At 44.2% G+C, this 144,179-nt stretch overlaps 1 protein-coding gene across 1 annotated transcript; it reads right to left on the bottom strand.

Annotated features, from left to right (window-relative positions):
* Positions 1 to 59,491: 59,491 nt before the first annotated feature.
* Positions 59,492 to 121,189, bottom strand: CPEB4 (cytoplasmic polyadenylation element binding protein 4). Its single transcript, XM_044280736.1, has 9 exons — positions 120,869 to 121,189; positions 119,289 to 120,755; positions 100,016 to 100,097; positions 83,731 to 83,904; positions 76,716 to 76,805; positions 76,072 to 76,190; positions 69,935 to 70,049; positions 67,019 to 67,200; positions 59,492 to 66,249 (listed from the first exon to the last, which is right to left on the bottom strand). The coding sequence occupies exons 2-9, from the start codon at positions 120,399 to 120,401 to the stop codon at positions 66,022 to 66,024; spliced, it is 2,103 nt and encodes a 700-aa protein (XP_044136671.1). The 5' UTR covers positions 120,402 to 120,755; positions 120,869 to 121,189; the 3' UTR covers positions 59,492 to 66,021.
* Positions 121,190 to 144,179: the final 22,990 nt, after the last annotated feature.

Here is a 144,179-nt window from a genome sequence, read left to right as displayed (position 1 = left end):
TTGTCTCCGTATTTAGTTTCCCGCAGAACCAGACGCTGGTATAAGAAGGTGTCTGTATATTTGATTCAATTGGCTCTGTATAATAGTTTTGTTCTCTACAGTAAGGCTGGGAGAACACGATCCTTCCTCAAATTTCAGGAAGAGATCATCAAGAACCTCCTGTACCCAGGAGGTTCCGTGGCCCCATCCACCAGTGTAGTTAGCCGTCTACACGAGCAACATTTCCCCAATGTCGTTGCCGGTACCTCAACCCAACCGTCACCCCGAAAAAGATGTCGTGTCTGTAGCAGGAGTGGAATAAGGCGTGACACCTGCTATTTCTGTCCTGACTGTCCTGACCACCCTGCCCTATGCTTAGGGGAGTGTTTCCAGAAGTACCACACACAGGTACACCTAGCATAGGGATCACATCTCACCAGGACAGGCACACAGGGCTTTTAGGGCCCATTCACATACAGCTGCTGCAAACCTCTCCTTTCACCTGGGACAAAGTGCATAATGTACTTCGCCACATCTTTGGGCGATTTGCACTTTGCACATTGACCCATGGGGAAGGAGAGGTTTGTTCTATAAAGGTAAAAAAAAATAAGAAAAAACACCAGTAAGCAAAAAGGTTAATGTTCAGTTCAAAAAGTTAAAGTTTATATGTTCTGTTCCAAAGTTAATAAAATTATTGCGTTGCGGCCTGTTTTTTTTTTTTTTTTTTCTACCTTCCAGGTGGACCAACCGATCGACTAGCTGCAGCACTGATGTGCATTCTGACAGTAGCATTGCGCTGCTGTCAGATTACACGCAAGTCGGTGTATGCGGCGCTGCAAGATGAGATTTCTCCTCTGCAGTAAAAGATCCGTTTGCCAACGCATACGAGCTGAGGAGGTGGCGGTGTTCATTTGCTTTGGCAAACACTTTGTATATAAAAAAATTAAAAAATCCCGGCAATGATTTATTCATTCACATCGATTGATGTGAATGGAGAAATCTGGTTTGCCAGGGCATACGAGCTAAGTGGGTATGGATGTTGGGCGGAGCTCCTATGTCCTGGCAGACGCCTTTCCCCTCCTTTTTTTGGGGGGGCAGAGATTTTTTCATCCACATTGATCGATGCGAATGAAGAAATCTGTGCCGTTCATTTTTTTCTTTCAGCCCAGAGGCTGAATGAAAAAAATTAATCTCATTACCTGTATGCTCAATATAAGGAGACTAGCAGAAACTCCTAATGCTGGCCATACATGTAATGATTGCGGAGACCCTCAAATGCCAGGGCAGTACAAACACCCCACAACTGACCCCATTTTGGAAAGAAGACACCCCAAGGTATTCGCTGAGGGGCATATTGAGTCCATGAAAGATTAAAATTTTTGTCCCACGTTAGCGGAAAGTGAGACTTTGTGAGAAAAAAACAAAAAAAAAACAATTTCCGCTAACTTATGCAAAAAAAATATAAAAATTCTATAAACTCGCCAGGCCCCTCATTGAATACCTTGGGGTGTCTTCTTTCCAAAGTGGGGTCACATGTGGGGTATTTATACTGCCCTGGCTTTTTAGGGGCCCTAAAGCGTGAGAAGAAGTCTGGGATCCAAATGTCTAAAAATGCCCTCCTAAAAGAAATTTGGGCACCTTTGCGCATCTAGGCTGCAAAAAAGTGTCACACATCTGGTATCGCCGTACTCAGGAGAAGTTGGGGAATGTGTTTTGGGGTGTCATTTTACATATACCCATGCTGGGTGAGATAAATATCTTGGTCAAATGCCAACTTTGTATAAAAAAATTGGAAAAGTTGTCTTTTGCCAAGATATTTCTCTCACCCAGCATGGGTATATGTAAAATGACACCCCAAAACACATTCCCCAACTTCTCCTGAGTACGGCGATACCAGACGTGTGACACTTTTTTGCAGCCTAGGTGGGCAAAGGGACCCACATTCCAAAGTGCACCTTTCGGATTTCACCGGTCATTTTTTACAGATTTTGATTGCAAACTACTTCGCACACATATGGGCCCCTAAATTGCCAGGGCAGTATAACTACGCCACAAGTGACCCCATTTTGGAAAGAAGACACCCCAAGGTATTTTGTGATAGGCATAGTGAGTTCATGGAAGTTTTTATTTTTTGTCACAAGTTAGTGGAATATAAGAAAAAAAAAATCATCATTTTCCGCTAACTTGTGACAAAAAATAAAAAGTTCTATGAACTCACTATGCCCATCAGCGAATACCTTAGGGTGTCTACTTTCCGAAATGGGGTCATTTGTGGGGGTTTTCTACTGTCTGGGCATTGTAGAACCTCAGGAAACATGACAGGTGCTCATAAAGTCAGAGCTGCTTCAAAAAGCGGAAATTCACATTTTTGTACCATAGTTTGTAAACGCTATAACTTTTACCCAAACCATTTTTTTTTTTGCCCAAACATTTTTTTTTGATCAAAGACATGTAGAACAATAAATTTAGCGAAAAATTTATATATGGATGTCGTTTTTTTTGCAAAATTTTACAGCTGAAAGTGAAAAATGTCATTTTTTGGCAAAAAAAAATCATTAAATTTTGATTAAAAACAAAAAATGTCAGCAGCAATGAAATACCACCAAATGAAAGCTCTATTAGTGAGAAGAAAAGGAGGTAAAATTCATTTGGGTGGCAAGTTGCATGACTGAGCGATAAACGGTGAAAGTAGTGTAGTGCAGAAGTGTAAAAAGTGGCCTGGTCATTAAGGGGGTTTCAGCTAGGGGGGTTGAAGTGGTTAAGAGTTTTTGCTTACTAATAAATGTTTAGACTATTAAGTAATGAATGCATGCTATTTGGTCTAGTGTGCTTGCAATGTAATTGTTAAGCTTTCTTAGTATTATCCATTGCTTTCTGTGTTGAAATACAAGTCAATTTCAATTTGTCTTGTGGACACATTCATTACAAATATAACAAGGCCATAAATGATAAGAGGTCTCACAGCTAAAATTGTATCCTGTTCATACTGTTTAAATGCCGTATTGCGCTTTAATGCAAGTGACTGGCAATTTGTTAATCAGTTATATAGTACACTTTGAATAGTGAACAGCTAAAATGCCAGAGCTACCAGCTGCTGCCACATTTAAGCAATTTACGGAGAAGGGTTGTACAAGTAGGAATTTATCATATGTAAGGCAATATGTATTGACTCAGCTTCATCTCCTTCTCCATCACAGTTGGTGCATATGCAAGTGTACAGATTAAGCCAAGGCAAGTATGCCTCACTTCACTGCTCATGCCCTTGAAGCTGAAGTGAGTTAAGTGGTCCCTCAAGTTACAATATTAATTGGTTCCAGGAAGACCATTGTATGTTGAAACCATTGTAATTTGAGCAATCGGTTCCAAAATCCCCAAATGTCATCTAAGATAAGAGAAAATGAAGATTTAGGAAAAATAAGCAGATAGCCAAGTAGCTGCTAACTACAGTAGCAACTAATACCACTATTTTACCAGAGAAGTGGTCTTGATTGGTTGGATATGAGTCTGAGGCCATTGTATCTTGAGGGATCATTGTATTAGCATGGCTTCAAATGACATTGGATGCTCAATGACACATCAAGTCTCAATGGGCGTGACTGCATCCCAGACTTCTTTACTGTTCACTAGAATGGCACTGCCCAGTTGAGATTTTGAGGTAATTAGCATACAACTTATAATATTATAACAACATGATAGTTTATAAAGAAAGCGCAAGTTAAGAAAGCTATTCAACATCAGTATAATCCTATGGTGATGTCCCATTTGTTTCATTGCCGTGCTGCCATTTCCTTCATCCTTCACCTTCATCATTCAGTTGCAGCAGCCTGGTTATTATACATTTTGGCCCTAATGTAAGTCCTGGGGTATATAGTATCATAAGCCACATTTAGGACAGATGTGGGAAAGACCACTGCTATAGGTGAATTCCAGTTCACCAGTCTTGAGCACAACCAGCATCTTTGCAAATCTGAAACCAAAGTTGACAGACAATAAAGGTTATTCACAGGGAAAAAAACAAACTTCATTGCGGGCAACAGTGAAAAGCTAGGGGTCAACAGGTCCCAGGTTACACTGACAGAACAGTTATCATTCAAGCCGATGTGATTGCTAAGGCCTTTGATTGGCAGCAGGGGTCATGAGACCAAGACACTTTCTGGTCCCATGGGGACCAGAAGCAGATGGAAACAGAGCAGTTATGGCACTGAGGAAAGACGATTTTATGTTAAGGGACACAGTGCCTCCACTCTTCAAAGGCCCATTTTATTACCAACCATTTCCAATTATCCACATCATATTTTATTTCTGCAGTAGAAAACGTGAAGAAGGCACATGGATGCAACTTATGGTCATAAGGATGCTTTTGTGTAAGTATATGTAATGACCCAGAGTGCCATTACCACTTCTGCACTCCACTACTATCTCCTATGGTTAACCTAATGTAATTCTGTGTATTTATTGCAGGACCGTCACTCTGTGCATATTTATTTAGTGTAACTGTTGTGTTCAAATCTAATTTACCTGGTTCACCAGAAGGTGGCAGCAAGCATGTCAGAGATACAATTAGGTAGAATGGAGCTTTCCATTCCATTCTATACCCCCTCTGTGGAGGAGTGGGCGAGTCCCACTTTCTGCAGGAAGGGTGGAGACTAGTTAGTGAGAGAGAAGTCCAGCTTATCCCCTGCTTGGGGAAGGAAGCAAGGGCTGGGCACATCACCGTTTGATGTGCCCACGCCAAGCCCTGTCTAAGCCAGCTAGAGCACCTTCAGCTCTGCTGGATGTGGAAGCCACAGCTTGGAGCCTCTAAACCCGGGAGGCAGGGGCATAATGATCGCGTTCGCAGAGGGTACGACTGGGACCGTGCCCAGCGGGGGGAGTGGGCCCACTGTACTCACATGTAATAGGAGTGCTCTGTTGGGGCCCGGCATGAAGTGCAGTGAGAATGCTGGGCCCCTTCAGAGCGCTCTTCAAACATGAGGGGGCGCAGAGGCAAGGAGGGGGAGCGCACTCACCCAGCCTGACAGTTCTTGTCACGGCCAGGCTGTTCGTTTTTAGAGTGAAGCAGTAAGACCTCTCCGCTCCCTACTTCACTGTTCTTCAGAGCTCAGGCGCTCCCCCTGCTGGCCTCACATCACGCTGCTGGCTGTGGGAGGAGCGCTGAGGGCCCGGGAATCAGCCTCCAGCACAGCCAGCAGCACAATGTGAGTGTGGGAGCGCGTTATCAGGGAAGAGGGTAAGTATGTTTTTTTTTTTCATAAAGCTGCAAAAAGGGGGCAACAACTAGAGTGAGGGGGCACAAAAGAGCATACCCACTGTGAGGGGCACATATCTGGGTATAACTACTGTTAGGGGGCACATATCTGGCATAACCACTGTGAGGGGAACATATCTGGCTATAATTACTATGCGGGGCACATATCTGGCTATAACTACTGTGAGGGGCACATAACCTGGCATAACTACTGTGAGGGGCACATAACCTGGCATAACTACTGTGAGGGGCACATATCTGGCTATAACTACTGTGAGGGGCACATATCTGGCTATAACTACTGTGAGGGGCACATAATCTGGTATAACTACTATGAGGGGTACATATCTGGCTATAACTACTGTGAGGGGCACATAATCTGGCATAACTACTGTGGAGAAGGCACATATCTGGCATAACTACAGTGAGGGGGCACAAAAGTAGGCATAACTACTGTGATAGGCACAAAGGTGGGCATAACTGCTGTGTGGGGCCACAAGGAGGACATAACTATTTAAAAGGGACCACAAGGTGGGCTTAATTACTATGAGGGGCCACAAGGTGGGCATTAGTAATACTGTGTGGTAGCACTTAGGGGAAATGTCCTAGATTACCTTTCTATACATTGGCATGGCTCAGTCTTACAGGCCAGCACAGCGCCCCCTGCTGGTGATTTCACAGGGGCAGTCACCATCCCTTCCTTATGTGATTATTCTTTTTTTCTCTATCACCACAGGCACCTTGTTCTGGATCCCGTGGACATCAGGCCGATGCCAGCGACACCCTGGATGAGGTAGGACCAGATTTGATTAGAACTGGGTAAGTGTAGCCATGCATTAGGCTTAGGGCTCTTTAACAAGAGCGGATCCAGTGTAGGTAATGCGCTGCAAGAAAGCGAGCCAAGCTCCGTTCCGGAAAGCAGAGACACGGAGCATTAACATGATTGATAATACTCTTTGCCTCTCTGTGATCTTTTCGCTACAAAATCTCGGTGACAACTTTATCTCACTGTGATTTTGTAGTAAAAAGATCACAGATAGGCACGGAGCATTATCAATCATGTAAATGCTCCGTGTCTCTGTCCAGAATGGGGCTTGGCTCTCTTTCATGCAACGGATTACCCGCATGGCATTCACTCATGTGAAAGAGCCCTTAGTGTAAAGAAAATTGTCCGCCTCTGTAAAAATGACTACAGAAAAAAAGTTGCAGCATCCTTCAGAAGCAGAGATTCTATTTAAGCTTGTCAGCAGAGCCAGAGAGAACCAGATGTAGCAGACATGAGTTTGCCTGCCAGAGTTTACATGATACCTCCTGCTGGAAACCAAGACAAAGCCCGAGTCTGTTTGGAGAAACGTTTATTCAAGTAAAGTTGTTACCAACTTTATCACAAGTTCTGGACTTAATTTATTTCTCCATCCCCCTCATCAACAACCCCCTTTTCATTGCTTCAGAGCCAACGCCTAGGGTCCAGAGTATCCAGGTAGGAGCACCATGACATGTGCACCAACATTAAGGGACATTTAGGCCACCCTACACCACTCTGGCATTTCTACACCTGGGTACCATCCACAGTATCACTAAAAGAGACCCTGTGCCCTTGTTGCTTCATTGCAACTGGCGTCACAAAACAAGTACTAGTACTGTTTAAGAGCCCTGGAGGGAGGCGCCAGTTGTATATATACCACATCAGAGTCAACTGCGTCAGCAATAAACTCTACAGCTCAGCATCTGGATGTCTACTGGATCCAAAGATAATAATGTCTTGAGTCTAAAATATACTATTATTAAAAATATTACTCTTTACCACTGAGGAAGAAACACCTGTTCCGAAACGTGTCTGGTAGGACTGCTTGTTGAGTATCGCTGGTGTGAATAAATTTTTGGAGACTTTATACTACAATACTTTAGTTGGCTCTGGCGTCTCCACACCTCAAGAGCTCATGCGCAAAAATATCCAAGCCAGCAGCTAGCAGAGCGGGCGGCAGATCGATGTGTAGCGGGAATACTGTAACATGTGAAGACTCATGAGTAAGGCCCCTTTCACACGGGCGAGATTTCCGCAAGGGGTGAAATGCGTGAGATGAACGCATTGCACCCGCACTGGATCCGGACCGATTCATTTCTATGGGGCTGTGCACATGAGTGGTAATTTTCACGCATCACTTGTGCGTTGTGTTAAAATCGCAGCATGCTCTATTTTGTACGTTTTTCACGCAAACACAGACCCCATAGAAGTGAATGGGGCTGCGTGAAAATCGCAAGTATCCGCAAGCAAGTGCAAATGTGGTGCGATTTTCACGCATGGTTGCTAGGAGACGATCGGGATGGGGACCCGATCATTATTATTTTCCCTTATAACTTGGTTATAAGGGAAAATAATAGTATTCTTAATACAGAATGCATAGTACAATAAGGCTGGAGGGGTTAAAAAAATAAAATAAAAATTTAACTCACCTTAATCCACTTGCTCGCGCAGCCCGGCTTTTCTTCTGTCTTCTTCTTTGCTGTGCACATGAAAAGGACTGTGGTGATGTCACTGCAGTCATCACATGGTCCGTCACATGATCCATCACCATGGCAAAAGATGATGTGATGGACCATTTGATGAGCACAGTCATCAAAGGTCCTATTCCTGTGCACAGCAAAGATGAAGACAGAAGAGAAGCCGGGATGTGCCACCAAGTGGATTAAGGTGAGTTAAAAAATTTTTTTTTTTTTTTCACCCCCTCCAGCCCTATTTTACTATGCATTCTGTATTCAGAATGCTATTATTTTCCCTTATAACCATGTTATAAGAGAAAATAATAAAATCTACACAACACCTAACCCAAACCCGAACTTCTGTGAAGAAGTTCGGGTCTGGGTACCAAACATGACAATTTTTCTCACCCGCGTGCAAAACGCATTACAAAGTTTTGCACTCGCACGGAAAACTTGCACATTTTCCCGACCCGCATTTTATCCGGGCCAAAAACACGACGACTGTGTGTAAGAGGCCTAGCAGATATTAATATCTGCTCCAGCTCCTCAGAGTCTCATCCTATCCTTCTTTGCCTTGGAAGAGTCTCAGGGGACACATTTGCATTGCTTTATTCTCAGTCACACTAGGATAGGAGACCTCAATAGGACGAAATAACGTAGTGTCCCTCTCTGACTGTCTCTCTCTCTGATAAGTCTTTCAATGTTAGTGGTCAAAGACGTTTAGAAAGTTACATGAGGGAAATTGTACCATGACATCGTTACCCTAATCAGAGAGGCCCAAACAATACTGACTATGGAGCCCAGTGTCATTACAATCACTACCTGTAACCCACTGGTTAAAATCTGCAAAATACTCCTCAACTGTCCTATATTCCTGTTTTAAGACACAAAGATAAGCTACAGCTGATGAGGCAGCTTCTGGCTCATCGTATATCACACATAAAGCTTAAAGAAATGCATTCACACTTTTTAAAGCAGGACCATCAGGCCTGAAACTAAATGCCCAAGACATTAATTCCAACCTAGAGGATCTAGACTTCAAAGAAAAATACAGTTTAAACTAAAATTCTTAAAAAGGGCACAATCACCAGAGAAATAGTTTGGTACATTTATACAATGTTCAAAGAAATCCCTAGGAGCACCACCGTGCAAATTTCAAGTGAGCTGTTCCATAGAAACTAACAGAGTAAGAAAATCTTACCTTCAAGTAGCCGGCAGTGTGTTTCTAATGATGATGCAGTAAAAGCTGGAAAAAGCGTTCTTTTATTCCCTGAGCGCGCTATTTTTGAGTCACTCTTGAAGTCAAGCGGGCCGCGGCCTCCTTGCTTCAAGTCAATGTAACCGCCCCCTTCCCTGCCCCTTCTCTGTGACTGACAGCGCTTATGCCCGACGGCCGGCTGTCAGTCACAGCGAAGGGCCAGGGAAGGGGGCGGTTATTAGAAACACACTGCCGACTACTTGAAGGTACTGCTGGCAGTTTGGGGTGGTTTTTGCCGCTGATAGGTTCCCTTTAAGGCCTTAAAGAGGACCTGCTGCTTCTCCTGACATTAGTGACTACTTGAATTCTCCATGTAACAGCAATTCTGGGGCATCTGTTATGACTCTATGATGTTCCATTCCTCTGTTATTTGGGGATGTGTCCCTGCCAGTCTGACACCAGCAGCACTGATTAGTAGTGATGAGCGGCAGGGGCAATATTCGAATTCGCAATATTTTGTGAATATTTGGGAGAATATTCACCATATATTCGAAAATTCACGAATTTGTGATCTCCAGGCATTATTTTCTTGATTGCAAAAATTCGCATAAACATTTTCGCCTAAAAATTTGCATGAACCGGTATTTAAAAAAAATTCAAATATATTCGCGATTACGAATATATTTAGCGATATTCTAAATATTTGCAAATTCTCAAAGTGCCGATATTCGCGATTAAAATTCGCAATTCGAATATTCGTGATCAACACTACTGATTAGACAGAGTCAGACAAACCCGCTACTGGTAAAACCCAGCAGTACCTTTATGCAGACTGCTTCTAGCAGGAATAATACAGGAATGGCACAACATAACATCATAAGAATAGATGCTCCAGGATTATCACATGGGGAATGCAAGTAGTTACTAAAACTGACAGGTCCTCTTTAATCTTCAGAGCCAGATTCTACAAAGGATTAGTGTCAGACACGATACTGCTTCCAGTGTGGACTGGTTGTAATGTGACAATGCTGGTTGTTCACAAGACTGCAGAACTGGACTTTCCCTATAGTAGTTGCCTTTTCTGGGTACTGACAGTATCTCCTGGTACTCAGATACTCCCATGACTTATAGTAGTACAGAAATGTATAACAACCAGATGGTCACAAGAATTATATTATTAAGAAACTTATCAACACTGGCAGGAAACAAATAAACTGAAATAAACTCACAGATGGATGACAGGAACAGAATAATGAAGGTGAACATACAGTTGTGTTCAAAATAATAGCAGTGTGTTTAAAAAAGAGAATAAAGCTCAAAATCCTAATAGCTTTTGTTTCCATACACACAAATGCAGTAGGAACACTACACATTCTATTCCAAATCAAAACATGAAGAAAAATATATTAAATTTGTGTTGTTCCTCTAAAAAAAAATGAAGAAATGTGAATATTAGAGGCGCCGCTCCTGCAGGCAGTCTATTTCAGCAGCTCTCCATTCATTCTTGAGTTTTTCATTTTTTTATTCTTTTTTTAGACCTGTTGTGGATTTTTTTACTTACTTGTTACTTAGTTTTTGCTTAGTGACAAGATGGAGTGGACTACATTTTGGTCAACCCGGTTTTTATTTTATTTTTTAATGTTTTTTGCGTCCGGCGAGAGAGTGAGCGATCAAGCTGCTATTGTTTACACCAGGGATTAGCTGTTAGCGCTCCGTAGCTCCGCTGGGTTGTTTACCACACAACAAGACGATATTCCCCGCGAGTTAAGAAGAAAGAGACGCGGGACCCGGGTTGGAAGAGGGCGGTGGGACCGGAGGAAAAGGAACAGACCCGCCATCCCTTCCATCATCATGGGAAATGTGAGATCGCTCCAAAACAAAGCGGATGAACTTGCGGCTCTAACGAAGCATCAGCGCGTCTATAGAGAGAGTAGTTTACTCATTCTGACTGAGACATGGCGGACAGGATTAACGCCAGACACGCATGTATACGTGGATGGGTTTTATCTGCTCCAGGCTGACAGAAGCAAAGAGAGCAGTAAGAAGAGAGGAGGAGGTCTGGCTGTGTTTGTGAATGATAGATGGTGTCACTCTGGGCATCTAACTATCAAAGAGACGCTTTGCTGTGAAGACATTGAGCTGCTATCTGTTAGCATGAGACCTCACTATCTGCCACGTGACTTTACACAGGGTATTGGGTTAGCAGTCTACCTGCCCCCGTCTGCCAACGCTTCAGCTGCCTGTGACATTATTTACACTGTGACCAGCAGACTCCAGACAAAACACCCCCAGACTCTCTTTTTGATCTCTGGAGACTTTAATCACGTGTCTTCCACTCTTCCCACCTTCACCCAGTATGTTAATTGCCACACCAGAGACAATAGAGCGCTGGACCTACTGTATGCTAATACTAAACAGGCATACAGCTCCTCACCTCTCCCTCCCCTGGGGGGCTCAGACCACAATCTGGCTTATCTTCAGCCTGTATACAGACCCCTTACATACAGAGAACCAGCTGTGAGGCGCATAGTGAGAGGATGGTCTGAGGAGACTGAAGACTCTCTGAGGGACTGTTTCAGCTGCACTGTGTGGGATGAGCTCTGTGCTCCTCATGGGGAGGACATCGACAACATTACTGACTGCATCACAGGCTACATCAACTTCTGTGTGGAGAACACCGAGCCAGTCATGAAGATAAAATGAGCCCGGTCCCTAAGGGGTTAAATATATAATTAGAAAACATTACATACAGCGCTACAGAACATACAGGGTAATCCAGAAAACAAAGGATCAATTCCAGCTTCTGACGTATAAAATAGTTTGTTCTTTATTTGGCTTCCAAAATTTAAGATCCAACATACATCACATGGAGAGACACAAGGTAATTGTGACGCGTTTCGGGCTATAGTATTGAGCCCTTCATCAAGACAATACATAGTGCACTAAAAACAAGTACTTATATACAACACAGATAGGTTCCTCCTCCTTTTTTGATTGGCTAAAGGTCACATCCCAAGCCCAGGTGTTCCATCCCAGGCCCAGGGGGACAAAGAGAGAATAGTAAAATGTATAGAGTACTTAAACAGTTGTACTACATCTATACAACTAACTTTTTCCAGCAATCCGTACAAAATTGTTTTTCTGGATCTATGTCTGGAAGTGGACAAGGGCATTAATAAGGTGGTTACATATACCCACAGAAAGCCCACAGCTGGTAATACTATTCTCTCTGCCTCCTCCTGCCATCCACCACACGTTATTAACAATATCCCCAAGGGGGAAATGATTAGGGCGAAAAGAAACTGCTCCACCAAGGAACTATTTGAAAGAGAAGTCCAAAATATTGCAGCTAGACTAAAAATGAGAGGATATACCCAAACCAGTATAAATAGAGGCATACATGTTGCCAGATTAAAAGACAGAAAGACTCTTATTTTCTCTAAAGGAAATAATAATAATAGAATAAAGGATGAGAACAAAAATAATAGGAGAGGGAACAAACATAAAAGTAAAAACAAAACTAAAAACAGGAACAAAAAAGACTTGAATAAAGATGAACCCATCATTTTTTCTACCAATTACAGTAGAGATTATTTCAGGATATGTAAAATCATACGGAAACATCTTCCAGTTCTAACCTTTAATGAGGAATGGAGAAACATAGCATCCACAGGGATAAGGTGCGTAGCAAAAAGAGCCCCTACAGTGGGTCAAAAAATAAGTCCAAGTCCGTTTGAGGAAAAAATTCCCAAAATATGCACTTGGCCTAAAACTAATGGAAACTACAAATGTGGTAGCAAAAAATGCATTTGCTGTCGACATATGTTTATCTCAAAAGAGGTCATATCTATGGCTAATAAAAAAAACCTATGTTGGAGCAATACATTAATTGCAACACAGACCACGTAGTATATGTTATAACATGTAAAATATGCAGGGTACAATACGTGGGCTGTACCACAAATGATCTAAAAGTACGTATAAGGAAGCATTTGAGTGATGTCCCTCGCGTCATGTCTCGGAATGTCTCAGCGGCAACAATGCATTTTGCCACTGTTCACAAGGGCGATATCTCTGCGTTTTCTGTGGAGGTTGTTTCCGCACCTATTAGAGGAGGTGATCGCAAACAGAAGCTCCTGAGTAGAGAAACATATTGGATGTTTGTTTTGGAAACTTGTATACCAAAGGGCCTAAACAGAAAATATGATTTAACACTGCAATACATGTAGTTCATCAGTGTGTGTTTTCAAATGCATGATACTAATTTGTTGCCTTCCCGCCCATGTGCTCTTGGCTGGACTTCTTTACCTAATCCAGGAACACCTGGGCTTGGGATGTGACCTTTAGCCAATCAAAAAAGGAGGAGGAACCTACCTGTGTTGTATATAAGTATTTGTTTTTAGTGCACTATGTATTGTCTTGATGAAGGGCTCAATACTATAGCCCGAAACGCGTCACAATTACCTTGTGTCTCTCCATGTGATGTATGTTGGATCTTAAATTTTGGAAGCCAAATAAAGAACAAACTATTTTATACGTCAGAAGCTGGAATTGATCCTTTGTTTTCTGGATATTCTAAATGTGGCTGGGTTCAAGCCTTATCTTCCGTGCTTCACAAGGGTGATCAGAGGTGAGAGCTGCAACTTTCTTCTTTTTTTTCTATACAGGGTAATACAGCGCCACATATGTACCTCTTACATCCAGTGACTTCTCTTCTCTGATGTGGATCTTCTCTTTCCTCTTCTCCTGTCAGACCAGACTGCCATGGTAACTTATTTCAGCCCTGCCTCGTCTCTGCAGAGTTTAGCAAACAGACATCTTACTTTCCTACTTTTCCATCCTCCTCCTCACCTTCTCGACACCCCATCCTGCCACCCCCAATACTGTGTCCACTGTGCTCCCCAATACTTTCCTGCAGAAACAGTCCCCCTGAAAATACTGGTACCACACAGTGCGTCAGTACAAAAACACCCCTTTAGGCCGAATGCACACGGCCGTGAGCGGTCCATGGAACCACGGGCTGGATTCCTGCTGACAGCAGGAGCGCATGGCGTCATTGATTGCTATGCCGCTGTGCACTCCCTGCTGCCGCCGCAATATAGTAATACACTGTTATGATCTATACCAGTGCATTACTGTACTGTGGCAGCAGCAGGGAGCACACGGCGTCATAGCAACCAATGACGCCGTGCGCTCCTGCACTCAGCAGGAATCCAGTGAAAAATGGCAGTGTGCATTCGGCCTTAAATGAGATCCCCCCCCCCATCTCAGACCTAACCCCCTTTAGACCTCTATGTCAGACCCCATATAAGACCCAATTTTTAGACCTCAGATCAGACCTGCATTATACCTCCAGACCCCCATTAGACCTCCAGACTCCCACTAGACCTCCAGACCCCCATATATGACCCCCATATCTGTCACGGCTTGGTGGTAGTTTGCCGTGACACTTTCGCCGTGCATGCTGGTTGCCTGTGGCAACGTGGTGTGCGCATTTCCCCTTTAAGGCTGTTTCCCTTCCCATTCTGGTGTGTATGGGGTTAAGGTGGAGCTGGGTGTGGCCCCATGGCTCTTATGTTCTGAGCTGTGAGCCTGTGTTCAGTTTGTCTTCAGTGTCTTGAGGAGCTGGTGCTATTCCATCTGTCCAGTCCTTGAGGGCCACCTTATGAGACATCGATGTCTCCAGCGATGTCTTCCTTATGTCTCCTCCATTTTCCCTACCTTACCTGTTATGTTTAGTGTCGGTATATGTTCTGGGGTTGTTGTACGTCTAGTTGTTGTTCCATTTCTGGTCAGTGTTTGGTGTATTCTGTCCGGCATGGATGCTAGATGTTCCCCTGTTTGGCTGTACCTCCAGAATGGGGTCCCTGGGGTTTTGCCATTCACAGTTGCTAGGCCTGTGTGAGACTCCGGTTCATCCGTGTCATGGATGAACCGGTCGTCTCCTTGCCCAGACCTTACTACCAAGGTTCAACAGGGCTAGTAAGGGCCCAGGTTTGAGAGTATGAGCCCCCCTACCATCGAGAGCGGCTCATATGATTAGGAGGTCACGGATAGAATGAGGGTGACCTACTCCCTTATCCTGGCTTCCAGGCTTAGTGGATTCCTATATATCCTTAACATTGTACAGTGTTTTTTTTTTTCCTCCACTCCCCACCGTGACAATATCTGACCCCCATTAGACCTCCAGACCTCCAATCAGACCTTCAGACTCCCATTAGATCTCTAGACCCCCAATCAGACCCCGATTAGACCTCCAGACCACCAATCAGACCCCCAGTCAGACCTCTCCAGACCCCCCAGTCAGACCTCTCCAGACCCCCCAGTCAGACCTCTCCAGACCCCCCTATTAGGCCACGTCAGACCACCAGACTCCCAGTCAGACCTCCAGACCCCACCATTAGACCACTTCAGACCCCCAGTCAGACCTCCATACCCCACCATTAGACCACTTCAGACCCCCAGTCAGACCTCCAGACCCCACCATTAGACCACTTCAGACCCCCAGTCAGACCTCCAGACCCCACAGTCAGACATGCAGACCTCCCATAGACCACTCCAGACCCTTATTACACCTCTCCAGACCGCCCATTAGACCTCCATATCAGACCACAGATCTGACTGCAAAATAATAAAGTAACTTACGGTACCTCTCCTGCCGCCACTCTCCTTGTCCTGGCTGTCTTCTCTTCTCAGGGCCCGCGTTGCAGTCACCTGACCCCCTGCAGCATCAGGTCAGAGTGCGCTCTGTATGTCCTGACGCTGCAGGCAGCCAGGACACAGCAGAGCGGGCCCTGAGAAGAGCGAGCAGGAGGGGTAAGTACTGGACAACTCTCACACTGCTTCTCTCCCCCTCCTCCTGTGGACTAGTGAGCGCTTCCATTATGGAAGGGGTTGCTAGTATTCCCTTTATAAGATGTAGTACAGTACCACTGGCAAAGGGGGCTCTCTAGGCCCCAACTGGCTTAGGGGCCTGGTCACAACCGCGACCGCTGTGACCCCTTTAGTTATGTCAGTGCATGCATACCCAAGCCATCACACTGCCTCTGCCGTGTTTCACAGATGATGTGGTATGCTTTGGATCATGAGCTGTACCATGCCTTCACAATACTATTTTCTTTTTGTCTTTTTGATAGAGGTTGATCTTGGTTTCATCTGTCCAAAGAATGTTCTTCCAGAAGTGCAGGGGTTCAGCAGTCACTGATAGCCGGACCCCTGCTGAATGCGCCGGCATTGGTGAAAACACAGATGCCGGCGCATTAACCCTCGCACTGCCACAGTCATGGGTGACCATCATGCTGCTGTGACAGGGACCCAATGGCAGGGAAGGCAGCCCGATGCCTTCCTTAGGCATCGTGGCTGCCTTCCGTGACAGCCTGTGAGATCCAGCCCCCTGGATCTCACAAGCAGAAAGCTGTAAGGCCTCTTTCACGCGGGCGTCCCGGATTTGCTCCGGATGCGTCGCGTGTGCATTGCAGAAAACTCACGTGAGTAGGCACACAATTGCAGTCAGTTTTGACTGCGATTGCGTTCAGATGTTTAGTTTTTTCCACGCGAGTGTAATGCGTTTTGCATGCGCGTGACGAAAAACTGAATTTGGTACCTAGACCCAAACCTGGACTTCTTCACTGAAGTTCGGGTTTGGGTTAGGTGTTCTATTCACTGTATTATTTTCCCTTATAACATGGTTATAAGGGAAAATAATAGAATTCTTAATACAGAATGCTTACTAAAATGTGGATTGAGGGGTTAAAAAATAAAATAAAAATTAACTCCCCTTATCCAATTGATCGTGCAGCTGGCATCGTCTACTTGCTTCTTCTTTCAGAACCTGCAAAAGGACCTTTGATGACGTAATTGCGCTCACCAAGTGGTGAGTGTGGTGACGTCAGCGCAGGTCCTGCTGAATTAAGATAGAAATCTTCTATCTTCATTCAGCAGGACCTGCGCTGACGTCACCCCACTCATCACTTGGTGAGCGCAATTACGCCATCAAAGGTCCTTTTGCAGGTCCTGAAAGAAGAAGAAAACTCACTGAAAAAAGTGGCCTAAACGGGTGAAAATGCTCCAAACCCAGACACTGTAGCGTGTCAATAACCGGGGAAGCAATTCCTCCGCATGCGGTCCGCAGAACGGCAGTCCCCAGCAAAAAATACGTACAATGGAGTATGTCGCGGCGGACCACATGCACCAAAAGGACATCTTACACAAAATTATACATTGTGCAGATGAAAAAATATATAAATACAAAAATCACTGCAAAAAATGCACCAAAATGATACGCAACTGACAATACTAGCAAATTCCTCAAGCCGATGTTAAAAGCTGAGAACTTTGCCAATATCTTCCAGTCAGGAACATATCCGAGCCCCTCATGCATTTTTTGCAGTGATTCCTGAAAAAAGAAGCAAGAAGACGATGCCAGCTGCTCGATCAATTGGATAAGGTGAGTTATTATTATTTATTTTTAACCCCTCAATCTACATTTTAGTAAGCATTTTGTATTAAGAATGTTATTATTTTCTCTTATAACCATGTTATAAGGGAAAATAATACAGTGAATACACTTTAATGGGGTCCGGGGTTGCTTTCATTGTGCTGTTTCTTTCAAATTTAATTAATGCACTGTATTATTATATCTCCTTTTACTATGTTGTTTCTACGTATTGTTTCTCTGCTGCCATCTGCTGGCCGGAATTTGTATGCTGCACGCCTTGTTCCTTATCTATAAAGTTTTTCTCTGCTGGGCGTGGTTTTAGCAGCCTTGGTTCTTGTCACTTCCTGTAGCCATTTTAAGTGCTGCACTCCTTGTGACTAGAGACTCACACCTTGGCTTGTGAAGGCATCAGTTTTTGACCAGCAGTTGCCTCAGCAGTTAGCCTCAGGAAAGACACCCACATCACAGCATCTACTGCATCATTGTATGTTGCTGCTCTGGATCAAATAAACCCACGTTTGATTGCACCCTCATGTCTACGTCTGGGTCCATCTAACCTGAGCATCTGCCGGTCCGGTCTGCTCCACTGCTTGGATACGAAGGTAGGACAGTCACAAGGTCATTATCAGTTACACCTTCATTCGCCTTCATGTGGGGACAGAACAGTCAAAAACTGCCTTAAAGCCTTATACCCCAGTAAATACCCGTCTCAAGTCTAATGCCCGGCTACAGGTTCCCTCAGAGCCCAGTGCCACACTCAGGAACCTCCCCTGCAACAGGCCCACTCGCAGCAAATCTGCCCGGCAACAGTGCACGTCCCACAAGCCCAAGGGGAAGCACGGTGTGTCCGCAGTAGATATACTCTTGCCTGGAAGTCCTCCACTACTCGCCAAGCCACTTTCTACATCCTATATTAACCCTTGCTCGCAGGATATAAGAACTGTTCACGCACGCGGGGCCTCCCTCAAACCAAAACCCCGCAATTCACTCAAAACACTTTAGGAACCTTATCGGGGTGCCTTATCTGAGTCGCACAGCAATTTTCAGCCCCCAATTCTAAAGTTCATTTTCTTAAAGAGACAGCGCACCTTAAATCAAAATGGCCGAAAATGACCTCGTACAGTTCCCCAGTGATAAAACAAAGCAAATGCAACCTGATACTGATCATTATGAAGAGCTGGAGGTAGAACCCACACTTCCAGCAGACCAAGGCGCTCTCTCAAACCAACTATAAAGATCACAGAAAACTATCACACCAGGAAAGATGAGCTGTGCGACAACCTGGAAGAGCTATGGGAACGAGTTTCCTCCCTCATATTAGGACTTAAGTCCTCCTCAGGTGATGCCACCAGTTTACAAGTTGCCGTCGGGCGGCTGAACGCAGCCCACGAAAGATACAAGAGACTGTCCACAAGGTATATAACCTTTCTAAAAGACTCTAATATTGAAGAAGCCCTGTCAGAATTGTGCAAGGCAGAATCAATAGACAGACAAAGAGACGCCATGGTGATGGATGCTAAAGATAAAGTGGAACTCCGCATCTCTCATTTGCAAGAAACTAGATCACACAGATCGCATTCATCCAAACATTCCTCGCGGTCCTACAGATCATCATGCTCTAGAAGCTCCGCCCTGAGCGACAGATTACTAGAGGCTCGCATAAATGCAGAGCTATCCAAAGTGAGGCGTTCCTTCACCGAAAAAGAAGTCCTTGCAAGAACAGAAGCACAGACGGCGGTGGCCAAGAGGGCAGAAGCGGAGGCAGAAGCCAAGAGGGCAGAAGCGGAGGCAGAAGCCAAGAGGGCAGAAGCAGAGGCAGAAGCCAAGAGGGCAGAGGCAGAAGCCAAGAGGGCAGAAGCGGAGGCAGAAGCCAAGAGGGCAGAAGCGGAGGCAGAAGCCAAGAGGGCAGAAGCAGAAGCAGAGGCTCGAATAAAGATCCTTGAATCAGAGAGGGAAGAGGAAATTGCATTAGCAAAAGTAAGACTACTTGAGCAAGCATTGAGCCAAGGCTTTGATTCAGTCTGCTTACCACCAGAGGAGAGAGACGATCCAGTTGATCGCACCAGCGACTATGTACTGAAACAGTTATCTGCACCACCCCCAGTGGGCAGTACTGTCCAAGCAAACAACACTGAAACCTCCAAGTCAGCTCTACCTGCAGTCCCAGCGATACCCACAGCACCCGAGCAACCCAATAACAGTTGCCCAGGCGCGCCCTCTCAAGGGCAGTTATTACAGCAAGATGGCTACCAGGTGTTCCCTGGCCTACCTCCACAGCTCAAGCGGCAGTCATCAGAATCTACAGAGGCTAGACCACAGCTCAACCCTGCAGCAACATCATTCTACCCGGAAGCATCTCACCCTTTCACGCCACACAGCCTATACGCCCCAGGGGCATCACAAGTTGTCATGGCAACAAGCAGTGAGAGATCAGATATGTCTGAGTTTGCCAGGTTTATGGTGAGCAGAGAGCTAATTAACACCAGTCTCTCAAAATTTGATGACCGTGCGGAGAGCTACAGAGCCTGGAAGGCAACCTTCAAAGCTGCCATCGCCAACCTCAACCTAACTGCAGAGCAGGAGCTCGACCTCTTGATCAACTGGCTGGGCCCAGGCTCCACAAATCGCATCAAGAGCCTTAGAACTGTCTATGTGGGACAAGCAGAAGCAGGTCTCGCTGCAGCCTGGCAAAGACTCGAACGCACCTTTGGCAGTGCAGAAGCAATGGAGAAGGCACTATTCAGGAGACTGCAGAACGTTCCCAAGATCAGTCTTAAGGATGTCCACAAGCTTCAGGATTTAAGTGATTTGCTCATGGAACTGGAGCTCGCCAAAAGAGATCCTCGTCTGTCCGGGCTGTGCTACCTGGATACTGCCCATGGGGTGAACCCAATTGTCGTGAAGCTACCATACAGCCTGCAAGAGAAGTGGGCGGCATCAGTCTCAAGGTACAAAAGAGTGCATGACGTCACCTTTCCCCCATTTATTCATTTCTGTAGGTTCATCGATGAACAGTCCCAGATGAGGAATGACCCCAGCCTCGACTTCCTGGAGTTTAATACTACAGCTTCAGTGATGCCATCATCAAGGTATGAAAGTATTGTGCATAAACACAGAGACTTTAAGAGCAGCGTGAATGTTAGAAAGACTAACCTACCATCATCTGCAGTACCCACTGGTAAACAGTACACTACCTCATCAGGAGACAAGGCCTTCAATCGTGAATGTCCCATTCATAAAAAACCACACTCACTGAACAAATGCAGAGGATTTAGATCCAAAACCATACAGGAGCGCAAGAAAGTCCTCACCGAGCTTGGGGTATGTTTCAGGTGCTGCGCTTCATTGGAGCACATGGCTAAGGACTGTAAATCCATTATCAAGTGTGAGGAGTGTCATAGTGAAAGACACGCCTCAGCTATGCACCCAACTCCACTCACAAGGGATTCACCGGCTGCTGTCACCACCAGTCCCGCTCCAAGTCATGGCGGGGAGCCCCAAAATAATGCCAACACAGCCACTGCTGTTTCCTGCTCATGCTTGGATGTATGTGGGGAGGGCCAGAGTGAGAAATGTTGTGCCCGCATATGCCTAATCAAGGTCTACCCGGAGGGGCTACCAGAAAAGGCAGTAAAAATGTATGCCATCATTGACGACCAAAGCAACCGCTCCCTAGCAGGACCTAAATTCTTTGAAGCCTTTGGAATAAAGGGACCGTCAGAACCCTACATCTTAAACACCTGCTCGGGTCGCATAGAGACTAGCGGCAGGAGGGCACAAGGATTCATTGCTTGTTCCGTCAGTGGGAATACAGAAATACCTCTACCGACGCTGATCGAATGTGATCAAATACCCAACCATAGGGATGAAATTCCTACCCCGGAAGCTGCATTTCACCATCCACACCTAAGGCACCTAGCCAACATTATCCCACCTATGGACAACAACGCCGAGATTCTACTCCTGCTTGGCAGAGACAATCTAAGGGCACACAAGGTGCGTCAACAGTGTAATGGTCCCGACTATGCACCATATGCCCAGAGACTGGACTTGGGATGGGTAGTCATAGGAAATGTATGCTTGGATCAACCTAGAATCCACTCTTTCAAAACGTACGTGCGTGGAGATGGACGCACAACTTGCATTAAGCCTTGTCCTCATCACTACGAGGTGAAAGAGAAGCCTCCAGACCTCATACAACCACCTGACGACATTCCTCCCTTCTTTGCCGACAACTTGGGAAGATTAGTCTTTCACACAAGCAAGGACGATGATAAAGTAGCTTTGTCAGTAGAAGACAGAGAATTTATCAAGAAAATGGACAAGGAGTTCCTTAAAGACGAAACCAATCACTGGGTTTCTCCATTACCCTTCCGAGCTACCAGGGTGAGACTCCCGAACAATAGGGAACAAGCTCTGTCTAGATTTAACTCTCTTCAGCGTACCATGAACAGTAAGCCTGAGATGAGAGAACACATCGTTGCCTTTATCGACAAAATATTCCGCAACAACCATGCAGAACCAGCTCCACCCTTAGGGAAGAACGACGAGTGCTGGTACTTGCCTTCATTTGGAGTGTACCACCCACGAAAACCTAATCAAATTAGGGTTGTTTTCGACTCAAGCGCCAAACATCAAGGTGTATCTCTTAATGATGTCCTTCTCACAGGTCCTAATCTGACGAATAACCTAGTTGGAGTGCTGATGAGGTTCAGAAAAGAGCTCGTTGCCATCACCGCCGACATTGAACAGATGTTCCACTGTTTCGTAGTCAGAGAGGACCACCGGAATTTCCTCAGGTTTCTGTGGTACAAGAATAATGACACCAACGCAGAGATGGCAGAGTATCGAATGAGGGTACACGTATTTGGAAACAGCCCTTCACCTGCCGTGGCAACTTACGGCCTTCGGCGCACTGCAATAGAGGGAGAATCAGAGTACGGTAAAGACGTCAGAGGACCAGTAAAACAATTGAGGTCTGACCAGGGAAGCAACTTCATCGGAGCCTGTAGAGAACTTAACATCGACACCAAGTCCATTCAAGATCAGTTGGCGGAAAAAGGTTGCACCTGGATTTTCAACCCTCCTCATAGTTCCCACATGGGGGGCTTTTGGGAGAGAATGATCGGCATCTCACGCAACATCTTAAATTCTATGTTGATGGATGTAAACTCATCTAGACTCACACATGAGACTCTAGTTACTCTTCTTGCTGAAGTTTCAGCCATTATCAATTCAAGACCCCTTGTGCCAGTGTCTATGGATCCTGAGACACCAGCCATACTGACTCCGGCTATTCTACTTACCCAAAAAACTGAGAGTACGCTTATTCCTAGTGGAGAATTCACTCATGCGAACATCTATCAAAAACACTGGAAACGTGTACAATATCTAGCAGATTACTTCTGGAACAGGTGGCGAAAGGAGTACCTCAGTGTTCTTCAAGGAAGAAGAAAATGGCAACACCACAAACCAAACTTGAAGGAAGGAGACCTTGTATTGATGAAAGAGCAACAAACCGAAAGGATTGACTGGCCTATCGGACTAATTTCAAAGGTTTTCCCTAGCAAGGATGGCAAGGTCCGGAAGGTGGAGTTGAAGATCTTCAGGAAAGGCGAGCTTAAAACGTTCTCAAGACCAATCAATGAACTCATCTTAATACTACCCATCGAGAACGTCCCTGACGGGTGAACAGGACTGTATCTAGCTTCGCAGATCTTCTCCATTCCAAGTTGAAAACAGGACTATCTATGTTTTGCATTCTAACATGTTTTTTTTTTACAGGTTGTTTATATTTTATGGACATTCGTCATAGTGAAATTCCCAAAGTGAATTTCAGACGGGGAGTGTGCTGTTTCTTTCAAATTTAATTAATGCACTGTATTATTATATCTCCTTTTACTATGTTGTTTCTACGTATTGTTTCTCTGCTGCCATCTGCTGGCCGGAATTTGTATGCTGCACGCCTTGTTCCTTATCTATAAAGTTTTTCTCTGCTGGGCGTGGTTTTAGCAGCCTTGGTTCTTGTCACTTCCTGTAGCCATTTTAAGTGCTGCACTCCTTGTGACTAGAGACTCACACCTTGGCTTGTGAAGGCATCAGTTTTTGACCAGCAGTTGCCTCAGCAGTTAGCCTCAGGAAAGACACCCACATCACAGCATCTACTGCATCATTGTATGTTGCTGCTCTGGATCAAATAAACCCACATTTGATTGCACCCTCATGTCTACGTCTGGGTCCATCTAACCTGAGCATCTGCCGGTCCGGTCTGCTCCACTGCTTGGATACGAAGGTAGGACAGTCACAAGGTCATTATCAGTTACACCTTCATTCGCCTTCATGTGGGGACAGAACATTCATCACTATCATCTCCTAGCAACCATGCGTGAAAATCGCACCGCATCCACACTTGCTTGCGGATGCATGTGATTTTCACACAGACCAATTCATTTCTATGGGGCCTGTGTTGTGTCAAAAACGCTGAATATAGAACATGCTGCGATTTTCACGCAACGCACAAGTGATGCGTGAACATCACTGCTCATGTGCACAGCCCCATTGAAGTGAATGGGTCCGGATTCAGTGTGGGTGCACCTCACGCAATGACCCGCACGGAATTCTCGTCCGTTTGAAAGGGGCCTAACTGTATTACAGTGTGTAATACAGTTACAGCCAATGCATTACAATACAGAAGTATTGTAATACATTGTAAAGGGGATCAGACCCCCAAAAGTTGAAGTCCTGGAGTGGGACAAATAATAAAGTTAAAAAATAATAAAAATAAAGTTTTACAAAAAATTTCTAGTAAAAAAAAAAAGCATCTTTTTCTCAAAATAAAGTTTAAAAAATGTTTTAAAAAAATAGGGAAAAAAGAAAAGTGGACATATTAGGTGTCACCGCGTCCGTATCAACTGACTCTATAAAAATATCACATGATCTAGCCCCTCAGGTGAACACAGCCAAAAAAATAAAATAAAAACTGTGCTAAAAAAATGATTTTTTTTTGTCACCTTACATCACTAAAAGTGCAACACCAAGCGATCAAAAAGGCTTATGCCCCCCAAAAATAATACCAATACAGGCGTGGGTCACTTTTGCTACATTTTTTTTAAGCTGCTAGAAGTTTGAGACTGGAGAAAATGGTTGGCATGGCAGAACATTACAATAACTTTACATACAGATAGAGTGCTCCAATATGTTCGCGATTGTTCAAATCAGCAATTAGTGATGCGCATATTTTGACGCAATACGTGCACTTCACATTTTAGCAGGTCTGACTACATATTACTGATTGGTCCACTAAGTATTGATGTGAACTTGTGACGTCACAGCACTATGTATGTATGTACTGTATGTATGGACAGCAGAACCTATCAGCTACACTATATCAGGATATAACCTTCACTGACCATCTCCCATTAACTATCTGTAATATATATATATATATATATATATATATATAAGCTAACTAACTATCTAACCAACTATCTAATGTAATGACACAGGAAAGCACAGAGCACAGCAATGAACTGCAAAAAACTGCAGAGAATGCCTGCTGGGGATGTTCTTATATAGTAAGGGGTAGGCAACTTTTCTATTGGTTGCTAGGGATGTTGCTAAGCTCAGACAAAGACATTGCAGCCTTCTCATTGGCCAACAAGCAAGAAGCATCGAGGGATCATGTGCTCAGATGGAAAAAAAAAATCTAGAATATTCGCAAATACAAATATATATCACTATATTCTACATCTTTGTGAATTCTCGAAGTGGCGATATTCGCAATAAAAATTAGCGATTAGAATATTCACGCCCAACACTATTACATATATCATGTGCATAGTCATCTCTGACCTATGTTCCTATATATGCAACAAATGCTAGTCTAAGGGTTCGACCATGTGGCACAGTCATGATGCGGTCAAGATGTGATTATGGAACGCATGTGTCCAACCACATGTGGTTACCGCATGCCTAATCATGTGTTTAGGGTGCTTTTTTTTTGTCCACAATTGTTTATTGGCTGTTGTTTGAATTTTTGTGAATGTTTGTGGTTTTTTAACATTCTTATTAACTTCAAATAGTGACATGTGGTAAAATATGTTAAACATATACCGCATGCAACAACTGTATGAAAGCAGCAGGACAGGTTTTATGTGTGGTCAACCGCACATAGAGTAAATCAAGTCCAGTCATCACAACTTGAAAGTGCCAGGTCTATCTCAGAAACCTTTTTTCCAATTGACTTCTATTGGGAAATGAGATGCTGTGGTCCCTAACCAAATGATGGCCACATCACGCCTGCGCCATGTGGTCGTACCATTAGGCAAACAGCACTTTTACTGATGCAAAGTGAATGCAGGAGGAACAATTACTACTGTAGTCATTCTTTTCTCAATTCTATGGATTATTGGCAGCACATCTCTGATTACACAGGGAGATGTGCTGCTGATAATCGGGCATCTTTCATCCCGATGAAAGATTCACAGCAGCCGACAAACAAGCCTTTGTTCGTTTATCGGCTGATCCATGGAACAATCATATGGACCGTTCCTATGATTAATATTTCACCTAGAAAAATGTTTATATATGAATCAAATGGTCTAGTGTGTTCTTCGTGAAGTATGTTCCAGAGAATAAAATAAAAAACAATAATCTAGAATAAAAAAAACAGAACACATACACTGATCAGTCATAACATTAAAACTTGTCTAATATTGTGTAGGTACCTTTCGTGGGGCAAAAAAAAGAGACCCCTGAAGGCATTCACTCCATGAGATCTGAAGTTGTCTTGGAGTATCTGCTTCCAAGAGCTTAGCAGCAGATCAGTAAATTGTGATGTGAGGCCTCCATGGACCAGACTTATGTTTTTAGTGTAACGCTCCAACGAGTGTGGACCCGCTGTGCCACTTACCAGTTTGGCTTTGGGCCAAACTTGGGAGCGGAATCTAAGTATTCCCCTGGTCTTCACCCTTTATCCCTCTCCAAGATGCAGAAGCTGCAGGGGAGACAACAGGTCGCTACCGCAAGAGAGGTCCCGGTAAGTCACAGCTGGCCAAGCAGGCCAGGAGGCCCTGGTGCAAGCACTGGGGATACAGGCAGGTGAAGCGAGCTGTCGCTGGATGGAAGGAGCGCAGCAGCAGAGTCAGATGAAGCAGAGCTGAGTAAGTGATTAGGCAGAGCTGGAGCTGTTAGAACAGCAGAGCTGAATAGCTCAGGTGCATCAGGTGTAACAAGCAGACCAGCAGACAGAGGTCGTGGTCAACAATCCGAATCATACACCTTCAGGGCAGCGAGGTAAAGGAGAATCAGGCAGAGACGAGGTCAGCATACAGGCTAAGGTCGGAAGCAGGATAACAACATAGGAACTACGAGCTGGAACCTTCGCTGTAGAAAACTACAATATTGCTCAGGCATCACAGGAAGTGGGGAAGCACCCTTATAAAGGTGCTGCCTGGTCGGGATTGGAGAGAAGGCAGAATCAGGAACGTGCACGAACCCTTAAAGAAACAGGACGCTTGCGGCTCCTACAAGGTGCAACTGAAGCTGTCGCCCCCAGCAACAGTGCAGGAAAGCGGGTCCGAAGCCTTCAGCGGAGAGGAGGAGCCTTGTGTGCAGTTCGACCGAGGTACATAGCAGGATGTGCTGCACGCTGGTGGCTGCCCGCTGCCATTGTTACATTTAGAATATATACAACACATGCTTGATTAGATTAAGGCTGAAACTAATTTTGCCTCCATACTTTGCTTCACCCTCTCGGGCTGAATGTCTGAGACCATAGATAGCGACTGCAGGGAAAGGGCTGTTTCCGAAGATGTGCACTTTCATTCGGTACTCTACAATGTCTTCATTGGGGTCGTTGTTGTGGTACCAGAAGAACCTCAAGTAGTTTCTGTGTTCTTCCTTGATGATCAAGCAGTGGAACATCTGTTGTAAATAAATGCTACAGAATCTCTGCGGAAGCGGAGTAGTGTAGTGTACGGGAGAGTAATACCCCGTCACTACAGAAGGGTCACTTGGGTATTGTCGTTCCCCCTGTATTTATGGGGAGGTTGGTATAGAATATCTTGTCAATGTACTGCTATGTATTTTCCTGTTACTGTGAAACGTGCATGTGCAGGCCGGCTAGGGTGTCATTCCAGCTCTAAGTCACTAGAGGGAGCTAGGGAACCCTAGGTTATATAAGGCCCAGTCAGGAAGTAGTAGCAGGAGACAGACAGTGGGAGCAGAGGTCAGAAATGATCCTGTGTCTGAGTCAAGGCCAGGCTATGGGCCTGTGAGAGCAGAGCAGGCCTGAAGCCTGCCGACTAGGAGAGGGTAGTAAAGGCCCTGTAACCGGGTTCCGGATCCAAGGAAAAGGTTCCCCTCCTGAGTCATCATCCGTTTAGCTGAGACAGCATAAGCAAGCCACCATCCAAGACACAGAATACCACAGAGGCCGATCAGATAAAGCAAGAGGTACTCAAGATAACACAGGAGGTACTAGATAAGGACAGCTTCAAGGGTACGCCAGATAAAGGGCATTAGACCTTGGAGAGAAAGTCACATGTTTCAGGACCAGTCAGGAATAGTGTGCAAGCCGCCTGTACTGCATCTCCTGTAATCAACACTCTGTATAATACATTGCGAAGACCGGCCATTCTGTGCTTCCAAGAACCAGCGGTATTCCAATAGTCACCAACTGTCTTCATGGAACTGCGCTTCCAACTGCGTCCATGTATTATACTCACTGATATTCAGTAAAGTTCCAGTTTTTGTTGGCTATCCTATGCTTGCTTCATTCTTCTACAATACCATACACGGCGTGTCACCGTTTAATTGACACTGGCGTCACGAACTTTTAAATACCTGCCTGTTCTAGTATTTGACCAGAATTGAAGACGACAGTGGATCCCAGGTTAGTGAGTCAATCTGCACTACAAAGCCCAGCATACACTACTGACCCCCTGGGACACTGCATCGCTCTTTTTGGCGTCACGAACAGGATCCGCATACTTCTGAAGTGCAGAGAAGTGTGAACTGTGTGCTTTAACTATTCGACTGACTATATCGCCTCGGGTTGAAAATTTTCTACAACTTAATTTGGTTCCCATAATAGTAAAGACCAGAGCTAAAATAGGAATCTGGCTGAAACTTCCCCTATCCAGAGCTGATCGAATCTCACTAGTTAAAATGGTGATATTACCACAATTTCTCTATGTGCTCAGGAATACACCTATTTGGATACATGACAAACACTTTAAACTTATTGAAAGAATAATTAATGATTTAATATGGGGAAGAAAGCGAGTTCGAATTAAGTTGGAATATTTGTATAAATCCGTGGAGTCTGGGGGTTTAAATCTCCCCTACTTTAAAGGGTACTTTATTGCAGCTCAGCTATTGTGGTGTTATGAATCAGAGAACAGCGCACTCTTGAGGAAGCTGGTAACTAGCCATGCTCACAATAATATTTTTACTTTGTTGGAATCCGGTTTATTGAAGAGTTATGAGCACGGCTATAGAGAAACTATTAATCTACTTTTGAAAATGTGGAATATAACTAGGACATGGTTGAAGGTTAAGGGTTCATTCACATTTTCGCCTCTTTGGCATAATTTCTATTTACAAAGCTTAGATGATATTGCAGCTGACATATTTTGGCAGAAGAATAAAATCTTATATATTTCACAGGTAGTTAAAGATAGAGAAATTAAATCCTTTATAGAAATGACACATAATATAAGAAATCTTTCATGGTTTAGGCACCTTCAACTGCGATCTGTATTATCCAGTTTGGATGATAAGCGATTGTTGGATATAGATAATTTATCTTTTTTGAATGAGTGGGTAGGGGGTGCACTTGTTAAAATAAAGATTTCAAATATATATAAGTTATTACTTAAGGCACGGTTTAGTGATACACACTCACCAGGACAAAAAGCGTGGGAGGCGGATTGTCCGAATTTACAAGTAGAAGGTTGGGAGAATATTTTTGGGAATTTGGTTTCAGTATCCCAGAACTTCAACCATGTTTTAATACAATTCTGTATTTGTCACAGATTATATATTACTCCCTTATGGATGAATAAATGTGGGTTAAGAGATATGTCCAACTGCCCCAAATGTGACACTGTAGGAGCGGACTTCCTCCATATGATATGGACTTGTCCAGAACTCACAAACTACTGGAATAACATCAATAATTGTATTATCTACAAATTAAAAATTCGAATTCCTTTTGAACCACAAGTATTCGTGCTTAATGATCTTTCCAAATTAAAAAATCATAAGTATCAAAAGATCTTCCTGAGTAGAATATTGATGCTGGCTAGAGTACTGATCAGCCGGACCTGGTTTGCCCGTTCCACTCCAGACATCAACACATGGATAAACCTAACCGATAAGGTAAAAAACTACGAGAAAATTTTATATAAACGGAGGGAGGTTGAGGAACAGTGGAATAAGATATGGGATGGCTGGAAGATTGATTGATTAGTCGAGGTCAAGTTGGTTTATTTACGGGGGGCCTGCTTTGACGCACCACAGATTAGGGATTAGGGGGGAGGGAGGGGAGGGTTTTCTAAATGAAAGAAAAGATGAATTGAATAAATTATAATTATATATAATTAGTTGGGACACTAAGAATTGAGAGATTGTAAAAATGTCTGTAAAAAATGTTTTGTAGTGTTTTTCTAATAAATTTTTGTTGAGAAAAAAAAAAAAAAAAAAAAAACTATTCGACCACCATATTGCAAAGACTGTAACCTTTATTCCTAATCTGTGGATTACAATTGTGCCTGGGAGGAATCAGAGACGCTGTACTGTGTTGCGCTACCCCCAGAGAGAAAATCGCATTTGTGGACTGTGTTTTATTGGACTTTTCATCATCCTGCTTGCTGTCACTGAATTGCAGCATCAGGACATCTAAAATGGCCGCCGACGCCATGAGGCTTTTTACTGCGCCATCACGATGCACAGAGGCGCGAATATTTGGCGCCAACATCCCCCAAGACAGAGGAGGAGATTGCCCTGGAGCGCCACCCACCTTGAGGAGTGATGACGTGGCTGAGTTCCTTGGTGAGTTACGCCTGGGAGGCGGGCCTCAGATGGAGGTAGACCGGCCCAGTGAGTGGGAGGAGTCAGCGTCGACTCTGCACCCAGTGAGAAGAGAGATGGCGTGTGCTGCGGAGCTGGAAGTCGAGACAACGTGCAAGTGGGGCGCCACTCCACCGGACTTTCCCGAGTTGGGGCCATGGGACCCTCTAGCCTGGACGGCCACCCCCTGGGCCCAGGCCATGGACTTGAGTATCACTCGTCCTCAGTCCCCACCGACCCGTCGCCGGCACGCAGAATGGCCGGCTATCATGGACGAATTGAGAGCCGCGGTGGCTAAAAAGAACACCAGCCGGAAAAAGCGGTTCGAGGAAATGGCCAAGTCCATCCAAGGAGACTCCTTTCCGGGTAAGCCCCAGCTAGAAAGGCGCCGCGGGATCGTGGTGTCCTTTGACAAAGAAAAAGGCTACGGGTTCATCCAGGAGTTGGGAACTGGCCGGGACTTTTATGTGAACCGGCGATCGGTGAAGCGGCACTACCTCCCGGAGCATCTCCATAATTTGACTATGGGAGAGATCGTAGAGTATACCCCCGCCGAAAGTCTACGGGGCCCCTACGCTACCGCAGTCACTCGCCCGAAGGCGCCGGCTGAGACCTGGGACCCTGAGAAAGAGGGGACAGATCCGGGTGAGACAGAGGCAGTGCCAGTGGAATCGGCCCGAACCACCCACCTGCATAGCCAGGCTTACTTAAGTCCCGATGTCTTCTGGGAGCCCATCGTGCTGCAGGGGCTGGAGGAACGATATCCCCCTCCGGATGCGGTGAGGCGAGAGGAGGAGAAAGAGCGGCAGGACAGCTGCCGGCGGGCAGAAGAATGTGCTGAGGCCCGACGTCAAGCAGCAGCTGCCACCGTTACCCCGGAAGCCACTGTCACCGGACCTCCGGTAGCTCCGACCACCTGCACCAAAGCTGACCTAGAGGCCCAACGCAAGAGGGTGTATTGGGTGGCGGACCTTGGGTGCGCAGGAGGCGTGCGGTGGTTCCCGTTTCCTAGGACGGATGCCGAAATGGAGGCAATGAAGGACAAGCCTCCCCCTCTAAAGATTGTCAGAGGAGATGGTTTCCAGATGTGGCCGGCCTTGCCAGAACAGTTGCTGCAGGTTCCGTACATCGACTCGTCATCCGAGGAAGAATATGACACTCGCCTGTGAGTACTCCTTTCCTCATGTCCATCTCCCTAATGGCCGTTTTGTCCCTCCAGTTGGCAGAGCTGGTCAAGCTCGCTGCCAGTTACACACGGCCGGTGGCATTCTAACTGAATAATGTGCCACTGTATACCACTGCTTCCAGCTGCCTTTGTTTTGTTTGGGACATCCGGTTTGCTGCTATAATCCCAGTTGTGCCTTAGTTTGCACTGTTTTTCCCTTTTTACCCCCATTTCAGGTTGAAAAGACATTTTTATGTCAGCACTATTTTAAAGGGTAAGCAGGACTTGCCAGGATAACGTGGCCCTGGTATTGTCAGAGTCCTGTATTGTCATTTTATATATGTGCTGCTGACAGTATTTAGTAACCGGGTTTTTTTATTCACGCCTATGTGCCCAGAGATGGACTTCCTATGTGCAAGCCTCTGAGAGGTTAATTTTATTATGGACTTATTTATTGTCATGGACTATCCTGGTTTTTAAACATCCGCTGTGCCAGGTCAGCGCCCCCGTTCCACTCACTATCCTGAGAAGAAGAGAACGACGCCCCTTGTCACCAGACTTCACCTTTGCCAATTGGGTCTGATATGAGTATAATTGACATATATGTATGTATGCATGCATGTGTCTTTCTCTATTTCAGGTAATGATTCCAGTTGGGCGGGCCCTGATGGAGTACGAGGTCGTACTCAGCTTAAAGCAGCGGGGTATGTAGTGTACGGGAGAGTAATACCCCGTCACTACAGAAGGGTCACTTGGGTATTGTCGTTCCCCCTGTATTTATGGGGAGGTTGGTATAGAATATCTTGTCAATGTACTGCTATGTATTTTCCTGTTACTGTGAAACGTGCATGTGCAGGCCGGCTAGGGTGTCATTCCAGCTCTGAGTCACTAGAGGGAGCTAGGGAACCCTAGGTTATATAAGGCCCAGTCAGGAAGTAGTAGCAGGAGACAGACAGTGGGAGCAGAGGTCAGAAATGATCCTGTGTCTGAGTCAAGGCCAGGCTATGGGCCTGTGAGAGCAGAGCAGGCCTGAAGCCTGCCGACTAGGAGAGGGTAGTAAAGGCCCTGTAACCGGGTTCCGGATCCAAGGAAAAGGTTCCCCTCCTGAGTCATCATCCGTTTAGCTGAGACAGCATAAGCAAGCCACCATCCAAGACACAGAATACCACAGAGGCCGATCAGATAAAGCAAGAGGTACTCAAGATAACACAGGAGGTACTAGATAAGGACAGCTTCAAGGGTACGCCAGATAAAGGGCATTAGACCTTGGAGAGAAAGTCACATGTTTCAGGACCAGTCAGGAATAGTGTGCAAGCCGCCTGTACTGCATCTCCTGTAATCAACACTCTGTATAATACATTGCTAAGACCGGCCATTCTGTGCTTCCAAGAACCAGCGGTATTCCAATAGTCACCAACTGTCTTCACGGAACTGCGCTTCCAACTGCGTCCATGTATTATACTCACTGATATTCAGTAAAGTTCCAGTTTTTGTTGGCTATCCTATGCTTGCTTCATTCTTCTACAATACCATACACGGCGTGTCACCGTTTAATTGACACTGGCGTCACGAACTTTTAAATACCTGCCTGTTCTAGTATTTGACCAGAATTGAAGACGACAGTGGATCCCAGGTTAGTGAGTCAATCTGCACTACAAAGCCCAGCATACACTACTGACCCCCTGGGACACTGCATCGCGACCTCTAGAAGTCTGTTGTTGAGGTCTGGACAAGACAGTAAGACATTGTTTAGCGAGACACCTTCGCACCTGGCACTCGAGTCGAACACTACTCTTATCTGTTTAAAGAAGGAGTCGCGCTGCCTCACTTGGCTATATTTCATGAGTCCTGATCAGGATAGGATACAACAGCTTTTTGGTGATGCCAAACAACGAGGTTCTACAGGAGGATAATCTGGGTCACAAAACCACCCCTCTGTAGATATAAAGGTTAAGGCACATAGTGAAGGTCCACCAATGTTTCTGATGATGATCCATTGTTATAACACCGCCCGACCCAGGTTTCACCACACCAGCTTCATCAAGAGAGGCTGATGAAGCTGGTGTGTGGAACCCTGGGTCGGGCGGTGTTATCACAACAGAGATTTTATTCTGTGGACGGTGTTATAAAAACAGAGATTTTATTCTGTTTTATGCCTACTGATTTTATACCTTTGTGAGTATAATACAATATATTATCATCGGAAACATTGGTGGATCTTCACTATGTGCCTTAACCTTTATATCTACAGAGGGGTGGTTTTGTGACTGAGATTATGCTCCTGTGGAACCTCGTTGTTTGGCATCACCAAAACGCTGCTGTATCCTATCCTGATCAGGACTCATGAAATATAGCCAAGTGAGGCAGCACGACTCCTTCTTTGAACTGACCTGTTGAATGTGAAAAAGCCCGCTTCACACAGTGGTCTGTGACGCCAAAAAAAGATTAAAAAAAGAAGAAAAACACAGTGGTGAACTTTTTATTTATTATTATTTTTTTTGTTTGAATTTATTTGTATTTTTATTAAAGAGAATATTCTTATCTGCCCAGTTTTTTTAGGATGATACACACCGAACATGGGTAAGTACCAACACTCATCGGAGTCTTGGAGCGCGGGTGCCATTTTTCAATTTTTCATGGTTGTTCTGGAATATTCTTTCCATGAAGGTAAAGAAATGTTCTTTCGCCTCTGGTTGAAGTTTGTGTTTGAGGGAGATAAATCGACTGAAGACAAGTTCTTTGTTGTTATTACCTAATCATCTCTGGGTTGTAAACGGTAAAGGTGCGACCCAGCTTTTTGACTTATCTTTTACTATTCCTTGATCCATGATATCCAAGAACAGCCTGTCTTCTATGGACATTGCAACCCTGTTGTCTTCTCTTGTTCTGTGGAAGACTGTGCACCCTAAGAAATCTTGCTCACCATCGCAGGCATGGTCTTCACAGGAGGGATCTGCGAAAGGACAAGACACTCCCGTGTGTGGCAATTTTTTTATCAGGAAACTGCTCTGTCATGGCTGGAATAGGGAAGTATGTCCATTTTCAAGTGTGTTGGTGAGCATACTGTTGACTGAGGTCGGCTTGTGTGCTCCTCCTAGACAGACGTCTGCTATGATGACCAATCCTAGGTCAAGTCTCTGGGCATATGGAGCGTTTTGGGGACTGTTAATCTGTCCTCTAGCCTTACAAACTCATAGTATGTCTGTTCCAAGGAGCAAGACTATTGGGGGTTCTGGGTCCAGTTCCGGTATCAGGTGAGCTATATGCCTCAGGTGGGGGTGGTGTAGGTATCTCAGATCGGTTGTCAGGAATGTGATTGCACCTAGTACCCAGTTGCTTTCCTCCCCACTGTCTCAATGGTACCAGCACATGTCCTTAAGGAGTAGGGAGAACAAACCCAAAGATCTTCCCTACTAAATGCAGAGCCTTCAGAGAGAAGCCTGCTGTTGCGATGTTGTAGTGCAGCACCTGAAGCAGATGTTGTCTTCTTTCAGGAAACCTTTGCGGTCCTCTAAAGGCTTCTCTCTGAAGGCTCTGCATTTAGTAGGGAAGATCTTTGGGTTTGTTCTCTTCTTGAGAAGACTTACATGGCCTGTAAGGAGAACCTGCGGAGGAAACATTAGTTTTGTGGACTGCAACTGGTGTTTTTTTGAGGTTTGACTGGGAACTGGGATAATTTCTGATCCTTGCTTGTTGAGTTACAAAGTGTTCAAACACCACAAAGGGGGGTGGGGGAATGGTACATTATGAACCTGTTTATAGCGAGAACCATGCATGGTACACTTCTCCTGTAGGTTATAAAGACGTTTTTAGACAATCTGATTGACACCTCTGGCAGTGTCCAGGAATGCTAGCCCTGGCAGAACTCCTTCTGCCCGAGCAACCTGTACCTCTATGAACAAGTCGCTGAGTTCCCTGAGTTTTTGGTAACCCCTACCAACTATTCTGGGAAAATTGTCAATTCTCTTATATAAAAGCATTTTCTATAGCTTCTATTGACCTATAACACTCATCAAGTCTTTCCCACACCATTTTGATTGGGCTGATTGCCATCTGCTGTGGTTAGCCCTATTTAAATAATGTATGCATTTTCTTCTGACCTTACAGCCTGATGAAGGTGGCGGCCCGCCACTTTAACGCATAGCTAGCCTTTTATTTATAGTGTTTTATGTATGTTTTTAATAAATAACTTTTATAGATAGCAGAGCAGTGCACTTTTGTTTTTCTTTTACTACTCCTTGTTGGGCGAACATGTTCCTATGTGTATTCCAGACTCCATTTGGATGATCTCGGCGAACAAGCGCAGCAGCCTGACCTATACTCTCTACAGGAGAGACCACGCCATTTCATAGCGTTGTGCCTGAATTTGCACAACATTATTCGGTAAGGTATTTTCACCTTGAGTTTTTATCTAGGAACCCTAAGGTATTTCACAAGGGAACGCCCACTATTGTTTTTGATTTTACAGTGTGCAGTCTGACATATAGCATAAACCATTCCTGTCTTCCAAATAAAGCTACTTTCACACTGGCGTTTTGGCTTTCCGTTTGTGAGATCCATTCAGGGCTCTCACAAGCGGTCCAAAACAGATCAGAATGGAAAAGGATCCGCTCAGAATGTATCAGTTTGCCTTCGTTCCGTCTCCATTCCGCTTTGGAGGCAGACACCAAAACGCTGCTTGCAGACTAAACTGAGCCAAACAGATCTGTTATGACACAATAAAAAAACTGATAACATTTCCATTGAATCGAGTACTCGTTGCAGCCCTAAGTATCAGCAAAGTGTATGAGATTACACAATTATTTTGCCTAATTGGATTTCACTCTTTTCAATGGAAGGGTGAGATCTGCAGAAAACTGCAACTAACACGTTTGGTTTTTGGTGTGGATTTGGTGCAGAAACTTACAGAAATGTGTGCAGAATTTCTACCAGACAGCATGCACAAATGTGCAAGTAGCCTAAGGATGACTAGGTGAGCCAATCCACACTTTGCTTATCAGTAGAGATATCCTGAACTATTCGCCGGCGAAAATCGCTTGTTCGCATTCGCCGCGGCGGGCGAACATATGCAATGTTCGGTCCGCCCCCTATACGTCATCATTGAGTAAACTTTGACCCTGTACCTCAGTCAGCAGACACATTCCAGCCAATCAGCATACTTTCCCTCCCAGATCCTCCCACCTCCTCTAAAAAAGCAAGGATGGCAGCCCTCTTAGATTCATTCTGAAGCTGCAGTGTTAGTTAGAGCAGGGAGAGTGCTTCTGCTGCTGCTGAATTAATAGGGAAATCGTTAGCTAGGCCAGTGTTCTGTGTCCACTCCAGTCCTCAAAGACTCATCTGCTGTAGGGACAGCGTCCTGACAGCACCCCAAAAGGCCCTTTTTAGGGCTGGTATACCAGTCTGCTTTTATTTTTATATTTATATATATATATATATATATATATATATATATATATATATATATATATATTGCAGTTGCCTGCCCGTGTGTGAGAGGCCACTGGCCCACAGACTGTACTGTGTGCACACCACTCATATAGGGTGGCACAGTACCTTGCTGTTAAAAAATTCATTTCATTTTTCCTCTGAAATATAATTGCAGTTGCCTGCCAGTGAGTGTCAGGTCCACAGACTGTACTGTGCCCACTGCCCACCACTCATATAGGGTGGCACAGTACCTTGCAGATAAAAAAGTCATTTAATTTTTCCTCTGTAATATAATTGCTGTTGCCTGCCAGTGAGTGTCAGGCCCACAGACTGTACTGTGCCCACTGCCCACCACTCATATAGGGTGGCACAGAACCTTGCTGTTAAAAAAGTCATTAAATTTTTCCTCTGTAATATAATTCCAGTTGCCTGCCAGTGAGTGTCAGGCCCACAGACTGTACTGTGCCCACTACCCACAACTCATAGAGGGTGGCACAATACCTTGCACGCATAGTACCACTAATCTAAAAAAAAATGACAGGCAGAGGCAGGCCACCCTGCAGGGGCTGTCGTGTTCATTGTGCTGTGATTTCCTTTGGCCCTAGAATAATGCCCAGTGTTCAGAGGCCACGTAACTTGAACTCGAAAAATTTGGAGGACATAGTTGACTGGCTTACACAGGACACCCAATCTTCTACAGCTTCCGCTCGGAACCTTGACGCACCATCCTCCTCCAGCTCAGCTTCGGGCACCTCTCAAGTTACCACTCGCCCGCCCGCCGCCACCACCAAAACTAGCACCACAGCCGCTTCACTTGATCTGTCAGAGGAGTTACTTACACATCAGTTGGAAGAAATGAGTGATGTACAACCATTATTGCCAGAGGATGTAGATATCAGGGATATGTCTCAGTCAGGCAGCATTACACACATGGACGTACGGTGTGATGATGATGTTATACCCGCTGCTGCTTCCTTTGCTGAGTTGTCAGATACAAGTGAATCGGTTGATGATGACGATGTGTCCGTGGATGTCACGTGGGTGCCCGCTCGAAGAGAAGAAGAACAGGGGGAAAGTTCAGATGGGGAGACAGAGAGCAGGGGGAGATTAGTTGGAAGCAGGGGGAGGTCATCGCAAGGAGCTAGTGGCACAGTCAGACAGCATGTATCGGCACCCGGGGTCAGCCAGACAGCATGCCAATCAATGTATGCTGTTGCCACCATAAGAATGCCGTCATTGCAAAGCTCAGCAGTGTGGCATTTTTTTTTGTGTGTCTGCCTCTGATAACAGCGATGCCATTTGCAACCTGTGCCAAAACAAACTGAGTCGTGGGAAGTCCAACACCCACCAAGGTACAACTGCTTTGCGAAGGCACATGATCTCACATCACAAACGTCTATGGGATCAACACATGAGTACAAGCAGCACACAAACTCAAAGCCACCATCCTCCTCCTGGTCCAGCATCTTCAGCCACGTCAACCACTGCTGTCCTCCTTGCCCCCTCTCAACCACCTGCCACTCCGCCTCTCACCTTCAGCAGTTTCTGCTCATCTGCCCACAGTCAGGTGTCTGGCTTCTTATGCTCAAACATTTCCTTGACAATGTCACAGAGTCACCCCCTTGCCCGGCGTCTGACAGCTGGCTTGTCGGAACTCTTAGCCCGCCAGCTTTTACCATACAAGCTGGTGGAGTCTGAGGCCTTCAAAAAATTTGTAGCTATTGGGACAACGCAGTGGAAGGTACCCAGCTGAATATTTTTTTCACAAAAGGCAATCCCCAACCTGTTATCTATTGTGGAAAAGGAAGTCATGGCATGTCTGGCACACAGTGTTGGGGCAAGGGTCCATCTGACCACTGATACCTGGTCTGCAAAGCACGGTCAGGGCAGGTATATCACGTACACTGCGCGTTGGGTAAACCTGCTGACAGCTGCCAAGCATGTAATGCGTGGCTCTGTAGCACAGTTGGTGAACACCGCCATGACTTGCAGGCAGCCCTGCTACCACCTCCTCTACTCCTACTCCATCCTCTTCGCTAACCTCCTCAGCTGAGTTCTCTTCTGCTGCTGCGTCTTACTCCACATCAACTGCACCCCCCCCCCAGCTCCCCAGGGGCTGTTCCACATCCCGGATATGACAGTGTCACGCCGTCTTGGGGTTGATTTGCCTGAAAGCAGAGAGTTACATCGGACCAGCACTCCTGTCCGCCCTGAACGCACAGGTGGATCAGTGGCTGACCCCACATGGCGGCATTGAATTTGGGCAAGTTGACACATGTGCCGTGCATGGCACATGTGTGGAACATGTGTGCACATGTGTACATCTGATTGTACAACACTTTGTCTATAAGTACCCAGGCTTACAGGACATCTTCAAGCAGGCCAGGAAGGTGTGTGGCCATTTCAGGCGTTCCTACACGGCCATGGTGCACTTTTCCAATATTCAGCGGCGAAACAACATGCCAGTGAGGCGCTTGATTTGCGACAGCCGACACGTTGGAATTCAACACTCCTAATGTTCGACTGCCTGCTCCAACAACAAAAAAGCCGTCAACGAGTATTTGTATGACCGGGGTGCTAGGACAGCCTCTGCGGAGCTGGGTATTTTTTTGCCACGTTACTGGACGCTCATGCGCAATGCCTGTAGGCTCATGCAACCTTTTGAGGAGGTGACAAACCTAGTCAGTCACTCCGAAGGCACCATAAGCGGCCTCATCCCATTTGTTTTCTTCCTGGAGCGTAGATGAGCGCAAAGAGGAAGGCCATAGATGAGCGTGAAGAGGAAGAGTTGTGGTCACTATCACCACCAGAAACAGCCTTATCATCATCGCTGGAAGAGGGGTCTGAGGAAGAGGAGTCAGAGGAGGAATGTGGCTTTGAGGAGGAGGAAGACCAACCACAACACCTATCTGGAACCCGTGGTGTTGTACGTGGCTGGGGGGAATAACAGACCTTCAATTAGATCAGTGAGGACGAGGAACGGGACATGAGTAGCTCGGCATACAACCTTGTGCAAATGGGGTCTTTCATGCTGTCATGCCTGTTGAGGGACCCTCGTATAAAAAGGCTGAAGGAGAATGACCTGTACTGGGTGGCTATGCTACTAGACCCCCGGTATAAGCAGAAAGTGGCTGAAATGATTCGGAAAGGATGCAGCAGTTCCAAAACAAGTTAAAAAGTATGCTTTACACAGAGTATAGGGGTGATGTCACAGCACAACGGGAATCTAACAGGGGAAGAGGTGAAAGTAATCCTCCTCCTACCACGACCACGCCGGCAAGGACAGGACGCTTTACAGACTTGTTGTTGCTGAAGGACATGCAGAGCTTTTTAAGTCCTACGCATCACCACAGCCCTTCAGGGTCCACCCTCAGAGAACAACTCGACCGACAGGTAGCAGACTACCTCGCCTTAACTGCAGATATCGACACTCTGAGGAGTAATGAACTACTTGGTGTGCAGGCTTGACCTGTGGCATGTGCTATCCCAATTTGCAATAGAACTTCTGGCCTGCCCTGCTTCAAGTGTCCTGTCAGAAAGGACCTTCAGCGCAGCAGGAGGTATTGTCACTGAGAAGAGAAGTCGTCAAAAAAGTCTAGATTACCTCACCTTTATTAAGATGAATGAGGCATGGATCCCGAAGGGACTGACAGTGGGGGATGCATTTGACTAAAAAAGGCCTGATGAGATGCCTTGGGCTAAAAATGGTCCCCACGCTGCTGTATTTAATCTCTGCATGCAGCATGACTTGCGTGACTTCTCCGCCACCAACTAGGGTTCAAGCCGCAATGTTTTAGTACACTTTCTGCCTGGAAACATCAATTTTTGTGGCTGCTGCAACAATACCAAATTTTTCAGGCATGTGTACATGCCTAATTTTTCTGGCTTCTGGTGCTACACTGTGGCTGCAAAAACCAAACAAAACAAAAGGCACATACATGTGTCAATTCCCCTTCGTGATCGTTACCTTGTTGCGGTGAAGGGGCTTGCGTATCACGCAAGAAGCGATCACCTCTATGAGTGTGTTGGCAATGTTGGCACACCCCAGATAAGGTCGTTGCTTCATTGTGAACACACCAAAAGCGATCGGCTGGATAATTTTTCATAAAAAAACATACATTTTCTTTGTGATTATCTAAGGTGATCATTAAAGCCTACTAGGCCAACAATGGGCCCACACTGTAAAATCATTGTTTTCTGGGTCACTTAACTGTCACTGAACTACCTCAGCATGACCATAGGCTTTGAAAAACCGCCATCGCCTGCAATCTCCCGAACATGCACACGAGCACAGTCATCACTACACCAAGATTGACGCATAGAGGAATAAAATTTATGTTATGAGTGTGTCAACTATTGATGACAACTCTTTGCGGTTGTTTGCGGTGCGTTAAACGGGGAGTTTGGTCTGTCAGAGTTTGGTCTGTCACTGTGAAGCTGGCGTAACCCTTACACTACCTGATCGATACAACATCATACCTGATCGTATACACACACTGGATGTTTTAAAACACGTTAGTCCAAACAATTTAGGAATGTTAGGTGATTTATGCCCTTTATGGATTAAAACCCGACTCTGCGTCAACTACGTAATTTTCCATGGGAGTTTTGCCATGGATCCCCCTTCGGCATTCCACAGTCCAGGTATTAGTCCCCTTGAAACAACTTTTCCATTACTATTGTGGCCAGAAAGAGTCCCTGTGGGTTTTAAAATTCGCCTGCCTATTGAAGTCTATGGCGGTTCGCCCGTTCGCAAACATTTGCGTAAATTCGTGTTCGCCGTTCGTGAGCGGAAAATTTTTTGTTCGCGACATCTCTACTTATCAGCTGCTGTACATGGTTCCTGAATATTCTGAATAGAATGGATCAGCTCATGACCAACAATCTGGTGATGATCCAGTCAGGGAGAACAAAGTTTTTATTGTACCTGAGAGCAGCTACAAGAATTTGGTTTTCTGCAGGAGTTTTGCCCGGTTTGGGTAATTAGAAGAATAAAAGGGAATTGCATCAATTTCTATTAAATTACATGAAAAGCACAAAATTGTTATATTACTATTCCTGTTTTTTAAAGATCGCCTGAAATACCATATGAGGCATGTTATAGTAACGTGCATTAGATGTGTAGCAATCTGATGTCCTCTTTTTCAGTATGCAATATCAGCCACCTGCTGTGCAAGGGACACATTTGTGTGTGTTGTATGCATGAATTAAAAGTGAAACATAACTAGAAAACAAGCCTTGAAGGAATTCCTATCCATTCGCTTGCTTGCTCGTAGACTAGCTTAACAGAGCAACAAACTGCTACAAAGGAGTTAAATGCTGTTTTATACCATACAAATGAGTGAGCTCAGCTGTGTCTGTTATATGCAATGGAAGACATGATGTCATGCAGTTCTTTCATCTGGGCCATCAAGAGCTTTCATTCCTCTTTAATTTCCTGTGGCCTGCAAAAAGCCTGTTGGACAGTGGTCTGACTGAGCTTTGAATTCAGTGGGCACATTCCCTGGAAGTTCCAATAAAGATATAGGCATCTGAACCCCTTTCTATGAAACTCTATACCGTATGTACTGTCATTGCACTATTAATTCAGAATGAAAATGTAGGGACCAAAGTCTTTGTGCTTTCTGGTGTGATATTTTTTAAAGGGAGTCTGTCAGCACTTCTGACATACTGTAGCTGAACTGTTGACAGCACTGAGTAGGGGCTGAGAATAACAGTACAAACATGGCTTTGTGGAGCTTTTGTCATCAGGAGTAGTTAGAATATCATGTTTTACTCACCAAATTCCGCTCTCTCAAGTGCCTAGGGCGGGACTTCATTGTGAAGTTCACAGGCCCTTGACTGTGCTCTGATTGACAACTACAAATGAATGCTGTACAATTGGATGGCACTGATAAAATTAGGGTCAAATTTATCAAATGCTGCACAGTATTTGATACATTTTGGTGCTCAACACTTTTGTCTTGAGATGTTAACTCCACTTCCTATGCCCCCCTTTACTGATATTGATCACCTATCCTCAGGATAGGTCAGTAACATCCAAAATTGTAGCACAATTACTTTTCAGACATTCTCTCTTAGGCCTCATGCACACGGCCGTATGGCTTTTTCAGTATTTTGCGGTCCGAAAAAATGGATCCGCAAAAAATACGGACGACAAACGGAACAGCTGGCCTCTGATAGAACAGTACTATCCTTGTCCGTGGACAATAATAGGACATGTTATATCTTTGAACGGAACGTAAATACGGAAATGGAAGGCATATGGCGTACCTTCTGTTTTTTTTTGCCGATCCATTTAAATGAATGGTTCCGTATACGGCCCTTATACGGAAAGCAACAAACAGATGACTTATCCTGAGTATAGCTCATTAATATTCGATCAGTGAGAGTCCACCACCAATCAGCTGATCCCTGCAGCCGCTGTAAATTAAACTAGCACTTTGAATTGAGCAGTAAAAACAGCTCCGTTCAAAGTGTAGTTGTCATGTCCTGCTCTGACTATGTACGGAGGTCAGCCAGAATAGCAGCACGTGTTTAGTGTTCTGTTTTGGAGCCGTGCTGGATCCACCTCCCATCAGGTGCACTGGGTGGGGTCATTAGTTTAAATAGCACTCTAACCCAGTGCTCTGAGCGGGTTATAGAAATCATTCTGGCCTTGGAAGCAAGGAGGGAAGGTTGTCTGTTCCAGCTCAGAAAAGATAAGTGTGGTTTTCAGTTTTTGTTGTTTGCTATCTTGGTTGTGTTGGTGTCATCTCTCCCATCCAGGTTCTGTGCGAGCAGGCTGCTCCTATTCCCCTTTTCACCATCTCAGGGAATCTAGGGTGTTTTAGCCCAGGCACGAGGACACTTCATTTCTACCATCTAGGTTTGAATGTGGGCTGAGCAGAGCAGGGAGAGGAGTCAGGGATTTGCTAGGAGGTGACCCCTCCCCTGCTTCTCGCCTAGAGCCTGGTTTGCTGGTTTATCTGTATGTCTGAGATCCCGGTGTGACAGTAGTGGCCACAGTGGTATGCTAAGGGGAGGGTGGGTGCCCACTCTCAGGGGTGGGTACCCGCTCTCAGGGGGGCGCCAGAGCCCAAAAGCATGGAGCACTTCCATCAATAATGATGGAAGTGCTCATTGCTGGAGTGGTGGGAGCTGCGGTCCTGTCACTCAGCTCCCCAAATTCTGTCTCTCCCGCACTGAATAGTGAAGCAGGAAGACTTCTCCTTCTGCTCCCTGCTCCACTATTTAGCCTGCAGACACAGATCGCGTTGCTGGCCTGTGTGGGAGGGGCCTGCAGCTCGGGAATCTGCCTAAGCTCCTCCCACACAGTGTTGCAGAGCAATCTGTGTATGCAGGGGAGAGCTGGATCTGAGGAACGGGACAAGGTGAGTAGTTACTAGTTGTTGTTTTTTTAACAGAGAGCTTTACTACTGTGAAGGGGGCACAATGGGCATTATTACTACATAGGGGGCACAGAGGGCATTACTACTACAAAGTGGGCACAGACGGCATTATTACTATTAAGGAGGCACATTGGGCATTAGTACTGTAAAGGGGTCACAGAGGGCATTACTACTATAAAGGGGGCACAATGGGCATTACTACTATAAAGGGGCACAATGGGCATTACTACTATGGAGGGGGCACAGAGGGCATTACTTCTACAAAGGGGCACAAAGGTCATTATTACTATTAAGGAGGCACAGAGGGCATTATTACTGTGAAGGGGCACAGAGGGATTCACTACTATAAAGGAGGCACAATGGACATTACTACTGTGGAGGGGGCACAATGGACATTACTACTTAGGAGGGGGAACAATGGCCATTACTACCTTGGAGGGGGCACAGAGGGCATAACAAATACAAAGGGGCACGGTGGGCATTATTACTATTAAGCGGACACAATGGACATTATTACTATGGAGGGGGGAGAGAAGGCATTACTATTATAAAGGGGGCACAATGGGCATTATTACTATGAAGGAGGTACAGGGCATTACTACTATGAAGGAGGCACAATGAGCATTATTACTATGATGGGGCACAATGGGAATTATTACTATGAAGGGGGCACAGAGAGCATTACTACTATGAAGGAGGCACAATGGGCACTATAATATGAAGGGGCACAATGGGCATTACTACTGAGAAGGGGGCACAGATGGCATTACTGTTATGGGGCACATAGTGGGCATTATTACAGTGAAGGGTCACAATGAGCCTTACTACTGTGAAGGGGCACAGAGAGCATTACTACTGTTATGGGAGCACAGTGAGGACATAGCTACTCTGAAGGGGCACAGAGAGGGCATTACTACTGTGAAAGGGGCACAAAGAAGGCATAACTACTGTGAGAAGTCACAATGAAGGGATAAGTAGTTTAAGGGGGCAAAATGTGGGCATAAATACTGTGAGGGGGCACTATATGGGCATAATTACTGTGAGGGGGCACATATCTGGACAAAACTACTGTGAAGCTTGTAGAATGAGGGCAATACTAACGTGAGGGGGTATTGGGGGGGGGGGGGGTGCCAAAGAAAGGACCCACCTCGGGTGCCAAACACCCTAGGCACGCCACTGAGTGGCCATGCTGGGTTCATTGAAGTGAATGGAAGCTGAGCTGTAGTTACCAAACAGAGCTGTGCTTCCTGTTTTATTCAAAGTGCTAGTTCCAGAGCTTGAAGGGAACGGCTGATAAAGGGTTGTCGGACCCTCACCGATCGGATATTAATGACCTATCCTGAGGATTTGTTATCAATATCAGGAGACTGGAAAAACCCTTTAAAACAGGGATACCCAACCTGTAATGTGTGGCCCTCCAGCTATTGTAAACTACAACTCCCAGCATGCCTGGACAGCCTACAGCTATTAGGGCATTCTGGAAGTTGTAGTTTTGCAACAGTTGGAGCGCCACAGGTTGAGCATCCCTGTTTTAAATGCTATTACAGATTTGTTCTAAAATCAGTTTACAATATAATTCCCTTTACAGTGTTCAAGAGCTCAAATTAGTACCCATTTTTGCTTAATTCTTTTGGGCTTAAATATATATTGTTTGCCAGTGCTTTTTTTAACCCCTTAGTGACCACCCATACGCCTTTTTACGACGGTCACTAAGGGGCCTTAGGCTGGGAGCCACGGCCCTGCTCTAACAGCCCGGACCGACAGGAGCGCCGATCCGGGCTGTTTAACACTTTACATGCCGCGGGCAATGGCGTCCGCCGCATGTAAAGTGCTGACAGAGGGAGCGGAATCCCTTTGTCTCCCATCGGCACCCCACAAATGCTATTGCGGGGTGCCGATGTGTGTGAAGGCTGGCAGGGTTCTGATGTAGGCCCCAAACGAAATGCCTTCTTTCACGCCGTTTTTAGAAATGCCTTCTTTCACGACGTTTTTATTTTTATACAGTATTCACCTGAGGGGTTAGATCATGTGATATTTTTTTTAGAGCAAGTTATTACGGACGCGGTGATACCTAATATGTATACTTTTTTTTCCATAGTCTGAGAGCCATAGTTTTTTCAGTTTTTAGGTGATTATCTTGGGTAGGGTATGATTTTTGCGGGATGAGATGACGGTTTGATTGGCACTATTTTGGGGTGCGTATGACTTTTTGATCGCTATTATACTTTTTGTGATGTAAGATGACAAAAAATTGTTTATTTAGCACAGTTTTTATTTTGTTATTTTTTACGGTGTTTATCTGAGGGGTTAGGTCATGTGATATTTTTATAGAGCCGGTCGATACTATTATTTACCCAATTTTTTTTAACTTTATTTGGGGGAAATGACATGTTTTTTTTTTTTTTTTACTTGAAACTTTTAACTTTTTTTTTCAACTTTTTTTTTCAACTTTTTTTTTCAACTTTTTTTTTCAACTTTTTTTTCACTTTATTTTTTGTCCCACTTTGGGACTTCAACTTTTGGGGGTTTAATCCTTTACAATGCATTCCAATACTTCTGTATTGGAATGCATTGGCTGTACAGTGAGTATTACTCATACAGCTGCCGGCCTGTGAGATCCAGGGGGCTGGATCTCACAGGCTCATCACAGGAAGGCAGCGCTGATGCATCAGGAAGGAATCACGCTGCATTCCATGCCATCGGGTGCCCCCTACAGCCCCACGGGGACTCGATGGCACCGAAGCCCACTGCTGCCACACCATAAAAAGCTGCAAACCGCAGGTCTGATTTGACCTGCGGTTTGCGGTGATCTCTGACACGGGACCTCCCCGCGCATTGACCCAACATGCCGTACCGGTTAAAAAACGCCCTTTTTGGCAAAATACTAAATTTTACAGCCCTTTCTGCATCTGTCAGTGTGAAATAAAAGCGTTAGATACTGCTGTCATATTCAGGTTTTTTTTAAAACACCCATTTTGGGCAAAATACTAATTTTGTGGCGTTTGCATCTGTCATTGTTAAATACAATCTTGAAAGACTGCAATAATTTTCTGGGTTTAAAAAAAGCACCCATTTTTGGCAATACCCTACATCTGGGGCCTATGCTGCATTTGTCAGTTTGAAATATAATCTTGAAATATTGCAATAATTTTGGGGTTTAAAAAAGCACCCATTTTTGTCAATATCTTACATCTGGGGCCTATGCTGCATCTGTCAGTGTGAAATACATGCATTAGATACTGCCGTTATCTTCTGTTACTAAATTTGCAGCCTTTGCTGCATCTGTCAGTGTGAAATACATGCGTTAGATACTGCTGTTATATTCTTTTATTTAAAAAAACACCCATTTGGGGCCAAATACTAAATTTGGAGCCTTTGCTGCATCTGTCAGTGTGAAATGCATGCTTTAGATACTGATGTTATCTTCTGTTTTTAAAAAAGAAAGGCATTTTGGGCCAAAATACTAAAGTTGCAGCCTTTGCTGCATCTGACAGTGTGAAATACATGCGTTAGATTCTGCTGTTATCTTCTGTTATTAAAAAAAACACCCATTTTGTGCAAGATTTTAAATTTGGGGAGAATGAGGAGAGCGTCGAATAAGGGACATGGCCCTGGTCGTGGTGCTGCTGGTGGAGCTCCTGTTGCAGGGAGAGGAAGGTGGTTGATCTGTGCCAGCTACATGCACAAGTGAAACACCTTCCTCAGGTGCGAGTAGGCAACAGAACCTTTAGCGTTATTTGGTAGGGCCAAATGTGGCTCTACGAATGGTGAGGCCAGAACAAGTACAGGCAATAGTAGATTGGGTGGCTGACAGTGCCTCCAGTTCCTTCACGTTGTCTCCCGCCCAGTCTCCTGCTCAAAAAGATCAGAGTTGTCACCTGCAGCCGATGTCCATCAGTCCTTCACCTCACCCCCTTGCAAATCAGCCAAGCAGTCTGAGCCCCAATTCATGGAGCAGTCTCTTCTGCTTTTTGATGACTCTGCTAGCAGGGTTTCCTAGGGCCATCCACATAACCCGGCCCAAGAAGTGAAAGAGATTGAGTGCACCGATGCCCAACCATTTATGTTTCAAGATGAGTACATGGGAGGACCACCGCAGCACGTCACAGATGATGATGAAACACAGGTGCCAACTGCTGTGGCTTTCTGCAGCGTGCAGATCGACAAGGAGGGCAGGGGTGAAGACTGGGTGGAAGATGATGTGGAGGACGATGAGGTCCTCGACCCCACATGGAATCAAGGTCATGGGAGTGACCTGTGTAGTTCGGAGGAAGAGGCGGTGGTTGCACAGAGCCACCAACACGGCAGAAGAGGGAGTAGGGTGCAAAAGCAGAGCGGCCATCCCCTAGACAGTACGCCTGCTACTGCCCAACGCAGCAAGGGACCGAGCAGACCAAAGTCAGCTCCAAGGAGTTCCCTGGTGTGGCAGTTCTTCAGACAATGTGCTGATGACAAGACACAAGTGGTTTGCAAGCGTTCTCAACCTGAGCACAACCTGCATGACCAGGCATCTAAGTGCAAAGCACAAGCTGCAGTGGAGTAGACACCTCAAAAACCAAGAAAGGTCTCTGGCTCCTCCTGTTTCCTCTCTGAGCAAACAGAGAATCTGCCAGCAACACCAGCACTTGGGTCACCAAGCATCTCCACATCGTCCCACGGAAGCGTTCAGCTCTCCATCTCCCAAACACTGGAGCGGAAGAGGAAGTACCCCCCTAACCACCTGTCCCTGAATGCGAGCATTTCAAAATTACTGGCCTTTGAAATGCTGTCATTCCGTTTGGTGGAGACTGAGAGTTTTAAAAACCTTATGGCGGTGGCTGTCCCACAGTACGTCGTGCCCAGCCGCTACTACTTTTCCAGGCGAGCCATCTCTTCCCTGCACAACCAAGTGGGGGACAAAATCAGGTGTGCACTGCGTAATGCCATCTGTGGCAAGGTCTACTTAACTACAGATACGTGGACCAGTAAGCACGATCAAGGACGTTATATCTCCCTAACAGCACACTGGGTAAATGCAATGGCAGCTGGTCCTGAGGCGGATAGCAGTTTGGCGCATGTCCTTCCACCACCGAGGATTGCAGGGCGCTTCAGTTTGCCTCCTGTTGCTTCCTCCTCTTACTCCGCTTCCTCATACTGTACCGCCTCCTTTTCTGTTCAGCGTAACACCTTCACCACCAACTTCAGCACAGCCAGGGGTAAACAACAGCAGGCAGTTTTAATACTTATCTGTTTGGGGGACAAACCCCACACCGTGCCGGAGCTGTGGACGAGCATGGAACAACAGACCGATGAGTGGTTGGTGCCAGTGAGCCTCAAGCCTGGCCTGGTGGTGTGCGATAATGGGGCAAAATCTCGTAGTAGCTCTGGGACTAGCCGGTTTGACGCATATCCCTTGCCTGGCGCATGTGCTGAATTTGGTGGTGCAGAGGTTCCTTAAAAATTACCCCGATATGTCAGAGTTGCTGCATAAAGTGCGGGCTTTCTGTGCGTGCTTTCGGCATTCTCACCCTGCTGCTGCTCGCCTGTCAGCGATGCAGCGTAACTTCGGCCTTTCCTCTCACCGCATCATATGCAACGTGCCCACAAGGTAGAACTCCACCTTGCACATGCTGGCCAGATTGTGCAAGTCGAGTTTTAGCTGCAGCACGCATAGCTGAGTCGCTCTGCGGAACAGCACCACTTCACCACCAATGACTGGGCCTCCATGCGAGACCTGTGTTCCTTGTTGCGCTGTTTTGAGTACGCCACCAAAATGGCCAGTGCCGATAACGCCGTTCTCAGTATTACTATCCCACTTCTATGCCCCTTGAAAAAACGTTTCTGGCGATGATGGAAGAGGATGTGGCACAGGAGGAGGGTTTCCGGCCAGTCATTCACAAGTGGCTCCGAGGGTGGGTTCCTGCACCCACAAACGCCAGGTACACAATTGTCCAGCCACGGCACAGTTCTGGAGGATGATGAGGTGGAAGATGAGGAGGAGGAGATGGAGTATGATGAACAGTGTTCACAGCAGGGTGGCACCCAAACCAGCTCATGGTCATCACTGGTGCGTGGCTGGGGGGATACAGAGGACACAGACGATACACCGTAGCCTCTGGGCAGCCTGGCACACATGAGCAATTACATTCTGCAGTGTCTCCGCAATGACCGCTGAGTTGCCCACATTCTAACTTGTGTTGATTACTGGGTGGCTACGCTGCTGGATCCCCGTTACAAGGACAACGTACCGTTCTTATTTCCGTCACTGGAGCGTGATCGTAAGATGCGCAATTACAAGCGTGCGCTGGTGGACGCGCTGCTGGTGGCATTCCCACCTGACAACGCAGGCATAGTGGAAGCACATGGCGAAAGCAGAGGAGGAGCTGGTGCAGCTGGGGCACCACCAGCACCTCAGAAGGCAGGGTTAACATGGCCGAAATGTGGTAAAACTTTGTCAGCACGCCACACCAACCAGCACCACCAGCTGATATGGATCGTCTTAGCAGGAGGCAGCATTTCAGCAACATGGTGGAGCAGTATGTGTGCACACGCCTACACGTACTGACTAACGGGTCTGCCCCCTTCAACTTTTGGGTCTCCAAATTGGGCACATGGCCTGAGCTTGCCCTTTATGCCTTGGAGGTGCTGGCCTTCCCTGCAGCCAGTGTATTATCTGAACATGTGTTTAGCACGGCAGGGGGTGTTATCACAGACAAGCGCAGCCGCCTGTCCACAGCCAATGTGGACAAGCTCACGTTCATTAAAATAAACCAGGCATGGATCCCACAGGACTTGTCCGTACCTTGTACAGAATAGACATGTATACCGGCCTTACCCAGCCATTGTTATACTACAGCGCAATTGCTCATTGTTGTATTTTTTATATTTCCTACTCTTTTGGGGTGTACCCTAATTTAAAAAAATATATAAATAATTTAAACCAAAAAACAGTGTTGGCTACCACGTCCTCCTCCACCGCCGCTTCCACCTACACCGCTACGTCCACCGCCTCCTCAACCTCCTACTCCATATGGACCTCCACCTCATATATCAAGATTATTTTTTATTATTTGTATGTATTTTATTTTATGTCATTTCACTAATTTGTCTGTTACATTTTTGGGTGAAATTCACCAATTTTTGGCTCTGATATACCCCTGCTGTACCTAGTAGACAGGTAAACAAATTTCACTAATTTTTCTGTTACTTTGTCGGCTGACATTCACCAATTTTTGGCTGTGATATATCCCTGCTCTACCTAGTTGACAGGTTAATAAATTTCAAAAAAAAATTCTGTTACATAGTTGGGTGACATTCACCAATTTTTGGCTGTGATATACCCCTGCTCTACCTAGTACCTAGTATCTAGAGTTAAAGTTGCAACAGGGCCTCTCCTGGCTAACGTTTCCAAATCCAAAATACCCCAGTGACATTCCCTTAAATTTTTTATTAATCATTCCAATAACAGGGCATCTTAAGAGTCCTGTATTGTTATTTATCATTACTACATCCCCATGTAGGAAGTGGGCAATTGCCTTGCTCACCCTCCTTTGATTCGATCCTTCCGCTTTGAGAACTTCTCCCACATTTCCGCTCAATCACATTTAATTTCATACATTTACCTCCTTTGGATGTGGTATCCCTTTCTCATGCTCCCTCTCCGGCGTGGAACCCTGATTCGCCACTAACCATGATCAACATGGTAGGCGCAGAAAAGAACAATGAAAGTTGATAGCGCAGATATCCAATTGGATCGTGGACATCACGGGGACGTGTGACATGGTGGAGCAGTATGTGTGCACACGCCTACACGTACTGACTGATGGGTCTGCCCCCTTCAACTTCTGGGTCTCCAAATTGGGCACATGGCCTGAGCTTGCCCTTTACGCCTTGGAGGTACTGGCCTTCCCTGCAGCCAGTGTATTGTCTGAACGTGTGTTTAGCACGGCTGGAGCGGGTTATCACAGGTTATATTTCCCAATGTTTTGGGGTGTACCCTAATTTAAACAAAAATAAAAAATAAAACCAAAAAGCAGTGTAGACTAGCTCCTTATCCTCCACTGCCGCTTCCACCTACACCGCCACATCCACCGCCTCTTCAACCTCCTACTCCACATGGACCTCGTCCTCCTAGATCAAGATTATTTTTTATTTTCACGTATTTTATGTTATTTTAAGTCATTTCCCTATCCACATTTGTTTGCAGAGGACTTGCCATGCTCTTAACCACATTTTGCTGTCATTTGCAACCCTCTAGCCCTTTCCATTACTTTTTTTTTTACAGCCATTTTAGTGCCCCAAAGTTCAGGTCCCCATTGACTTCAATGGGGTTCGGGGTCAAGTTCGGGTCCCGAACTCATACTTTTTTGTGAAGTTCGGCCGAACATCCAGGTGTCCGCTCAACTGTAGTGCTAATCATTAATTTGTCCAATTACTTAGCTGTGAAGTTACAGGGGTACAATCCACCACATAAAAAAGTGGCAGATCAGTAAGCTAATATTACTGTGTGAGCATCACAAAAACACACACAAAAATTCTAGCTATTTTAGCCCTTCTCCATTGACTTCAGTGGAGAACACAGCTAAAATCCACTTCTAACGGCTGTTTCACACTTGCGTTGTGGCATTCTGTTTTTCAGATCCGGCAGAGGATCTTAAAACCAGGACAAAACGGTTTCCGTTTTTCTTTCCATTCATTGTCAATAGGGACAAAAGTGATCCGGATGCATTCCATTCTGTTTTGTGGCGTTTTTTGACCGGAGATAAAACCACTGCAAGCTGCGGTTTTGTGTACAGTCTGCGAAACAGATCTGGCAGCAAAATCAATGTAAGTCAATGATGCCAGATCTGTTTTTTTTTCATCTGAAAAAACTGATCCATCACCCATTGATCTGGTTTGTTCCGTTTTGATGTAACACAATTGCATCCTAACGGAACAAATGCATCCGGATGTGTTAACATCAAACTGAACCATTTTGGTCCGGTTTTAAGATTCTCTGCCCGATCTCAAAACCGGAAACCAAAATGCAAGTGTGAAATAGTCCTTAGTCATAACATGCCAATTCTGAAGTGGATTGAAGATCAGAAGCGGGAAAAAAACACCACCATATAAACATGGTGGAATTTTCCCCATTAAGGTCAACGGGAAGGTGATGTTGGCAGTTTGATTGTGGATTGCAGCATAGAAATGTCCGTTTTCAACAACAGAATCTGCAGAAGATTTTTGTCATGTAAACATACCCTTAAAGGGGCTATCCAAATTCTAAAAGATCCCCTCCGACTGGGCCCCTTGTATAGATTAAACACCCGAGTTGCTCCAGATCCCTGCATGGCCGCTGCTGCATCTCCTTGTTGCGCTGATCAAAACATCTGGTGACAGGGAAGAAGCAGCCAATATCAAACCACGGCAGGGACGACCCCCTTTGAGGCCTGACATTGGCTGATCCCCCCCCAGTAGGGATCCGAAGTGACGTGGGTGCCGAGGAGCAGTTAAGTATATTGTATATGAGGGGGCCAGGCATTAAAGGGGATCTCTTAGAATTTGGATAACCCCTTTAAAACTTTTAACAACTGCTGAAAGTCTACACTTCACACATTTTGTATAGACCTTGTGGCGGCCATATGATGAAAACTGTATCATTGTCCACATAATTTTGGACCCAAGTGTATGCATTGGTGACAGTACAGTCAATATGATTTGGATCTGCAGTTGCAGAGAAGGAAAGGAATAGTGATCTGATGCAGAATGGAATGTCTAGAGATTGGTGGAATGGTTAAAATGGAGAAATAAATATAAATTACGTTATGGGGTTATCAGGAGAATGTATTGCAGCATCTGAGGTCAAGTGGGCTATAAAAGCAGAAATGATGGGGAGGTGATCATACTGCTAATCCAAGTTAAACAGGATCAGATTAGAGCTGGCTGCACACTTTTGGGTGACCACAGATTATACTATTATTTAGTTGTCATCTGGCACCTTTCCATGACATCAGTGAGTGTGATAGATGCTGACTGAATGCAGATATCTCCCATGTTCCAATATGTTGTGTTCCTGTTGTTGTGTGCTATAGTTGACAATTCATGGCAAAAATTACAAAAGCATCACAGCAAGAGAAGTCTGATCTGAAGGTGATGTAGTCCGGGGGTCTGATAGGAGGCTGATCGAGGTGGGGGGCAGATCTGAGGCTGAGAAAGGGACAAAGACAGGGACAGTTGTGAAGAAAGAGGCTGCCAGGGACAGTGAAAACTAAATATATAACATTCTCAACTTAAAAATTAGACTGCTATGTGGGTCAAAATGGCGCCTGTACTATATGAAATATATATAGTGAATGCGCCATCTTGTGCTGCAAAAATACAGCGCTCTAGATTTTTTAAAATTGAAGCACAATTTCAGTAACTTACCCCAAGTCCCTTTTTAATCCGAGAATTTTGTATGGCCCCCGAACGATGTTACAAATATCCAAATGGCCCTCAGCAGCAAAAAGGTTCCCCACCTGTGTTACAGGTAGGTGCAGCGATATGTGCACCTACATCCTACATGTACACTTCTCACTGCAGCCCCAGCAAATTCTGTACACCAGTATGTACTGATTGCAAAGCTCTATAAGCACTAAAGTTCAGGTGCACATTTCACAAAGAAAACTAAATAAAAAAAAAAAAAATTAAACTATCTTGCTAAAATTATTTTAATCACATTTACAATAGGTTTAAAATGGCCTCTCAGCAGATTTGTACCTATGAAACTGGCTGACCTGTTGCATGTGCGTTTGGCTGAAGGCATCTGTGTTGGTCCCATGTCCATATGTGCTCCCATTGCTTTTAATATATGCAAATGAGCCTTTAGGAGAAACGGGCATTGCCATTACACCTAGAGACTCAGATCTCTCACCCTCTGCACGCTTATTGACAGGGCCAGGAAGTCAACACAGATGCCTTCAGCTGCCAAGCGCACATGTACCAGGTCAGCCAGTTTCATAGGTACAAATCTGCTGATGAAGCACTTTAATAAAGTGTATGTGAAAGTTTAGATAATAGTTTAATACATTTAAAAAATAAATAAAAAAAATCTAAATGTGGACCAACATAATAAATTGATGAATTGCAGAGTGAGTAATTCTCTATAGACATGTGTATCAACAATGCATTGCTAGATCCATTACATGACAAACACTGACCAATTAAATGAGGCATGCAGGGCTATTTTCCTTTCAAATGTACCACTATCTGAAACACAGATGTGAACAAAGTCTTATACATATTTTGCAATGTGAGCTAAGTTTATGTATTTATTAATAAAAAGAATTAAAAACATCAATTAAGCTATCCACCCAAAATCTAAAACTAAATATATAAAACACTAATGAGGAAACTGTTGCCTAGTCAGTGGATCTCAGTAAATAATCATGTTAGCTACAAAACATATATAGTACATATGCATCATTTTAGTAAGGCTACATGCACACGAACATTGTTTGTTTCAGTGTCCGTTTTTTTTTTTTTTTTTGCGAATAGGATGCAGACCCATTCATTTCAACGGGTCCACAAAAAACGCAGACAGCACACAGCTATCCGCATCAGTATGTCCGTTCCGTTGCCCCGCAAAAAAAATTGTGCATGTCCTATTTTTTTCTAGTTTGGGGATAAGGATAGGCATTATTACAATGGATCTACAAAAAAACAGATGCCATACAGAATGTCATCTTTTTTTTTGCGGATCCGCAATTTGCGGACCGCAAAACACATGGTCGTGTGCATGTAGCTTAAATCTGCAGCTTGGCATTGTATCAGTTTTGTGTGAAGTGCCTATTTTTTAAAAAAAGTAACAAGAAATTTAGCCGTGTTGGTTGGTTGTTACTGGTCATAGGTAGAAGTTAAGTCCACCACCAGATCAAAAGATAAAAAAACAAACCTAAAAGTGACCCCATGTTGTAGGTGGGTGCACATTGACAGAAGGTGGGGCAACACAAGTAAATAGGGCTAGCAATACTGCAGTACAGCACAAAATACTATTAAACAGTTCAATAATACTATACTATAAAATAGCGTATAAGACACAAATCCCGCGTCCTCATACAGCCCGACCCGGGTTTCGCTCCATTAACGTCATCAGGGGGTACGCCCCTGAGGAAGCTAATGGAGCGAAACCCGGGTCGGGCTGTATGAGGATGCAGAATTTGTGTTTTGTACGCTTGATTTTAAAGACGCTTGTGAGTGCAATAAACCCTTTTGTATATGGTCATTGATGGTACTTCACTATGGAAGGAACTTTATTCCTAGGACCATAATACCATAAGAAATGATTATTGAAGAGAAAAGGAGACTTGAATTCACTTGATGTGCCTGTTACCTGTGTGCGCTTGTGAGTATATTAGCGCAGTTTTAGTTGAGATCTAAATAGCTGTGCTTCACTATTGGCGCATTTTGATGCTCCACAGGATGTTCTAAAGTAGAGGACGTCTGTGGGACCTGACTTCTCTTTGCCGCAGTGGGAGTGGTTATACCTGTGATTGGGAGAACTGAAATACGCGCAGTCTCTCTAATCTAGAGCACAAAATACTGCCGACCTTGCCACAGTATTCTACTGTATCACCGGTCTGAGGTTGGCGATACAGTTGAATTCAGGAGGACACCTGCGACCACTGGTCGGGTACATTAGTACCTGATTCTCCTACATTAATAAATGCTGAGAGCATCAGCCGGCAGTTGTGAGGAAGGTTTGGGTAGCCCTGTAGGGGGGGTATGGCCAGTGAGTATCAGCCGACAGCTGTGAGGAAGGCTTGAGCAGCCCTTTGGGGTCTATGGCCAGTTCACCTCGAGTCGATCCTTTATTGAAATATGATAAAATAAACTGTAATCCTCAAAGTGCATAAGCCAATGCATTTCATGGCATAAAAGGTAAAACAATCCCACATCCATCTACATCTTTTGGATGTAGGATTGTTTTACCTTTATGCCATTAAGGACACTGTATGCGTCAGAAACCCCTAGGCTTATGCACTTTGAAAATTACAGATGATTTTATCATGTTTCAATAAAGGATTGACTTATCTCCGGCCCTGGTGCTGGACATACATTCTACCATTGGATTACGCATAGGGACTCCATAGGGGCGGGTGAGCTGGAACTACAAAAAAATTAAAAAATTGTTACCCATCAATTATCTTTTCATAAAACCGTCTGCATATTCAAATCTATAACAGATTCTGTTGTTGAGACTTTTGCAAACAAAAAAAATTCCTTTATGTACCTGTATTCCCCTTTTATGGTTTAAAGGGAGTCTGTCAGCAGATTTACCCCTTTTTAACAGTTGCCATTATGCTGTAGCCGCAAAACAGACGATTAACACAGTACCTTGATACGCTTTGGTGGACTTTTAAATCTGCCAAAAACGAACTTTGATGAGGGCTCGCAAGTGCCCAGGGCGGAGTCCACCGGGTTGGAGCCCAGGCAGCTCTGCCTCTTCGGCTCTTATCCCCGCCCAGCCTCCTCCTCTGCTCGCCTATCTGTTGTCTCTCCCCCTCAGCGAGATCCCGCGCCGATGCGATAACTTCCTTGGCCGGGGCATGCGCACTGCGATGCCCATTGCTGACACGGCATCGCAGTAGCTTATGCGCATGCCCCGACCAAGGAAGTCATCGCGTCGGCGCGGGATCTCGCTGAGGGGGAGAGACAACAGATAGGCGAGCAGAGGAGGAGGCTGGGCGGGGATAAGAGCCGAAGAGGCAGAGCTGCCTGGGCTCCAACCCGGTGGACTCCGCCCTGGGCACTTGCGAGCCCTCATCAAAGTTCGTTTTTGGCAGATTTAAAAGTCCACCAAAGCGTATCAAGGTACTGTGTTAATCGTCTGTTTTGCGGCTACAGCATAATGGCAACTGTTAAAAAGGGGTAAATCTGCTGACAGACTCCCTTTAACAAAAAAAAAAGTACTGTTGTCCAAGACATACAACAATGTGGCCAAAGGCAGGGACTACTGTACGATAATCTAAAAAAAAAAAAAAAAAAACATTGTTTCTATGCCTCTTTGTTTACATGGCTGCAGCTGTAACATGCACGGATGACTTCTGAAACCAATCAATCAGTGGCCTCTGCAGTCTCGTATTATATACTGCTGAGACCGGTAATTGTTTGCAGTGGTCATGTGTGCAAACAATTACATCCCCACTGAAACAAAAGCAAGAAAAAACATGTGATAATAATGGGTTAGATTTATCCAAAGTGGTTAAAAGGAAAATTTTGTAAAATTAAATTTGTAAAATGAAAGGTGGAATCTGATTGGTAGCTATGGGCAACTAAATCAGTTTTCCTTTACACCACTTTTGATAAATCTCCCTCACTGTCTGTAAAGCACTGTGGAATATGTCAGTGCGATACAAGTAAATAAAAAATATTCACGCCCAAGATTGATAATTAGTGCATATATTCATAAGGTGTATAGGGTAATAGCCCCTGTGGAACATCGACCGCTCACCTAAAAAAGGTTTGGGTTAGGCGCGCTTAATTGCAGCACCCCCCATTCCCCCAGTTTTTTCCCCTATGTGACATCTTGTGATTCTATACACTACTTTGTTGCTATGATACATTGCTATAACTGTGGGGGTTACGTGAGACATCACGTGTTTGTGACGCGCAGAGGAACCACATTACTTGTCATGCAGTGTCCGATCACGTGATGTATCACGTGGCGATGACGCGCGGACATGCGCACTGGGATTTTCAGGACGCTATGAAATTATGCCGGCTTATTGTGTTTTTTAAGTGAGCGGTCAATGTTCCCCACGGGCTATTACCCTATACACCTGATGAATATATGCACTAATTATCAATCCTAGAGAATGTAGGTTTTGTATATATGAATTTTTATAACACATCGGCACGAAAGCACAGAGCACTTTATTATGTGTATCATGTATCGTGAATTTTTGCCAGTATTTTAATGTAAATTATGAGAATGTTGTCTATTACCACTTAGTAATTATCAATGTTACTGTATTGACACTTCATAAATATGCACTATGAACTTATATGCATTGTTTGTATGCACTGAAAATAGGTGTACAGTTTGAGAAATAGAAAAGTTGAAATAAAAATGTACATAAAAAACAAGCAAGAATTTAGCGTTAAAAGTTTATTCATTCAACATCTCACATTACAAATATTTAAAAATTATATGCATACTGGTATAAATAGTCATTTGCAAACTATTTAATAACATTAATTTTTCACTAGCACTTCAACAAATGAACTCTTTAAAAAAGAACTTGTGTTATATAACTTAATTAGAGTAAAACATACAAAAATATGAACTTAAAAGTGAAAATGACTTTAATAAAAAAATGAATTATCTTTATTTAAAATGCTATAATAAATACTACAACCTCCCCATACACAGTAAAAACTATGTGTAAATTCAGCCAAGTGGTACAATTAACTGACATACTTAAATAACTTTTTTTCCTTCTGGTAAATGAGCAATACAATGGAAAAGAAGATAACATTAGGGATTAGTAAAAACTAGACACCCACTTGTTAATAATAATAATAATAATAATTTCACTTTCAAAAAAATATAACAAAGGAATCTGATGAAAATTATAAAAACTAATTATGCTTTCAAATTTAAAAATATAAAAAATAAAACAGTTGAATACAATATTGTCCCAATTCTTACAATGTTATCAATCACAGTAGCTTTAAACCCTGACTGTCTGGAGAGGCACAAGTCTAGAAAAGGCTTGCGCTCCTCCTGCATGCCAGAGGTTAAAAGAAGGTAACAAAATAACGCCAATGACCAAAACCTCTTTTATTCCTTTTTTTAAAAAATAATCTCAGTTTTATATTAGTAGAAAGATTGATTTCTGATTCTTTTCTTTAGAAACACCAGCAATAAAGAGGATTACTAGAACAGTAGAAAACGACATCTTTAAATGCCTGCAATTAAAAACAATGAAGAATTACACTGCAAAGATCTCTCAAAAGTCAGAAATAAGTATTGCACATAACAACTTGAAGTTCAACTCGCCACAATATATTATCATATTCAAGTTTTAAATCACCTTTTAACTGAAGGCTTAAACTCTTCAAAAGCAATAAAAACATAAAAAACAAACTTAAAAAGGAAAACAAAAAAAAAACCAACAAAAAAAAAAGGTGGGATTATCAAGTCTTTCCAACAGCATTTTGAAGAAAATGCTGGTCATTCACTGCAAACATATTAACTTGCATTATGCAGAGGTCTGTGTATGGAGAAGTATATACTAGGCCAAAGCATTGGGCAGTGAGGGTTTCCATCACGAGGAAACAAAAAATAATGCGGCTCTCTTTTACAGTGCAGAAGAGAGTCATGTTCACAACCTGGCATGGGATGCTTGGGCTGCTTTACTGGTACAAGCACTGCACTCACTGCTAGAAAGGCTTATTCAGAAGAAAGCAGGTTACAGAAAACCAAAAACTTCTGGCATGTGAGAAGACGAGGACTTATGCTATATATCACATGCTTCGCCCCAGCTAACAAACTGAGGTGGCGACTATTGGCCGAAGAGGTCGATTATCTACTAGCATACGTTATACTAAAGCCATGAGTCCATACAATGGCGTAAGGTCATGGGGCTTTATGCTCTGTAAATTAAAGTGTTACAAAGTCTGTAAACACGCTTTTCACACAATAACAACAAGTGAATATTAGTAGAATAACTAGATTTTTTTTCCTTATATTAGTCATGCATACTAACATTACACATCTGGAACCCGAAGGTATGGTTTAATTTCTTTAATTTTTTTTCCACTTAAAACTTTTTTTTTTAGCTTTTTTTTTCCAAACTGCAGTCTTGTCTGCAATATAAAACACCTAACATTAATTTCGTTAATATGTAAAATGGCTAAACATTCACCAAAAAAATTTGCAATTTATATATTTTTTTTTCACTTCTTTAAAAAATGAGAAATATGAAGAAGCAGAATACATTTTCAGTTGTTACTTTTAAATTTCTATGCTACAATTTTTTTTTTTTGCATTTTTCCAAGGGACTAAAAAGAGCAGATTGAATTTGTCCTGTCCATGCGATATCTATTTTTATTTTTTCATCTCCTCAATATTAGATCTAGAACTGAATGAAACATCCACCAAATGCTTGGTGCGGGCTAGCATATTTGATGCCACATGCTTTTGTATCTCTGCAGGTTCTGAAGTTAGCATTACCAGTGCGCAACATCCATCATTCGCAATGTATGCAGAGCACTGAAATGTATAAAAAGCAGAATAAGAAAATAAAAATTTATTAAAATTATTTATCTTAAAAAATGAAGTTATATGAAGATCTCTCCGTAATAAAAGTACAAAAAGCTACTCTTTGCAATATGAAAAATTGAGGTATTGCATAAAGAGATATCCCGCCAGTGAAAAGTGGGCCTAAATGCTCACTGCTGGAAACATAAGATATATAAAATTAGTGCATAACAAGTGTACAATATGTGCATGACAAAAATAAGTTAGCTACAAAAACACTGTACCGAAAGTCAGCAGGTCATGTACAAAGGAAAATAAAGAGAAAATATTCTTCAAAGCTAGCTTCCAAACAGTGGTTTATTTCGGGAGTTAACCTTTTCCATGCCGTGGTGGAATCTAAACAAAGCCATCCAGACTACAGCACCTTGGATGCACAAGGGACTGCTGGACTTTGTTTTGCAAACATTTAGCAATGAAAAGGTTAAGTTATCGCCACTGTTTACTGGTAGGAATGGCACTCTAGCACACCCCAAGCCACCTACACTCACTTTTCAGCAGATGAAAGGACTAAAACAAACAGTCTGTCAATCCGTTGACTAGATGTATACGAGAGCACCCACCTATAGAAATGACGCTCGTCATTGGCTTTGTAAGCAGCTCCTCTAACAAGTTCTCTATAACCTTCAGCAAGTGTCTCCATTTCATAACATTTTTACCATACCCCTCTGATGGTAGTGATGCGTATTGAAACAGATACAAAGGAATAGAGAGAAGAATTATAAAATAAAAATAAAATAAAATAAAAAGGCAGGTTCATTGTTTAGTAACGTTAATGCTGAGGGGAACGTCAAATACCTCAATATTCTATTTTAAACCAGATCTCATTCTGGAAGTCAAAATTTGGTAGTAACAGAGGGGCTCCTCGAGAGATAAGCAGCAGCACTGAAGCAAGTCTTTGGTTTCCACAACCTGTGATAGCACTGTTTGGAAGCAATGCTCTTTTAAACAAAGTTACATCTGCAGTGTTCAGAAAAAAACGGTCAGTTTTCGGAGCGAGTACTTGCCTCTATAAGCTTACAGCAAGAAGTCATTGTAACCCTTTTGCAGCCAGACAGCACCAGGTTATGAACTGCCATAAAAGCTCATTGAATATGCCTCTGCAAATCTTGCCCTTCACAGCAGCAATACAAAAGTAAAAATCCCAAGGAACCTCTGTTAAACAATGTTCCGTGCAACCATTGCCACACTGATGTATGAATCAACTCTCAATCCCGTCATGCTAGTATGAACGGAATACTCACTTTAAAGGGCATCTGTCACTAGGATGATAAGCGAGTGGTTTGACTTTGTATTCACTACTTGGATTTCTGAACTGCTTAAGATGATGGACCAAAATAGGGGCTGTATTACACCTACAGATAAGCATACCGATTATCGGGAAGGAAGCTTTCCTTCCTGGCAATCGCCTGCTTGTCTGTGAAGGAGATCGCCTCTACTACATGCAACGATCTCCTCAACAATATGCCATCGCTCGTCCCCATACAGAATCATTATTTAGCGGGCAGCAGAGTGTTATTAGACATCATGATCTGCCACCGGCAAATGGTTTTTTAACCTGCATAAAAAATGCAATTGCCCAGTGAATGGGTAACCGATGGCACTTTTACACAGGCAGATCATCGATAATGAATGCTTGTTAGCAATGAGCTGGGAAACCCTCTGCAGGTCTAATACAGAACTAAGTAAGCCACTGTAAGCGAAGAGTGTGATCCCTTGCAGTTACTCTCAAAATTTCTTAAGCATTTGCTGATTAGGACAAGGCAAGGAGGTTCTGTTTATATCATGTGCTTCAAACTAATCAGCAGTTCAGGAAGCCATATAATGGATACAAGCGAACATGGATGACCTAATGTAAAGGCAATCTATGGTAGTGACAAATGTCATTTAAAGGGAACCTGTCACCACAAAATGCAGTGCAGTCTACAGGCACCATATTATAGAGCAGAAGGAGCTGAGCAGATTGTCATGTAGTGTTGTGGAAAAAGATTCGGTAAAACCTGTATACAGTTATAGCTATGTATTTCTGACTTCATTTGTACACAGGGTAGTGTTATCAGTGATTGATAGCATTCTCTGTGTAATTGTGTATACATAGATAGCTGTCAGTCATTGATAGATAGGTGATGGTACTAAATTCAGAAAAAGCTGAGATAAATGCATACATTACAAGTTTTACTGAATATTTTCCCACTATATATCAATCTGTTCAGCTCCTCCTGCTCTATAACCTGCTACCTGCAGACTGTATGGCATTTTGTGGTGGCAGGTCCTCTTTAAAGTGAGCCTGGCAAACACACACAATAGAGACATGCATATTTCAAGGTGAACCATTTATCAGAAAGCTCTATGTTTCAAGCACCTAGTGCCTCAACAGACTACACTCGGATACATACCAGTTCAGCCTACAAAATCACGGCTTCTACTTTTTGTCCGCAAAAGCGACAACACATTCAGTATGAACGGGAATTGTGCAGTTCCAAACAGACATAACTTTTTCTCAAGATGTCTTGAAGGGTGTTGAGGTCACTCAGTAGCACATTTGTGTGATGGGTAGCAGCAAAATTTCCAAGCATAACAATATTGCACATTGGATATAATGGATACATCTGCTTGAATATACAGGGCAGTGCTTTATACTGACTAAAAAACCCAAAATATCCAACCTCACATCTGTACTGCGATAATTTATATGAAGCTTCAAGCTGCCTCAGTGGCTGGAAAAGATGAGTGCTGGCTAAGTTACTTGGCCTGTAAAGAGTTAAGGCATCAAGATTATTCAGTGGTATAAGCAGCTTAAAGTCTACAGTGCCAAAAGGCATTAAAACTAGGTAATGAAAGTTCCTTAGCCAAACACACAAGCTAGCTCCGAATGGAAAGAGTTTGATTTAGAATTATTTATATCTTTTGCATTCTACGAACTACAGCAAGAAGGGAGGGGAAGCTTCAAGCAAAAGTGACAACTACTCCAATGAGATACGGCAAAGCAAATACGGATAGGCAGCCATACAGTACAATGCAACGTCACTGCACTACCCATAGCCAAGCAGAAGAAGCAGGTGTATAAAGTGACATTATGCTGAGGGAAGCCCTTCATTGGTCCTTTGATGTCCAAAGGGTAATAATACATCTGTATGACTCATGGGAAACTGATGTGTGCCGCCACTATACTCTCAGGCAGCAAAGGGGTTACTACAGCAACAATGGGCTCCTCTGTTAATGGCCGGAATTCTAACTGGAGGCATTACAAACATCCAATTCCATCCTTGAGGTATCTTTCAAGTGTTCGGTGTCAAAATGGAGAACAGAAGCTGGCACCTGATATAGGTTAAGAGTCGAGTTAGGACTATAGATATATATTAAGCATCAAAAATAAAAAATCTATACATTTGTTCTTTCTGCGCAGAAAAAAAAACCTGCCTTCTGTAATTCCACTTCTCTCAGCTTTGGTAGGAATTTTTCTGGGGAAATATGGGTCATAACTGATACCGTGTTGGTTTTTAAAAAAATCTTTAATTATTTTTTTTTTCACTGAAAAAATAAATAAATAAGTGCACTCCCCTCAGTAGTAACTTCACTCAACATTTACATTCTTAAATAGCCCACGTGTAAAATACTTCAAAAGGAGATTCCGCCAGTTATGTGGATGCCAGAACAGAAAGAAAGTGACAGTGGCTTAATAGAAAAGATAAATATTGGAGGCATCTGCCTTTTGTTTTACCCCTTACCAAAACTGTCCACAAACAATGCTGCTTTCAATTTTCTCTTGCTTTTTGTGTGTGTGGGTTATTCATTTTCACAATAGGCAATTACTAACTTCCACTAAAAGGTAAAAAGCAAACAAAAAAAAAAAAATCCCCAATAAATAGGAAATAAAAAATCCCCCCTAGTAAAAAATAAGCTGTGTCAAACAGACCCATAGTGTTACTGTGGATGCATGGTTACATTAACAGTAATCTTCTGTTAATTTTTTATTTAACAATAATTTAATTAAAAAAAATACTCTGGTTTTCTTAATAATTATCTAGTTGCAAGCTCTCAAACGCTTCTCTTTGAAAAATAAAAAAAGAATTATAATAATATTAGTTGCAGTCTCCCTGCTCCCTTGGTTTTCGATGAGGACAGCATGAAACATGCATGCATCAGAGTGATATTGTTATGAACAAAAAGGCTTTCCAATACAGTTCTCAATGACACAAGACTTTACAAATACCTATGGTGTAGGTCATTCTTTCGTTATACTATTGTTAAAATACAGACTACAACAAGAGGACATGCTTTCCTAAGGATGGTAGGAGGGTTAAGAGAACAGAAGAGTGCACTTATTTGGATCCTTGGAAGGAAGTTAAGCAACGGGTGGTTCAATTCCAACGGAATGAAATATGCCTTGGGCGATCTCCTCCCTCCTTTACCAGCGGCTTGTGGAACTCCCGGCCAGCACGTGAGTGGATAGCAGCCCAGCAATATTCACAGTAATACTGCAGACAGGTAACATTAGCACAGAAGAACGGAGCAAATTTGCCACTGCAGCGCGCTCCTTGACACTCGTCACACAGCTGGTCATCCAAGACATATGGCTTCACCTCCACCTGAACACAAGACAAGCAGAGGCACAATCAGAGGAGATGCAACAACACTTAAATAACGTGTATCCTACATGTACTATACAGAGACCCCTTCTTGTATTAACTTCTGGGCCACAAAAGCTATCAAAACCTTAGACATCTAAAAGAAATGATTATAACCTATGATAGTGGTGACCTTAAAGGGGTTGCGTCACTTCAGCAAATGGCATTTATCAAGTAGACAAAGTTAATACAAGGCACTTACTATTGTATGGTTATTATCTTTATTGCAGCCTTGATTCATTTTTCAAAATCGCATTTTAGACAGTTCGTTTCTAGCAGTCAGCTTCTCTGGTGCACATAGGCAGGCAAATGCAGCAGCTCCTGTCCGGCCACCTCATATCTGCACTACATCGGTGACCATAACTGCTGAATACGAGCAGTGTATAATGCAATTAAAAAAACTGAATGAAGACAGCAAAGGAAGCAATATGTACAATCAAAATACATTAGTTAGTGTCTTGTATTCACTTTTTATACATGATAAATGAAGTGAGACTATCACTAAGTAAAAAATAAAAAAATAAAATAAAAAGCTGCACTATGTTTCAGTCTGCAGTCTTCAATCCTTCTGCATCCTGCTCCTAGTTGCAGACTTTTCACATGTGGGCATGTGTCCTTCACAGTAATACATACTGAATCTGTGTGCTCAGGATCCTGCTGCCTTCCCCTGCAAACTACTTCTGTAGGCTTATTATAGTTTATGAATATGCAGAACCTGAAATCCACATACCCGCTTATCAATTTCTCCATGCTGTAGCTGAACAAAGCGGGCGCTGATAGCAGCTATATAACTCTGTTGATTGGAAAAGGCAACTCTCCCAGCTCCCTTAGGGTATTTTAGCTCAGGATCTGTGTCTATGCCAGCATAGCATACACCTCCATACAGACGGTCCATAATCATAGCTAGCTCCACTATAAAAAAAAGAAAATAAGGAAAAAGATTAGATGTATAGAAATCATATTAATCATAAACTGTACATCTAGTATAAATGACATAAAAATAGAAGTTGAAAAATGCTCTGTAGCTTAGAAACTATTAGGGTTCATGCACACGTCCAGGGTTCTGAAAATCAGCAGGTGTTCGCAGGCAAATCTGTGTGGTGAATCCGCATCAATTGCTGCGGATTTTACTAAGTGAATGAAGAAAATATGGTCAGGAAAAATAAAATAAATTGACACGCTGCGGATTTTAACCGCACCGCAGGTCAAAATCCGTGCGGAAAAAATCTGCATTGTGTGCATTGAGAATTTCAAATTCATATAGAATACAATGTACATGACCTACGGTGTGGATTTTCCGCACGCAATCCTGATCGTATGCATTTAGCCTTAGGTTGCGATAATGGCAACCCTTCGAATCTACTTTTTCAATTTTGTTTGTGGTCAGTGAATGGAAATCTCCACAGTTTACGGCCGGGAATACGTGTGATTGTCACAAGACCAGGGCAGATTTTCAATCAACAATGAAACTTATAGAATAAAATAAATAAACAGGCTTTAAATTGGAATACCCCTTTAACAAAGTGTTTATCATGGGCAGTGCTCCAGACTAAAAAAAAATACCTGGTAGCCATTGGCTCCTGAACTGAAAAATTTAGGAGCCAAATCAAATTTTTAGTCGCCAAATCGAAACTGAATCAAAATTTTGGTATCGTGACAACGCTACTCCGATCAGATCAGCATAGGGTTGTTTTGATACCAAAATTTAGATTCGCTTTCGTCACCATAAAGTATTGCGATACACAATACCGCTACCGCGCAAAAAAAAAAAACACCAAAAAAAGCCGCATGCATTTCGCATATTATGAAATGTTCGGCCCATAATAGAACAGTCCTATCCTATTTTTTGGGGTGACAAGATGACAAAAAAATGGCGAATGCTCACCGCATAGGAGATTTTTTTTAATAATTTAATAGTTTGGACAGCGCTATGTAATATGTTTATTTATTCTTTATATATTTTATATGTAAAATTGGGAAAGGGGGGATTTAAACTTAATATTTTAGGGTACTTTCACACTAGTGTTTTTCTTTTCCGGCATAGAGTTCCGTCCTAGGGGCTCAATATCGGAAAAGAACTGATCAGGCATATCCCTGTGCATTCTGACTAGAGAGCAATCCGTTCAGGATGCATCAGGATGTCTTCAGTTCAGTCATTTTGACTGATCAGGCAAAAGATAAAACCGCAGCATTCTACGGTTATATCGCCGGCGAAAAAAACCTGAAGATTTGCCTGAATGCCGGATCCAGCATTTTTTCCCATAGGAATGTATTAGTACCGGATCTGGCATTCAAAATACCGGAATGCACCCGCACTAAATCCGGACCCATTCACTTCTATGGGGCTGTGCACACGAGGGGTGATTTTCACACATCACTTGTGCGTTGCGTGAAAATCGCAGCATGCTCTATGTTGTGCATTTTTCACGCAACGCAGGCCCCATAGAAGCTAATGGGGCTGCGTGAAAATCGCAAGTGCGGATGCGGTGCGATTTTCACTCATGGTTGCTAGGATGAAAGTCTATTCACTGTATTATTTTCCCTTATAACATGGTTCTAAGGGAAAATGATAGCATTCTTTAATACAGAATGCATAGTAGAAGGTCAATATAATAAACATCGGTGGCGCACTGCGCCCTCCCCAACACCCCAGTATGATAAACATTGGTGGCGTAGTGCGCCCCCCCCACACACCCCAGTTTGATAAACAATGGTGGCGCAGTGCGCCCCCCCAATATAAGAAACATTGGTGGCGCAGTGCGCACCCCCCCAACACCCCAGTATAATAAACATTGGGGGGCACAGTGTGCCCCCCTCAATATAATAAACATTGGTGGCTCAGTGTGCAACCCCCCCCCCCCAACACCCCAGTATAATAAACATTGGTGGTGCAGTGTGCCCCCCCTCAATATAATAAACATTGGTGGCACAGTGCGCCCCCCCCCCCCCCCTCAATATAATGAACATTGGTGGCGCAGTGGGCAGTGCCACCAATGTTTCTTATACTGGGGTGTTGGGGGGGGGGGGCAGCACACTGTACTGGGAGTCTAAGAAAGAATCGAATGAGTCACTAAGTCGGATCTTTAGTTCTTTTCACCTGTGACTCATTCGATTCTTTATTTGACTCCCTGTACTTGTGTCAGTGACTCAGACTCAGAGCTGCTAGTGCTTGCCTTGCCTCAGCTCTGATTGGTTGGCGGGCGGGGAGGGAGGGGCTGGCAGAAGCAGCTTCCACTCTAGGATCAGATTACACTCCTCCCGAGCCCCTCCCCTCCCTGCTGCCAGCGGCTCTGCTGTTGTGTGCTGTGACCGAGCTGACTGAGACTGAGAAGAACATCGGCGGCGGGGCAGAGAACTATCAGCTCCTGTGCCCGCCGCTGTTCTACTGCAGAGATGCCGCGGAGGGTCTAGTCGCAAATGTCTAAAAAGTCTTGTCGCCATTTGTAAATTCTAAGTCGCATTGGCGACCATTTTGGTCGCCATCTGGAGCCCTGATGGGGCACCCAATCTGTTTCAGAGCTGCTGATTACATCCACACAGAACCTTGTGCAATGCGCTTATTTTATTAAGACAGTCGTTTTCCCTTTAAGTATGTGTCAAAAGATCTGTACATACTAAAAAGACACACATATATAAAGAAACCTACCAGCTCGCAGAGGTCGTGGGACACCTCCAACAAAAATAGTTTTCCGTGGATCGAGAGGCTGGGAGCCATCCATCACAAAATCACTGTCACTAAGATTCCAGGGCCGGATCTGAACCTGTAAAGCAATACAGTAACCTCTATAAGAAACAACCTGCAGTCGAGGAAACAGTAATAACGCATTTACATTCATGCAGAATTTGCCCCTTGGAAGAGAAGGTTAAACAGAATCACATTGTGTTCATTTTCATATAAGAAAGTTGCTGCAATCTCTCTGGCTAGAATCCTTAGTTTTAACTGTGCTTTGGAATTATTTTGCATAAATAAATATCAAATAAGGTAATTAACATTTTACTAATTCACATTTATTAACGGGAAGGCACTCCACAGGGCCTGAAACACTGAAAAAGAAGATAGCTGACTGCATGTAAAATTCCATTTCCTCCTGAGATGGCCCTGCAATTGGGTAGAGTGACCTCACACCACACAGTAGGGGCACTCAAGTACTTTTGGTAAAGGTTCACATAGCTGGGTCTGCTGTAGGATGAAGGTCCAAGTCGGAAAAAAAAAATATGCGAGATACAAAAACCAAACGGCGTGCAGCTCTGCATTCATATTTTTTTTTACAATTAACCACGCTTCTAAGCCCACCTAATGCCTTTTCTGATGACCACACAGTAATAGTGCATCTCCAAACAATAAGAATGTTCTCTTGGTGCCACCTATCAATAATAATGCCCCTTAGTGCCCCCACTCACAGTACTATGTCCCCAAAGTGACCCTACATAGTAGGATGTCCCCCAAGTGCCTCCTTCCTGCAGGATGATCCCTTGGTGCCCCACACAGAAAAATGCTCCTTTAGTGCCCCTGAAACAGTGTGATGCTTCCTTAGCGTCTCCCCACACAGTATGAAGACCCCAAGTGCCCCTTTAAAGTAGGGTGATCCCCTTCTTGAGGCTTCACTTAAATGCCCCCAGAACAAAGTGGGGTCCTCTAAGTGCCTCCTACACAGTATGAAGCCCCATTAAATGACCCCACACAGTGCTGCCCCCTCAAGTGCCCCCCAACAGTGTGATGCTCCCTTAAGTACCCCCCCCCACCACATATAGTGATGCCCCCTGAGGAGGTCACCAACATACAATGATGCCCCCTTATAATTGTATCCCCTTTAGTGGCTTCCCTCAAAATTATGCCCCCCTCACACAGTTATGCCCCCCAGATGGCCACCCTCACAGACTTGTACCTCTAGTCTGAATACTTAACTACCCAACATTCACCAACGAACAGAGAAAAGCATGTCTTCTCTGCACTGTGCTGTCTGTGGCTCAGTGCAGCAGGTGTGATGACGTCGCACCTGCTGAGTTTAACTAAGGGCAGGAGGGGAATGGTGATGGCTCCCTGCTTCACCATTGTATTCAACTGTACCTGCATCCTGACGACAAAGATATGGTTGAAAGTGGGACATACAGTAGTCTGGATAGCTGGTGACTGTAGTCCTCCAGTTGAGTATCTCTGCCACAGAGCATTGTGACCTGGGAAGGGGGGGGAATTTGATTTTATATGCCATCACAAAACTTTTAAATATTGTTTTGGAGGCCAAATCGGAATTGTATTTGAGGTCTATAAAATTTTACTTGTGGATGAAGCATCCAGGATATTTACATTCTTCAGTTATGACTAGGGATGAGCGAACTTGTGGTTTCAAATTCGGCATACAAGGTTCGGGTTATCTAAGAATTCCTTGAAAACACAAGTTTGCTCATCCCTCGTTATGACTGCTGTTTCCTCTATTCCACTAGGACCTAGCTATCAATCACTAAAATAAGTTCTGAGGCACACTGCCAGTCTGTTCCTCTATCGACTATTCTCTATGATCTGACTGCATGCAGAGTATATGCACAACCCCGCCAAAAAGTCACAATGAATGCTGGGATGATCTCCCTTACAGCAAGGTTAGAATGATTATAAACTACAAGTAAGCAAGCAATCATTAAAGGGAACCTGTCATGACCTTTATTCTGCATACTAACGGCAGAATAAAGTAGAGAAAGGTGAGTTTATTCCTGCGGTCTGTCATTTATAAGTAGTTGAGAACCAACATCACAATCATTGTAGTCTGGGCCTGGAAAAGAGTCCCGGCCACCTGAGAAGAGTCATGGTTATTCATGAATTCCTGCTCTTCCTGCCCACCTGCTGATGACTGACAGGCTTCTACCTCAGTGTTTCCCAACCAGCGTGCCTCCAGCTTTTGCAAAACTACAACTCCCAGAATGCCTGGACAGCCTTTGGCTGTGCGGGCATGCTGGGAAGTGTAGTTTTGCAACAGCTGGAGGCACACTGGTTAGGAAACACTGTTCTACCTATTTTTTCCCTTTCTCTCTAGGAGAGAACTGCCAATCATCAGCAGATGGGTGAGAGAGCAGGAGATTAGGAATAACCAGGACTCTTCTCAGGTGGCCATGACTCTTTTCAAGGCCTGGGCTGCAATGATTATAGTGCTGGTTCTCGGCAACCACTTACTTTTAGCTCATGAGTGACCCCGCTGAGATCAGCACGTCTGTCACTATTTTATACTGCCCTCAGTAAGGTCAGCATAAAGTTGATGACAGGTTCCCTTTAAGAATAAGCTACCCACGTTGGACCAAATGAGCCCAAGAAGGAACCTGGAGGTCTTCTTTGAGCATTATGCTAACAAGTAATGCTAAGCATCGTCCAGGGCAGGTGATATTACATTGCTGCTTTTATTAGGTCAGAAGCCTCTTGGAGGATGCAATAGGATCTAACAACAATCTGATGTCTAAAGGACCTGCCTGCTGGCCCCCCTTTAACCAATTTATTTATATGAATTGTGCATTTATTGTCCAATGGTCACCAGGCTATTGAAATCGGGTGTAATTTGCACAATTTAATTGACTTCTGGTTTTATTGGGGTAGATATACCAAGACCGCAGTTTCACATGCCAGTATTAGACTGAAGTCTGTTGGATTAAGTCGCATAAAATTTGAGACATGGGCCCCCCTAATAAATTTGGCACATTTTCTGGCAGTCCATACTCAAGTCAGAAAATCAAATCTACACCAGCTATCGGGCCTCTGTAGGACCACCCCTGCCCACTAAGCACTATCCCCTTTTCCTTGACACTTTTATGATATGGTGAGAAAAGTTGCAAACCATGGCGCAACTATCGTGTGTGCCATTATATGACTTATTTCATTAAAAGTTGCTCCATTTAAATTTCATACAACGCTTGTAACACAACTAATTCAGTAATTACAGATCTAAAGACAGAAGATCCAATCATCCTCCCCACTAGCACATCTTGTGCTTTTTATATACCGTATTTTTCACCACATAAGACGCACTTTTTCTCCCCCCAAAATGGGGGAAAAATGCCCCTGCGTCTTATGGGGCGAATGCTGCCAGTTTTAGATCGCAAGCTGCGATGTACGAGCGAGCACTTGGGGAGGGACTGGGAGGAGGAGCTGGAGGCCGGCAATAGCGGCGGGGCAGTGCAGTCACGCCGCATAGCCCCGCCGCTCAGGTATACTAATATAAAATGTCTTATTCAATTAATAGTTATTAAATATGCCCCTTCATTCCTAATAGTACCTTAAATCTTAACCGCTTCAGTAGGGGTGGGCGATATGGCCTAAAATCTATATTGCAATATAATTTTAAGCATGTGCGATATGCGATATATATTGCGATATATTGTTTTCTATATTGGGGGGGGGGGGTGCTTAAACTTTTTTTTTTTACATTTAAATAACTATTAGCCTCCTTAAGGGCTAGAACCCTTGTCATATTCACCCTAATAGAGCTCTATTAGGGTGAATAGGACTTTACACTCTCCCTGCTGCCCTGTGCATAGTGCACTCAACAGCAGGGAGCTGACCATGGCGCTAGCCTCTCATGTGCCCCCCCCCCAGCCTCTGATCTGCCCCCTCTGGTAACGCAACCCCTCCCTCCCCAGTATTAATCATTGGTGGCAGTGGCCAGTTCCGATCGGAGTCCCAGCAGTGTAATGCTGGGGCTCCGATCGGTTACCATGGCAGCCAGGAGTCACGCTACTGAAGCCCTGGCTGCCATGGTATGTTAGTGAGCAGCATTATACTCACGTGCACCGTGGCCGCCGGTCGCTCCTTCTCATAGGTCTGTGCGGCGCACTGCTAATGCTGTAAGCATTAGCAATCTGCCGCACAGACAGAAGGAGTGCCGGCGGCCACAGGGCACGCGAGTATAATGCTGCTCACTAACATACCATGGCAGCCAGGGCTTCAGTAGCATGACTCCTGGCTGCCATGGTAACCGATCGGAGCCCCAGCATTACACTGCTGGGACTCCGATCGGAACTGCCCACTGCCACCAATGATGGGGGGGGGGGGGGGGGGGGGGGGGACCCTGTGGGATATGGCCGGCACATTCATTGGTGGCGCAGTGGCCACAGTCCCTCCCCTCCTCCTCCTACTCGGTCCTCACTGGTGTTCAGCGGCAGCCGCGCACAGTGGGGAGGGACTCCCTCCTTCTCCCTCCACTGTGCCGGCCGGCTCAGGAGAAAATGGTGCGCGCAGAGAGCGCGATCATATCGCGGTCCAGCGATATGGTGAAAATCCATATCGTGGCCCAAATTTATATTGCATATCGCCTATACCGCCCACCCCTACGCTTCAGTACAATGCAGGTCGGGCGGGCGGCAGCGTAACTCCCTGATGTCACGTGCCTGTGCCGCCTACTTTATGAATGAAGCAGGCGGCGCAGGCAAGTGACGTCAGTGAGTGACACGCCGGCCGCCTGGTCTGCCTGCCTCCATTGTGCTGAAGCGGTTAGGATGTACGGTACTATTAGGAGTTGGGGGGCATGTTTAATAACTATTAATTGAATAAGACATCTTATATTTGCATACTGGAGCGGCGGGGGGGGGGGGGGAGAATCTGTGGATGACATTTTATGGGGGACATCTGTGGATGGCACTGTTATGGGCTGGGGGGGTCTGTGGATGGCACCTATATAGCAGTGCCACCCACAGATCCCCCCCCCATAACAGTGTCCGTCATCCACAGATCCCCCCCATAACAGTGTCCGTCATCCACATATCCCCCCCATAACAGTGTCCGTCATCCACAGATCCCCCCCCATAACAGTGTCCGTCATCCACAGATCCCCCCCATAACAGTGTCCGTCATCCACAGATCCCCCCCATAACAGTGTCCGTCATCCACAGATCCCCCCCCATAAGTGTCCGTCATCCACAGATCCCCCCCATAACAGTGTCCTTCATCCACAGATCCCCCCCCATAACAGTGTCCGTCATCCACAGATCCCCCCCCCCATAACAGTGTCCGTCATCCACAGATCCCCCCCATAACAGTGTCCGTCATCCACAGATCCCCCCCCCATAACAGTGTCCGTCATCCACAGATCCCCCCCATAACAGTGTCAGTCATCCACAGATCCCCCCCCATAACAGTGTCCGTCATCCACAGATCCCCCCCCATAACAGTGTCCGTCATCCACAGATCCCCCCCCCCATAACAGTGTCCGTCATCCTCAGATCCCCCCCCCCCATAACAGTGTCCGTCATCCACAGATCCCCCATAACAGTGTCCGTCATCCACAGATCCCCCATAACAGTGTCCGTCATCAACAGATCCCCCATAACAGTGTCCGTCATCAACAGATCCCCCATAACAGTGTCCGTCATCCACAGACCCCCAGTAATAGTGCCATCCACAGACCACCATTAGTTCCAAACCCTCCAAACACACAGCACACCTTTTGGTTAAAAATATTTATTTTCTTATTTTCCTCCCCAAAAAACCTAGGTGCGTCTTATAGGGCGAAAAATACGGTATATACCTGTGGCACAGCAGGTTTTTACTACTAATGGGCTATTCAGAAAAGGAGAGTATTGGCAGCACTTTGATGGCTTGCCTCGTTCTGAAAATGAAGACCTTAGAAGGCACACTTGAAGTTGTCAAGATAGGACGTCCCAACCTGTTAATGGTTTCAAGTCTGTATGGAAACACTGGATGGACTTTTTTTTGGCAAGCTCCAACATTAGGCGATACTTGTACTTAACTTACCTTGCATGAATAACTACAAAGAGAAAATGATGACATTTTCGATAATGAATACTCACAGGCTTATCTTTAATGGTAGGGCTTGACACACACAGGTAGAGCTTACTATCCTCTTCAATGCAAGCATCAATCAGAGCTTGCACAGAACTTTCATCTTGAAACAGCAAGAATGCATAGCCTAGGTTATAAAACAAAAGGCAATTAAGTACATGAACCATAATATAATGGAATATTAAATGGAAAGTGATACCAGTGTTTCCTTTATATTAGGGCACGGTAGAACGCCTGACAAAGTACTAGAGGTTCCAGAATAAGGCAACATTCACATGAATAGAAGTAGTCCGTGCTTGTGCTGCGGACCACAAACTGCGGTTGTGTAAATCCTGAATTGCGGTGTGGACCCATTGAATGGGTCCGCAATATACGGATAATGCAGTGCAGAGGCACAGATCCAAAAGCCGTGGGATTCCGATCCATGCCTCACAGAAATACACAACCAGGGATAGTGCAGCATTATTAGAGCACATGTAATTTATCCTTCATTATTCCTTTTACGTTTCATACCCCATTATCACAATGGTGTGTATCCACATCCTGAACAATATGGAGTACAATATGTTATACTGCAACCAATGTGCTATTTTCTGTTTGGCACAAAGACAAATTCATAAAATGTAAAATTTTTTTATTCCAACTGAAATACCTTTTGGTGGGAAATAAGATTTACTCTCCGCTTTATGTGGCCAGTCTACAATCAGAGGACCAAACCGACGAAAACTAGCAGTTATTTCATCTGAAAGAAGCATAAATTGGTATGTTAGTTCAATAACAATAGTGCTGTTCAACATTACTTCTCCATAAGACTGCAGGTAAATGTCAAACTCTGCTCTACTATACATGCACATTAAATCAGGAAAACACGGGGATAACCAGACAATTATATTAGCATTGCATTTGGCCATATTATGGCTCCATGTAGGTTCAAAATATACAGTTCATACACATCCATTAAAAGGCCGTGTGTATAAACCCTAAGGCCCCTTTCACACGGGCGAGTATTCCGCGCGGGTGCGATGCGCGAGTTGAACGCATTACACCCGCACTGAATCCTGACCCATTCATTTCTATGGGGCTGTTCACATGAGCGGTGATTTTCACACATCACTTATGCGTTGCGTGAAAATCGCAGCATGTTCTATATTCTGCGTTTTTCACGTAACGCAGGCCCCAGAGAAATGAATGGGTTTGCGGGAAAATCGCAAGCATCCGCAAGCAAGTGCGGATGCGGTGCGATTTTCACGCATGGGTTTTAGGTGACAGTCTATTCACTGTATTATTTTCCCTTACAACATTGTTATAAGGGAAAATAATAGCATTCTGAATACAGAATGCAGAGTATAATGGTACTGGAGGGGTTAAAAAAAAATAAAAAAAGTTAACTCACCTTATCCTCTTGATCGCGTAGTTCCCGGTCCCTTCTTTATTAGCTGTGGGCTAAAGGACCTGTGGTGATGTCAGATCACATGCTCCATCACCACGGTGATGGACCATGTGATTGGAGCATGTGATCTGACGTCACCACAGGTCATTTAGCCCACAGCTAGTAAAGAAGGGACCGGGAACTACGCGATCAAGAGGATAAGGTGAGTTAACTTTTTTATTTTATTTTTTAACCCCTCCAGTACTATTATATTCTGCATTCTGTATTCAGAATGCTATTATTTTCCCTTATAACCATGTTATAAGGGAAAATAATACAATCTTCAGAACATCAATCCCAAGCCTGAACTTCTGTGAAGAAGTTCGGGTTTGGGTACCAAACATGCGCGATTTTTCTCACGCGAGTGCAAAACGCATTACAATTTTCCCGCAACGCACCCGCCTCTTATCCGGGCAAAAATACTGACGCCCGTGTGAAAGAGGCCTTAGGAATACCAATTTGGGTAGATCCACTTCCTCACCTAAACTCACACTAGTACCTATACTATCAGATTCAAGTAAATAGGGCTGAGCTGCAATGTCAAATACTCTTTATAGTATATTTATATTTATCAGCACAAGCTCAGAGAAACGATATACAGTGGATATAAATAGTGGATATAATAGGATATAAAAAGTCTACACACCCCTTTAAAATGTCAGGTTTCTGTGCTGTACAAAAATGAGACAAAGATAAATCATTTCAGAACTTTTCCCCCCTTTAATGTCACCTATGAACTGTACCACTCAATTGAAAAACAAACTGAAATCTCTTAGGTGGAGGGAAGAAAAAAAAAAAAATACTAAAATAATGTGGTTGCATAAGTCTGCACACCTTATGGGGATGTAGCGGTGTTCAGAATTAACCACTTCCCATCTGGGCCATTTGCCCCCTTCCTGACCAGGCCTAATTTTGCAAAACTGACATATCTCACTTCATGTGGTAATAACTTTGGAACGCCTTTATTTATCCAAGTCATTCAGAGATTGTTTTCTCGTGACACATTGTACTTCATGATAGTCATAAATTTGAGTCAAAATATTTCACCTTTATTTATGAAAACTTCCCAAATTTACCCAAAAATTTGAAAAATTCGCAATTTTCTAAATTTCAATTTCTCTGCTTTTAAAACAGAAAGTGATACCTCATAAAATATTTATTACTTAACATTCCCCATATGTCTACTTTATGTTGGCATCATTTTGGAAATGTCATTTTATTTTTTTAGGACGTTAGAAGGCTTAGAAGTTTAGAAGCAATTCTTCAAATTTTTAAGAAAATTGCCAAAACCCACTTTATAAGGACCAGTTCAGGTCTGAAGTCACTTTGTGGGGCCTACATAGTGGATACCCCCATAAATGACCCCATTGTAGAAACTACACCCCTCAAGTTACTCAAAACTGATTTTACAAACTTTGTTAACCCTTTATGCGTTCCACAAGAATTAAAGGAAAATGGAGATCAAATTTTTAAATTTCACTTTTTGGGCAGATTTTCCATTTTAATCCAATTTTTTCTTTAACACATCGATGGTTAACAGCCAAACAAAACTGAATATTTATTACCCAGATTCTGCGGTTTACAGAAACACCCCACATGTGGTCATAAACTGCTGTATGGGCACACGGCAGGGCGCAGAAGAAAAGGAACTCCACATGGTTTTTAGATGCCATGTCCCATTTGAAGCCCCCTGATGCACCCTTACAGTAGAAACTCCCAAGAAGTGACCCCATTTTGGAAATTAGGGGATAAGGTGCCAGTTTTATTAGTACTATTTTTGGGTACATATGATTTTTTGATCATTCATTATAACACTTTATGGGGCAAGGTGACCAAAAAATTGGTTGTTTTAGCACAGTTTCTATTTATTTATTTTTACAGCGTTCACCTGAGGGGTTCAGTCGAGTGACATTTTTATAGAGCAGATTGTTACGGACGTGGCGATACCTAATATGTATACTTTTTCTCATTTATTAAAGTTTTACACAATAATAGCATTTTTGAAACAAAAAAATTATGTTTTAATGTGTCCATGTTCTGATAGCTATAGTTTTTTTATTTTTTGAGAGATTTTCTTATGTAGGGGCTCATTTTTTGCGGGATGAGGTGACTGTCTTATTGGTACCATTTTGTGGGACATACGCGTTTTTGATCACTTGGTGTTGCAGCTTTTGTGATGCAAGGTGACAAAAATTGCTTGTTTTGACACATTTTTTTTTTTTTTTTTTTACAGTGTTCACCCGAGGGGTTAGCTCATGTGATATTTTTATAGAGCTGGTTTCTACGGACGTGGCAATACCAAATATGTCTATTTTATTTTATTTTTTCTATTTTAAATTTTTTTTTTATTCCTTACTTGGGGACCTTTTTATTTTTACATGTGAAACTTCTTTTTTTATTTTTATTTTTTTCAACCCTTTATTTATTTTTTTACACTTTTCGTCCCCCATAAGGTCATACAAGACCTCTGGGGGACATTTGCTTCCCTTTTTCTTTTCACTGTTGATTTCTCCTGTAACTGGGGCTGACATAGTAGCCCCAGTTACAGAAGAAATGCATCCCCCAGAGAGGCTGTACAGCGTGATTCTGCGCTGTACAGCCTCAGAGCAGGGCTGATCGAGGTCTGTGAGAGACCTCACACAGCTCCTGCAGCTCCGGTCCCGGCGGTCACATGACCGCCGGGCCGGAACAGGAAGCGCACAGCGATCTAGAAGGCAGGGACACCTGGGAACTGTCCCTGCCTTATCTCTGGGTTGCCCTGCTGTCACTGACAGCGGGCAACCCGATCAGCAGCTGCACGATTAGCGTGCAGCTGCTGTTTCTGAAAGGACGTTCAGAAACGTCCGTTCAGAAATAGAGGTCCACCCATAGGACGTTTATATCCTATGGGCGGACGTAAAGCGGTTAAGCAATCACATTCAAAATCATGTTAAATAGAAGTCGGCATACACCTGCCATCATTTAAAGTGCCTCTGATTAACCCCAAATAAAGTTCAGCTGCTCTAGTTGGTCTTTTCTGAAATTTTCTTAGTCGCATCTCACAGCAAAAGCCATGGTCCACAGAGAGCTTTCAAAGCATCAGAGGCATCTCATTGTTAAAAGGTATCAGTAAGGAGAAGGGTACAAAAGAATTTCCAAGGCTTTAGATATACCATGGAACACAGTGAAGACAGTCATCATCATCATAACAGTGACATTACCAATAACTGGACGTCCCTCCAAAATTGATAGATACAAGAAGAAAACTGGTCTGGGAGGCTGCCAAGAGGCTTACAGCAACATTCAAGGAGCTGCAGGAATATCTGGCAAGTACTGGCTAGGTGGTATATGTGACAACAATCTCCCGTATTCTTCATATGTCTGGGCTATGGGGTAGAGTGGCAGACGAAAGCCTTTTCTTACGAAGAAAAACATCCAAGCCAGGCTACTTTTTTCAAAAACACATCTGAAGTCTCCCAAAAGCATGTGGGAAAGGTGTTATGGTCTGATGAAACCAAGGTTGAAAAGGTGCCTCAACAAAGTATTAGTTTAAGGGTGTGCACACTTATGCAACCCTATTATTGTATTTTAATATTTTTATTTCCCTCTACCTAAAAGATTTCAGTTTGTTTTTCAAAATAAATTATATATATATATATATATATATATATTTATACACACACACACACACACACACACACACACACACACAGTAATATATATATATATATATATATACACACACACACAACTGTCATGTAGTGATTGTGCTGTGATGGTGGATATAAAGGCATATGTAAGAATTTTATCTATATTATTTTTGTTATAAAGGCTACATTCAAACGATGGTCCTTAAATAAGGTCTGTTTTTTTCCACTGATGCCTTTAAAAACGATCCCCTTCAATTGTACGCGGTTGGTCAGTCCATGAAAGCACACGTGAATAACCAATGCATAAGAAATAAAATGGCCGTGTGAATAACCCCATAGACTACTATTGTCCTTAAAAAGTCAGTCACACAGCTGTTTTTCGTGTGAATGTAACCTCATTTACATCACCTTCAGTCTATTGAGAAACTGTTAATATCACGAGTTGTATTCGTAACAAGTTAAACCTTGCTGCATTAAAGGGGTATTCCGGTTACATTAAGTTATCCCCTAGCCAGTCCAGGAGGACATCCTACCAGTCATTGTCAGCTTTCCATTTATGAATGTGTATCTACAGATACAGTTGCAAGAAAAACGTATGTGAACCCTTTGGAATGACATGGATTTCTGCATAAAATGTGATCTGATCTTCATCTAAGTCACAACAATAGACAATCACAGTCTGCTTAAACTAATAACACACAAAGAATTAAATGTTACCATGTTTTTATTGAACACACCATGTAAACATTCACAGTGCAGGTGGAAAAGGTATGTGAACCCCTAGACTAATGACATCGCCAAGAGCTAATTGGAGTGAGGTGTCAGACAACTGGAGTCCAATTAATGAGATGAGATTGGAGGTGTTTGTTACAGCTGCCTTGCCCTATAAAAAAAAAAAAAAAAAAAAACACACACACCAGTTCTGGGTTTGCTTTTCACAAGAAGCATTGCCTGATGTGAATGATGCCTCGCACAAAAGAGCTCTCAGAAGACCTACGATTAAGAATTGTTGACTTGCATAAAGCTGGAAAGGGTTATAAAATATCTCCAAAAGCCTTGCTGTTCATCAGTCCACGGTAAGACAAATTGTCTATAAATGAAGAAAGTTCAGCACTGCTGCTACTCTACCTAGGAGCGGCCGTCCTGTAAAGATGACTGCAAGAGCCCAGCGCAGACTGCTCAATGAGGTGAAGAAGAATCCTAGATTGTCAGCTAAAGACTTACAAAAGTCTCTGGCATATGCTAACATCCCTGTTAGCAAATCTACGATACGTAAAACACTAAACAAGAATGGATTTCATGGGAGGATACCACAGAGGAAGCCACTGCTGTCCAAAAAAAACATTGCTGCATGTTTACAGTTTGCACAAGAGCACCTGGATGTTCCACAGCAGTACTGGCAAAATATTCTGTGGACAGATGAAACCAAAGTTGAGTTGTTTGGAAGAAACACACAACACTACGTGTGGAGAAAGAGAGGCACAGCACACCAACATCAAAACCTCATCCCAACTGTGAAGTATGGTGGTGGGGGCATCATGGTTTGGGGCGGCTTTGCTGCATCAGGGCCTGGATGGTTTGTTATCCTCAAAGGAAAATTGAATTCCCAAGTTTATCAAAACATTTTGCAGGAGAACTTAAGGCCATCTGTCCACCAGCTGAAGCTCAACAGAAGATGGGTGTGGCAACAGGACAATGACCCAAAGCATAGAAGTAAATCAACAACAGAATGGCTTAAACAGAAGAAAATACGCCTTCTGGAGTGGCCCAGTCAGAGTCCTGACCTCAAACTGATTGAGATGCTGTGGCATGACCTCAAGAAAGCAATTCACACCAGACATCCCAAGAATATTGCTGAACTGAAACAGTTCTGTAAAGAGGAATGGTCAAGAATTTCTCCTGACCGTTGTGCACGTCTGATCTGCAACTACAGGAAACGTTTGGTTGAAGTTATTGCTGCCAAAGGAGGTTCAACTAGTTATTAAATTCAAGGGTTCACATACTTTTTCCACCTGCACTGTGAATGTTTACATGGTGTGTTCAATAAAAACATGGTAACATTTAAATCTTTGTGTGTTATTAGTTTAAGCAGACTGTGATTGTCTATTGTTGTGACTGAGATGAAGATCAGATCACATTTTATGACCAATTTGTACAGAAATCCATATCATTCCAAAGGGTTCACATACTTTCTCTTGCAACTGTAGCTGTAAATCACCAATGAGCAGGTATATAAAAAAATTACAAGTTACACTGAACTTCTTCTGATAAGACTATATAATAATCTGCTCCGTTCCTCCTGCTCTATAACATGCTACCTGCAGTTTCACTGCATTTTCATTGCAACAGGTTCCCTTTAAATTTAACTCCGCTCTGCCACATCTGAATGTGCAATTTCTTCTCACGAGTTTAAAAGATGAACAATATATTAAATTTAGTAAGTATGCAGATCCTACTTTTTAAGGCTTTGATTTTTCAGAATAAGACGCAGCAGGTACTGTTCTCCATTTAGTAGGTTGTATTGCAGGGATCAGCAGCCTTTTGTGAAACTACAACTCCCAGTATGCACACTTAGAAATTAATGGAGCTGTTCTATTGACTTTACTCACCTTCATCGATATCAGGAGGCAAACCACCCACAAACACTTTGCGGGAATAGCGCTCCACTCTTTCACCATTCTGATGTGGAAAACAGTGAGGAGACCCCAAGCCGCTGTGGAGAGTTTGATCACTTCGACCATCATCCAAGAAGCCGTCTTCCATTGGAAAAAGAGAGGACTGGCCTGACGAAACAATACAGTATATTAAATAAGAGCACTTTACTTGCATTCAACCTTATGGGTGAGAAATGGGTGTAAATGAAACAAAGGGAAGCCCCAAAACAACCAGAGTAAAGTGCAGAACGTACTGATTTCCAGTCTTTTCCATGTTATGTCCTTAAATATATAATCCCTCCATATTGAGGAATTTAACTCTTAACCCAAAGCCCAGGAGCCACATTACTGCAGTAATACAAGCCAATCCGACCAATATAAGCCACCCGACTACAATATGACTGGTACAAGGAAGATCTTCTAAATTCATCCATATATAAAAACGTGTATACCCATTACACAGGCAGAAGAAAACTGCCATAGAAATCAACCCATAAATTGTATTGCTCTGTTACTTTCATACAGCACTGAAGTGGAGCAGTTCACTATGCCAACCAACCAGTTTGTATATATAAAAAAAAAAAAAATGGCATAATTAGTTGTTGGAGGCAAATTGAACAAATCACAATATGCAGAATTTATCAAAAGGTGCTACATCAGGTTTTCTTTTCGCACTTTTACGCCATGCTCAACACTTTTCCAAAAAGTAAAACAGGCTTAGCTTGCGGAGGTGTGGCCTCCATAGCCAGAGAAATTTACTATAATTTACACAATTATTGTTCTAATCATGGCAGAAATTAGATAATATTGTAGCATAAATTAGGTGCATCTCACTCAGAACTAGAAAGAAACAGTCTTGAAGAATCCCCTCCAATACGACTACCGTCACGTATGGCTCAGAGAAAAATGAGGTGACAGTTTCCTGTAAAATGTGCTTCAAAAGTTGGCAGTGGAGAGAGCGCTACATAAGAGAAGGAAAAAAAGAGTGGGTGCAAGTGAGGAGGAGAAATGGAAAAAGTGTGGATTAAAGGGGTTGTCCGAGTTCAGAGCTGAACCCAGACATACCCCCATTTTCACCCAGGCACTACCCTGACTTGAGCATCGAAGATGCTTCGATGCTAACATCAGGGGGGCTGCCTGGGTGAAAATATGGGTATGTCCGGATTCAGCTCTGAACCCAGACAACCCCTTTAAGCAGGAGAACATTGCATTAGGGGCATTAAAATGTAGATGCTTTTGAAATGACCCATATTACATAGCCTTACCACCTCATAGTGATTGCATATAACCATCTGTTCCTAGCCTACTGGGAATAAACATTTAGAGGACTAGTTTCTATTCTCTGTTATACACAGTCTAATTTAAAGGGGTGGTTCAATTATTTACAAGTGATTACCTATTATAAGGATAGGCCATCACTATCTGATCGGTGGGGGTCTGACACCCAAACCCCCCGCTGATCAGCTGTTCTGCAGTAGCTCCAGTGACGGAGCTGGCTACTGCAATGCTGAAATGAATACACGTATAAAACCTATCACTACAGTACAAAGTACAGTTCTGTGCTAGTGAGCGAGTTACACTGACTTTCCAAAGCTCAGCCCTCCATTCTATGGCGAAACGTCTCATTACTTGTTATGTCTGCACAGTGTGTGTGTGTGAGCTCTTCAGCTCTAGGATAACTCACAGTGATATTAGCATAGTCATATTCAATTAGTGACATATCTAGAAATGACTAGCCCCTACAGAAAATTTTTGAATGGGGACTCCTTCCTCCAGCAACCCCCACTCCTGTTGCTAGTCAAATAGCTCTCTGAGGCTGGGCCCAGCAGCCGCCCCGCCCGTTTCCTACACACGTATACTGTATATAAAATAACTGGATATTACTGTTGAGGGGGTCCTGACAAAATATTTTAGTCCTCCTCCTGGGCGAGTCCCTTCTGAGTCTGGGCCCTGTAGCAGCCGCATCCCCTGCTCCCACTATAGCTAAGACCCTGTATTTAATCATGTTTGATGTATAGGAATCCAAGAATTGAGTAAACAGGTTTTAATTCTTATACTGTGAATGGAAAAAAATTTTTTTATAAAATAAAAATAAAAAGCTAAAAATAGTGAAGATATGAAAAGCAGCCATGGAGTTGCTATGTGCAGAAAATAAGAGGGGAGCAGTAATTGTAAGTGCAGCCCTGGAGATGGGCTGAGCGCTGCTGCTTTTACTCATCAGTGCAGAGAATGCTACCGATCCAGCAAATGGCCATACTATCAGATGCAGGGGGGGCTCTTTCACAAGCGCAAGGTACTATAAGGGTGATGCATACAATTACTTTTCAGCTGCTATTGACTACTACAGTTACAATTGTAATGAAAATCATCTCAGGACTGCAAACACATCTTTTCTGAAATAGGACAGCCCCTTCACCCAGGAGAGGGAAGATAGCTGGCGAGACGGATTGTTCGCTGAGCCTCGATGATTCCAGTGAACACAGGTAGATTTAAAATGGCACATTGCTGGAGAAGACAATGCACGGTGCACGCCAGGCACTGTCCACCAAATGTGACGGAAGAAGATCAACACAACAGCACTTGTGCGAGACCTCCGGAGGAAAGGGGGTGGACCTTCTCTGTGATAGGGAATCAAGGTGCAGGCGGGGAAGGATACCACTGCACAACCCCTCTAATAGCGATTTGTTCAGTTCCTATCCCAACCTACATGCATTTGGCCTTGTTTTCTCTGAATCTTTTTCTTCTTCCATATTGTGTAAGAAAACAGGGGATGTATTTACGATGACTATTTTCCTCATAATTTTCATAAATTAACCATTTTTGCAGGTAAAACAGCTGTATTGAATGTAAAAACCGCACATTCCAAAAAGTGTGGCTGCAGGTTCTCCACTATAGATCCTATTAATCAATTAAAACTTTGTGAAAGATTTCTTAAAGGGAACCTGTCACCGGGGTTTTGTGTATAGAGCCGAGGACATGGGTTGCTAGATGGCCGCTAGCACATCCTCAATACCCAGTCCCCATAGCTCTGTGTGCTTTTATTGTGTACAAAAAACGATTTGATACATATGCAAATGAACCTGAGATGAGTCCTGTACGTGAGATGAGTCAGGGACAGGACTCATCTAAGGCTCATTTGCATATTTATTAAATTGTTTTTTTACACAATAAAAGCACACAGAGCTATGGGGACTGGGTATTGCGCACGTACTAGCGGCCATCTAGCAACCCATGTCCTCAGCTCTACACAGAATCCTGGTGACAGGTTCCCTTTAACGTCAGTGTTTCATACTCCAGTCTTAGGTGGTAGTGCTGGACTAAGACACGCCAAATGTTTAAGAGATGCAGCTCCATATTTCTCAGAAAAGCACAAAATGTTTTTTGCAGAAAATGAGGCTTGCACACAAGCATGCCTGTTTAGGGAGCCTTCACACACAGCGGATATCTACAACTGAGAACCCGTTCTATTCATCTGAAAGGGGGTTGTTTTGGTGGGAGGCACAAGGATGTCTGCGAGCCCCACGCAGGTGAATGGAACTGATTTTCAGTTGTAGAAATATCTGCCTCATATGAAGGCACCTCACATGGGCCAAGGATCGAGGCAGTTATTGGGTACAAAAGCTGCCCCCTGTAAAGGTGCCACATAAAATCCTTATTTGCTGGCAGCACATCGCTGATCTTCAGTCAGACACTAGAGCAACATCCCGCTCTTTCTGAATGGTTGAATGGTAACGCAAGCGATGGACTCACTGACCCTGAATAGCTTGCATCAGACCAGTCACAAAGTAAGATGGCGGCCAGCTCCAGTGAATGACTGGGGCCGAGGGCCAGCCTCATTACGTCTGTGGCTGCAGTGCACGCTTAGACCGTGTAATGCTGTTGTCTGAACACCCAAGCAGGGGAGGAAGACAGACGTCTGGTCAGCCCACCACTGCCCCATGTAAGCATGCCAAACAAGCAAACACTTGTTTGTAAAGAGAGTTCATCTTTTATGTGGCACTAAAAATCCTAATTCGTCAGCAGCACAACACCTTGCGTAAACTGTATGTGCAGTCCACGATCACTATATGCAGGAATGATCATATTAAAGGGAACCTGTCACCAGGATTCTGTGTAGAGCTGAGGACATGGGCGGCTAGATGGCCGCTAGCACATCTGTAATACCCAGTCCCCATAGCTCTGTGTGCTTTTATTGTGTCAAAAAAAAAAACGATTTGATACATATGCAAATTAACCTGAGAGGAGTCCTGCCCCTGACTCATCTCCCGAACAGGACTCCTCTCAGGTTAATTTGCATATGTATCAAATCGTGTTTTTTTGACACAATAAAAGCACACAGAGCTATGGGGACTGGGTATTGTGGATGTGCTAGCGGCCATCTAGCCGCCCATGTCCTCAGCTCTATACACAAAATCCCGATGACAGGTTCCCTTTAATGATCTTTCATAACATCGCTGCATCTAAATGACACTTACAAAGTGCTGACTGCCATGCTGTATCATCAGTTGGCACTCGTTACTGGGCAGAATATCAGTACGCACAAAAGCATCACAATCTGCTGTCAGACACCTCTGGCAGCAGCTTATCGTCCTGTCATAATAAAGGATTGGACATGCTGACATGCTCGATTCTTCTTTTCCCCATACTGCTGTTGGAGGATAGTTGGGACACCTGCATACACAGTGGTACTGCTGTTCATATATAATATGCAAGGCCACCTTAACCTAATAAAAGGCTGACAATCCCGTAGCCCAAAAACAGAGGAATGTAGCACAAGTTGAAAGACATACACTGGTATATTTGCTAAACACATTTTTGGCTAGGGGTACACATTAACCAGTGGCTGGCTAATCGTATTACTACCAGGATGTGATGTCAAACACACTAACACTTATAAAGTGCACATAGTAGAGAGACCGTCAGCGGCCAGAGGAAGCGCATTTTTGCCGAAACGGCTGTCGCCACTATGCATGGAAGCAGGGCCGGATTAACGTAGGGGCTGATGGAGCTGCAGCTCCAGGCCCCTATCAAAAAATAGGCCCATCCGCCAGCCAAAAGGCCGTCGGGAGCGGCCGGCACTAAAAGTCCTCTGTTAGTTTGTACACAGCGCAGCGTGCAGGAGGGATAACCGCGGGCGCACTGAGTTCATATCCGGCGGGCCGTGGCATTACAGGAACAGCACCAGCTGCTCTGATGTCCTGCCGCCGGATATACGTCACAGGATATCCAGCGGCAGGACGTCAGAGCAGCTAGTGCGGTTCCTGTAATGCCGGCCCGCCAGATATGAACTGAGTGCGCCCGCGGTTATCCCTCCTGCACCACAGCAGTTTCGACCAGGCCAGCACACGGACGGTGACGGCCCACAGCGCTCGGCCACACAGAGACAGGCAGCAGCAGGAGCTTCTGGAGGCTGCAGGTATCAGACAAACTCATCTAGTTGGAAGGGAGGGCAATAATAGTGCTGTTATGATTTATGGACACAGCTCTCAGCATGCTTAGCCAGCCTTCTATCTGGCTTTGCATCTTGAGAGTCACAGTCCACAGGCTGTTTCTCAGCCTGTGGACTGTGACTCTCAAGAAGCACAGCCAGATAGAAGGCTGGCTAAGCATGCTGAGAGCTGTGTCCATAAATCATAACAGCACTATGAAAATTACTGACTGGCTAAGCATGCTGAGAGCTCAGTCTAAATAACATAACACAAAGAAATTACTGTTTCTAGCTGCTAGTCCACAGCAGCTAGAAACAGTAATTTCTTTAAAGGGATTCTGTCACCAGGTTTCACCCCTCAGCTAAAAATATGCTGATGTTCAGGGCGTCTTCACGATTCCTAATGTGGGCTTATAAATGTCATCTGTGGGCTTATTTAGCTAAAAACAGCTTTTACTAACCTGTCAGTCAAACAAATAAGGTGCCCAAGGGGATGTTAATGGATGCAAGGTGCCGTCTGCACCCGCCGCCGTTGGTGCCCAGCGCCGCCTTTCCAGACTTCTGCGCCGCCTCCTAATCCTCTGTGCCACCTTTCGCCCGCCCTCCCTCCCTCCCCCCTCCTTCTGCTGTAAGATTTTGCGCACAGGGCTCTGCCTGATGCGCCGTGCGGACTTCTCCATTTGGCTTCTTACAGTGAAGTGCTCATGCGCCGGCACTTCGCTCAACCCCTGTATGCGTGAGATCTTACAGCAGGAGGAGGGGGGAGAGAGGGAGGGCGAGAGGCGGCACAGAGGATTAGGAGGCGACGCAGAAGTCTGGAAAGGCGGCGCTGGGCACCAACGGCGGCGGGTGCAGACGGCACCTTGCATCCATTAACATCCCCTTGGGCACCTTATTTGTTTGACTGACAGGTTAGTAAAAGCTGTTTTTAGCTAAATAAGCCCACAGATGACATTTATAAGCCCACATTAGGAATCGTGAAGACTCCCTGAACATCAGCATATTTTTAGCTGACAGGGGTGAAACCTGGTGACAGAATCCCTTTAATGTGTTATGTTATTTAGACACAGTTCTCAGCCTTCTATCTGACTGGCTAAGCATGCTGAGTGCTGTGTCCATAAATCATAAACACAGCTCTATGAAAATTACTGTTTCTAGCTGCTGTTGTCCACAGTAGCTAGAAAACAGTAATCTTCATAGTCATGTTAAATGATCACTATAGTGTCAGGAAAACAAAGCGGTTTTCCTGACACTATAGTGCCCTGAGGGTGCCCCCACCCTCAGGGTCTCCCTCCCGTGGTCCCCCTCCATGTTGCTAAGATAGACGCCAAATGAAGGGGTAGTTGCAGGAACAAAATACTTTAATGGTATCGATAAAATATATATGTAATTAAGACACTGAGTGCAGTTCCATAAAAAGGCCCAGCAAAATCCTCAGCACCAGGCCCATGATGCTCTTAATCCGGCCCTGCATGGAAGATTTACTGTCCGCCCCTGTCAATTCTGCTGGTATCTGTTACTCGCATCCCGGACCAATAAAGGGTCATTTTATGAATCACTGCTGGCGAGTGCTGCCTCATTATCCTCTTCTACTATCGGAATTTACACCTTATATCTATATGCTGCTAAGCTCTACTTAGAGGGAGCTGGTCATATTGATCACTGTGCCAGCAGCCTGTTATAGAGAAGAAGAAGCGGAGCAGATTCATATGTAGTTTTGTAGGGAGACAAAGTATAACTTGCAGTTTATTGATCTAAATCGCTGCACATTCTGCGCTTAGGAGTCCAGTGGGTGGACTTAATTCAAGCTGTCAATCAAGGAGTAGAACCACCCACTGGACTCCTAAATCACTGAGCAGGGATATACTACGGAATCATTTCCCATAAAACTCTATATCAATCTGCTCAGCTCCTTCTACTCTATAACATCTAGAACAGGACAAACCCGGTCAGCAGAAGAGAAACAAAAGATTACCATCATCCCCCCAGTAAGTAGTATTTCACAAAATGACAAGCCAGTAATCACTGACATTATACACATTGCTGGAAAATGGAAGAGCAGAAATATTACCTCTCCTTCGCCCATATGTCCTTGCTGCGTGTCGGAGAAAGAAAAGAACCTTTCAGAAAACGTTATCAAGATGAGAAAATCTAATTACATCCCGTGTACAGCGCGTCATTTACTGCTTAGCAAGATTTAGAAATCTAGACATTATTGTGGTCACTGTAGCATCCAAACATCAATAATAAAAAGGTAGACGCCCCAAATACTCGCTCATCGTGCAACCTGCTAAAAAATCATGTTAACCTCTGACCTTCAAGAAAATCTAACATACTTTAGGGGGCATTCACGCATGGAAGATTTGTTGCAGAAATTTCTGTCATATATGGGAAGTATTTGGATTTCTGCAAGCCCCTAGATCACTATAGAGGCATTGAGCCATCTGAATTAGGCCATTATGTATTCAGTCTGTGCCCCTCCACGAAAATGTAGCATCCATTGTACCTGAAGGCCATAATATCCAATCAAAGGCCTTGGAGCCCCCAAGTGACCTCACAATGATAAGAGTACCTACAGATTAATATAGCTGTGTTCTTTACATACATTGTATGGCATGAAAAAGCCGCATTTACCACTTTTTCGACAGCACTTGACATAACATTTTTGCTTAAGTGCCATTTTTCCACTGGTCTTGCCACATTTATCATTTTCTACACCAGTTTTTTGGCGTAGAAGAACACTGAAACCTACACCAGCCAGGAGCTACAGTAGATTTTGGTTCAGGCACAATTCCTCATGGAGTCTGGATAAATTCAGAGGTACAGTATGGGGCTGCCGTATTACTGATCCATACACCAAGGTTCCTTGGACAGCCATGTGCATGCAATGTGTAGCAGTTTCACAATGTATACAGCATGTCTCCTTGAGGCTACTTTCACACATGTTTTGTGCGGATCCGACATGGACAGATCTGTTCAGATAATATAACCGTCTGCATCCGTTTAGAATGGATCCGTTCTTATTATCTTTAACATAGCCAAGACTAATCCATCTTTTCTATTGTGCCAGATTGTGTCAGTGAAAACTGATGCGTCCCCATTGACTTACATTGTGTGTCAGGATGGATCCGTTTGGCTCAGTTTCGTCAGACGGACACCAAAATGTTGCAGGCAGGAATGGAGGCGGAACAGAGCCAAACTGATGCATTCTGAGTGGATCCTTTTCCATTCAGAATGCAAACTGATCCGTTTTGGAGCCCTCTCACAAACAAAGCCAAAACGCCAGTGAGAAAGTAGACTTGCTTTAAAATATTGTGATAAGATGGTAGATGGAACAGTCAAGTATCCTTCATCATATTCCCAATGTCTCCTTTAAGGCAGTATGTGTACTTTAGTGCACCAGTCGGTGCTTGTAGCCTGTGAGCACAGACCGAAAAACACTGCATGCGGCATTTATCTGTCCGGCACTACCAGACATCCAATGTCAAAATGTACAAAATCGGATGCCATGAAGGATCCTATAGAAAACGATACGATCTACTTCCCTTTTGAGGATTCTTTATTACGTTGAAAAAGATGGTCTGTTATGGGATCCCGGCCTGACCCTCTCAGTGTAATGTGCTCAGTTTCACTGATGGCTCTGACCCTATAACATCTATGTTCCTTAGATAATACTCTATGAAGATTTTGCATTTCATGTAATTAATGTAAATCATGGTCCGTTTCCAGCAGCACCAGAGCCACCACACAGGTCCTATTCCCAGCACCCACTACACAATATATCATTGGCATTCCAGTTTCGGCTTACTCTTCTTGGCAGTCATGTGAAAACCGGTTTTGTACTCTGTCCTAGGGCAATTAGTATTCATCATGTACTGAAAGCTAGGCTGTTTTTCTGATTTATCTTGTGAGGTAGCAAATTGGCTGAGATCTTAATACAGGTCAGAAGCTTTATACTGGTTTAGGTGGGATTGCCAAAGAGGCTCTCTGGTTAAAAACTATTAAATATGAGAACATGTTCGCCTTTAGTACGGTTTTAGACAGAGAAACAGAAAGCAAAACTGGAACTGCATAGTGGTCTGACAATAAAAGGGTTAAATCCTGATGGCCTCAGCGGTCACATGCTGTGCATGCAAGCAGCAGTGCTAAGGCCGATGAATGATGACATGACCATTGGGGGAGCAATGGACCAGCCGTCCCGAAACACCAGGATATTTTACAGGGAAGTACCGTTTTTATTTTACTTTATGCCATTTCTCGACCTTTCCCAACATGTCAGGACAACCTGTTAAAGAATATTTTATATATGATGTCTTGTAGGACTGTGTCTTCTTTGATTTCTAATGTACATTAAAGGATGCCTCAAACATTGGGAGAGTTTTACTCTTAAATGCATTTATGCTTTTCATCACACAAGTCTTTTAAACACATTTGGCTTTGTGGGAAATGGGTGCAGCGTAAGGATTCGGCTACACGGCGCTCTTGGCCGTGCGACACTTGCAGTGCAGCGTTGCTGGCATATAAATAAATGGGTTTGCAGCACGACTTGTACATGTGCCGCAAACTGTGACCCCAGAATTCCCCTAAAAATCCAACAGTGCCCAGGCTGACAAAGGTGCAGAAGTCTGTGTACACCGTCACACCGTCCCTGTCCTTAGTTTAGTAGAATGCCTGAACTCATTCCAACGCGTTTCTGCACACTCCCATTCTACGTGCTGTGTTGTGGGCATTAAAGAGCCATTTACAGTCAGAGGATCACTGGTATCTGGCGCTGTGCGCCCGCTCGTCCAGACAGTGCCTATCATCATGATGTCAGCGGTAGAGCACCAATTATCTAAGGCTGTCCAGGACCCAGGTCTGTTTTGAGTATAAATATAAAGGAACCATCATGTTATTCATCTGTACTTCATTTTAGTCTATAATAGCCTTTTGCTGTCATTCTCCCCTGCCATTGCCACGTCATGATGCACAGCACAAAGTCATCCGTTTTCAGATTTTCTCCTTGCAGGTAGCAACAGAAAAATTAAAAACTTCCCCTCCTTAGTCTAAAACTATCCAGCTGTAGCAAAGGTTACCCAGCGCTCATGAAATTATAGCTGGTATTTCTGAGATATATATCCAGCCAATACAAAAATATTACATTTGGCCACCAGCAGTTTTTATGGAATCTTTTGCTTACATATTTTGCAGTCTCCATATGCCACTTTTCTGATGAAGAAAGCTACAAACCCTATGTTTCCAATTTCTAAAATGCAACGGAGACATAATATAGGCACACCTGGTGTTTAGATGCCACACTGGCCACTTTCCAAAAAAGGGGGGGCAGGGTTCAAACACATTTATCTTTATTTATGCCAGTTTTCGGTGTGCAAGTGAAGACAGAAACCTACGGCTGAGGAACCCAGACATACCTATATTTTCACCCAGGCAGCCCCCCTGATGTTAGCATCAGAGCATCTCATGCTCCGATGCGCTCCCTTCCCCTGCGCTATTTCGCGCAGGGCATGGACTCTTGTTTGTTTATCATAACACACTGCCAGGCGGAAGCTTCCGCCCAGCAGTGTGTTTGGTGACGTCACCGGGCTTCCTGGCAGCCCCATGGAGAGCCCGGTACTTCACCGGGACTCCGAAAAAATGCCTTTGCCCTGCGCGATTAGGAGCAGGGCAAAGGAGAGCATCGGAGCATGAACTGCTCCGATGCTCCTGTCAGGGGGGCTGCCTGGGTGAAGATGGAGGTATGTCCAGGTTCAGCTCTGAACCCGGACAACCCCTTTAAGTAGTCTTTGATAAGAAGCCAGGATGACAAAAAACACCACCAATTTACAAAAAGCACACAAAAAAAAACAACAGGTGCAAAAAAAAGCCTGCAAAAACCTGTGTGTGACAGCAGTATTTTCAAAGATAATGTGGAAAGTGGCTCCAAGGTAACCGAAACAGAAGAAAATGTAAAAGGGCTTCCTGGAGGTTAATAACAGACTTGGTGTTGAGATGTAATAGGAGCAGAAAAATCTAAATGTAAGAAACACTTAACATAATGTACAGGGCCATTTCTAACTAGGCACTTGAATGCACATTCTTAGGCCCCCCACCTCCCTCCCCAAGTCAGAGGACTTTGGCGTTCTGCTACTGGCAGACACAACAGCAGGGACTACCGACCAGGACCTGCTCTGTACCTGCTACACTGCAAGAGGTGGCATCACAGTCATGTAATCAGTGCAGGAGGAGGCAGAGCTCAGCAGTGCAGAGAAATGGTGGTGAAGGACCTGTGATGACGACACCACCATGTGATCAGTGCAAGAGGGGACGTAGCTCAGCAGTGTGGAGAAGCAGTGGTGGTAAAGGACCTATGATGTGACATGAGAAGAGCTTTGTGTGGAGGAAAAAAGTGAAGAAGCGATAGATTCAATGTAAGTCACAGAAATGCTGGGAGTTGTAGTCCTCTCCTCTTATACCTCTTCCCTGTAATGTTCTCTGATAGCACATAACTGCCTGGACATGCTGGGAGTTAAAGTTCTTTCCTTATACCTCCTCATTCTAACGTCCGCTGGTATCACATCATAACCTAGACATGCTGGGAGTTGTAATTCACTCGTCTTATACATCTTCAATGTAATGTAATTTTACATATAAACTGAGGCGATTATATCTGGACTGACGTAATTACATACGGTTTGGGATATCAGATTGTCAGCACTGAGGCCTCAAGTCTGACTCAATTTCCCCAGGTGGGAACTAATGTGCTATGTGTGCCAAAAAAAAGAATAATGGTAAAAATAATGGTCCACACAGTACCCCCAGTATAGATGATGGTCCCCTTTATGACCTGTAGTATAGATAATGCCCTCCTACTATTATAAAATGCTCCTTTTGTGACCCTGAAGTATAAATTGCACAGTCTAAGGCTATTTTCAAACTTGCGGCAGTGTGATCCGGTGGGCAGATCCGTTGTCGGAACTGCCCGCCGGATCCGTCGATCTGGATGTGACTGAAAGCATTTGAGAGACGCATCCGGATGCGGAACAGGCTCACAAATGCATTGCAAGAATGGATCCGTCTCCCCCGCTTGGCATGCGGACAGACGGATCCATCTTTTATCTTTTTTTCACATTTTTACCGGATCCGGCATTCCGGTATTTTGAATGCCGGATCCGGCACTAATACATTCCTATGGGGAAAAATGCTGGATCCGGCATGCCAGCAAGTCTTCAGTTTTTTTTGCTGGAGATAAAACCATAGCATGCTACGGTTTTCTCTTTTGCCTGATCAGTCAAAATGACTGAACTGAAGACATCCTAAACGGATTGCTCTCCATTACGAATGCATTGGGATATGCCTGATCCGTTCTTTTCCGGTATAGAGCCCCTGTGACGGAACGCTATGCCGGAAAAGAAAAACACTAGTGTGAAAGTAGCCTAACAGCTGTTAATAAATGGCTACTCTGTGAAAAAAAAAAAAAGGGCCTTTCAGGGGTTAAAAATAAATAATCACCTCATCCACTTGCACGCACTGAAACACTCACTCCTCCCAGCAGGCAGCAAGTGAGGAGTATTCTGGTGCATGCAAGTGATTGAGGTGAATATTTATTTTAAGCCTTCAAAAGCCTTTTTTGTTTTTAAACAGACTGCGGCAAGAAATGGCTTATTTTAATCATCAGGATTAACCCTACAGGCGGTATGCCAGTTTTAATGAGGTTGATACTGGTAAGAGATAAAACCACCACCACATACCCTCTCTTTCCTCAGCCGTAGGGCTCATGCACACGACCGTATGCCCTCTGTGAGCGGGCCATATGTCCCGGAGCAGCATACATCATGCGCACGGGAGCGCACAGCATCATAGTTTAATATGGGCCACCCATATGATATTATGAGTGCGGGACAATAGCCCCGCGGTGGCCCGGTGTGTCGGAGGGCATACGGTCGTGTGCATGAGCCCGGATTCTGTATACTTCACAAGCTCGAAGAGGTTCTTGCAGTCTAAGCAATCAATATGGGTGAATTCACAGGTCGCAGATTCTACACTGAAAATCTGTGACTATTTAGAGCACAATGTGTGTGGATGAGCAATTTGAAACTCCATCTACATGCACAATAAAAAATAAATAAAAAAAAGCACAGAATTTACAAACGTTGAAGATTTTCAAATCCGCAGCACGTCAATTCTGTTACCGATTTTTAGAGCAGGTTCCACCCTTTGCAAGAAGTGAAAGTCTGTGGATCTGTCACCGATTTGCTGCAAAAACTGCAGGCGAAAATATCAGATGCGTCTAGCCTTAAAGGGCATCTGTCAGCAGATTTGTACGTATGAAACTGCCTGACCTGTTACATATGCGCTTGGCAGCTGAAGGTATCTGTGTTGGTCCCATGTTCATATGTGTCCGCATTACTGAGAAAAATGAAATTTTAATATATGGAAATGAGCATCTAGGAGAAACGGGGCGTTGTAATTACACCTAGAGACTCGGATCTCTCTGCAACTGCCGCTCCCTCTCCACTCTGACAGGGCCAAGAATGACAACGTTTACACTGCCTGGTCCTATCAATCATAGTGCAGAGGGTGTGACAGTTGCAGAGAGATCTGAGTCTCTAGGTGTAATGACAACGGCCCCATTGCTCCTACAGGCTAATTTGCATTTATTAAAACATAATTTTTCTCAGCAATATTAAGATGGGACTAAGCACACATGGAACAGGAGATGGACACATCCGACAGGTGTATGTGCATTTCAGGAAATAGTCTGGCTACACGCTACGTTTTTCTTTTCAGCACTAAGAGTCATCGGGCATCAAAACTGATGCGCCAATGCCATGAATGACCCCATAAAGAACTATGGCATCATATCTGGAACCATTTTCCCTCCAGCATGGTACAGAAACGCCAGAGAGAAACTGATGCCAGAAATTATCCCACAGGAGGAAAACTGAAATGGATGGCCAGGTATATGTGAACCCAGACTAACAGTTTTAATGATTTTTTTTTTTATATTACCAGTTCTTAATATTTGCAGTTTTTAATGCATGAGAATATAAAGATATGCTCTGTGTAAACTGAATCCAACAGCAGATTGTAGAATATTACTTAGGCTACTTTCACACCTGCGTTCAGGTGTCCGCTCGTGAGCTCCGTTTGAATGGGCTCACGAGCGGCCCTGAACGCAGCCGTCTGGCCCTAATGCATTCTCAGTGGAGGCGGATCCACTGAGAATGCATCCGCCTGCCAGCGCTCAGCCTCCGCTCCGCTCAGTGAGCGGACACCTGAACGCTGCAAGCTGCGTTCGGGTGTCCGCCTGGCCGTGCGGAGGCGAGCGGATCCGTTCCGACTTACAATGTAAGTCAATGGGGACGGATCCGCTTGAAGATGACACCATATGGCTCAATCTTCAATGCAAAGTCGGAACGGATCCGCTCAGGCTACTTTCAGACTTAGAAAATTTTTCTAAGTTCTAATGCAGACGGATCTGTTCTGAACGGAGCCACCGTCTGCATTATTATGAGCGGATCCGTTCAGAACGGATCCGATCGAACGCAGGTGTGAAAGTAGCCTTATTATCCCAAGTAGTCTGAAATAACATCACTTACATTTCCAGGAGTAGGAATACAAGTACATGACTAAGGCCATTAAAAGTATTAGGAAATTGCATAGCTGGCACAATACAGACTGCTGTAATAGATGCCACTCTATTAGGAAATACCAACAGGGAAGACCCGTTACATTCTTCTGAAATGGGCTGTTCTGAAGCATGTACAAGGGTTTCTGAGAGTGCCACTAGCAGAAATGGGAAAGTCGCTTAAAACGAATCTGCCCAACGTGAAATTATTCACACAACAGAGCAGAAAATACCTCAGCAACTTCCTATCTGATTAAGCAATCTGCATGCCTCCATCAAGGGTGCACAAGGCCCCATAGATTTTTATGGTTCAGTACAGCTTGTGTGGGTTTGTAATACAGTTGAGTATGTGAGCCTTTAAGGGGTTATCAAGGACCTAAATATTGATGACATCAATATGTGACCGATGCAAGCGCTGCAGCCTCTTCATACTGATCTCACCAGTGCTGGGCTCCTTCCATCAGCTGAAGTTAATTTGTCAGATCTAAGGGAAGAAAAGGATTGGGCATGCTGCATTTCAGCTGCCCTATCCTTCTGCCCTCTGGATGAAAAGTCGCAGCCAGGTGTCTGGTTTCACCTTTCTCCTCTCTCTCCATTGAAAGAGAATATGCTTGGCTGTGAGGATGGCCAGGAATGCTAGCAGTTGCACAAAACCTATCCAAAGTGTATGGCCAACCTTAACAGAGCAGCTCTCTCTGGACGACTGCTGGGATACATGTATTTTACCATACATTAGGTGCCATGTAATGCCACAGGGAAAGTAAAGATGTAACATTTGATAACTGATCACAGTACACAATGAGAAATCTCTAAACTGGAAAACATTTTTTTTAGCTGTCACAACAATTTCCACCCACATATAACTTCTGTCATGAATTCACATCTTTATGTGAAATCAGAAAGAATATTCGAGCGACGCTTCATAACTGCAGATTGCAAAAAAATTATAATTGTGGAATGTGTGGAGCAGGCTGGAGGAGAGAAGGAGCATTAGGGAACACGGTAAGCCCCGATGCACACTTGTCAGGACACTCTGCAGAACCCCTCAACAGTGAAAGGCGTCCCATGACACACCCAGGCATTTCAGAGACTTTCCTATGGAGGAGTCAGCAATGTCTCCTCAGATCTCCCAGCTGTCCATATCGCACACAGAAGCCGAAAAAGAAAATGTATCATGGAAAGAGGTGACAGAAACGAGGACTTACCTTTCAGTGAATCATTCTCTGCTCTCATGATGTCGATCAGGGAGCTTTCCAGTGAATGCATGTCAAATGTTCTGGCGCGATCCTGCAAAAAAGCCACATAATATTTAGATGGAAACCAGAGAGAACGGAGACAATTCCAGAAATAGACAAAGGACCACAAAGAGAAAGATTACAATCACCAACATCGTGACGAAAACAACCAAACTATGCAACAGGGGGCTTTCTTAGGCTCGGGCTACATGAAGACTACAACAGTAATGAATGTGGTTGCATTGCATTGTAACAAAACCCGCTGGATTTCTGCACAATGACGTTCTCCGCCATCAGGTGTGATGTTAGTAGCACAAGAGTGCAATCTTAACATTGCCAAATGTTGCCGCTGTGTATCCATAGCCAAAAATAAAACACGCTAAACAGAAAAAACACAACAACACACAAAAGCAGATGCAACTATTAAAAATTGCTAAAAGATACTACAATTAGTAATATTTCTATTTAAGAAGCTGCACCATCACCATTTATATTATAGGAGATACACCGAGCACTAAAGTTCCCATTCCTTAAAGGGACCCCCGACAGAATACAATCAAGTCCTGTTTATGGATCCTGTTTTCTGTAAATGGATAAAGTACACTACCAGAAGATGAAAAAACACCAGGAAATCACAATGCTGAGCGGAGACTAGTGCTGCTTGGTCAATGAGAAGACAACCACCCTTTATGTTGGGCCCTGCAGTAGGGTATATATTGAGGAAAAGTCACAGTAATACTGGGTGGCACTTCTTTAGGCTAGGCTCCACTAAATGGAGCTAAACCACAAGTGGACACCCATCTTTACTCCAAGCGGCAGCCGAAACAAGAAAGGACTTGTCCCTTGTTGGTACAGTTGCAGCTTTAAACCATTAGCCCAGGAACCGCAGCATTGCCTCCTGTAGAAAACATCAGCCAGGGACCACGCAGCCGACAGTTTTAGCGTGGCATTTGCATCGGAATGCCACGTTGTGAACAAGCCTTTAGGGGGTACACGTGTACTGTCAGAATCAGAGACCCCGCACTACAGTGTTATGAATGCACGCCAGGAACACAGAACATGTGGCATGGTCCTGTCACATTGTATCTGGTGAGAAAGTTAAATCTCTTCAGACACGTGCCAGACCCTAATAGATTAAAGTCTTTAAATATCCGCTTGGCACATCACAAAGATCGGCATCACATTTTATGACATATTTTTGAAAAGGTCACCAATGTAGACTTGATCCTCACCGATACAAAGCACAGACTTGTGCTCGGATACTATATTACCCAAATTACTATGAGTGACCGTACATTCAGTATGGCTATAGCCAAGGTGGAGATCTATCAAAACTGGTGCAAAAGGAAAGTGGAGGCATCGTCCATTGCAACCAGTAAGATTTCACTTGTCATTTTTCATTTGACCTGTCAGGTCCCAGTGTCACTTTTCCTTTAGACCTGGCTTTGATCCATGTCCCAAAAGGATTAGACAGATCACGGAATAAAGAGAAATTCAGCAAGATGTGACTAAGGGCTCATGTAAACTGCGGTAGCCAATTTTTGCGGTCCGCAAAACACAGACATCGGCCGTGTGCATTACGCATTTTGCTGAAAGGAACCTTCGGCCCTTAATAGAACAGTCCTATCCTTGTACGTAAACGCACAAGAATAGGACGTTTGTTTTTTTACGGGGCCACGGAACAGACATACAGATGCGGACAGCACACTGTGTGCTGTTCGCATCTTTTGCCTCCCCATTGAAGTGAATGGGTCTGCATTTGACCCACAAAAAATGAGTCTCGGATGGGGACAAAAATCACAGTTGTGAGGCCTAAGCATACTGTAGTTCTGTCACACATACAACTATATCTTGCTTCTCAAAGACCGTTCAGAAATGTCTGCAGGCCTCTCCTAGACTATGCGGCAGGCGGTGCTAGGGAACCTAGGATGAGATCTGATAGAACGGTGTTGTTATTTCCTGAGGTCAAGGCAGAACAGGAAGCAAACCGTGGAGAGAAGAGACCTACAGACCACAATATCTGGGGGAAGGGAAGGTTGTAGGTCTCTGGAAAATGCACCATAGCTTGTTTCTGCCTTTGTGGGAAGCTTAGCTGTAACCTAGAGATGAATGATAAAATCAGGATCAGTCTTCAAGTTTCTAACCCTAAACAGCCTTGTAGAAATCCTGCAAAGAAGAATGGATTTAAACTCTGATATTTTCCATCTTAGGCTGGGATGTTTAGAGAGCATCACGTCCTACTGCAAACAGGACAGAGGCGAGGCTGCTGCTCCAGGCAGTTGTCTTACAGCCAGACACAGTTGTGATATGAGATCAAAGGAAAGGAAGGGATGCACACTTTCTAGGTTTAATGTTCCTTTCAGCCTTTTACTGCCAAGGATGTATGTAATCTGCTTCAATATTCTAGGTGTATTATGTGGGGCACAGCATGAAAAGTTTTAATCCCTGGTTCTGTGAACGTGTAATGTCTCATTCACAGATCAGTGACTCTGAGCCAAAGCCAGGTGTGGCTCTATACACAGAACAGGTGCAGACCTTTCCCTTACACCTCATGTCTGTGGAGGCTCCACTCCTGACTTTGGCTCACAATCACTGGATGTGTGAATGAGGCATAAGGGTGGCAATAAACATCAAGGAAGCATAGACCATAATGTGGCCTTATCAGTGGTCTTGGAGACGGGATCGTTGATACAGACTACCAGTAACAAAACTGGCAAAGTTATTATTTAAAAAATACAAATTAAAAATATAATAATAATAATAATAATAATAATAATAATAATTCCAACCAACTGCAGCCTAAATTTACTAACCAGGCAATTGCAAATGATCGTTTTTCAAATACTGCTGAGCTGAAACAGTCCAATGACCTCCATGTCATGGGGGACAGGAAGGGGAAGCTACAAGTGACACCAAGAAAGAAGATAAGAGCCTGTAATTGTCACTTCTCTCCCTGTACAACCTCTAGTGACCCCAGGAGGGGGATACAGGAACTTTCTTCATCTTCTCACCCTCTTTACCAATCAAGGAGGATATGTGGCTTGTCAGATTGGGAAGAGGGGGTGGGTTACTAAAGGAGTGAGAAGATGAACAGTTAAACATGTAGCCCCCTGCACCTAATCTCTGACTCCAAAGTTTACTGGCAGCTACATCATGGAGATTTTTGGTCTATTTATTTTTAATGAAAATGTGAGAATCTATAGACACAAGTGTAAGAGTAGCACATATGAACTCTGCAGATCTACATAAAATTGTACACATCTTTTACCAAAATGCTACATATTGTATAAAGTGGGTATGTATAGGATTTGGGCATACTCCAGGACTGAGTCACATTGTTATACCCATCTCCTACTTTTGACGTTGGCAGCGTGTAGCTTATCAAGGTCACATGTGGCGAGTTGGCTTGGCGTGTATATACAGTGTGTGATCGAATGTCTGTACACATAGCCCTTGTTGCCGTCATGGGTAAAAGGAATGATTTATCAGTCACAAGAAGGGATAATTACTGGCTTTCCGGCCAAGGTTGGCAGTATTTCTGACACTGTGCAGTTTGTGAACTGTTCATGTGCTGCTGTGGTGAAATTGTGAATGCACAAATGTTACCATTGTGCATAAGTAACGTGGATGCTGTGGCACACCACCTGCCATTGATGTGATAGGTGAACATTGGCTAAGAAGGTGCGTGTGGGCAGACTGATGCTATAGTGGACCATTTTACCACCAAAATGAACCAGGACTACTAGACATGTGTCTAAAACAACATTTCAGCGAACCCTACTGTGTATGGGGCTCCAAAGTAGACGGATGGTCTCTACACCTCAGCTAAAGAAGATGCATCAGCAGAAAAGGCTTCAATTTTCATGGCATTCTCTGGCCCACTCATCCATGTGGAAGGCACTCCTTGCAGATCTCACATACCCATTACATGCCGATTGTCTTCCCTGGAGCATATGGGATCTTCCAGCAACATAATGCAACATGTCACATGGCTAGAAATGTCCGCCATCTGTTGGAAGAGCATGATTAAGACACCCAAGTACTACCCAGGCCCCCTAATTCCCCAGAACCAAATTGAGCATCTATGGGAGCACCTTGATCGTCGTCCCCTCTATGGATCCTCCTCACACACCCTCCAGTAGCTGTGGTATGCTCTGCAGTCAGCATGGCTCCAGCCACCTGGGACAACCTACTAGGACCTTACCGAGTCACTTCTATCTAGCTGCGGTCTGTGCTGCATACAATGGTTACTCTGGATAGAATTATAGGAGTGTGTAGCTGGAAAATAAAATTGATGGTTGGGTATATTCACACGTGCAGGTTTTGATCCAGCTTTGATGGAGTTTTTAGTCCAAATCAGATACAGATGATAAAAAGTATAAGGGTACCTCCACATGAGTGTGGGTGACCGTGCAGAAGATCCATGTGAATTTCTGGGCGTTTCTGCACCAAAACAGCAAGAAAAACTGCAATTGATAATTGCGGTTTTGATATGGCTTTGCCACAGATCTGACATGATGCAGATTTCTGAAGAAAAGACGCAAAGTGTGCATTTGAGATTGGTATAATCCCATCCATTTTGCTGGTACTGTGTTTTTCCACACATGAATCCACGCAGAAAAACCAAGCGTAATTCGCATCGTGTGCAGGTACCCTAAGGCCTAACCTACATGTCCATGATAAGATGGCCAGTGTGCTATCCACGACAATGTCCTTGAAGACATAGGTCCATTATTTAACCCTCAGTGCGTCATCCGTACTCCACATGCCCTGCTAATCATCAGTGAAAACCTCTGACAGAACCCTGATGCCATCTGTGTTCCGTCAGTGGTCTTCACAGACCCATAGGCTTCAATGGACGTGTCTGATCTCCAACATACACCAAAGCTTGTTTTTGTGCCGACTCACAGGATGGGTGAATAAACACAGTAAAATCAACGGATACGTGTGCTGTCCATGAAGACAGCACACATCTGCGAGTCACTAACATGTGAACAAGCACAATGGCCATGTTTCACCTTTGGCAGCCCACAAATTCTTGTAGCCAACGGTCGCCTTGTGGAAACCTAGCCTTAAAAGGGTTGTCCGGTCACAGATACAGATGCCTATTCTCAGGACAGAGCATCAATATCAGATTGGTGGAGGCACCCATGTCTTGCTCTCCCATTCAGCTGTAATTACACAGTAGACGACATGCAGGTAAAGACTCACACGAGCGCGGCGACCCTTGATCCCATTGTCGAGAGTCACTTTCTAGTCAACCCAGCATCATTAAAGAAAAGGTCATCTTGCACAATAAATTTCTTCCTGGGGAGACTTTTTTCTTGCTCATCTTGCAGACGCTCAGTGTACACCTGCGCAGGACCAGTGGGCTGTGGATTTCCACGGTAAATAATCCACAGCGGCCAAATCTGCCATAAAAGGGGTTTGCCACAGATTTCTGCACTGCAAACGGTGGAACCCACAGCATAAATTATGTGCAAGTTATAGGTCAGTTCCTTTGCGGAAATTCTTCCATCATGTGGATAACATTTTATTATGGGACCTCTTCATCCAAATAGTACAGGAGACGCCAACAAGTCATGCAGCTGTCACTCACCATCTGCAGAGGATATAATCTGCACATGACTCCATATGAGCTCCTGCCCAACACGTCTGACAGGCTATCACATGAACGAGCACTCACTACCTGTCGGCAAAAAATGAATCTCCCCTCCTCCCCCGTTTATCTTAACATTTCACGGACCCCTCCCAGACCTGTTTTAACCTGCTGTGAATGAGACACTGGTCTCACTTTCAGGATCTACCTAAAATACTAGCTGGGTAACTTACTAGATGTCTACGGCCGAGGCCAGAGCTGAATCCTCCTGATGGTCAGCTGTATCCCTATACTGGCAGTCAATCAGCGGCAGGAACACGTACGAGTTTTATGGAAACTACATCTAGTAAGCGATACACAGATAGAATCAGGGTCTCATGGCAGTATAATCCTGGTGACAGATTCCATGTAAAGGAGTTTCCATAATATAGTATTTTATAGAATTCTAATATGCTTTACAATTCAAGGATATTTATCAAGGATATTGCAAATGAAAAGTGGAGCGGTTCCTTACCAATCAGATTCCAGCGTTAATTCCTTAGATCCGCTTTAGAAAAAGAGAGCAGGACCATGGACTGGTTGCTCCACTTTCCCTCTGCACCAGCTGTGATAAATCTCCCCCATAAGGCATTTCCATTCTTCATCAAATTTCATAATCTTGCTGGCAATGAATAGGAGCAGAGGCTCCTGCTGGAGTGGGCATTGCTCCATTTAAAGTCTCTGGGACTGACACAGATACCAAAGTACGGTCTCAAGAGTCTTAGTAGGTTTGACTGCCACACCATTCATACAGGGGACCCCTGTTCTCTTGATAGGTGGGAATCCCAGCGGTTGGAGCCATGGATCAAACACGCATTTTGTAGACACATCACTGTAAAGAGTGCATTAACACTGAGTGCCATAATAATACAATGCTGGGATGGCGTGGGCACAGGCCCCCCACTTTCACTGCTGGTATCAAGGTTAATGCTGATCCCAGATGTTTAGGGGTACCCGCACACGAGTGAGCGTGCATGCACATAAGATGCACACAAATTTCAGGGGTCTAACAATGGGCCTCAGGGCTGCCATGTACAGATGCCCGATTTACTATAACTGACATAGTACACCGTGATGCAATGTATTGCAGTGTATTATATGGGCAATTGAAGGATCAAGTTCCCTAGTAAAATGTTGAAAAAAGGTTTGGTAATTTATTTTCATTTTTTTGACATTTTTTCCTACAAACACCTTCATGTAATTAAAATGCAAAAAATAAAAAAATGTTACGTCTGAACTTGCAACTTATCAAACATTTTTTTTTTTCAATTCTTCATTCAATCCACTGGCTGAAAAATTATAAAAAAGCTATTCAATAAAAGTTGCCTTCATACAGATCAGTTGACTGAAAGATAAAAATGTGAATGCAGAAACACAAAAACAAATACATTTTAAAAAAAAAGGTACAAAAACACAAAACAAAAAAACACAACAATGATATAAAGGTTCCTTCAGGTCCATTCACACGTCCGCAATTTCGTTCCGCATTTTGCAGACCCATTCATTTCTATGGGGCAATCCAAACTTCAGGAGATCCCAATCATTTTGTCTTAATGGGAAATTCCTCCCAGATACTGCACTTGCTGACTAATGACTTTTTTATGTGAGCAAGCTTTGCTATGGTTAATAGACAACTGCATTAACTTGTTCCTCTACATGCATTAGTAATGGGCTGAAAAGCATGCCTTACTTTTATTACATATAACAGGGAGTATCATGGGCGGGACAATGAGAGAAAAGTATCACACTACACCTAAATAAAGCCGTATTGAATGGGTGCAGTAAGACAGTCATGACTCAGGGGACACTGAACACAAGATGGCAGTTGGAGAAGTAGTCCCCTCTCCCCTCCAGCCCTCACAAAAAAAATAAAAAAATAACCAGAAATCAAAGCATTCAGCAATGGGTCTTAACAAACGTTCATCTTTCTATCTCTCAAGACCAATAGTGGTGCTGCTATATATGGACCCAGGTCATTCCTCTTCTGGCACCCATCCGCTCAAACATTTTCTAATTAAAAGGGGTTGTCTGGATTCAGCGCTGAACCTGGACATACCCATCTTTTCCCCCAGGCAGCCCCCCTGATGTTAGCATCGGAGCGTGCTCTGATGCTCTCCCTTGCCCTGTGCTGGATCTCGCAGGGCAAGGGCTTTTTTGTTTAAAATAACACACTGCCGGCAGAAGCTTCCGCCCAGCAGTGTATTCAGAGACGTCACCAGCTCTGATGGGCCGGCTTTAGAGCTGCCCTAGCCGTTTTACAGGCTAGGGCAGCACTAAAGCCAGTCTATCAGTGCTGGTAATGTCACCAGGCTTACTGCTGGGTGGAAGCCTCCGCCTGGCAGCCCTAAGGTGAGCCCAGTATGTCACCGGATCTCCTGAAAATGCCTTTGCCCTGCACGATTCAGCGCAGGGCAAAGGAGAGCATTGGAGCATGAAATGTCAGGGGGGCTGCCTGTGTGAAAATATGGGTATGTCCGGGTTCAGCTCTGAACCCAGACAACCCCTTTAAGGAGGACCCGTCATCTCTCCTGACATGTCTGGTTTAGTAAGGCCTCTTTCCCACGGGCGTGTGCAGCCCGTTGTCGTCGTGAGGCCCACAAAACACAGTCCGTGGGGCAGTCGCATCGGATGGCGCACACACTCACTTGAATGGGTCCGCGATCCGGCCGTTCCGCAAAAAGATAAAACATGTCCTATATTTTTGCGGAATGGAAGTACGGGACGAACCCCCACGGAGGCACTCCGTAGTGCTTCCGTTCCGCATCTGCGGACCCATTGAAGTGGAACGGCACCCGTGTATTGCGGATCCGCAAATACGGTCCGCAGTACGGCAACAGGGCACACACGCCCGTGGGAAAGAGGCCTAACTACTTATATTCTCGGTAAGAAGTCTTACAACTCCTTGTTGTGCCATTCCTCTGCTATTCCTGCTGGAGGTTTAGGAATGAATTGCCAGCAGTCTGCTATAAAAGGTCCATCTGGGTGTTACCAGTTTGGGAGTGTCTCTCAAACACTGTAACCACTGATTGGATATTGTCACACTGAAGGGACACACCCCAACTGGTAACACCCATCTAGAACTTTGCAGCAGACAATTCTGGCAAATGTTGATTCTGGCTGCAGGAGGTGCGGGGAGCGGCGAGTGTAGCACTGCTAGCACTGGCTATACTCAATGATCATGGTCTTCTGAGCACCAACTATGCTTTTTTTCCATGGAGCATTGCCAATAAGTCTCCATATAGGGCTGGTCTCTTTAAAGGGTTTCTGTCACCTGAAAAATGGGTATTAAGCTGGCTGGCATTAGCGATGTGCTAATGTCAGCTGAACATAACTATATTAGCGCCATCTCACTGCCTGAGAAAAACAAACAAACTATGCTAATTAGCCTCTAGGAGCACCTGCTCTTAGAGGCTCTGTTTGCCCACCTCTTTTCACGCCCTTCTGCTCTTGATTGACAGGGCCAGGCAGCGCTGCTCTCCTTCCGCCGGCCGTGTCTGCAGTGTAAATATCTCGCGACGTTCAGCATTCAGCGTAGGCGCAGTGAGGGAGCCAGCAGCCGAGCGTCCTTCCATTACTGTGCCTACGCAAACGGAGCCTCTAGGAGCAACACCCTCCCCCATGCTCCTAGATGCTAATTAGCATATTATAAAAGTTTGTTTCAGGTGACCGAAACCCTTTAAGGACATCCCCTACCCTACCTAAGCTGGATCCAAGGAGAACAAAAGTATTGTGCCAAAATACTAGTTTTGCCCAATCCTTCTCTCCCCGACATTATCGGTTTAGAGTCAGGAGCTCCCCACACACACACATTGGACTGTGAGCAAATCCCGCTGGTCTCAGTGGGGTCTGCAGACAATACACTAATGTGTATGGGGGCCTTTACTTTGAAAAGTCTGAATGCAAACAACCAATTTTAAATATATTGTGGAACTACTCAGAGCATGCATGTTTAACCCCTCAGATGTCTTGGTCAATTGCAACCACAGCATTTAAGCAGCGATTTGGAAGGAGAAAGCTCCATCAGACAAAGGTTCCTCTGCTGTAAGACTGCAGGAGCCGTTCGGTTGCTATGGCAGCCAAGAGCCTGTGAAGGCTTCTGGGCCTGCCAGTGTAAAGTTGCTATTAAAGGGCTACGCCAGTTTGATTATATTTATATATAATAGGAAATCATACAATTTCCTAATATACATGTATTTACAATTCTGAATAAATATCTTTCATATATCAGGCAAGTGGCCCCTATATGCAGTAGAATGGCATAGCCATGTATCAGTGTGCAATGTATCCATGGCCTAAGTGAAACATGCCATCAGTCATGCGACACCCCACCGACGTTCAGTAAGCATGACACAGGTGATAAGTAAATAGGACTAGTGGTGGAATCATCATTTTATTGTGATTATTAAAAGGACTTCTCTAAGTTATGTAAAAAATAAAAAAAAAATAAAGCACTGTAAGTCTAATGGTCAGCAATTTATACATAAGCTAGTTTTAGGCAAAAAAATAAAATCTATTAAAGCCTCATGCACACGACTGTGGCACCCGTGCTGCGGACTACAATGCATGGGTGCAGACCGTGTGTCCGCCGTCTGCGGACCCATTCACTTGAATGCGGTCCATGATTCGCATCAGACGGTCTGCACAGCAAAAATGGAGTGCATGAACTACTTTTTGGCGGTGCAGATGTATTGACAGAAAACCCACGGAAGCACTCTTTAGTGCTTTCAGTCCGGGTCTCTGTTCTGCACCATATCTTCCGGACTGCGGACCCATTCAAGTGGGATGTAATACGGTCAACTCATTTCCCTAGCTCTGGCCCTTTGTTGACATGCAGTTGCAGAGCTGAGGTTTTCTTTATAAGTATTAGTGGGTGTCCACAAGACTGCTTTCCCCTCCCCCTGCTCTGCAAAGGGAGTGAATAAAAGTGTAGCCCTGTGTGCAGTCTGACTGCTGGGATACTCATGTTGTATGTGTAGGACTACAAATCCCAAGCTGTACAGTACAATAACATTGCTGATACACATAGGATCTTCCCCCTACCTGTTCATGTGCAATGCTCTGCAGACACTCACAGCCAGCAGAAGAGTACAGAGGAGGGAGCTCCTCCAGTCTTTATCAGCTCTGTGTTTGCGAGGAGGTAGGGAAGAGCCTGTGCACATAATTTGCCTCCATGCAGGTGCTCAGTACCTGAGGCAGAGGCTCCAACCCTGAGTCTGTGCTGCTGATAATAGAATGGGTTAAACTTTATTGAAGAATCCAATGGGAGGGGAGACAGGGCAGACAGCAGCAGATCGGGCAGTGCAGGGGGTGTGGCTTGTCACTCCAACCAGCGCAGCCCTCACAGTTAGGTTCAGTACACAGAGGCAGACCTGCTGCTCCTGTTCCCTCAGGCTTGTGCAAGTCATCAGAGCAGGAGACGAAGCCGACGTCACAAGTCATGTGACCCTCAGCTAACTAGGAGAATAGGGCCACTGTAGAAGTGAATTGAAAATCTCTTACATTTGGTTACTTGGAAACATACAAAGCATGAAAAAATAAAAGTTGGACAACCCCTTTAACTACATTACTTTGTGTATTTACATGGCTGCCCGTCTGAAATTTGTAAAATGGTCGCCAGTCTCTAGGGGATACTGTAAAATAGCTGCCTGACTCTAAGTGATGTTTTCATGTCGTTAATAAAATTTAGTGTAAACAAAAACACACAAATCTGTTTCTACAGACATTGATAAGATGCTGCAGGTTGCAATACTGCAAATGTTCTGCTCCCCAATACACTACTATTCACCCGTTAGATTAATGGGCAGCTAACTGAAAGCCAGATCACAAGATTAAACGCCATGTTTAGTCCTATCCAGCTCTCCCATGGATGCATTTTACACAACTAAAGTGACACACTAATGTATGAATATAATAAAGGTCTTCCAGTTTGTTCAACATCCTATTAACTAGAGCGTTAAAAATGGAATAGCCCTTGAAACTGAACACAACAATTTTCCCATAGACCTCAACAGTAAACTGTTGTATTCTATAGTATAAGCAATCTAATGATGACATGTCCAAACCCTCTGGGGGAGGGGGCTATTAAAAAGGAAAAACAATTTTTAATAAAAAAATTCAAATCACCCCTTTTCAAAAAATAAGAAATGGCCCGATTCAACATATTTTCATCACTTTACTTCCCAAAACACCCCTACAGAGAAAGTTATGGCATTGGGAAGGCTGAAAGTTAGGGTACTTTCACACTGGCGTTTTGGCTTTCCGTTTGGGAGATCCGTTCAGGGCTCTCACAAGCGGTCCAAAACTGATCAGTTTTACCCTAATGCCATCTGAATGGAAAAGGATCCGCTCAGAATGCATCAGTTTGCTCCATTCCGCTCAGGAGGCAGACACCAAAACGCTGCTTTTGGTGTCCATCTGACGAAACTGAGCCAATCTATGACATAATCTGGCACAATAGAAAAACAGATCCGTCCTCTATTGACTTTCAAATGGTGTTCAAGACGTCTTGGCTTATGTTAAAGGGGTATTCCCATCTTAGACAATGGGGGCATATCCCATTGTCTGATAGGTGCTGGGACCTGCACCTTTATCTAGAACGGAGCAGGAAGGGCTGTGGCTGGAGGACCCGAGATTTCCCGGGGTCCGTCCACCACCAAGCGCTAATCTCCGCCTCTCCCATAGAAGTGAATCGGAGCGTGCCGCGCATACGCAGCCCATGCTCCTATTCGTTTCTATAGGGCAGACGGCAATAGCTGAGCCAGCGCTCAGCTATTTTCAGCACCTTAGAAATAATTGGAGGGCGGCTGCGCATGCACAGTGTGCTCTCCTTCGGGGCTCCGTTCTCGATATAGGTATAAGACAATGGGGGCATATCCTAACAATATGCCCCCCATTGTCTGAGATGAGAAAACCCCTTTAAAGATAATATAAACGGATCTGTTCTGAACGGATGCAGATGGTTGTATTATCTGAACGGATCCGTCTGAGTAGATTTGTGACAGATCCGCACCGAACGCGAGAGTGAAAGTAGCCTAAAAAAAAAAAATTATATATATATATATATATATATATATATATATATATATATATATATATATATATATATATATATAGCACACCGCAGCACATCCGTCAGGTGAAAAAATAGTGGGATCCTTTATTCACCCAGGTAGCGACGTTTCGGTCCGCTTACTGGGACCATTTTCAAGTTATATATATAAAATTTACCAGTCATTAAGGAGTTAAAAAATTACATTTTGATGCAATATTGCATAGTGCTGATCGGTTACTTCTTTCAGAAAAATATATGGGTGTGAGGGTTTAGTATGAATTTTTTTTATTTTTTTATTTCCATTTCATTCATGTCAAAAATGCTAAAATTGTCCTGACTACTTGAGGTGCAAGATTTCCCAGTAAATAGAACATGGAAAATAAAGCAACTTTGTAATGGGTCTTTACAACTTTGTAAACATGTCCTACTATTTTGTTTCTACAGCATCAAATGAAGACCTACACATCTCCATGGAGACAGACTGCTAATTTACTGTTTAGTCCGATTCTGAGGTCATATTCCCTTCCATCTATTCTCTTCTGGCCTACTAAATGTAGTATGCCAGCAGAAAATAGGAGGATTGTTACAAACAGCAGGGATTTCACCATTCCCTCATCTTCTCCTGTTTACTAAGGGCTTTCAGGTCAACGGAGCCGCAAAAAAAATGGAAATGACTGTACGTATTCCGTTTCCATATGTCCATAAGGCCATTCCACAAGAAAATAGAACATGTCCTATTATTGTCCACATTACAGACAAAGATAGGACTGTTCTATTAGGGGCCAGCTGTTCCGTTCTGCAAAATACGGAATGCACATGGCCGGTATCAGACATGTGCATGAGCCCGAATACTGAGGCAGCTTGCTCAGCTTTGTTAATTAAGGGAGGAGTTCTTGACTGGTTAGCCTTCCTTTAAATGTTCATGGTATCTTATCTTTAGTTGCCGGGTATGGCGTGCGATCTGGGCATTTGTATACAGAATCCAGCCAAGACTGTGTTGTACTTATTTTGTAGTATTTTTACTTTTAGTCCTCCTTCCTAGCCCTTCATCCCTGTAGATTCTGTTGCCCGTTTGCGAAGTTTGGTTCTCAATTTTTATCTGGATCATTGATTCTTCTTATTGTCTTGCAGATTATAGTGCATTCCCAAGGGTGTAAAAGTTTAAAAATCTATGAATCATCCATTGATTATTATAAATACAGAACGGAACACATATACTACTCACAGAAAGTTAAAAGGGATTCTATCATGAGATTTTACCCCTATAACCTAAACATATGCCAATGTCCGTACTAATAAAATGAATCCTAAGCTGGTCTAATTAAACCTGATTGTGGCTCTATTAGCCCAAAAAGCAGGTTTTTACAACCTGTCAATCACCTACCTAAGGTGCCTAAGGGGACGTCCGTTAATACAGGGTGCCCGGCCGCACCCATCGCCGTCTGGTGCCTAGCGTCACCCTCCTTGTCTACAGTGCCGCCTTCCTCACCTCAGCGCCGTCTCCGCAATCCTTCCTCACCTGATGCGCCCGTGTGGACTCCTGGCAGAGGCTTCGTTGAGCAAAGTACGCATGCGCATCAGGGCCGGCGCATGCGCACTTCGCTCAACAAAGCCGCTGCCAGGAGTCCGCACGTGGTAGACAGAATAAGGCTACTTTCACACTGGCGGTTTGATTTCCGTTTGCGAGATCCGTTCAGGGCCCTCACAAACGGTCCAAAACTGATCCGTTCAGAATGCATCAGTTTGACTCCGTTCCGCCTCCATTCCTCTTTGGAGGTGGATACCAAAACACTGCTTGCAGCATTTTGGTGTCCGTCTGACGAAACTGAGCCAAACGGATCTGTCCTGATACACAATGTAAGTCAATAGGGATGGATCCGTTTTCATACGATCTGGCACAATAGAAAACGGCTCCGTCCCCCATTGACTTTCAATGGTGTTCAAGATGGATCCGTTTTGGCTATGTTAAAGATAATACAAACGGATCCGTTCAGAACGGGTGCATGTGGTGGTATTCTCTCAACGGATGCGTTTGTGCAGATCCATGACGGATCCGCACCAAACGCGAGTGTGAAAGTAGCCTTAGATAGAATATAACTGCCTAACTACACGGTTGAGTATGAGAGGCGATAGCTCATTTGACATTGAGCTCCCCAAGGTGACAAATGCCCCGCTGCAGGTAGGTCTCGGTCAGCTGGAGATGTTGTGCTGGCATTGTCAGCATGGTAACGTGCCATGCTGTCAATGATTTCCAAGAATAATTGTGTCAGAGGGGGTAAACTACATCTTACGTTATTTGATGTTGCTGCTGCTCGAAGGCTGAAGTGGTGCATGCGTGACTGAGTAAGCAGAGGCAGTGAGGTTTGTGATGTTACCATGGTGTTGAGTACATACATGGACATTGAGACCATGTGGATGAGGTGACCTGCATCCCGATCGCCCGACTCTTCACTGGGGATACGCAAGCATTGGTGATTTAAGTTGTTGGTTATGGCTGGTCTCAATGATTGGTGAGGACACAACTGCAGCATTATTATGGATTCGTTTTTGATTGACGTCTTATGGATGTACAACCTTTTTTGATATGTCAACCGTAAAATTAAAAAAGGCTAGGATATAGCTGAAACATCACATATTTGTGTGTACTATGGAGTAAACCAATAGAGTGTCATCTGGTGGTCATTTTGTTGAATTCTGGCAAGTCTGATGTGGATTTATCAGCGAGATGTCCTGTTGCGTTCCCGATTCCATTGGTGAGAGACATTGATGGTGTTCTCCTATCTGTACATACATATAGTCCGTTTCTGTCAGTCTTTTTTTTCCGTTCATCGTCATCTATTGGCTTTCATCTGTTCCAGTGCCTGCCATCTCCTTCATCCGTTTGCCATTCTCATTCTATTGGTGAGCTCACTTCTCTATTGAGAAGATTTATCAAGACTGGTGTTCACGTACACTCGTCTTGATCCTCTGTGCGCTGGAGTCAAATGTGCCCAATTTATTTAGCGACCGATACCTCTTAATACACTAGGGGCACCTCTGGCACTCCATGCACCAGAAGCTCAAACTATAAACACGTCAGTTTCTGTAAAGTTATAGTAAAATCAGTGGGCCACTGTAGATTCTTGCACCTCCCGCCAAGTTCCATCCCTTCAGAAAGGTGTCGAGCAGCTAAAAAAGTTGCAAATTATGGCACAAATGTTGTGTGCATCATTTGCAACTTCTTAACAGCAGAATTGTGGAGTAAGTATCTTCATAAACGCCCCTCTAGATCTGCTGCCTGCCAGTTGTGCACACGTTTGCCACTGTCCACTTGTTAGGCAATATGACCTTACTATGTCCTGGGGGTATCCAAGTTCCTGGAGAAAGGCAATTGCTAAGTCAAGTCCAGCTCTGTAGACTTTTGTAAAAATCAGAATTGGGGAATGCAATAACTTCCTATGAAGAGCGCCTTAAATGCAGCAAGGAGTCCCCTTTCCGACAGCTCCACAGAAATTTTCAACAGTGGTCAGGTATTTAAACCACGCCTGGTTCGCTCATGAGTTGTAAGCAGCAGGCACCCGGAACTAACGTATGCGACTGATAACGTCGATCACATATATTTAACCGCCCCCAGTATCTGGGAGGCTAAAGACTTAGAGTGAACGCTCCTGGCAATTGTATGGTTCCCCCTGGCAAGGATCGGGGGAGCTGGATGCAGTGTGCAGCAGCCTGTGTACTTTCTAGTGGTACAGGGCTGCCGCACATCAGTTCCTATGGAGAGTCTGTCTGAGGCAGGGCTCCATAGGAAAACAGTGTTATGCCAATGCATTGGGGTCTATGAGAAAAGCAATCTAATGGTTTCTTGCTATAGCTCCCTAGTGTAATAAAAAAAATTATTATTTTTTTAAAATCACCCCCCCTAAATCCCTTTTTTTTTTAATGCATACAGTAAATGTAAAAGTTAACATGGGAACGTGCTAAAACACTCATACTATTAAAATGTACCTGTATGGAAAACAGTGAAATGAAAACAAAAAAAAAAAAAAAAGTGATCAAAAAGTAAAACATAACTCAGAATGGTATTAATGAAATGTACAGATTGTCCTGCAAAAAATAAGCATATAAAAATAAAGTTATGGGGGTAAGAAAAATTGCAACAAAATATTTTTTTTACATATAAAATTGAATTTTGTTTCAGTACATTCAAACGCAAGAAAAACTATACGATGTGTAATTGTACTGAAATGGAGAATAAAAGTAACAGGTCAGTTTTACTGCATAGGAAACTAAAAAAAAAAAAAAAAAAAAAAAAAAACTGTGGTGGAATGTTTGTTTTGTTTTTTTCTTCTAATTCCACCCCATATGGATTTTTTTCCCCCCACTACTCACTACACTAATCAACCGTAAACAGTGCAATTAGAAAATACATCTTGTCCTGCAAAAACAAGTCCTCATACAGCTATAGGAATGAAATTGTTAAAAAGTTATGGCTTTGGGAGGGCTGGGAGTAAAAAAATGAAAACATAAGGGAAACAAAACAAAAACCCCGTCTTGAAAGGGTTAAATCAAGACCTACTACAAAGTTGCTTCATTTTTCAGAAAGCAAAGGCAACAGAAGCCCAAGAAGAGCCCCCCACCAGTTTGCAATGTGAAGGCTTACATAACCCCATTGTAGCAATGCAATAGTCGTGTCAAATGCTCTTCCGATCCATTAGCAGCTAACAGAAACCTGCCAAGTGAACAAGAAGGTGGGACACTGTCCAAGAGCCAAGTACTGGATGCTGCAGTGGAGCACGGTGGATGAGGACTACTAAGTCTACAGGACAACCATCAATACCACAGTGGAAACCATCATAGAGCAAAATAATCCCATACTAGTCAAACATTAGCCAGTAAAAGCTTCCGTACACAGCCGGCATATGCTGCAGAAAAATAGACTGCAACCAATATATGTCCCCATTACCACATCCATACTGAATGGATACGACGAAGGGTGAATGCCATCTTCTTCACAGACTTACAAACCAACCATTACAGTAATGGAGCAGCAACTGTAACCTTTCAAGTGCCAGGGCTGCTCAAAATTCACTGCAGGCATTAGAGGTGCCCAACACACAGTGGGGGTCATGACAGATACTACACCTGCTTGTACAGTATGCGACGATAGATAGATACCGGCAGTGGAGGAGTTAACACCCCAGCTACGGCCTGCATACGGATGCAGCACAGCTGGGTTAGCCATTTGGCGATGTGTAGAAAATACAAAGCAGTCGGGCTGCATGGACGGCTGGAGGAATGCAGGCAGCAGAGCTTGCATACCGGGGATAAAAATAACCACCACCAGGATGGATCCGCTGAGGAGATGCATCATCAGCTGACCTGAAAATCTGCAGCCGCAACCTTTGTTTTGGAGACAATAAAGGATCCCTTGTCTATTTTTACAGGAACTCGGGCTATGGGCCGGTGCCAGATGCTGAGGTGATATCTGCAATGTACAGAGCCCGTCACCAAACAGCACCAGGGATGGACAAGGACTGGAGCTCTGCTGCAAGATTTCAAGGTCAACCATGACGCAAGTATGGATACTGCCAGGGATGGCTGGCACATAGATACCCAACCCAAATGGAAGTGTGAGAAGCTGCAGAGGGCTGCACGGATCAGAACCAGCAATAAAAGACTAGTATAGTACACAGTGGTGCATAGAACCCTCCTCCATCAAGGCTCAGCTACCTTGTAAGGGTCTTTTCACTCTGCCGCAGCAGGGTGCGCCCAAGGTTTCCAAGAGAACCATCGGTCCCCCCGTTTCCTTACTAGATGGCATGGTGTAGAATGGAGCAGTCTGCCGAGTCATTCCATGCGGTTCGCTCCAAATCAGTATAATGGGGTCCATTAACGTATTCGCCAAGATACAGTGTGAAAAGACCTTAAAGGGGGTACTCCAGTTTTGTCAAGGTGTCCCCTATCCATAGCATAGGGGATATTAGATTAATGGGGGGGGTCCTAACACAGGGACTCACACAGATCATGAGAACTGGGAACTCTTACCGTCAGAGCCCCACCCTGAAAATGAACGGAGCGGCCCAATGCCACTCTATGGGAGCTCTGGAAATAGTCAAGCACTCCCATAGAGATGAAGTGGCAGCGTGCATGGCCGACCTGCCCCTCTGTCTATTTCAGTGGGCTCTGAGGGGTAACAGGGGTCTTGTGCTTGGGATTGGTGGGAGTCCCAGCAGTAGAACCTCCATAGATCCAGTGAGTTATCAATAAACATCAGCTGCATGTTTCAGGGCCACAAAGATGTTGGTACCAGGGACATCATTTTTAGATGCACGCAAGACCTACTTCCAGGAGCCAACTAACTTACTGGAAATAATGGGGATCATTTATGTTGGCTCTACAAAATGGTGGCATCATTAAAGATGGCGCATAGCCTGTGCCATCATTCCGATTTACAACTATGGCCAAACCTAACACATAAAATTCCCATGCCACATCTCCTTTCTCAGCCCAATTTATGATTCCCAACATTTCCAGACCCACAGAAAGACATACAAAACACAAATATACATCCTCACCGCAAATGGAAATATGTTGTCGGCTCTGTTCAAGCTGTCTTCCATCCAAGACTTTTGTGCAAAGCCAGAGTTGGGCCTGGCGTACTTCTGCAACTGGATGTGGTTATTCCCAAAATTCTTCTTTAAGGGCGAGATGGAATTCAAGGGCGTTATTCCTCCATTAAGTCCTCTACGGTGATCCCTACCTTGGGACCCACCCCATCCTCCATATCCACTACCACCAGGGCTCCATGAAGAAGATGGTGTAGGTGATGGGCTTTGGTAGCTGTTCCATGGAGAGGGGGGTTTATTGAGATTGTTGGCCAAATGGGGTAGTTGGTTAAAAGCAGCATTTCTGTGGGGGAACGGGGGTGGGTGTGGACTGGCAGGAGACCTCCTTTGCTGTTGATGTTGGTTATGGTGATGCTGAAAATGGGGGTGGTGGGGGTGATGTTGAGACATGGGTCCAATCTGTGGAGAAAAGCTACCTCCAAACCCGGGGCTGACATGGTGAGGAAAATTTTGGAACAGCAAAGCACCATTATTTGCCGAAGCGGCAGTGACCCCTCCCTGGTGAAAGAAACTTGCATCCTCATTAATGATAGTGTTAGAAGAAGGGGCGATAGCAGCTGACCAATTGCTGAACCCCGTGAGGGGAGATGCAGAGGAGGTCAGGGTCTGGTTTGAAGACCCCAGCCCTGACGCCTCTTGGTAATCAAACCCTGTCAACACAGGAGACTCGATTCTTATTTTCTCCTTCCCGTTTTCCGAAGAGCTGTCTCCTGGATTTTCCTCAGATTTCACCTTCTCGGGGTCAGGTAGGATCCCCGCCTCCTGGCTTTGGCTAGGGGAAAGCTGCTGTTTTTCTAAGGACTCTTGCTGTTCCTGTTGAGATTTGGATTTGTCGGAGCCCAGAATCTCATCCTGGATGTTATGGGCAGCCGTGGCAGGAAAGAGCCATGCTGAGCCGGCACTACTGCCATTGGCAGCGGTGTTATTTATGAAAGCGGCGGGGCTCGGGGTGGCATTCTGATGGTGGTGAGTAGGCTGCAAATGTTGATGAAACCTGACTGGAAACGCCGATTTATTCCCAGTGTTATTTTGCACCAGCACTCCAAACCCGTAATCCCCCATTTAGTACTAATTTTTTCAGAGCAAAAATTTGCGTCGGTTTCCTTTCTGCTCGAAGCCAAATTGTGCTTAGTGCATACAAAATCTCCACACCTTCTAATGGTGATCCTTGTCAGACATTTACCACTGCCTGGTGTCAGGCAGAGGAAACCGGGGCTGGAATCTACCAAGTGATTCTTTGGTTTAGTGAATGTGGGTTGTGCCTCTCCCCAGATTCAATCCATGTAGTGCAGCCCAGAGATCAATGGGGAGCTTTCTGTCATGGAGAGCACAGCTAATAGGTATGAAGGCAGAGGCCTCGCTGTGGTCTTCTCCTCCGTGTGGTGGTAGTGGTGGTGTCCTCCTCCTCTCAGCACCCTGCCCAGCAGCCAGAGAAAAGACACAGGAAAGTATTATGACGTCTCTCAATATAAGGAACCGTCACCCAGCCGCGGCCAGCACCTCACAACCCCCAGACGACAGAGTATTACCTCATGAAGCCAGCTCTTCAGTGACAGCGCAGGAGCTCGCCTCCCTGTCTCTGTGACATTACAGCATATGGTTGCCTCTGCTCCCCCGCCCCGGTGTGACAGAAAAACGAGCGGAGAGGGTGAAGGGCAGCGAGTGATGGACGTGTATCGGGGGAAAGGAGGAAGAAGAAGAAGAAGGGGGTCTCTGTGTCGGTCTCGGGGAGCGGGGGAGGGGGGATGATGATCCCTCTATGCGCGTCTCTCGTCAGGCTCTGTCCGTCTCCGCTGCTCCTCCCCGTCCTTCTAGTCAGGACCGAGCACACACAGAAATGACAACCAGCTGGAGCAAGAGGCGCTTCCGGTTCGCGTACTCGGGAGACAGAGGGCAACCCCCCGGCTTAGCGTCAGCCAATGGGGAGGCGAAGGAGGACTCGGGTGGGCGGGATAAAAGTTATGCTTAGACCTGCAGCTTCTAGAGAGTGCCGCACAAGCCACGCCCTAGAAGGTCAAAAGAGGAAGAAGACTGTGGTGACGCAAAGGTCACGTGGTGCCGAGTAAGTAGGGGGAGCTTGGCTCCTCCCATGAAGGTCACTCGTCATAGCTCCGCCCAGTAAGGTCGCCGCTGAAGGGATGTGTACAGTGCGTCTAATGAGGTCAGCCAGAGGAGGTTTGGGTGTTGTCTGCTGGTGATAGGCAGGATATGTACACACAGCACTTGCTGTATTATAAGTATACGTGGGCCTGCTCCACTGTGCAAACACAGATAGACCCAGACTGGTTAAAATCTGGATAGTGTTTCTGTAGAATAAGGTAGGGTGCCATGCTGTTATATAGATATATATATATATATACACACACTCATAATGTAAAGCCCTGTGCCAGACTGTAGAAAATGCCCAGCGCACACATCTGATGTGTCCTTAGAGCCTCATTCACCTGACGGAGGTTACAAGAGGGTCAGGTGTACCTCGATATACCTATTTTATATACAGGGGTCTTCAGGGAGTGCAATAATGATGACCTATCCTCAGGATAGATTCTGAATATCTGGGAGAGTCTGTCCCGGATCCCAGTCACCCAATGCAGTGTCCCGGAATGACCTGAGCCGCCGACCACTGCTGTGACCAGGGCCGTTTCTTGGACCGGGTGGCCGCCCGGAGCGCTGTCAGAAGTGGGGCGCCGGCAAGGCACAGCAGGAGATGAGTTCTGTGCTTCCATTGTGGAAACACTAACTCATCTTTATAGTCATCTTTATCGCCATCCTCAGGACGGCGATACAAAAGTCTGTGCTGCGGCAGCCGGCAGGGGAGGGAGAGGTGTGTCCCCTCCCTGTTCCTCTGATAGGCTGCCAGCACTAGGCCGACAGCCTATCAGAGGCCGGTGCAAGCGGCGCGATGACCCGAGCAGTAAAAACTGCGGCTCGGATGTGGACCAGAACAACGGTCGTGTGCATGAGGCCTTCGTTGTACCTAAGAGAACATGGCAAACATGGACCCATCTTTGATGACAGATCTTTTTGCCAAATTTCTTCAACAAAATTATGGTCCTCAGCAATGCAGGCTTTTAAATATTGATTCAACTCAAGAACTACCAGCATCTTCCAACCAAAGTAATCTACCTGCAAACAATTCTATATCATTACCTGATTTAGAAGAATTAGAAAATATAGATTCACCAGGTAAAAGGGTAAAAAAAGGTATAAAGAGTCTTCTGTTTGATGCCAATGTAATAAGCGCAGGACATATATATATATATATATATATAACTTTCCCAACATAAGCATAGTCCTCACTGGAGTGAAATTGCACCATTTTTTGCGACTTTTTTGAATTGTCGCAATAGTAAATCTGTCTAGAGATTGATTTACATAAGAAAACACGGCCACTTTCAGAAAACTGGAGAGCATAGCGCAGTTGTACAGATGCGCAAAATTTTGCAACTTTTTCACACCATAAATTTGACTTTGGCCGAATGCACACGGCCGTTGTTCACGGCCATGAGCGGTCCGTGGAACCGCGGGCTGGATTCCTGCTGAGTTTAGGAGCGCACGGCCTCATTGGTTGCTATGACGCCGTGCGCTCCCTGCTGCCGCCGCAATACAGTAATACACTGGTATGATCTATACTAGTGTATTACTGTACTGTGCCGGCAGCAGGGAGCGCACGGCGTCATAGCAACCAATGACGCCGTGCGCTCCTGCTCTCAGCAGGAATCCAGGCCGCGGTTCCACGGACCGCTCACGGACGTGTGCATTCGGCCTTTAGCTAATGATAAATCTGGCCCTATATGCCTATATCTGTTGTTAGCCTCTAACAGAAGGTGCACAGAGCCCAACTAGTTGTCGGGTACTGACAGCCCGCATGCTGACATTTTTTACTTTGCTATTTTCATTTTTTTACTTTACTATTTGAAAAATATTTCTAAATAAAGAAGGAGAAAAAGTAGTGTGTGTCTGTTTTGTTTTTTTCGTGCAGTTTTTCTGAAACCAAAGCTTAGAATGGACACCAAATAAAGTGATTCATAAAGCTTTCACTTTCTCCTTTAGGGTCCTTAAACACATACATTTTGGCTCTGGCAGTTTTTTTGTAATGGTTAAAAAAAGAAAAAACAGAATAAGCACAATCATCACCAAGAAGGAAAAGTTGTGGAATTCTGGAAATCATAGGCTCGATAGGCATGTTAAGGATATGCAAATGATAAAAATGTAAACAAAATATTCAAAGCATCTATTTATTCAGTATTTGGTATGAGTGCCACACGCAGAAATCCGTGCACTTACATGCCTTCGCGTGCTGTCCATGAGGTTAGTAATGGCTGAGAAATGTTCTGCCACACTGAACCCACTAGGACAGTGATGGCTAACCTCTGGCACTCCAGCTGTGTTGAAACTACAACTCCCAGCATGCATTCATTGCTATGAAGTTCTGAGAACAGCCAAGCAAGTCTTCATCTTGGGAGTTGTAGTTTTACCACAGCTGGAGTGTTGAAGGTTAGCCATTATAGCTCTAGGACATGCAAATCATCATCTGCTGCCAACAGAAATTGCTGACCGAAGACGTCCCAGATGTGCCAAATGGGAGACAAGTCTGGAGATGCTACATCCCATGGTAACACGTTTAGGCCATGCAGGCTGCTCACAGTAGCTGAAGCAACATGTGGCCTGGTGTCCTGTTGAAAAGTGGCTCCTGGGACACTTTGGAGAAATGGCCATATCACTGGTACCATCCAAGCTGTTAGTGTGCCTAGACGGGTATGGGTACTGTATTTTATGCCACCCAACACCATAATCCCAGGAGTAGGATTCTGTTACATGTCCTTGTGAAGGCCTTTTCATGGTCTTGGGTCTCCAGACCAATCTCTGACTATCATTGCGTGTGAGACAAAAGCAGAGCTCATCGCTGAAGAGGAAAGACCTCTATTTCAGGCTCCATTGTTGTCTTGCTGTGCACCATGTTGCTTTAGAGGTGGCATGAGGTCAGTGGAACACTTGTAACTGGACATCTGGCTCATAGCCCAATGTCGTGAAAACGCATTCTGATGGTTTGTGTAGACATTGTTTACTGCCCTAGGCTTCGGTTTTGACATCTACTTTCACGTAGTGGATCATTACGAGCCATTCTTCTAATTGGGCCTCATGCACACGACCATTGTGTGTTTTGCGGTCTGCAAATTGCGGATCCGTAAAACACTCATGGCGTCCGTGTCGGAACGGCACGGACAGCCATTGATATAACTGCCTATTCTTGTCCGCAAAACGGACAAGAATAAGACAGGTTATATTTTTTTTTTGCGGACCACGGAACGGAGCAACAGATGCAGACAGTACACAGAGTGCTGTCCGCATCTTTTGCTGCCCCATTGAAGTGAATGGGTCCGTATCCAAGCCGCAAAAACTGCGGCTCGGATGCGGATCAAAACAGTCGTGTGCATGCAGGCCTTAGACTATCCATCCAGGCAGGGGTTCGCTTCTGTGCACATCTTGCCGTCATTCCAGTTCATCATTGTTCTCCCAACCACTAGAACATGCAGGTGTAAATTTTGAGATTTCACGTACGTAAATAAAACGTTGCTTTCAATCTGGCTTTATGCCCCTTCCACGTGCCACAGATTGGAGCTAGGTGCTTGAAAATGAGATCATCTGCAGATCTTAAGAAATTTCTGCTACTTGCTAAGGCCTCTCACACTTGCGTTGTCCGGATCCAGCGTGTACTCCACTTGCCGGAATTACACGCCGGATCCGGAAAAACGCAAGTGTACTGAAAGCATTTGAAGACGGATCCGTCTTCAAAATGCTTTCAGTGTTACTCTGACAGCCAGGACGCTATTAAAGTCCTGGTTGCCATAGTAGTAGTGGGGAGCGGCATACTTACAGTCTGTGCGGCTCCCGGGGCGCTCCAGAATGACGTCAGAGCGCCCCATGCGCATGGATGACGTGCCATGCGATCACGTGATCCATGCGCCTGGGGCGCCCTGACGTCACTCTGGAGCGCCCCGGGAGCCGCACGGACGGTAAGTATGCTGCTCCCCCGCTCCCCACTACACTTTACCATGGCTGCCAGGACTTTAGCGTCCTGGCAGCCATGGTAACCATTGAGAAAAAGCTAAACGTCGGATCCGGCAATGCACCGAAACAACGTTTAGCTTAAGGCCGGATCCGGATCAATGCCTTTCAATGGGCATTAATTCCGGATCCGGCCTTGCGGCGAGTGTTCAGGATTTTTGGCCGGAGCAAAAAGGGCAGCATGCTGCGGTATTTTCTCCGGCCAAAAAACGTTCCGGTTCGGAACTGAAGACATCCTGATGCATCCTGAACGGATTTCACTCCATTCAGAATGCATTAGGATAAAACTGATCAGGATTCTTCCAGCATAGAGCCCCGACGACGGAACTCTATGCCGGAACAAAAGAATGCAGGTGTGAAAGAGCCCTAAATTTGCAGATCCTTACAGCTTTTCCTTTTTTGTCCTTTTTCTATTTTTCAGGTGTTCTTTTTACACACAGTGTGGCTTACCACTAGCATTTTTTTAAAGGTGTTTTTCACCTATAGAGAAGGTGTTGTTAAAACACCTGAAAATATACTAAGGCCTCTTTCACACGGGCATTGCATGTGAGGGCCCGGGCAAAAGATGCAGGTGCGTTGTGGGAAAATGCACGATTTTTCTGCGCAAGTGCAAAGCATTTTAATGCGTTTTGCACGTGTGTGAGAAAAATCACCATGTTTGGTACCCAGACCCGTACTTCTTCACAGAAGTTTGGGTTTAGGATCAGTGTTGTGTAGATTGTATTATTTTCCCTTATAACATGGTTATAAGGGAAAATAATAGCATTCTTAATACAGAATGCATAGTCTAATAGGGCTAGAGGGGTTAAAAATAATAAACAAATTTAACTAACCCCATCCACTTGATCGCGTAGCGCAGGCATGCTCAACCTCCAGCTTTTGCAAAACTACAACTCCCAGCATGCCCGAACAGCCTTCAGCTATCAGCCTACAGCAGCGCATTGTGGGAGTTGTAGTTTCACAACAGCTGGAGGGCCGCAGGTTGAGCATGCCTGGCATAGCGGATCTCCTCTTCTTTCTACAGGACCTGGCTAAGGGACTTTGGATGACGTCACTGCGGTCATCACATGGTCCATCTAATTATTTTTAACCCCTCCAGCGCTATTTTACTATGCATTCTGTATTCAGAATGCTATCATTTTCCCTTATGTTATAAGGGAAAATAATAAAGATCAGGTCCCCATCCTGATCGTCTCCTAGCAACCGTGCCTAAAAATCGCGCCGCATTCGCACTTGCTTGCGGATGCTTGCGATTTTCACGCAGCCTCATTCACTTCTATGGGGCCTGCGTTGCGTGAAAAACGCACAATATAGAGCATGCTGCGATTTTCACACAACACACAAGTGATGCGTGAAAATCACCGCTCATGTGAACAGCCCCATTGAAGTGAATAGGTCCAGATTCAGTGCGGGTGCAATGCGTTCACATCACGCATTGCACCCGCGCGGAATTCTCGCCCATCTGAAAGGGGTCTACGAGCAGCAGCATGCTGCATAAGAAACTAGTAAGGTAAAAAACACTATCTAATTAATAAAAATGGCAACAGCAAATGTTTTCCTGCCATGTCCACCCCTCCATGTGCAATAATAGTAATACAAATATATACACATAGTACGCTGTAATCTAAAGGAGACCTATATCTTAGTTCTTAATATCTACCAGTCCATTCCTTTATTATACACTTTCAGACCATGTGGGGAAATTACTGCCTGGGGAAAGTAATGGTGGTTTACACTGGGTGAGGAGCAGCTGATTATCGAGACGGAAGCGTTCCTTCACTACAACTGGCGGCTCGTTCAGTGGGGGTGAAGCGCTGCATTTACATGCTATTGCGATCGCTCGTCCTCATACAGCCGCATCGTTTCTGGGCAGCAGAGTCATGTTTAGACCACACAATCTGCAGGCCAGAAACTATAATTTACTTGCCTGCCTGAACAACAGTTTCACCCGATGAACGAGTATTTCAGTCGTTGATTGGCTGCACCATTACACGGGCAGATTGTCAAGAATGAGCGTTTGCAGGGATATTCATAATCTGGCTAACTATCGGGCTATGTAAACCGACCATAACTCTTCTTAAACCTTTCAGTATTTGTTCTCAGGCTACAATACCTCTTACCTGACCTCATCATTGAGAACAAACAGTGGTCCGGATAAGTAAAGTCTTTAATTATCCTTTCCACCCTAGTTCTTATGTGGTTCTCATAAATGTCCAGCAAGGCTGGGAGAGGATGCTAAATGACACGTTCTGCTGATCGTAACACTAGCTAGTGCTTTACAATCTTGCACTGTAGCATTGCCAAACCATACTGTGATATTACTAGCCAAAATGCTTTCAGTAGTGCCTATATAGAAGTGCTTAAAGGGGTTGTTTTACCTCAAACATTGGTAGCATATGGCAAGGATATGCCAACAATGTCAGATACTCATGCGTCCCACCTCTGGGAACTGCACCTATCTGTGGAACACAGAGCGCACCGCGCTTGCACAGCTACCCTCCATTCATTTCTGTGGTAGTGCCAAAAGTAGCCACGTGGCGTAGTTGGCATAAATTAGGAGCTCACATAGAAATATATGGAGAAAGCACCGCACAAGCGCAGCCTCTGCTCCTTTCAGCTCTATGGAACTGCCAGAAATAACGGAGCCAGTGCTTGCCTATTTTCGGCACTCCCATAGAAATGCATGGAGGGTGGCCGTGCATGCATGGCTTGTTCACTTTGGGAGCATTGTTCTAGAAATAAAGTAGGTACTGGACCCACACCTATCTGACATTGGTGGAATATCCTAACAATATGCCACCAATTGTATCCGTTTTGAAAACCTTAAATTTGGACACTCAAAGTAGAAAGTACAAGTTCTGTGCTTTTACAGTGACCCTAGTCCTATGTTTTATATTTCCTGTAGACCTTCAGACAATGTGTGAAGCTGGCATTTTACAGCAGAAAAACACTACTTAAAACTATAAGCGAAATCGCTTATCTGGCCAACGCGCTGCCGTTTTCTTCCTCTGCAGTCACGTGAATGGCTTGGTCCAGAATCTGGCACTCCTAACCTTCTCCGTTGAAATCCGGTCCACTGCAGTATACAAGCATAATTACTGATGTCTCATACTTTGCAGACAGGCAGCCTTGGGGATGCATCTCTTCCCTGAAGTATCTACGCCAAATTGTGCTTCAAAACATCCAGGCCATTAGTGTTGAGGCAGAAAACATGGGCCAAAATTGAAAGAAAAAATATTTGGGGAGCCAAGGCTGCAATTTTTGTGGTAAGTTCGGCACATAAAAATACATTTTGGGCCCGGGGAACCCCTTTATGACTTGATTCAGACTCAGCAGTTTACAAGCTGCATTTTTTCACAGCTTGAAAACCTCAGTGCCTAAATTTTACACAAAGGCCTGGTGCACCTGACAGAGCTGCATTGTGCCTCTAAAAGGGCATGGTATTACTGACAACAGTAAAAATAGTTGTGCCAGAGTCACAATTACATCCATCCCTAGCGTTTCACAAGTCTGAGCAGAAAACAACAGGGTGAAAATATTAAAATGGAGCCTTTAGTAATACCTATGAAATAGACTCGCATATAAAGCCGCTTTCACATGACTGTGCGTGATCCTTGAAATGCAGTCCTTGTGACAGCCACATTTTCCAGACCACCTGTGGCTCTCATGGGCCAAACACTGACTCACAGTGATCTATGATCCTTCTGACCGTGGGTCTAATGTCCTGTACTTACAGCATCATTTGAGTATGGAACAAAAGCCCACGGTTGAGCTGGACCTCACAGCATCATACATCACACAGTGAGTTTGGGTCACATGAACCAGCAGTTGGTCCAAGAAAGATGGCCGTGACATGGCCATGTGAAATCAGCCGAAGACCAGTCAATAGATGGAACTGATCAACTATCATAAATACTTACAATTTCTAGACTAGATCAAAGTAAGGACACTGCCTTTCTCGTGCATCGATGGTCCGGCAGGTGCAGGGTAAATACAGAAATGAATTGGAATGGCCTAACTAATTCCTCATGACCACTGGATGGTCCAAGAGAAGTGATACTTCTTCAGAGTTCGAGAGTGGGGAGGCTGTCTGTTCCTATAATTCCCTAATTAAGCCTTAACACAAATTGTATCTGAAACTTAAAAAAATGGAAAAGCTTCCCCGTGCAATTCATTTTTGCTCACAAGAAAAGAACCCGTGGAAAGATAGGCTAGTTTCACACTAGCATTAAAACACCTCTGGCAGGCTGTTCCAGCAGGGAGCAGGCTGCTGGAGATGTTTGGACCCAGCACTGCCGGACCCTACCTGACACCCCCCACCCATTCACAGTTTTCGTCCGGACAATTTTCAGCATATTTGCCAGTTTTTGGCCGGATCTCTGCCAGTCCCCATTACAGTGAATGGGGGCCGGACAGAGATGCAGTAGCTTCTGGCAATGCCGGAATGCAGAGGGATCGGGCAGGCTGTTCCCTGCCCAAACAGCCTACCGGATCTCAAAACGACAGTGTGAATCTAGCCATACTCACATTGGGCAAATATATTTGTACAAAATAAGAAAATGCGTTTTTGCGTGGCCCATTAACTTGTATGGGTATTGTCTTTTTTTTGTGTTGTGGCCACAGGAAATGCAGCCATATTGGGTGTCAGTTTTTATTTACTTCTGAAAAGCAGATGGTAAAAATGTTACTTTGTTCTCCTTACTACATGCTAAGTAGTACAGTCGTAGTTTGTTTTCGGACAAATCTTGAATTTTTTTTCGAAATGCCCTAAATTTTTCTAATATTTATGGATTTTGCTGATTTACTAAACAAAGAGGCACATGAAGTTCAGGTGTCTATTGGCTGTACAGTCAGTACAACGTTGACACGTCAGAGGTGGACAGATTTCACACATCGCTGCTCCTGCCTGTGCCCGCTCGGTTTAGCTAAATCCTGGCACAAGCAAGATCCCTAACATCATGTGCCCATTTGTTTAGTGAAACGGCAAAAAACATTTAAAAAAAAGTATGTTTAAAATATGAATTTAAGGGGATTTAGAACATTTTTAAACAAGCTTGTCTAAAGGGTTAGTTACCGTTTAAGGCATTTTCAGGTGTCTCTTTTGATAAAATGTCTGACACAACAGAATAGAAAAATGCCAATATCTTTACAAGATGGAAAAATATAATTACTAAACTTTGTCGGATGCGCTAACTTCTTACTGACTAATACATTGTCCTTTTTAGAGTTTTTTGTATTATTTGTAATTTTCTGTGCTTGATCCCTTACTAGCGTGACATGCCTGCATAGGCTGGTGCTGCCATCGTCATACTTTCTTCTGTATCTATTGCAGGATCTTACAGGGTGAATATTTCTGTATGCAGGTGACTGTTCAGCTCATGACCTACTCTGTTCAGCTTCCAGAGGAAGGGACAAGCCCCCAGATATTTGTATCTTCAGGTCGCAGATAATGTATATTTGGGGGTAATCTACAAATGAACGGTAAGTCCAGTTTCACATAAGTATAACATTACATATTACAGTACATTATGTTGAAAATCTTAACTGCAGGTCTAATGACCCAAACTAACAGGATCATAGATACTGTGACACAGTGAGAGGTTTGGGCTAGGAAAACAGGTATTTTCCTCCCAGCATGTGCTGCTGGGCTGATTTATAGCCAGAGGTCTGGGTTTTGGCAGCACCTGACTGTCCTTAAATAGGCAGCTGGGCTCAGCAGAGATGTCTCTGTTTTTGGAATCTGAGTCTTTGTGTCGTGCTGAATGGCTCAGAGCAGCACACTGGGGAAACAGGCCCCCTAAAGCCTGTGTGGACTGCTGGAGGCAGAACTGCCAGCAAGGTCACTTGTGTTATATGAACTTTCCATTGTGTGTGAATTAACACCAAGACTGCAAAGTTACCTGCTGTTTTGTGCAATTGCCTCAAGTGTGAATAAACACTGATGCTTTGAGTTGAAGAGGACCTTTCACTAGAATATAGGCTCCGGTGTCTTCATATGTTAGGCTCCACCCAGGGGAACCTGCCGGCGTCTCATTCTCCCATGCTATAGCGCTGGCCAATCAGGCTATGAGCTGAGCGCTGCGATTGGCCAGCGCTACAGCCTGGGAGAATGAGACGCCGGCAGGTTCCCCTGGGTGGAGCCTAACATATGAAGATACCGGAGCCTATACTGGGAGAACAGAGCGGCGCCCAGGTATAATAGTAAGTGCAGGGGGATCCCTGGGTGCCGCTCTAAATGTCTATATAGTTAGTTTAGATTTTTTATTCTAGTGAAAGGTCCTCTTTAAGAACTTGTACTTTGCCTCTGTACTGCACCCGCTTACCCTATCTACCAGAGCGAAACCCCGAATTATTCAAGACACAAGAAGTTTTAACTCCAAATCGTCTCACAACACCCTGTTGTTTTTGAAACCCTCTCATAGGATTTGTATACTCCAGCCTTCCCATGAACCTGTGTAGTTTCGGTTCTAGGAATTAAATTACAGTACTGAAAAATAATGCTTAATACTGTATAAGGGCTTCATGCACCAGTGAGCAAAGCTCCGCAACCAGTATCATTTACCAATGTTACCTCTTCCACTGCAACCCTGTGTCTGTGCTTCATTTCTTGACAACAACTTCTCAAAAATGTCATTTATGCTTAGGTTTTTCTATGGAGGATTTTTGTTTTAAGATATTCTAAGATAGTATTATTATTATTATTATATGTCTTTTAAGTGCTCACCATTTTTCATGATCTCTGTTTGCTGTCGGTGGATGAAAATACTGTTCTATATCCAGAGGTAGCCTAAAAACTAGTATTGACCCAAAACATGCCACTGCTGATTGTTGGACACCATTTAGAGCACATGCCCAAAGTAGTGTAGTTTATGTGGATTTTCTATGCAGATTTTTATGTTTTGCACAAAGTCAGCACCAATCTTCCTGCGTTACTTGCAGATTTTTTCGCTGATTTTTGATATCGAATTACCCCAGGTCTCACAATTTGCATTTCAAAGGGTGAAATCTACACTGAAAATCCACACAAATAAGTGAAAAATCCACACCGCTGTTCAATTTCCGCACCACGTACATGACATTTGGAAAATCTCATCTTCTTAGCTGATAACTGTATTACGCTGCAGATTCGTAATAACCATGTTACACCTTCAGTACTGCGCAACCATTAACAGTGCAGACCGGCTATACAACTGAGTCGTAATTATCCCTGCATACATGATCGAAGCATGGCCGCGCTGTGTAGACATACCTTTTTGTTCATATTAACTCAGATTGTTTCCTTTTTTTTTTTCATCAAATGATTTTATTGTAAAACTATAACTTTTTAGGCTCAGTTCACATGAGCGTTGTGCTCCCCGTATATCTGATCCATCTTACGATGCTGATATCCATGCCGTAAACCCGACAGACCCCATTACAGCCAATAGGATTTATTGCGCAGCAGTGGTGTCCGGCATATGCTGGATCCGGCAATTTTGATTTTCTGGTTCCTATGTAGGGACAGCGCATATGTGAACATACCCTTAGGCGCCTTGTACATGACATCCATTTTTATAACTGATGCTGCTTGGATTGCAATAGAGCCTATGCATTTCAGCGGCATAATGTACACTTCAGTTATTTTAATGGATCCGTGTATCCATTCCGATATTTTTAGTACATGTCCTATTCATGTCCATTTTCGCTGATCAGAGCCAGCCAGTCTATTGGATCATTGAAAAACGGAATACACTAGGATGCAACTCGGATGCAAAAAAACAGATAAGGATCGGATCAGAAAATGAAACAGAAACCATTTCATATATACAGCGCTATGGAATAAATAATAATAATATCGGTCATGTGCAAGAGACCTTAGTAACAGGGCTAAAACGTGACTGCTGGAATGGCCGCACTAAATAACACTGCCATGCACTGCGCCATGTGTTGACTCAGTAAAGCTACCCTGATGCATCTTTGTCATTTCAGCCATGAACATACACATTCTCCCTGTTATTTATAGGGGGAAAGGAGCAAATGGAGCAACTCAGATCAGAAATTCCAGCACATATTGACCTAATGCATAATAAAACATTGAAAAATAAGTTATGACGCTGCGGCGTTAGTCTGGTCAGACTCTTAGCTGCTGCGTTCATGCTGCTGCTGATTTATAGTGTAGAAATATATATTTTTTTAATTTACAATATTGATTAAAGAGGCTCATCTAGTATTCCATGTGATAAATAATGAATGGAAATGTCTCCTAGACTGCGTGCTGAGTCACTGGAGTGGGATTTGTTTTCTTCTTATTGAACCATTTCAGGTTATAAAAAGCAAAGCATAGTATACAGTATATCATATATTTCCATTATGTGTAATATTGATTACATTATCGATATATGTAACACAGACAAGTCCCATCCCCACCCTCACCCCCGAACTTCCGTTCCTGTCCATGTGTTTGTGACGTGGTGCAGTCTGCAGATACGGTAACTGGAAGTAACGTAGGAGGATGATGGCTGGTAATATTATACCACCAGCGTCAGAAGATTTGTCCTGTCAGAGACATGCAAGGAACAGTGAGTGCGCAGCATGTATTTCCTTTGTTCGTGTCTCTGGGATTAATTAGGAATGCACACATATGTGATGGCACCAGGGTTGCCAACCATCTAGAAATTTCCGGACAGTCCGTAAAAATAGGTGACTTTTTTTACTGATACGTCAGATTTTTTTAGGCTGGTGGTACTTAACTAGGTTATTTTAATGGTCATTATCATCATTTTACAGCTCACAGTAAATGCTGGTAATGAGCTATAGACTTGTATCACTTATAATTAGGCTTGAGAAAATCGACCTTCAGATCATAGATCCGTAGTCGATTCGGTCAAATACTTACATTTTAATGCTGTTTCTGTACAACATTAAAATGCATTGGCTCCGTGTAGACAAAGTCCTTCTCGTCTGAAGTCCCGCAAAACTTTGGTAAATTCCTACTATATTCATATCTGCATATTGAAAAACAATTTAAAATAGCAATCCAAGTGGGCTTTGGTAGCTTGGTACCAGCCAGTACCAAAGCCCACTTCGGATTGCTCCTCCCCATGCTGAGGAGGAGATCAATGCATTTACTAGCAGCAGTCTCCTCCGTTACCGAGGAGGTGATTGCCGGGAAGGCAGCTGGCAGAATCACACAGGGCAGTTATCATGAATGAGTGCTCCTAGGAACACTACTTTTTAATAATTGCCCCGATTATTAGCCCATGTAAAAGAGCTTTAAGGACCCGAATAGTTTACTTTAGCCAAATACAGATTGTAGAAGCAAAAGTATAAGAACAATACAACCCTGGACAGAGGTGACATAAAAGCCCTGATAATAATGTTTACAGAGTAATATTAGCTGCATTCAGGTGGAATAAGAAAGGATACCAGGTCATATTTGGAATTAACCTAGAGTTTTAGGACCCATGTACATGGGCCAGTGCATCGGGAAATGGTTGGGTCATTGCCAAGATTGTAGAAGCAAAAGTATAAGAACAATAAAACCCTGGACAGAGGTGACATAAAAGCCCTGATAATGACGTTTACATAGTATCTCTAAAGGGCTGTGCTGTAGAGACAGTGATATTACAGCATGTACAAAGAGAACGGATACCCGGTAATGTGGAGTGTTAGGACCCATGCACAGGGCAATGATTGGAAACAAACTGTTGCTTCCCGATCATTTCTCACTTGTTCGGCTGCAGTAGAACTGCGGTAACACCAGCCATCATCCCCCTCTGTATGTCGATGGATGATTGCTATAGCAACTGTTCATCCCCATACATATTCATTTTCTGATCTCAGTACATCCCTGTTTGCAGAGGCGATGTGCTGCCCGCAAACAAGGATATTACTTTACAAAGAAGAGTTATCAGAAACAAGCATTCCATGTCGTGTGTAGAAGGGCCCATCGGGGGGTTTCCCGGAATATTAAAGGAGTTCTCTAGGGTTTATATATTGATGACCTTTCTCGGGATAGATCATCAGTATGTAAATCCTGGTGAACTCCTTTAACTAAGGGAAGGCCATTTCATTAGCTTGCATCACCTTCTGAAAGATTCACTTGGGGACACCTAAGCCAGTCGTTGCTCATAGTCCTGTTCCTCAAAAGGCAGAGGATAGGCCATCAATATAAGCATACTAGAAAACACCATGAAGCCAAATGATAAAACATTTGCAATTAATTAGACTAATTGCAAATTTGAAAATAAATACATGCAGTGCAATAATAATTTTAGATACTTTTCAGTGACTGTCAGCCAGGATGTTTGAAAATCCAGCACCTATCAGGCCCATTGGTAATTCAGTTACATATTTTCTTAATAATATGACAATTTAGGCATATAGACTAAACTAAACTGCTGACCTGTACATTTTCTATTTGGAAAGTTAGTTATGCTCCTTGGGAAACTCCCATGCCAATATTACTCCTGCAGTACCCCAGGACAGAATACCGGCATATTGTTATTGTTATTTAATGTTATTTGATATATTGTATAGCCTAGTATAGCTCTGTATGCATCAGGGTTAACAATGCTGACTCTGCCCTTGTAGGAAGCTAGGTGCTAGACTTAGGTCCACCCCTACGCATGTAATCAGTGTTAGGGTACTTTCACACTTGCGTTAGAGGATTCCGTCCGGCAGTTCCGTTGCAAACGGATAGCATTTTTTTCCAGATCCGGATGCAAATCCGTCTGACAAATGCATTGAAATACCGGATCCGTCTCTCTGGTGTGATCCGGAAAAAACGGATCTGGTATTTATTTATTTTTTGTATTTTTAAAGGGAAACTGGGTCCTTTTTTCCAGAACACTTGGTACCAGATCCAGCATTTATACAGTTCTGCATGCTGCTGTATTTTCTCCGGCCAAATACCGTAAGAGAGACTGAACTGAAGACATCCTGAACGGAATGCTTTCCATTCAGAATGCATAAAACTGAAGCGTTTTTTTCCGGTATTGAGCCCCTGTGACGGAACTCAATGCCGGAAAACTTTAGCGCTAGTGTGAAAGTAGCCTTAGCTGCAGAAGTGAGGGGAGCTACAGTACATGTGCTCACTCCTTGGAGCTTTGCATTAAGAAAATCATCTTGACTTTAAAGTACTCCAGAAAGAGAGAGAAAGAAAGATCCTAGAAGATCCAGAATCTGTATAGACTGGAGTCAGTCAGTGATATTTAAGGCTGATAGAGACTTTACTGCAGTGAAAAAGAAATTGCCAATACTCCCTTGAACACTTTGACACAGTCCTGTCAGGCCGCATCGTAATTTTGTACCCCTCAGCTTGGGAATTACAGACAAGTTTGCAAGAACCTTATTGCCAGCCTTAAATTCTGCAAAGAGAGAGTCTTTGGAGATATAGAGGAAGGGAGTACTACAACCCCCATCTTTGCTCATATCCATACATTGCTATCAGGGAAGATTTGCACAGTGAACTGTGTTTGCTACTGTTGGGTGTACTACAACCCTCATTCTGCTCTTTATTAAAGAGAGAGTTCTCTTAAACCGTTTTCTTCCTCCCATACTCAAAAACAGTTTTATTTGCTGTCTTTGGCTGCAAAAATACTGATACCCCCTTAAATGGAATCAACCAATTTCACTGACCATTTCACAATGGCTTAAAAACGTACTATAGATGACATCTACGATATGGAGAAGTTGTCGGCGTAGGAGTCACACTCCTGCTCCCGGTTTGGTCCGATTTTACTGCTGATTTTGTTTCTATGTAGATAATCTAACATCAACATTTTGAATAAACCCTTGTGATTATCTATCATTCCCTCAGGCTTTCCCCTACATCCCTTAGGAGACATTCACATGACAGTGATGAGAAATGACCATTAAAAACTGTTAAACTGTCAGTTTGTTCTGGCCGTTTTTTCACAGATGCCTTTGTAAAAAAAAAAAAAAAATGGCCATTAAAAAACAGGCACCTTATCTTGTATGAATGCCATCGAGCCGTGACAACGGACAAAATAGGATATGTCCTATTTTTTGAAGGCCAGTATTAATGGTCCATTAAAATAATTGTTCTGAAAATGACCGTGACGGATGTTTAAAATACAAACAAGGCCTTACTTTGCAGTTCCTTCATTGGTGTCACGGCCTTTACACTGTCTCTATTCTCTAACACATTGAATGTAAGTGATGCATGTTGTGTATCTTATTTCTTTTTATTTGCTTCTTTTACCTTGAAAAAATTAGATAAGAAGAAAATTAGCCATCACCAGCTGGACAAGACTGGCAAATAACTAGTTAATATTTGTCTGCCTTTGACATTCTCAGGTTGGTCACACTGTAGATAAACAGACACCAAAGTAAATATTTGATGAACCCAGTCACCATTCAGAAGAACAACCTGTGCTGGATCTGCCCGTTCATTGGTCAAGGCAAACTGTGCCACCTGCTCAGGACTTATTTTTGCTCCTCTTGAAGTCAGCAGAGAGATCAGTATATCAAGTGAAGGACGAGTAGTGCATGTGTACTGTACCTGATGGGTTACCTACCATACACACCGCAGACCGATGTCAGATTTTGTGTGTGTCTGTTAAATTATCTGTTACAGCTTTGTAGGAAGCCATTCTATGGAGACATATGCTTATCAAAGAATTTTGCTTAGGGCCAGGGATGATTAATTGGCCCAAAGGCCATGGACTGTACCTCAAACTTGGGCCCTATGAGTAAAAAAAGAGTATACTGCACAATATACCATCCCGCCAGCCCTAGTGCTAACGGCATTTTTAAATGGACTTTACATTTATCACTACCAACCATACAGGAACATTGAGCACCACATACCTATTACATCCAGTGATGTCTCATCTAATGTAAATGTCCTCGTTCATTATTTTCTCCATTGGGAGCAGACCGGCATGATGATATCTTTCAGCCACACCTGGTCTCTGCAGAGTTTTCTGCATGGAAAACCATCATCCTCCTTCTCTTAGTTCCTCAGCAGTGTTATCCTTCTGCAACCCCCAATACTGTGCCCGCTGTGTTCCGTAGTTCCCCCAGATACTATACTACAGAAATAACAGTGTCATACAAATAAAAAAAAACATTCCAAAAACCCAACCATCAGTAATTCTCTTCCAGAGTGCCCTCATTAGTAATAGTCCCGCCTACATTGCGCCCAATAGTGATAATGCTCCCTGAGAGTGCCCTCATAAGTAGAAGTGCACCCAGTAGTATTAGTCACCCTACAGTGCCCCAGTAGTAATAATGTCCCAGCAGTTATAATACCCCCTATAGTACCCGCAGTGGATACATTGCCTCCCTATAGTGTCCCCAGGAGTTATAATGCCCTCTATAGTGCTCCAAGTAGTTGTAATCCATTATAATGCCCCCTGTATCACTTCCAGTAGTTATGTGCCCCAGTATTTATAACATGTACCTTTAATTATAATATTCCCCTAGTAGTACCCCTAGTATTCATAATACCCCATGTAGTGCCCTAAATAGCTATAAAGTGTAGTGACAAAATAAAAAATAAATAAAAAATACTCACCTCTCATCCCATCTGCAATGCAGGCCACAGGCCTTTTCTATCTGCGGCCTGAGTTTTCTGCATCATAGCAGGTAGTTGTGATTTGGTAATCACACCGCCAGCGCCCTGTTGCAACAAGAACATTTAGACTAGCACATTCATGGTCGCAGGTGCATATCATCAAGCGAGCATGCAGAAAGCTAACAAAAGTATGGCTGCACATCATTTCACATACAAACAATAGAACTGAGAAATGGGGGTCATTCTAAATAAAAGTGGTATAATGACTACTATAAATGAGTTAATGGAAGCTCTTAGCGCACATATTTGATCAAACGTGTGTCGGGCCCATCTACCAGGCATCAAGGTGGCTTCCGCAGATGGGTCCCTAACACTAATATACTGCCTCTCTTGGACTTACCTAAGCCTACAATATTCAGGGAAGCCACCTTGAAGCCTGGTAGATGGGCCCGACACACGTTTGATCAAAAATGTGCCCAAAGAGCTTCTATTTTTTTTATTTATTTATAGTAGGTATAATACCACTTTAATTTAGAATGACCCCCATTTCTCAGTTCTATTGTTTGTATGTGACATGCTGTGCAGCCATACTTTTGTTAGCTTTCTGCTCCCTTTTGCAGGCGGTCATGATGACCTCATCACACTGACTGAGATCTGGCACAGGTACTATAGTCGCAACAATGGCATTGCTTTACGAAGTGGCGCCTATTATTAGGCTTAGCGGCCAAGGGAAAAAGTGCAGGATTTTATATTTTTTATTTAAATATAGATATCAACATGGAAAATTAAAGATGACCATCAGAATTTTTATTTTTTTTTCAAATATGTTAAACATAAAAACGTGATTTAAATAATACGTCATTTCTAATGACACATTCCCTTTAAACGCTGGGCACTAGGCAAAACATCCAGGGCCCAAGCCTAGAGATGCCCTGGAACATTCATGGGAGTTTTGGGTGGCCATGGGCCCTCCAGGAGCCTCAGACCCCAGGCCACTGCCCATAATGCCCCATTGTAATCCACCATTGCTTAGGGCCCTTCTAGGGTTGGGCTAACTATCAGGAATGAACGTTCATAGGAAGATTAGTTCCTGGTAATTGTCCGCCAATCGCACAACAAAGCGGTTATTAGTTGATTACATCTTTTACATGCCATCAAAAATCCTTGTTTGTTGGCAGCACATCACCCTTTGTAAACTGGAGGTGTGCTGCAGGAAATATGCAAAATAAATGGGGACAAACAATCATACTAATGTCCCCCGTTGACTTTGCATCAAGCCATGTGAAAGGCCTCGTAAACGAGCAGTGGTCGACTATATCGTTTGTCCGCATTCATTATCGGCCTGGTATTGCCCTCGTTACAGGACCCTTACTCACTTTTATAAATATGTTAATTGTTGTCAACGTCTCTGTTACTTTTTAAGACCGGTTAATATTACATAATACATTTCTAGGAGCCAAAACATGGCGTTCTGTTTAGGAAGTTCTTGTTCTGGTTGACGCCCATTTATCTGAAAGCCCACCATGTAATACTACCTGCAGGGGAAATGCCTGGGTGGCCTTGGCTTCCTATGACAAAATCAGTTGTTTGCAAAAAAACTAAGTTAAACCAGCACCTCCGAACAATAGGAAATAAATTACAGACGCATGCTACCAGGACTGCAATGAAACAAGTATTACATGCAGAGGCACACTGCTCCATGCGTAAGGCACTGGAAACATGGATAAACCTGAATACTGCTAAACTTACTATATGAACATTACGCACTCAGATGAGACCTACACTCTCCCAGGCCTAAAATTCATAGCAATGTAGAATCCAGCAATATTTTACTCTGATTAAAAGCCATGGGCGGGAGTGCACAGTCCAAATGTACAATGTGAAAAACTGAGTTAAACCAGCAGCTCCAAACAATATGTGATAAAGTACAGGTGCAGGCTACCACGGCTGCAAGGCAGAATCTGTTTTTTGTCAGGAGACTAGACCTAGGACAATCCGCTGATCGATAGAAGTGTTTGTCTGTGTATAGACAGCCATTTTAAAATTACAAACTGTGTAAGGCTACTTTCACACTTGCATTTACATTTTCCGGTATTTAGATCCGTCATAGGGTCTCAATACCGGAGAAAAACGCTTCCGGTTTCTCACCATTCATTGTCAATGGGGACAAAACTGAACTGAACAGAACGGGATGTTGCAAAATGGTTACGTTCCCATACCGGAGAGCTGTGGTTTTCTTTCCGACATGGGGTGCTGAGCAAAACGGATTCGGCATGACCCACAATGCAAGTCAATAGGGACGGATCCGTTTTCTCAGACACAAATAGAAAACAGATCCGTCCCCCATTGACTTTCATAACGGATGCAGACGGTTGTATTATCAGTAAGGGTGGGTTCACACTAGCGTTAGGGATTCCGTTATGGCTTTCCGTTATAACATGGTTATAACGGAATGCCCAGACAGAATGCAAAACGGAAGCCTTTAAAAGGCATTTCTTTTTCCTTACTGTCCTAATAGAAGTCTATGGGAAAGCATCACGTATCCGTCTGTGTCCCGTTATGCAAGACAGAAAGCAAAGTCCTGGACTTTGTTTTCCGTCTTGCATAACGGGAACCAGACGGATCGGTTTTGACTCCCATAGACTTCTATTAGGACAGTAAGCAAACAGAATGCCTTTTAAAGGCTTCCGTTTTGCATTCCGCCATAATACAAGTCTATGTCCAGAAGAACAGATCCGTCCCTCCTTCAATCTCATGGATTCCGTTATTTTCCGTTATAACAGAAAGCCATAATGGAATCCATAACGCTAGTGTGAACCCACCCTAACGGAAGCGTTTTTTCTGATCCCTGCTGGATTAGGCAAAAATGCAAGTGTGAATGTAACCTAATGCTACATTTAGTTGTAATGCCCACCACTGCTCCTGCACCCTCATGCTGGCACGTGTGCCATGTGACTCATCCCTCCTCTCCTCCCCTGCCAGAGGCCCAGACCTGCTTGCCTCTGTCTACCAGCAGCAGGTCAGGACGCTGGTGTCCCACATGGCTTCCCAGCCAAGGCCTTCCAACCTGTCTCTAGTTTCCTCCAGCCAATGGTTGGTTACATTAACCAGTATTTTAAGAACCTTCCCCTATGGGCGGGTGCCTGAGGTGTAAGTTTCCTAGCTTTCTAGTAACCAGTGAAGGTGTGCCTCTTATTTTGCCTGCCTATGTATCGACCTCTGCTTGATTACGATCTCTGACCCTCCTCTGCCTCTCCTGACGTTAGCCTGTTTACCGTATTGATCCTTTGCTGTCTGCCCTGACCTTGAATTACTTTCACATATATTCACACGAAAACTGCCTGCCCTGGCCACTGCCCTTTTCCTACCTACAAACACTGTCTAATTCCTCGGTTCTTTGCACCGGTGACTCTGGGCCTTGTGAGTTAGCTGCCAACCACACTGGGACTACTCCAAAAGGTAGTGGCCTGGTGGCTCCCCTGCAGTGAAGGCCAGATCCCTATATAGGGGTTAAGGGGTGACTGTGAGGAGAGCTCCCTTAGTTCTAGCCCATAGTCAAACCAGTTGGTTGGTGCAGTGGTTCCACACCCACTGCCCGTAACACATTTCCTCTGTTATAGCGCTGCAGATTAATTAAACACTTGCTTCTGGGTTCCCCCAACAGATTATGTAACAAGGTGTAGATGTTTAGTTCTGATGTATGTTCTGAGGTTGCTATGTAGGAGATGAAGTTGTTATCCCATTGGTGAGAAACTCCAGCAGCATTTCTATGACTTTTATATCCCTGTCAAGGTTGCTGGACAGTGTACTCCTGGAAATGCTGGGCTGCCCATTAGTTCAAGGGTTCATTTGGCTGCCAGCGAGAGGCTAGGCAGGGAATATGGGTTAGGAGAACCAGGATTGTCAGGGTTTCCTACTGCTGTGACCCTCCCGAGCATGTGCAGTGAGGCAGGCAGGGCATGCTGCATCTAAGGCCTCATGCACACGACCGTGTGCCGGCCATGAATATGCTGCAGACCGCAAATAGCGGTCCTCAATGCACGGGCACTGTCTGTTTGCCTGCTGTCTGTGTAGGTGTAACAAATTGCTCTAATGGGGTCTGTGATTCGCATCAGACGGTCCCCACCGCAAAAAAAAGTAGAGATACGGACAGAAAACCCACCGAAGCACTCTGTAGTTCTTCAATGGGCTTCCGATCCATGCCTCCGTGCCGCATCGCACCGTATCTCCCGGATTGCGGAACCCATTGAAGTGAATTGGTCTGCATCCGTGATACAGTGTGCACACGGCCGGTGCCCATATATTGCGGAACCCGCTGTTTGTGGACCTCAATATGGGCACGGCCGGCACACAGTCGTGTGCATGAGGCCTAAGTCTTCAACACAAAACAGCACTAGCTGCATTGTAATGTCAGCAAACACCAATTTAGGCTACATGCACACGACCTTATGTGTTTTGCGGTCCGCAAAAAAAAAAAAATGGATGGCATCCGTATGCCATCAGTTTTTTTTTTTTTTTTTGCGGATCCATTGTAACCATGCCTTAAACGGACAAGATTAGGACATGTTCTATTTTTTTGTGGGGCTGCGGAACGGACATACTGATGCGGACAGCACACAGTGTGCTATCTGCATTTTTTTGCGGACCCATTGAAGAGAATTGCTCCACATCCTATCCACAAAAACAACGGAACGGACACAGTAACATACAACGTTCGTGTGCATATAGCCTAATCTGAAGAACGTGCCCATGTAAAATACAATATAGACTCCCTGCCCCAATGTTGAACATAGGAGGACCATTAACCTGCTTGTACTAGATTGTAGATTAAGTGAAATTTTAGTTAGTCTGAGAAATGTTTTTCTATACTCTATTGTCTGTTCTCCCAGCTATCTGCATTTCACCTCTCAAAGCATGTATATGACCTCAGCAGAATGTAAAGGGGGTTTCCCACTACTAAATAAAACCCCTATTGTTAGACATCATCATTCCCTGATAAAACCATTCTTGGTAATATTTTTGTACCGAGCTGTTCCTCCAGCATCCTTCAATCTTGTGTCTGCGCTCATGTGAGCTCTAGTATCTTACTGTGTGCCAAATGAAGTTACATGTAGGAAAATGAAATGTGAATGGCGCCTGTGAATATTAGTACAGGAAACAAGATCTTATTACTGCAGCCAGACAATGGAGCACATATAGCATTCATTGCCGGTGGCACTGACCTGAGACAGCCAATTACATGGCAGAAA

The sequence above is a fragment of the Bufo gargarizans genome, chromosome 2 (assembly GCF_014858855.1).
Source record: "Bufo gargarizans isolate SCDJY-AF-19 chromosome 2, ASM1485885v1, whole genome shotgun sequence".
Classification (NCBI taxonomy): domain Eukaryota; kingdom Metazoa; phylum Chordata; class Amphibia; order Anura; family Bufonidae; genus Bufo; species Bufo gargarizans.
This window is presented reverse-complemented; position numbering and strand designations above follow the sequence as displayed.

What these genes read in the sequence shown, in the direction of transcription:
- CPEB4 (XM_044280736.1), bottom strand. Translation starts at nt 120,401, where the DNA reads ATGGGGGATTACGGGTTTGGAGTGCTGGTGCAAAATAACACTGGGAAT. An exon ending in ACAACATATTTCCATTTGCG is followed by an intron (nt 100,098 to 119,288) that starts GTGAGGATGTAT and finishes GCTTTTTTGCAG; the next exon opens with GATCGCGCCAGAACATTTGA. An exon ending in GCCTCCTGATATCGATGAAG is followed by an intron (nt 76,806 to 83,730) that starts GTGAGTAAAGTC and finishes TGCTTCTTTCAG; the next exon opens with ATGAAATAACTGCTAGTTTT.